This window comes from Rattus norvegicus (genome assembly GCF_036323735.1).
Source record: "Rattus norvegicus strain BN/NHsdMcwi chromosome Y unlocalized genomic scaffold, GRCr8 chrY_unlocalized_2, whole genome shotgun sequence".
In the NCBI taxonomy this organism is placed as follows: domain Eukaryota; kingdom Metazoa; phylum Chordata; class Mammalia; order Rodentia; family Muridae; genus Rattus; species Rattus norvegicus.
Window position 1 is genome coordinate 454,690 of NW_026947378.1, and position 144,179 is coordinate 598,868.

Genomic DNA, 144,179 nt, shown 5'->3' on the forward strand with positions numbered 1-144,179 from the left:
TTTTGCCTCATTGTACCCCTGTCTCACTCTCTCTCCTTATATTCTTTGTCATTGTTAGATAAAACCAGATTCAAAAATATAATTTTAATGTATTCTATCCTTTTCTCTACTTTATGAAATAGTCTTAGACACTTTAAATGCTATTTAAATGTATATTCATTTCTTTTCAACTGAATACATGTGGTCCTATGATATTTGAGGTGGGAGAAATTAAATACCGATTCTATGTAATTGTTTAGTATAGAGCTGTTTAAATTATAAAAAATGAGCTGATTTAATATTGATAAATCGAATACATCTAGTATTTATTGTCACTTTCAACCCCGACCAGCAGGAAAGGAGTGACACCCCACATTCTTCTCAAAGCAGTATATTCAGGAACCCTTTTGTCTGCAAGCAGGAACAATGCCTCCATCCAGCCCCCGAGCCCACTCCCTTATATCCTCCCTCAACCACCTCAATGGTCCAGTCTGCGTAACCTCCATTCATAGGTCCACGTCACATGGCCTGATCTATCCTCATCGTGCGCCTGGGCAGCTCTCACGATTGGGCGTGGCTTAATTACAGGTGCTAGTCTTGAGACTGGGCAGCAGTCCTGGGCTCTATCTTGGGATTGCCGCTATACCCGCTCCCCACAGTAAATCACGAATGCTTTAAAATATATTCTAGATTTTGGACTGTAAATCTAAATAATCTGTGTTTTCTCCATGTTTCCTATATTGTCTTTCATTTTATTAATTCAAACCTTTCATTACCTAACATGGCCAGAGGTTATGACAATCTTGTTAATACTTTCCAGGAGTGACCTCTTCCTTTCATTCATTATATAGTTGTCTACATTTTATTGATTTCAGCCATAATGAGTTGGATATGCATGTTATACCCCAAGACTAAAAAGCCATCCTGAAACAAGGTGCTAAGAGACTGTAGGTGCCCAAATTGTGGGTGGGATCAGACATAAAGAGCGTCGTCTGGATACAAGAATTGCTACTCTCATGTGACATAGCAGCTGTGGTTTCCTGCACAGCTTCAAGCCAGTCACAGTCCAAAATGCAGTATAAATGCCTGAAAGCTGTTACTCCTAACTGACACACTATGGACAGTTAGTGTCTTTTGTTGGAGGATTGAAAAATTTTTTGTAAGGGATTATCATGGGATTATTAAACAGTATTTTACTGTAGAAGTTACAGAAAAGTACGATTCAAAGAAATAGAGTGATGTTGACAAAATAAATGGGTAAATTGTCCTCAAAATACTTTGGTGGAAATTCTCAGAAAATTAAACAATTAAAGTATATTCTACAATATTATGTACATAGAGTATGTTTTATGATATAGGGATGTTTCATAAAGTGACCTTAATGAATTTTCTTAGCTATAACAGATCTGCCAATTCTGTGAGTTTAATGGGAGCACATTATATGATTTGACCTTAGCAAATTTAAATTAAAGTGGCTATTTTCAAAAATACTAAGCATTGTTTACATGTACACGTTGAGCAATGAGCTTCTATAAACCAAAATAAAAAACTAAAGAACTATATATCAAGGAAAAATAATTAAATTGGGCTACATATCTAAACAAAAAATTCACAATTGAAGAACTCAAATCAATAAGAATCTAATGGCAAATATGTATCATCCTTATACGTTATGGAAATGCAAAACAAAATTATTCTGAGATTTTTTTCATCCCTTTCAGAAAACCTAGGTTAATAACACATGGGCCAACTGATCTTTACTGTATTATCGAGAGAGAGGAGCATTCCTATTCTCCTGGTGGGAAGGAAAAATTCTATAACAACTTTTGAAATCAATATGATGTTTCTTCAGCAATATGGAAATGAATATGCCTAATGATATAACTCGAGGGTATAAATCCAAATGTTGATTCATCCTAGTATGTAGACCCTTCATAATGTGAAAATATTCAAGTTCTTCCTTAACAAATGAAGACATAAAAAAATGGATGCTTTTACAGATCAGAAAAAGGAAAGCATGGAATTTTCAGGACAGGTATGGATCTTGTGAAAGTCATCATAAATGAGGTAATCCAGATCAAAAAGGAAAAATGGGATACAAATTCGCTATAATCTGAATGTTAATTCTCCAAACTGTGTATCTGTATGACCAGTTTAGTGTAAGTGTCAAGGGACATGGTCCAGACTGTCTCCATTTTGGGAAGTACAAATGTACTTATGGATTGCTGAGGGACACAGTCAGGAACAGGAATGTCAAATGTGAAGAAACAGAGGGTGACAATGGAGGGAATATAGAGAAGTACAGCAAAGACTGAGAGACATTTGAGGCATGGAATGGAAACCTAATGGGATAGAAATACAAAATATGTTTGTTTTTTTTTTAATTTAACATCGAGGTAACTAAAGATTTATAGCTATAAGGACAAAAGATAAAACTTTAATTTTGTTTATCTTTGTGAAATTTCAATACTAAGTAATTTATGAAAATTATGGATTTCAACTTTCAGTAAACCTGAAACAGTACAGATAATGAATATATAATCCTTAAGGAGAACAGATGTGAACATCTCTATTGTAAACATAAATATCTTATACTATAAACAGTATGTGTGTAATATAATCTCTTCGTTTTTTTTATATTTTGAATGTCATTGCTCAAACTGGTCTTTTTCTTGATTCCCCATTCTGATCCTTTGTGTTTCTAATATGGTGCTCCCCCATCTCCTTGCCACTTCACTTTAGCCCTCCAACATCCCCCTTCTCTGGGATATGATGTCTCCACAGGACCAATTGTCTCCCTTCCCAGATACGGCAAATGAGGCAGTTGTCTTCTCCATATGCTCTATGACCTATGTAGCAGAACCCTTTGACTGACCCAAGTATATTCTATTTGGTAATAAATTTCCTGAGCCTCGAAAGTGTAAACTTAATGATCCTGTTGTTATTCATTTTAGGCTCAATCCCCTTCAGATCTTTCAGGCATTCCCCTAACTCTTCATTTCTGGCTATCAGGTTCTTTCAAAAGGTTAGCTGTATCTACATCTGTCATGGTCAGGTGATGGTGGAGCCCCTCAGAGGACAGACATATTAGGGTATTATCTGCAAGCACATCTTGAAATCAGTAATAAGGCCAGGATTTAGAGTCTGTGGATTAAATGGTTCTTATGGTGTGGAGGTCTCCTAAGGCTCTTCTCTTCAGTCTTTGCTCTGTTTTTGTATTTGCATTTTTGTAGGCCTTGGATATTTATAGGATAAAGATATTGAACTGTGTGTGCAGCACCATTCCTTCACAGGTGGGCATGTCTAGCTATAGGAGGCAGTCTCTAGTGGTTCTACCTCTTTGCTGCTTGGTATTTCAACTACCATTATCCCATTAGGTTTATGGGAACCTCTTGCATCTCTGGCACCTGGGACTTTCCTGGGGATACCCAAGTTCACCACCCACCACTGATATACTTATTGTCATTTATTCCACTTTTCTTCTGGAATCCTCTCGTTTCTCTTTTCATTGTTGCAACTAACCTCACTTTGTTCATCATTCTCTACCTATAAATAAGTCCCGCCATCCCTCTGACTTTCATGATTATTTTGTTCTCCCTTCTAAGTTGGTTGCAAGCATCCACAATTTGACCTTCTAACATGTTACCCTTCATATGATAAATGCTCTGTATAGTGGGCATTCTGAGATATGGGGTTAAAATCGATTTGTCACTAAGTTCATCCCATGTTATTTTCTTTTTGATCTCTGTTACTTCACTAATTTCCAGCTACATCCCTTTGCCTACAAAGTTCTTGGTGTCCTCATTTTTAATACCTGAGTAGTGTTCCTTTATTTAAATAAAGCACATTTGTTTTCTCTATTTATTCCTCAGTGGAGTTGAAGTAAATCACGCTTGTTTCCAGCATTCGACTATTTTAAGTAAGGCTGCTGTGAACCTGTTCAACCACATGTCTTGTTGTATGTGGATCAAGTTTGTGTGTATGTGGTGAAGTGAGTGGTAAACTGGGTTTTCTATAGGTTTCAAATAGGTAAAGCTATTTGCAATTTTCTCTGAACCTCCACATTTCTATCCAAGTGGAGTAGTGTTCCACTTTGTCTACATCGTAGCCTACTCTGCTACTTCATAAGTTTTTTTATCTTAGTCATTCTGATTGGTGTAATATAGAATCTCTGGCTCATTTTGATTTGCCTTTTTATGAGAACTATGGATGCTGAACATTTCTTGATGTCTTTCTCAGCTATTGAGATACCTCAGTTGAGAATTCTTGGTTTGGCTCTCTACCCAATTATAAAAGTTTGGATATTTGGTTGTCTGGGACAGTAAGGAAGGGGATATCAATATGGGGGGGAAAACCACAATAAAAGGTGAGGGGAAGAGGTTAGGCGTGTGGACAGGAAAGATAAAAACAATTGAAATGCAAATAAATACCCAATTTAATAAAAATGGAAAAAGTAATCTTCCTCTTCTACAATCTTACTGTTAAGTAAATATAGCTTTTGAGATTTTTAAAAAAAAATATTTCCTATGGAAATTAAAATTGTATATGCACAGGGAAGGCTAGTGCTCAGCACTATGTGAGCTGGTTATCTGGAGCCTGAGAATTAAACTTGTGTTTTGGATCTACCTATTAGAATATTTTGAGGAATGTTTTTTTTTAATTATTTCTACAAAATAACTGAGCCTGACACTTCTTTGTTGAATATGTCCAATTGTTTTTACAAAGATACAGAAAAGTTACTTAATCTTTTCAAAAAAAATGTCACATATATTTCAGCATTGACTCAATATAAATTAGGGTTGATATTATAAGATATTATTAACATTGATTTCATATAAAAGCAAAATCTGTACCTGGTTGTTTATTGCCTCTTTTTATTTGTTTCATTGTATGAAATATCAAAATCTACATTTGCATCCCATTATCATTTATTTAAAATATTAATTTCATTGATTGTAATATGGCCCAGATGCAGTGGAAAATGGGAGGAAAAATGAGGACTGCTGAGAAGCGTTCAGTCTCCTCCTTGTGAAGCTTGGCATATATCAAAATCAGAAGGGTAGAGTGACTAAAAGTCATATGTAAAAATGAAATAATAACAAATGGTGTATATGTTGTGAAAAAGATAAGCAAGCTTCATATTTAAGATTTTTTCATATTTAAATGGGCAAGTTAGTTTAGATTGCTTTTATTGGAGGTCTTTCAGAGGAGATTATTAGATCTTAGTAACAAATGACTACAAATATGATACACTCCTCTGCTTATTATTTTAAATTAATGATACCTGGAGTAGGCAAATGCTGTATGAAGTTTCATCCACTATACCCCTGTTTAGAGATTGGATATGTTAGAGATGAAAAGGGATATCTTTGCTTCCTTACTGAATTTTATTTAATTAAATTAATGTTTTCAAAAAGAAATATTAAAGAATATAACCATAATTGAATAGATTTTTGTCACAGATAATTGTTGTGTTCTCAGTATAGAGCAATTTCATTAAAGGGTCGTGCAATATTGTTAGTTTATCTGAGTCATTCATCACATTAAATCATCCAATAACCTTCAGAATGTTCAAGTTAAAAATATCCATATGGTAACCTGTACCAAAATTCAACTTTATTTTCTTTTCTTCTCTATTACACTTTGGTGCCATTTTTTCTAGTATTTACCATGGATTTTTAAATAAACCTGCTTATGTAATCCACTCAGAGTCACTTGAAATATTCTTCAACAACTTTCACTCAATATGAAAGTTCAGGTCTTTTACACTTTTTTTTTTACAATTGCATGAAGCACTTCCCTGCATGAGGTCTTCTACAAACTCTGCTTTCTTTTTCACAAGTGTTCCTCCTATGCTTCCTGTCACATAGACAGCTTTCAATTTTAGGTCTGAGTAGAACTAGTACTTTGTAACAACTTTGTTTTTCTTCTCTAAAGTTTCATTGGAACAAACTGTTGGCACACAATTTATTAGGGCAAAAATAGATAATTTTGGGTTTGGGATTTAGCTCATTGGTAGAGTGCGTGCCTAGCAAGCGCAAGGCCCTGGGTTTGGTCCACAGTTCCGAAAAAAAAAAAAGATCATTTTAATATCTCATATAACAAGAACTTATAAGTATCAACCAGTTTGTGGTAATCTTCCATGAATGGTTCACCAAGATACTTCCCTTTTAATATTCCCAGTCTTTTGATTTGTTTCCAGATATCACGGATCCCATAATGGTTGGATTAAAAAGGATTCACTGTCATGATAGGAAACTTAGTCTTAGAAATTCCCTGTTAGTTGCTACCTCTGAATAAGGATGTTTTAATCAGATCATGCAACTTGACTCCACAGAGATGTCATCCTTCTCTAGTTAGCATTTGCACACTTTTGTCCAAAATACCATGTCTTAGCCAGAGTTTCTATTGCTGTTATAAAATACCATGACCAAAAGGAAAAAAAAAGTTGGGAAAGAAAGTGTTTATTTTAGTTTACCTTTTCTTTTTTAAAATTTATTTAATAGAATTTTACAATCCAGATCTCATCCCTCTCCCAGCCCATATTCTGACTGTTCTACATCCCATACCTACTACCCACAAGCCCATCTGAATGAAGATGTCTCCCACTCCACCCCTAGTCTACCAGCCCTCTACACTCCCTGGGAACTCAAGTCTCTTGACTGTTATGTGCATCTTCTCTTGTTGTGTCCAGAAACAGAACTCCTTTCTTAGAGGCCTCATATTAGCTGGTGCATGATGCCTCATTGATGGCACAGTGTCTGAAAAAAAACACTGTGGTCCAGGTTAGTTAACACTGCTGGTCTTCCTACAGGGTTGCTCCCCTCCTCAGCTTCCTCGAGCTTTTCCCTAGTTTGACCACAGGGCTTAGCAGCTTATGTTCATTGACTGAGTGTAATTGTCTGCATCTGACTTTTCAGCTGCTTGTTAGGTATTTCAGAAGGTAGTCATGTCAGTTCCATTTTGTGAACATGGCAAAGCATGAGTAATAGTGTCAGGCCTTGTGGGACTCTACTTAATTTGGTTCCCAGATATGGCTGGTCACTGGGATTCCTTTTACTCAGGCTCTTCTCTGGTTTTGTCCCTGAAGCTCTTTCAGACAGGAACAAATATGTGTCAGAGAATTGATTTGTGGATGGCCACCTTATCCCTCACTTGATGATCTCATTTCCTCATGGAGGTAGACTCTTCAAGTTCCCTCTACCCACTCCCGGACATTTCACTGAGTCCTGATAGTCTCTTATCTCTCAGGTCTCTGGAATATTCTAGAGCCACCACCTACCTCCAACACCTGAGCTTCTGAGGTTGCCTGTTTCCATTCATTCTGCTGACACTCAGGGTTTCAGTCCTACTCTCCACCAATAACTGACCATGTTCCCCTCTTTCCATTACTGTCTCCTTTCTCACCCAGGTCCCTCAATCTTCCCTCCTGAGGTTCATTTCTTCTCCCTCTCAAGTGGGATTGAGATTCCTCACTTTTGCTGTTCAGCTTGTAAAACTTTTATTTTTCCTCTTATAAAAATTAGATATTTTTGTTCACATTTCAAATATTATTCACTTTCCCAGTTTTCCAGTCATAAGAAACCTATTCCTTTCCCCACCAGTTCTTCTATAAAGGTGTTCCCCCTCATAACCATCTCTTTTCCATCACCCCCTGACATTCCCCTCCACTGGGGTTCCAGCTTTGGTAGGCCTCAGAGCTTCTCCTCCCATTGATGCATAACCAGGCCATTCCCTGCTACATTTGCAGTTGGCCCAATAGTTGTGTCTATGTACATTCTTTGATTATTGGTTTTGCAACCGAAAACTATAGGTCATTGGCATTGTTGTTCTTATGTGCTTGAAGCCCATTCAGTCCTGGTAATCCTTTCTCCAAATTTACTAACAAGAGGTTCGTTTGCATTCCACTGGTTTGCAAATAACCTTCACTTCTGTAATTGGCATGCTCTACCTGGGTCTCTCAAAAAAGATCTAGATACGTTTCCTGGTAGCATGCACATCTTAGCGTCATCAGTGTTATGTAGTTTTGTGGCAGATTGTTCTTTCTATCTATCTACCTATCTATCTACATATATATATATATATATATATATATATATATCACCATCTTTCTATCTTAATCTATCAATCTCTCTCTCTCTCTCTCTCTCTCTCTCTCTCTCTCTCTCTCTCTCTCTATGTATGTATGTATTTTGGTGGTTCCTACAGCTATGTGGTTAGGTTGAATGGTTGAATTTTAGGATGGATTCTGTGAAACTAGGTAAAAAAAAGTGGAATCAGGAACTGTCAATTCCAGCCAGACTCCCTCCTGTTATTATGAAACTACTGAAGTTGAGGATTCTCTGGCCATCAAGCCATTCCTCTTCCTGCCCATCCTCCTGATTCTTGTGTTTGGCATGAAGAAAGAATCCTGGTAAAAACTCCAAAACCCTTAAGTCTGGTGCTGAGAACACAGGAAGGTAGATATTATAAAACTGATATCTAATGGGACTAGATATCTGCATTATATAGTCCATGATGTCCTTTGTTTACTGATGTCTCATAATATCTGGATAAAATAAGGATTTGGAAATTATCATTTGAATTATGTACACAATATTTATACTGTTATATTCCCTCTATAGCTGGGCAGGCTTTATTGCTAATTCATTGCAAAAAATGGAATTGCAAAACAGAATTTTTGAGTACATATTCAGGAATATATACATATAATGTCTCCTATAAAGAAAAGTACGATACAAAAATGAAGTACAATATTCAATCAATTAAAGGTCTGTAGGGAAAATATTGGCCTTTGGGAAACAGAGAAAAACTGCACTTCTTAGCTTCATCACTCTTATCTAGTTTTGTTGGCTGATATATATATATATATATATATATATATATATATATATATATATATATATATATATGTGTGTGTGTGTGTGTGTGTGTGTGTGTGTGTGTGTGTGTGTGTGTGTGTGTGTGTGTGTTTGTGTGTAAACACACACATATGTATGTGCATATATATACTTTTGGTGCCTCCTAGAGCTATTTGGTTTGGTTAGGTGGAATGTTAACATGGATTCAGCGCATCTAGGTCAAAAATGTAAAATTTACAAATAACAATGTCAAATAGACTCCCTCCTGTACTTATGAAGGTATTGAAGTTGAGGATTCACTGTTCAAGCCTTTCATCTCTCTGCCCATCCTCCTGCTTCTTATATTTGTCTTAAGAAAGAATCATGGTCACACATCTAAAGTCTTCAAGTCTGGCCATGGGAACACAGAAAGGTAGATAGTGTAGTACAGATATCAAATGTGACTAGAGAACAGAAATGTATGGTCCATGTGGTCCTTTGCTTTATTGAGGTCTGGTAATCTTTGGATAAAATAAGGATTATGGAGTTTATCATTTGAAATAGGTACACAGTATTTACACTTTTATACTCATTCTATTGGTGGGCCCCCTTTGATGCCAAAATCATAGCAGGAAGTGGAATTGGAAATCAGAATTTCTGAGTACACATTCATGAATATTTACAAAGCCTTCTATCGAGGAATATACAATAAGAAAGTGGAATACCATATTCGTTTACAAAAAGGACAGGTCGGAAAATTCTGGCCTTTACAAACAGAGAAAACCTAGAAAATTGAAATGTATGTCATGGGAATGAACATGGGAATAAAAAATATTATACAGAAGAATCTCCTCCACTTCAAGTTCCTAGATCATTTCTACCCATGCCAGGAACCTGATGAACTTACTCCATTCAGAGCATGTAACCACAAGTGAAGTAAAGAGAAGTCTCTAGCTTTAAAGAGAAGGAGTACATAAAGGTTTCCCCTGTGTCACAGGAGACATACCTGGAAAAAGCACTCTAGAAACTGGTCAATGTAAGGAAAGCTGTTTGCAGGTAGGCCATTGCAGTTCTCACAGACATCATCATTAGGCCATCCATGAAAAATCTCTTGTATCCTGGAGGGCCCTAGCTTCTCTTGTGATGTCACAAGTGTTGTCCTATCTGCAAGTAACTCTCAGATATTCCTTCAGTACCTACAGGGTTTACTAATTGGCCTCTAGTTCACAGTAAACAGCCATTTGGGAGTGAGAATGAAGGGGATGTAAAACTCAGCCATGTCTTGGTATAAAAAAAAAAGAAAAAAAATATGTGAACACTAAGAAATCTCACTGAGTCCTTGGTAGGAGTTGAGTAGGTACTTAGAAGAAATAAAATTAATCTGAGCCTTCCACACATGGAATCAGGAGCTCAGAGACTGTCAGAAGCATGTGGACTCCACTGCTTCTAGAGGTTCTTGTAAGTCAGAGAGTTTATATCATTAATATCTTAATTCCAAAAGCCAGGTGTTGGGAAGGGCACTGTTCTTTTCCTTAGAACTCATGACCTTTAATGTTTTTGCTCAGAAGAAAAAGGTCCTAAGTAAGAAGTGAAAGATAAGTATTGTGTACTCATCTCAGGGTAAACTCCTTGATTATTTGGATACCTATAGTGCAGTTTGTGTCTGATACTGGTATTTAGGAGAGAGACGTGTTTCTAGTTCATCATATCAGTCTTTCCGATAGTATTGCTGAATCCCATTGCCTGATTGTGATCCTTTAGATTTCTCAGTCAACAGGTTTGATTATATGACACTTTTCTTATCTATAACTTATTTGTTTTATTTTTTAGCAATTTTTATTTGGTTTTTGCATATTTACATTACAAATATTTTTGCCTTTCCCAGTTTCCTGTCCATAAGATCCCTAACCGGTTCCCCTGCTCTTCTTGTATAATCCCCCCTATCGCTTCTCGGCCTTTTGGCTAAGATCAAGTGTTGTATAATCCCCCTTACTGCCCTTTGACATTCCCTTGAATTGGTAATAAAACCTAGTACAGACCAAAGACATCTTGTTCCATTGGTGCCCAACAAGGCCATTCTCTGCTACAAATGCAGTTGGAGCCATAGGCGATCCATGTACAATCTTTCAATATTCGTTTAGTACCAGAAAACTGGTTTTTTGGCATTGTTTTTCTTATCAGATTAAAAGCCCCTTCAGCTCTTGTTATCCTTCCCCAAAATCTACCAACAAGAGATCTGTTTTCAGTTCACTGCTTTGCCACAATCATTCACTCCCGTATTTGACATGCTCTGGCTGTGTCTCTCAGAAAATACCTATATATGTTTCTTCTAATCATGCACTTCTAAGATTCGTCAATCTTATCTAGTTTTGGTGGCTAATATATCTATCTATATGTATATGTATATGTATATGTATATGATGTATATGTATATGTATATGCATATGCATATGTATATGTATATGTATATCTATATATCTATATCTATCTCTATCTAAATATATATATAATATATATATATCTAAATATAAATATATATAATATATATATATATATATATATATATATATATATATATCCTATAGCTATGAGCTTAGATGGAATTTTAACATGGGTTCTGGGAAACAAGGTCAAGAAAGTAGAATCCACAAATGACAGTGCCAAATAGACTCTCTCCAGTTCTTATGAACCTAATGAAGCTGAGGTTTCACTGGACCTCAAGCTATTCCTCATCCTCCACATCCTCCTGAATCTTATGTTTGGCCTGAAAAATGAATCATGGTAAAACATCCAAAACCCTCAAGTCTCTTTACTGGAACACAATAAGGTAGAAGATCCAAACTGATATCAAATGGGACTAGAGAACCAGTGAATTCCATAGTCCATGTTGTCCTTTGCATTGCTGATGTCTGGTAATTTTGGGATGAAGTAAGGATTTGGGTGTTTATCATTTTAAGTAGGTACACCATATTTACATTGTTATAATCATTCTATATCTGGGCACATTTGTTGCCAAAATCATTGTAGAAAATGGAATTGGAAAACAGAATTTTTGAGTACACATTCAGCAATATTTGTAAAGTCCCATATTGAGGAATGCACAATAAGAAAGTTAAATACAATGTTCATTCGAATGAAGATCTGTAGGGTAAATACTGACCTTTGGGAAACAGAGAAAACCTACAAAATTGAACTGTATTTTACGAAATGTACCTGGGAATAAAATTAATATCCAGAAGAATGTCTTCCACTCCATGTTACAAGAACTTTTCTACCCATTCTATGCCCTTGACTAACTTTTTTCCATTCAGAGCATGTAACCACTAATAAAGCAAAGAGAAGTCTCTAGATTTAGAGAGATGGAGTGCATAAAGTATTCCACTGTGTAACAGGAGACACTGCTGGAAAGGGCAACCTCAAATCTGGTCCATGTAAGGAAAGCTGTTTAGCAGGGAGGCCATGACAGTTCTCAGTAACGTCATCATGAGATCCTGCCTGAAAGATCTCTTGTAACCTGGAGAGCTTTACTTCTTCTTTGATGTCACAAGTGTTGTCATGACTGCATTTCCTCTCAGGTGTTCTTTTAGTACCTGTAGTGTTTAGTAATTGGAATCTAATTCAGAGAAAACAGCTATTTGGGAGTGAGAACAAAGTGGATGATGAGATCAGAAGTGGGGATAAGGAAGAGGCCCTTCTGTCCTTGTCTAAAAAAAGGAAGAAATATGTGTGCTTTTGAAAGTTCAGTGACTCCTTGGTAGGGGCTGAGTGGTATTGCTGAACAGACAGCATTGATCTGAGCCTTCCACATATGGGAATCAGGAGCTGGGGTCCTCTCAGAAGCTTCTGGACTTCTCTGTTCTTATGGTTTCTGGAAGTCAGAGAGTTTATACCATTCATTTCATTATTCCAAAAGCCAGGTAATGGGAAGGGCACAGTTGTTTTCCTGAGAGCACATGGCCTTTATTCTTTTTGACAAGAAGAAAAAGGCCCTAAGGAAGAAAGGAAGGACAAGTATTATATCCGTAGCTCAGAGTAAACTCCTCCTTGCTTTAGATATCTATTGTGCAGTTTGTGTCTGACAGTGATATCTGCAAGAGAGAAGTGCTTCTAGTTGAGACATCACCATCTCACTGTTTCCACTATTATATCTCTGACTACCATTTTCTGACAGTGACAAATTACATTACTGAGTAAACAGCTGTTTTTAGATGGCAGTTTTTTTTATTTACTATATATATATATATATATATATATATATATATATATATAATATATATATATATATTACAAATTTTATTTGTTTTATTAAACAAACTAATTTCTATATTCATATTAAAATATTATTTCCTTTAAGAGTTCCTCCCATAAGATCCCGAACTGATCCCTCTCCATTTCTTCTCTCCCTTCACATTTTTGTTAACGTGGAGTCAAACCAAGGGAGGACCAAGGGCTTCTACTTCCATTAATGACCAACAAGGCCATCCTCTGCTATATATGCAGTTGGATGCATAGGTCTGTCAAAGTACAGTCTTTGAATATTGGTTTAGTACCAGAAAGCTCTGGTTCATTGACTGTTGTTCTTATGGGGTTGAAAGCACCTTCTGCTCTTGTAATCCTTTCTCAGAATCTACAAAAAAGAGGTCCTTTACGGTTCACTGGATTGCCACTAACATACACTTCTTTATTTGACATGATCTATGTGTGTCTCTCAGGACATACCTATATCTGATTCCTGGCAGAATGCACTTCTTAGCTTCATCACACTTATCTAGTTTTGGAGGCTGATGTGTGTGTGTGTGTGTGTGTGTGTGTGTGTGTGTGTGTGTGTGTGTGTGTATGTATGTATATATATATATATATATATTGGTAGCTCCTACAACTATTTGCTTAGGCGGTTAGGTTGAATGTTAACATGGATTCTGCACAAATAGGTCAAGAATGTAGAATTTAGAAATGACAATGTCAAATAGATTCCCCCCTGTACTTATGAAGGTATTGAAGTTGAGGATTCACCATTCCTCAAGTCTTTCTTCTCCCTGCCCATCCTCCTGTTTCTTATATTTGGCCTTAAGAAAGAATCACAGAAACACATCTAAATCTTTAAATCAGGTCATGAGAATACAGGAAGGTAGATAGTGTCGAACAGATATCAAATATGAGTAGAGAACTGAAATGTATAGTCATGTGGTCCTTTGCTTTATTGATGTCTGGTAATATTTGGATAAAATAAGGATTTGGGAGTTTATCATTTGAAGTAGGTACACAGTATTTACACTGTTATACTTACTCTATAGCTGGGGCCCATTTGTTGCCAAAAACATGACAGAAAATGGAATTCGAAACATAATTTTTGAGTACATATTCAGGAATATTTATAAAGTCACCTATCAAAGAATGTACAATAAAACAGAGAAATACAATATTCCTTCATCTAAAGGTCTGAAGGGAAAATACTGGCCTTTACAAGAGAGAGAAAACCTAGAAAATTGAACGGTATGTCACAGGTTTGGACCTGGGAATAAAAATAATATCCAGAAGAATCTTCTCTGCTCCACGTTCCTAGATCATTTCTACCCATGCCAGGACCCTGAATAACTTTCTCCATTCAGAGCATGTAAACACTATTGAAGCAAAGAGAAGTCTCTAGCTTTCGAGAGATGGAGTACATAAAGGTTTTTCCTGTGTCACAGGAGACATACCTGGAAAAGGCACTCTCACATCTGGTCAGTGTAAAGAAAGCTGTTTGTAGGCAGGCCATGGCGGTTCTCAGTGATATCATCATTAGGCCTTCCATGAAAAATCTCTTGTATCCTGGAGAGCCCTATCTTTTCCTGTGTTGTCACAAGTGTTGTCGTGTCTGCAAATGCCTCTTGTATATTCATTCAGTACATATAGGGTTTACTAATTGGCCTCTAGTTCAGAGGAAACATCAATTTGGGATTGAGAACAAAGAGAATGTAAAGCTCAGAGATGTTGAGAACGAAGATGGCCTTCTGTCTTGGTATAAAAAAAAAGGAAGAAATATGGCGACCCTGGGGAATGTCATTGAGTCCTTGGTAGTTGTTGAGTAGGTAAGAAGAAGAGATAGAATTGATCTGAACCTTCCACACCTGGAATCAGGAGCTCAGAGCCTGTCAGAAGCATCTGGACTTCCCTGCTTCTAGTGGATCCTGTAAGTCAGAGAGTTTATATCATTAATATCTTTATCCCAAAGGGCAGGTGTTTGGAAGGGCACAGTTCTTTCCTTAGAGCTCATGGCTTTTATTTTTTTTTTTTTGCCCAGAAGAAATAGGTCCTAAGGAAGAAGTTAATGACAACTATTGTGTCCACAGCTCAGAATAAACTCCTTGATTATTTGGATACCTATTGTGCAGTTTGTGTCTGATACTGGTGTTTAGGAGAGAGACATGTTTCTAGTTCATCATATCAGTCTTTCCACTAGTAGTACTCTGACTCCCTTTGTCTGATAGTGACCCTTAATATTTCTCAGTCAATGTGTGTGAATAGATGGCAGTCTTATCTTTACCTTATTTATTTTTTTTTGCTTTTTAGCAATTTTTTTGCTTTATTAATTTGATATTTCCATATTTACATTTCAAATATTTATGCCTTTCCCAGTTTCCTGCCTATAAGATCCCTAACCAGTCCCCCTACCTTTCTTGTATAATCCCCCTTACTGCGCTTTGACATTCCCTTGATTTGGTAATGGAACCTAGTTTAGACCAAGGGAATCTCCTTCCATTGGTGGCCAATAAGGCCATTCTCTGCTACATATGCAGTTGTAGCCATAGGTCTGTCCATGAACAATCTTTGAATATTCGTATAGTACCAGGGAACTCTGGTTCGTTGGCATTGTTTTTCTTATTGGATTGAAAGCTCCTTCAGCTCTTGACATTCTTTCTCAAAATCTACCAACAAGAGATCTGTTTTCAGTTCACTGGTTTGCCACTACCATTCACTTCTGTATTTGACATGCTCTAGCTGTGTCTCTCAGGAAAGACTTATATCCCTTTCTTCTAATCATGCAATTCTATGCTTCATCATTGTTATCTAGTTTTGGTGGGTGAAGCAGTTTGCATAAGGCACTTTGGTGGAGATGGGGGACATCTTTGGCTGTCTTTGTGAGTGGACATAGCTTTCTCCCATGGTTTGCAGCTGGCGAAGGTATTAAAGTCACATGTGGAGAGGGGGCAGGACTTAACCTATTTGTGGAATATGAGAAATCATTGAGATTACCTTTAAAAATAGAAATTTTGCAGCCCTCTTTGTCTGATGGGGCCTGTTGTACCTCGCCTTGACAAGAGATGTCTTCTCCAAAACATTTGGAGGAGAATTGGAAAGACTGGAGACCTGTAGGATAGGGAATGAACATTTGAAACTCCTTTGGAAACTCTGTTGGACAGAGAGCTGATCACCCAGAATTCTGGGCAGTACTTAGACTTCAGGGATGGAGAGACTGCCACTTCTGCCCACCTGTGCCCACATCCCTAGCCCAAGAGGTAACTGCATAGTACCGCTGGACACATGAAAATAGGAGCAGTCAAGGTGTAGGAGTCCTGCAGTACAAATGGCATATGGATCGGAACTGGTCCAAACAATATCCTACACACAAATCTTCTGTGGGATGGGGAACACTTAGATCATCAGAAGGGCAGAAACTCCTGAGAACTCTGCTCACATTCCTGACAAAAAAAAAAAAAAAAAAAAAAAAAAAAAACAAAAAAAAAAAAAAAACACCTAGCTCCATCTGGGCCTCCTGTTCATAGTGACCTAGTAGACATTTCTGGTTGCAACTCTCATTGAGAGCTGAATGGCAGCCTGAGAAGCAACTTCAGGCCTGAGACCAGAGGTGAATACAACTATTCTGCACTAAGTGACCTGACTAGTGGATTCAGGACATGCAAAACCAGAACTCCTCTGGGACCAGGCACTTCCAGTTTCTAGCTGGCTCCCGAACCTTGCTGATCCTGGCCCAGAGCTCCCTGCTCCTAGACGATGTGGGAGAGAGAGCTGATCACCCAGGAGTCTGAGCAATACTGTGCATACAAGGCACCGAGACCGCAACTTCTGCCCACCATTACCCACATCTCTGGCCGAAGACAAAGCAGCATAGTGCCTCTGGACCCAGGGATATTGGAGGAGTAAAACTGCAGGGGCACCATTTTCCAGAGTGTGCCTGGATCTGAACAGAACTGGTCAAACAGTTCCCTGCACACAAATCCTGAAGGTGGAAGAACTAGAACTTCAGAGGAGCGGGCATTCCTGGGAAACCAGAGGAGACTACTCTCTGCCCAGATTCCTGACTCAATAGGAAAACACCTTGTGCCTTCTGTGATCCCTCTCCCCCAAAGAAGGATATAAGAGAAATATGTGAAGTTCCTTCTGGTTCCAGCCCACAAGGACAGCTGAAAGCGAGTGGACAGGAAAAACTGCATGCATGAGGTAAGAATACTCTGTTCCCATAACTGGGTAAAAAAAATAGGAAAACATGTCTACAGCAGTCCTGACACATGAGCCTACAGGATGGTCAAGTCACTCTCAGAAAGAGTAAGACATGCTAACTCCAGAGACAACCTGATGGCTAGAGGCAATAACAGGAATTCAAACAACAGAAATCAAGACTACTTGGCCTCATCAGAGTCCAAATCTCCCAACAATGCAAACACTGGATATCCAAACACACCAGAAAAGCAAGATCTAAATTTAAGTTCACATTTTATCATGATCATCGAGGATGTTAAGGAGGTCATAAATAACTCCCTTGGGAAAGTACAGGACAACAGAAAATTCAGAAATAAACAAGTAGAATCCCAGAAAGAGGGAACACAAAAGTACCTTAAAGAACTAATGAAAAAAAAAAACAGGAGAAGAAAATGAACAAAAAATCCAGGAGTTAAAAATGGAAAAAGAAACTATAGGGAAAGCACAAAGGAAGACAACCCTGGAGATGGAAAACCTAGAGAAGAGACCAGGAGTCATAGATGTGAGCGTCACCAACAGGATAAAAGAGATGGAAGAAATAATCTAAGGAGCAGAAGATTCCTTAGAAAACATTGACACAAATGTTAAAGATAATGGAAAAAAGAAAAGAAAAAAAAAAAACTCCTAGTCCAAAACATACAGGAAATCAAGTACACAACAAGAAGATCAAACCTAAGGATAACAGGTATAGAAGAGGGTGAAGACTGCTAACATCAAGGGACAGTAATATCTTCAACAAAATTATAGAATAAAAATTCCCTAATCCGAAGAAAGAGATGCCCATAAACATACACAAAGCCTACAGAACTACAAATAGACTGGACCAGAAAAGGAAACCCTCCCATCACATAATAGTCAAAATACCAAATACACAAAACAAATAAAAATATTAAAATAAGTAATTATATGTAAAATAACATATAAAGGCAAACCTATCAGAATTACGCCAGAATTTTCACTAGAGACTATGAAAGCCGGAAAATCCTGGACAGAAATCATACAGACCCTAAGAGAACAGAAACACCATCCTAGGCTACTTTAAACAGCAAAATTCTCAATTAACATGATGGAGAAACCAAGATATTCCATGACAAACCTAAATTTACACAATATCTTTCTATATATCTAGTAATTCCAAGGACACTAACTGGCAAATCCCAAAAAAAGGAAGCAAGTAAAATCATAAAGCAAGAATTAATCTTTTCACAACAAAATAAAGAGAAGGGAAGCACACAAACATTTACTATCCTCCAATTATGAAAATAAGAGAAAGTGATCATCGCTATTCCTTAATATCTCTCAACATCAATGGACTCAATTCCCCACTAAAAGTACACAGATTGACACACTGGATATGTAATGCAGACACAGCATTTTGCACTACAGGAAACACACATCAGAGACAAAGAGAGACACTACCTCAGAGTAAAAGGATGGAAAAATAATTTCCAAGCAAAATTTCGCAAGAAACAAGCTGGAGTGGCCATTCTAATATCATATAAAATCGACTTTCAATGAAATGTCATCAAAAACCATAAGGAAGGACACTTCATATTCATCAAAGCAAAAATCCACAAAGATGAGCTCGAAAACTAAAATATCTACGTGCCAAATACAAGGGCAACTACATACATAAAAGAAACCTTACTAAAGCTCAAAGAACATATGGCACCGGAAATAATAATAGCAGGGGATTTCAACTCCCTATTCTCATCACGAGACAGATCATGGAAACAGAAATTAAACAGAGACATAGTCAGACTAACCGAAGTTATAAACCAATGGTCTTAACAGATACTTTAGAAAATTCTATCATAAAACAAAAGGATATAACTTCTTCTCACCACTTCATGGCATTTTCTCCGAATTTTATCATATAATCAGTCAAAAAGCAGGCCTCAAATGATACAGAACGATAGAAATAATCCAATGCATTCTATGAGACCACCATGGGCTAAGGCTGTTCTTCAATAACAATGAGGAAAGAACACCAACATATACATGAAAGTTGAACAATGCTCTACTCAATGATAACTTTGTCAAGGAAGAAATGAAGAAAGAAATTAAAGACTTCTTAGAATTTAATGAAAATGAAAGTACAATATACCCAAAATTTTGGAACACAATGAAAGCTGTGCTAAAAGGAAAACTCATACCTCTGAATGCCTGCAGAAAGAAACTGGAGAGAGCATACAACAGCACCTTGACAGTACACCTAAAACCTTTAGAACAAAAAGAACCAAATACATGCAGGAGTAGTAGAAGGCAGGAAATAATCAAACTCAGAGGTGAAATCAAGTAGAAAAATGGGGATCATACAAAGAATCAACAGAACTAAAAGCTGGATCTTTAAGAAAATCAACTGATTACATTAACCCATAACCAGACTAATCAGAGGGCACACAGAGTGTGTCCAAATTAACAAAATAAGAAATGAAAAGGGATACAAAACAGCAGAATTAGAACAAATTAAAAAAGTCATCAGATCATCCTACAAAAGCCTATGTTCAACAAAACTTGAAAATCTGGAGAAAAGGACAATTTTCTTGATGAATGTCAGGTACCAAAGCTAAACCAGCAACAAAAAAGCCATTTAAACAACCAGTAACTTCTATAGAATTAGAAGAAATCAATAAACGCCTACCCAATCAAAAAGAGTCCAGGATCAGATGGATTTAGTGAAGAAATCTATCCAAAATTCATAGAAAATTTCATACTAGTACTTTGCAAACTATTCCACAAAAATGAGACAGAGCACTACATAATTCCTTTCATGAAGCCACAATTACTCTTATACCTAAACCACACAAAGACCCAGCAAAGAAAGAAAACTTCAGACCAATTTTCCTTACGAATATCGATGCAAAAATACTATATAAGTCTTGCAAACCGAATCCAAGAACACATCAAAATAATCATCCATGATGATCAAGTAGGCTTTATCCCAGGCATGCAGGGATGGTTTTGTATATGGAAACCATCAACGTAATCTATTATGTAATCACACACAAAGATAAAAACCCAATGATCATTTCATTAGATACTGAGAAGGCATTTGATAAAATTCAACACCCCTTCATGATAAAGGTCCTGGAAAGTACAGGAATTTAAGACCCATTCCTAAACATATACAGCAAATCCATAGCTAACATTAAACTAAGTGGAGAGAAACTTAAAACAATCACACTGAAATCAGGGAGTAGACAAGGCAGCCCACTCTCTCACAACTTATTCAATATGGTTCTAGACATCTTAGCCAGAGCAAGCATACACTAAAGGAGTCTACTTAGATTGGATTGGAAAGGAGGAATTCAAAATAGCACTGTTTTAGATGATATGAAAGTATACTTAGAGACCTCAAAAGTACCACCAGAGAATTACTAAGCCTGATAAACAATATCAGGAAAGTGGCTGGGTATAAATATAACACTGAACAAAAGCTAAAAAAGTGGAGAAAGAAACTAGGGATACGACACCCTTCACAATACCCCTAAATGATACAAAATATCTTGGGTGACTTTATCCAAGCAAGTAAAAGATATGAGCATATGAGCAGAACTTCAAGTCTCTGAAGAAACTGAAGGAGATTTCACAAGATGGAAAGATTTCCCATGCTCATGGACTTGCAGGATTAATACAGTAAAAATGGCCATTATACAAAAAGCAACCTACGGATTCATTCCTATCCCCATCAAATTTCCAATCCAATTCTTCATAGAGTTAGACAGAAGAATTCATAAATTCATCTGGAATAACAAAAAACACAGAATAGCTAAAACTGTCCTCAACAATAAAAGGACTTCCTTGGGAATCACTATCCCTGAACTTAAGCAGTATTACAGAGCAACAGTGATAAAAACTGTGTGGCATTGAGACAGAGGCAGGCAAATAAAACAGTGGAACTGAACTAAAGACAAGAAATGAACCCATACACCCATGGTCACTTAATTTTTGAGAAAGGAGCCAAAACCATCCAATGGAAAAAAAGATAGCATTTTCAGCATATGGTGCTGGTTCAACTGGAGGTCATTATGTAGAAGAAGGCAAATTGATCCATTCTTACTGCCTTGTAGAAACCTTTAGTCCAACTGGATCAAGTACCACCACATTAAACCAGATACACTCCAACTAATAGAAGAAAAGTGGGGAAGCATCATGAACATCTGGTTTTCCACTAGCACTCACTTCTGTATTTAACATGCTCTAACTGTGTCTCTCTGGAACGATCTTTCTCCAGTTCTTGGCAGCATGCACCTCTTAGCTTCACCAATCTTATGTAGTTTTCGTGTCTCCTACACCTATGAGGTTAGGTGGAATTTTAACATGGATTATACACAACTAGGTCAAGAATGTAGAATCTACAATTGACAATGCCAAAAAGATTCCATTCTGTACTTATGAAACTATTGAAGATAAGCTTTCCCTGGACCTCAAGACATTCCTCTCTCTGCCCATCCTCCTGAACCTTACGTAATGCCTGAATAAAGAATCATGGCAAAACACTCTCAACCCTCAAGTCTGAACCTTGGAAATAAGGAATGTAGATATCAGAGAACTGATTATCTTTTGGGACTACAGAACCACATTCTAGAGTAGATGTTATCCTTTGCTTTACTGGTGTCTCTTGATTTTTGGATAAAATAAGGATTTGGGAGTTTATCATTTGAGGTAGGTACACAATATTTACACTGTTATATTCACTCTATTGTTGGGCCCTCTTTGTTGCCAAAATAATGGCAAAAAATGGAATCGTAAAACAGAATTTTTGAGTACACATTCTGGAATATTTATAAAGTCCCCTATCAAGGAATGTACAGTAAGAAAGTGAAATACAATATTCATTCAATTAAATGTCTGTAGGGAGAATACTGACCTTTGGAAAAAAGAGAAAACCTACAAAATTTTTCTGTATGTCACAGGAATGATCCTGGGAAAATTATTATCTAGAAGAATCTCCCCCACTCCATCTTCCTAAATCTTTTATTCCCATGCCAAGCCCCTGGCTACTTACTCCATTCAAAGCATGTAACCACTAATGAAGCAAAGAGATTTCTATAGCTTTAGAGAGATGGACAACATAAAGCTTTCCACAGAGTCACAAGAGAGATACCTGGAGAGGGCACGCCAAATCTGATCAATGTAAGGAAATCTGTTTAGCAGGTAGGACATGGCAGTTCACAGTGACATCATTATTAGGCTCTCCCTCAAGTATATCTTGTAACCTGGACTCCCCTAACTTCTTCTGCGATGTCACAAGTGTTGTTGTGGCTGCAACTGCCTCCCAGATATTCCTGCAGTACCTCTAGGGTTTACTATTTGACCTCTAATTCAGAGTAAGCAGCCATATGGGAGGGAGAACAAAGAGGATAATGACAACAGTGAAGGGGAGAAGGAAGCTGGCCTTCTGTCTTTGTATAAAAAAAGGAAGAAATATGTGATACTTGGGATAGCTCAGAGAGTCCTTAGTAGGAATTGAGTGGGATATTTAAAGAGTTTGCCTTGATGTGAGCCTTACACATATGGGAATCAGGAGCTGGGAGCTCAAAAGCATCTGGACTTCCTTGTTCTTATCGTTCCTGGAAGTCAGAGTGTTTATATCATTTTTTTTGTATTCCAAAACCAAGTGATGGGCAGAGAATAGTTGATTTCCTGATAGCTCATAACCTTTATTCTTTATGTCAAGAAGAATAAGGTCCTAACAAAGAAGGGAAAGACAAGTATTGTGTACTCCACTCAGAGTAAACTCTTCCATGCTTTGGATCCCTATAGTGCAGTTTATGTCTGACACTGATATCTGGGACAGAGAAGTGTTTCTACTTGAGTCTTCATCATCTCTGTCTTTCCACTAGTATTACTCTGCTATCATTCCCTGACAATGAGCTTTACATTTCTGAGTCAATAGCTGTGAATGCCTGGCACTGTTATTTTCTTTAATTTCTTTAATTTTTTTAGTTTTAGCAAATTTTATTCCTTTTTATTTGGGTATTTCTATATTTACATTTCAAATGTTATTTCCTTTCCCTATTACTTGCCCATATGATCCCTAACCGGCCCCACTCCTCTTTTTCTATAACTCCCCTTACTGTCCGTTTTCAGTTCACATATTTGCCTCTAGAATTCACTTCTGTATTTGATATACTCTAGCTGTGTCTCACAGGGAAGATCTATATACAGTCCCTGGCAGCATGCACTTCTTAGCTCTATCAATCTTTTCTAGTTTTGGTGACTGATGTGTATATATATTTCCACATGTATGGCATGCTCTGAATGGGATTCCCTCAGTCTCTGCTCTAAATTCATATATATTATTGGTCCACCTTTTAAAAAGGAGTAGAGCATGCACATTTTGTATGTCCTTTCTTGAGCTTCCAGTTGTCTGAGGACCGCATCTTGGGTAATTTGAGCTTTTGTGCCAATATTCACTTTCGGTGATTTCATAACATGTGTGATTTCATACCATTCTGTGATTGGGTAACCTCAATCAGTATGATATTTTCTAGATCATTCCATTTGTCTATGAATTTCTTGAGATAATTGGTTTTGATAGCCGAGTAGTACACCATTGTGTAAATGTACCACATTTTCCATAACAATTCCTCTGATGAATGCCATTAGGGTTTCTTCTAGCTTCTGGGTATTATAAATAAGCCAGCTATGAACATAATTGAGGATGTGTCTTTTTGTATGTTGGAGCATCTTTTGGTTATATGCCAAAAGATGTATATCTGGTTCCTCAAGCACTGCAATTTCCAATTTTTTGAGGAATCTCCAGATCGATTTCCGGAGTGGTTGAACCAGTTCTTTGTGCCACCAAAAAAAGGAGCATTCCTCTCACTTGAGATCCTTATCAACTTCTGCTGTCTCCTGAATTTTTATTTCAGCAATACTTACATGTATGTGGTGGAATCTCAGGGTTGTTTTCATTTACATTTCCTTAATGACTAAATATGACGAACATTTCTTTAGATCCTTCTCAGATATTTGATATTCCTCAGTTGAGAAATCTTTGCTTAGTCCTGTAGCACAATTTTAATAGGATTATTTTCTCTCTGAATCATTATTTCTTTAGTTCTTTGTTTTTATTAGGTAATAGCCCTCTGTCAGATGTAGGATTGGTGTAGAATTTTTCCCAATCTGTTTCCTGCTGTTTTGTCCTAATGACAGTCTCCTTGGCAGGCAATTTTATACTACATTGAAGAAATATCAATTAGAGAAATAGAAGAGGGACTGGCTCCTTCCTGTCTTCTGTACATGTCCTGAACAGTAATTGAGGGAACTAAACAACCATGTTCTATTCCTATAAGGCATGTTTATCTACACTTGTAGGTCTAGAGAGACTTAGGAGTGATCCTGGGCACATCAACTGTATGCTGATGTAGTTTGTAGTTTTCATCGTGGCTTGTGTAACTACAGGCTAAGATGTACTAAAGCCAAACTACAACCTCTGCAGATGTGCATATGCCTGAGGAGGCTGTCTCCTTGGTTTTCTGAAGCATAGTTAAGGGAAGCAGAGGAAAACAGAACTCCCTTCTCTTCTGATCTCTGGGAATGCTGACATTCTGGCTTCAGCTCTTTATATGTTCTTGAATATCCTTTGGTGTTCTAGAATTGGACTGCAAATAAATACTATGCAGGAGATGTGTGAGAAACACCTGAACTCTTCCATTAGAGATCAGAGAGATGAGCTGTATTTGCACTCATTTGACTGTGTATGTTTCTCGTCCTTGTTTGACCATGCAGTTCTGATGCCTCATATTTCATTGTTAATGTATTCAAGTTGTAGGGAAAGCACACCTCACAATTTTTTCCGATCCTCCATCCTAGGGTCTTAGATTTTGGTGGAACCCTTCACATTTTATATTCTAGATCCACTGTCCTAACTTTTTCAACATGCACATCTCTATTATCCCTGCACACTGTGTGTGTGTGTGTCATTGTGTACCTGTGTATCTTTTGTGTGTATGTGTTTGTGTTTGTGTCCTTAAATGGTTAGTTTATATGCAATTTACAGAAACCTTGTCACTGAAAGAAGTCTATGTAAGAAATCTATAAAGTGTGGATGGGGCATAATCCAAATGTTCTGCCATAAAGTGGCCTTCTAGAAAGAGTAGCATAATCTTCAGTAAAAGAATATGCTTGACAAAGAAGTGCAGACTGACAGGAACTTGATGTAGATCTCTCCTGAGAGACACAGCCAAAATACAGCAAATACATAGGCGAATGCCAGCAGCAAACCACTAAACTGAGAACGAGAATCCCGTTGAAGGAATGAGAGACAGGATTGGAAAGGCTTGAAGGGGCTTGAGACCCTATATGAACAACAATGCCAAGGAACCATAGCTTCCAGGTACTAAGCCACTACCTAAAGACAATACGTGGACTGATCCTGGGCTCCCACCTCATAGGGAGCAATGAATAACCTTGTATGAGCACCAGTGGAAAGGCAAACCCTTGTTCCTGCTAACACTGAACCCCCAGTGAACGTGATTGTAGGGGGAGGGCGGTAATGGGGGGAGGATAGGGATGGGAACACCCATATACAAAGGGGTTTAGGGGTAAAAAAGCAGGGATAGGGGAATGTTGGCCAGGAAACCGGGAAAGGGAATAACAATTGAAATGTAAATAAGAAATGCTCAAGATAATAAAGAAAAAAAATCCGCTTTTAAACAAAATTTGGAGGAAATACCCCGACATGTCTACATTATAACTGTGAACTGTGTCATTGTTTTCTTGTTTTCTGTGGTCAGACTTGTGGCCTTTGAAGCCAAGCTGCATCCCGTGGATCTGTAAATAAGCTAAGACAGACTTTCAACTCGGTCACATGAAGCATGTGAAAGGCGTGACAAGACAGTTGCAGTCATTGTGACACTGCCATCCCAATGGATACACGTAACTGTTGAAAAATCACAGAGTGGGATGCTCAAGTCTGAACTTTAACACCCAGCTAGGAAAAGTATAACTTATCAGTTCAATTCCTGAGTACCATCCACAAGTAAAGGGTAGGCTCAGATGAAGTACTGTTGAAGAAATTTGCTCTTCCTTGTGAGCAGCATCTGAGGGTATGTGGAAGACCATTAAGCCTCCTGTGACACGGGAGACCAGAGTAATGAGAAGCAGACAGAGGGGACAATTCTGTGTTGTTTTTTTTTTCTGGACCACCATAACTACATTTTCCAGGCTATGGATTTGCTCATTGAAATCGTGTGTCTCACATTGGCAAAGGCCAAGCTGTATGAAGCCTCAATATCAAAACTGGATCCAAGGTCCTTTCTTAGTTACTGGGATTTACAGGCAGTCTATCATACCTTGTCTTCTAGATTCACAAATTCTTTTCTGGCTTCATGTACATAAGGCATATTCTTTCATTCTCTCTGTGTGTCTCTCTCTCTCTTCCTCTCTGTCATAATTTTTTCCTCTATCCTACAACAGTCTTTACTAATGTTAATGTATTTCTTGCCAGTTTATGCCCTTCCTTATCTCATAAACCCCAGGGTGATCTGAACTTGGAGTCCTCTGGAGAACCACAATTAGAAATAGAGTTGACATCCAAATCTACTAGAGAAGAACAACTGTGAAGATGAAGAATATTCAACAACCCCCATCAAGCATAGATCCCAATATGCATGTATAAAAAGAAAATTTTTAGATATTCAAGAAATGCATGGCAGGCTGACCATAGACTGGCTTCTCTTTGCTGGGACTGCCATCATCATGACAAAGGTTACATGGGACTTTAATAAACATGTATAGTTTAATAATACCTAGACTCTACCCTACTTTACCATTCCATGTCTGTATGTTTCTAATAGATGCTTTCGAGAAATGTAGTAGTGACACCCTTTCAAGAGTATAGACGTTGTCACATGTGGCACCCAACAGAAGAATTTCACTTTTCTTCTATGGTTGAAGCTCCTTATGATTGATCTAGAACATACTTGTCCCCATGACTGATGCTTTGTTTTGTTGTGTGTGTGTGTGTGTGAGTGTGTGTGTGTCTGTGTCTGTGTCTGTGTCTGTCTGTCTGTCTGTCTGTCTGTCTGTCTTTGTCTCTGTCTGTCTCTTTCCTCCGCAGGATACCACTCCATAGTACAGCATGACTTCTTAATTGCATTCCAAGTTTGACTCATCATGCTTCCTCTGTTTTTGAGGTCTCAAATTGCACCTATGTTAAGCAATGCACCTGTAGCCTGATCTGTGAACTGCTGTTCACATCATAAAGAGCCCCATTACTAAAACATGTAATTTTTGAGGCTCTGAAAAATGTTTTTGTCTGAATTTACATAATTATTCCAAATTTTTTACTCCCCCACCTAAACTGTACTTCTCTGTGGATCTTTCCAAAGTCTTTGCTTACTTGTATTTATCTATGTACCAGCTCTACAAGGAAGGCATAATCCCAACTCTCCAGCATTAGTTAGGAGGAGCAATGGATGAGGAAATTGGATAAAATGATCATTTAGCTAAAGAAGATGTCCGCTTAGAGTGATTAACTGTTTAGAATCGTTGCATAAATGACAATCATACTGACCTAAGTTCTCAACTTCCTTTCTTCATTGTCATTTTCAGTGTGCATAGTAAGGTCGGGATGAACAATTTCTGGGCTTTGTTTGCAAGTATAGACTTCAATATCTGTACATGAAGGTGGGATAAAATTCAATTAATCAGTCATATCTCCATTTTTAGAAGGTAGAGTGATGGAAAGTCTTCCCTTGTGTCTCAGCAAAGGTACTGGAAAGGCCAACTTGGCTTGTTGATTTGGAGAACATCTGGTTAATGGATAGTTATGTACTGTTGAAGGGAACACTCCTCTGGTACACTATTGCATGCCTGGAATTCCGTGGTATTCTTTTTGATGTCACCAGTGTTATGGAAACAGAAGCTGCCCTTGTGGTATTTTGTTAATGTTTATTGTTTTAGACACAGACATGTTTTCTAGGATTATCGAGTTATTTACAGGAAAAACAGAGTGCATGGAGAGATGAGAGAGAGACAAAAATGATATTAGGACTTCTTTCTTGTTATAAAAGTGCAAAATAAATAATCTGGTGTAAAGCAGAGAGAATAAGCCCTGAGCCTGTACTGGGGAACTTCCTGGAGAAGCTGTGATTGGGTCAGACCTTCTAGGAGCAGGACTTATGGTCTGAAACATCTGGACTTTTAAAGAAGGGACCAAGCGTCAAGAGTATCTGATGAATATTTGGCAGACAGCCAGAAATTGACAAGCATGCAGTTAGTTTGCTATGTGTTCCTTAATTTCACTCTGAATGAGAAAGATATCCAATAGGAGCCACACAGATAAATCTTCGACTCTCAGGGTAGAGTATAGGACTTCATCTACAGACAATTATTGTACATTCATTGACATGTTGTGACAAGGAGAGAGAGAGGGATACTCCCCTGGAAATGTATCAAGATTTCAGACTCATTTTTCTTGAACATACATGATTAGGGCTTGGTGGTCCTAAGAACTATGGACTACAGAACTTACCTGCATATGTCTAGCAATCATCGTTGGAGGCAGGAGAGTAGCTAATAGGTCCAACTTGAAAAGAGCTTTCCTACTCTTTTAGTGCTTCAAAGTGTCTGTAGATTTCCCCTTTCCTCATGCTTTGTTGGGGGGATCAGAATGGTCTCTCCTCTGACTGGGCCATTAATATGCATGTTCCCTTGTGTTTATCTACAGGGTCTGCTGGGAAGGCATCATGCCAACCTTCCACCTTCAATGAGCAAGTTCAGCAGATTAAGAAGTAGGAGAAACTGAATATTGAGCTCAAGAAGAAAACCTGTGAGTTGGGTAAACTTCCAGGAATACTGACCCATGGCATCAGCAGAATTTGAACAAAAGATAGTTATTAAACTCAGTCATTCTTTGATCGTCTTTACCCCTCTGTGTTAAAGCCAGTATTCTCACAGCAGAAGAAACTGCAACTCCAAGGTCCTCATGCACAAACACATTTTCTTATGTGCCTCTTAAAAGTAGAACTTGAAGGTAGGATAGGAGTGTAATGGGAAGCTATTTCATTTCTCAGAAAAGGAGAAGCTGTGTTTGAATAACAGACAAGATATGGCAAGCAGTGTGTGAGCTCTCATCCTGGATTTTAATAGACAGAGATGCATTTTCTGTCCTCAGAGGAACACAGAAAGCTGGTCAGCTACAGAAGCACAGTAACTTAAACTTAGATAAGTAAAATTTTGTTTTTTTATTTATTTTAAAGATTTATTTTATTTGATTATTATGAGTATACTGTACCTGTCAGACTCACCAGAAGAGGGCATCAGATGACATTATAGATGTTTGGATGCCACGATGAGTACACTTGGAATTGAACTCATGACCTTTGGAAAGACAGGCAGTGTTCTTAAATGCTGAATAATCTTCCTAGTCTAAACTACTACTACTACTACTACTACTACTACTACTACTACTACTACTACTACTACAACTACTTATTATTATTATTATTATTATTATTATTATTATTATTATTACTATTATTGTTAAGCAACCCTAGATATATCAAAACTTACCCTCCTGCAATGCTCTTCCCCCTTCCCTGTCTCAAGAAGATCTTAGAATAAAGAAAGTCACTATAGTATCTGCCCCTCGACCTCAGCATTAAATAATGAAAAATTTTACTTTTTCTTAGCTATGGAGATTTTCTTGTTGACTGGGCTCATAGCTTCAGACCTGAAGTCAGGGATATTATGGACAATGGAGATCCATTTGAAAGAAGCTGCTTACCTTGGAGGAACAGGGAAACAGTGAGCAAGAGTAAGATGTTTGTCCACTACCTGATCCCTTGCTGAGAACAAAGTCTCCTCTTCACAGCCTGAAAACTGGGCAAGCTGGGTAAGCAGGCATAGCTAACAAGCCAATACAATTGTGTAAATTTTTGTACATATACAGGGTATAAAGGGAGAGCATTTCATTGAGTAAGTTGAATATAAACACTGTCCACTATGTTCTTATCACATGAAAGGAAACTTTGGTGGATTTTGTCTATCCTGGGGTCCACAAATATCACTTCTCACTATCATTGCCATTTCTTCCCTGGTAGGACCCTTAAGAGAACTGAGAGAGTCAGAGAAAGACAGACAACAATAATCGACATTGTAGAGATCAAGGCCATCTCATAAGAAACACTTCCTCGTGGCTGTGAATTCAGCAGAGGGAAATTGCAACCAACGCTTGATAATGCAGCTGATATCTGGTATACAGACTCATTGACTAACTTTTCTATTGGAGAAAGGAAGCATCAAAAGTTAGCATGAGACCAAAAAAAAAAAATACTAAAATGAGTCAGAACTCTGATACATGTAGTAAGTGTTCCCAGTGTGGGTCACAAATAACATGAAGGATATATGTTTGAGCTAGAGTTACTCTGTTGGAGTCCTCACATTTCATATGTACTTGAAAATCTGTCACAGCAAACTATATTGATATCATATGCTAGTCCGAGAGACCATACCCAAAAGTATATAATTCCTTCTGAAATACAGTGTTGAAAATACTGCACATCACACATTTGTATGTAAGGCTAAAATTAATGTTCTACCTAGATAAAAGCATTCTCTCAATCCTTATCTAAGTAACTTGTTTTTTTTCCGTTTGGAAAATGGCTGAGTATTCTTCAGTTCCAAACATGAACTGAAGTGACTCTTCCTCAGACTGTACACATAGTGGACATCTGAGTAGTAATTGACATTTTTAGCCAGGTGTGTCTCCCCAAGGGTCTTTTAGGCATGAATAAGCATGTATAGCCATATTTTAGCCAAGGGATTCATGTAGTAGCCTAAATATTACAGGATCCCTCTGCTGTAAATAATTTTATTTTACACAGCTGAAGGAAGGTGTATCAAAGGCTGTGTATCAAACGTTGTAGATATAACACCATCCATAGATGATAATATATCAAGAATAATCACTTAGGATTACACACATTGATCTAGAAACTCACAGACGATTCTAATCCAGGACAGGTAATCACTTGGCTTAGAAATTTACAATAATATAATGCTCCGGATCTGTGTGGAGTGTTAATAGATAATGAGAAACCACCTAAAAAGCATATGCATAAGTACAAGATGCTATTCAAAAATTATCCAGAGGGAGTTTGGCAACCTACATTCAGCACAAAGGGATTGATTTGTCACTTCACAGATTCTGATCAGATCAATTTAGTATTGAGAAAACTATATGAGAACTCACTTGCGTACCCCATGACTGTACAACTAGGTAGTCACAGCAAACATGATATTCAGGAAGCATAGCTTGAACTTGCCAACAATGGACAGAGTGCATTTAGCTGACGAAGTCTGACCATGAAACTCAAATTTCCGAAATACCACTTAGGTTTGAATTTACAGAACAATAAATACTTAATGAGTTTTGGGGCAAAATTCTAATCTAAAGACTACAAAATTATTTATCAATCAGCTCTTAATCCCTATGGAGAGATTAATGGTAGATATAATGAATTTAATCTGTAGCCCAGAGGTATAAATAATTGGTGCAATTTGAGGTGATTTGATATGTTAAAGAAACATGCAAAACAAAGGAGGTCATTCTATCTTTGAACAGATTTGCTTCTCAAACATGTAACACAAGTTACTGTGGAATGACCTAGACACATACATGCACATATCCTACAATTAATTGATTTGTTTTGTTCTGTGTGTGGTACGCCGGACTAATCCAAGGTAGGAAGTATATAATGCACAAGTATTTTAAACCCAATATCAATGAAAAGAAATCAGAATTCCTCTTGTGAATGCCATCTTAGATGAGTTAATCCAGATCAAAAAGTAAAAAAATGAGTTACATATTCACTTTAATCTGAATGTTAATTCTCTAAACTGTGTATCTGTATGATCTGTTTTGTGTAAGAGTCTAGTATGAACCAGACTGTCCATATTTTGAGAAGTGCAAGTGTACTTATGTATTGCTGAAGGACACAGTCAGGAACAGGAATATCAACTGTGAAGAGACAGGGAAAAGAGCAACAATGAAGGGAATGTAGTACATACAGTTAAAGTGAGAGACATTTGAGGCATTGAATGGAAAACTAATGGAGTAGAAAGACAATTTTATTTTAAATTTTCTATCAAGTAACTAAACATTTGCTATAGTTACAAGGGCAGAAGATAAAATAGTGAATGAGTTTATCTATGTGAAATTCGAATAATAAGTAAGTCACAACAATTTTGGATTTCAACTTTCAGTAAACCTATGTTACAAATACTGACTGTATAGTCATTAAGGAGAGAGATGTTAACATCTCTGTTGGAAACATACATATCTTATATTATAAACATTGGAAGTGCAAAATAATCTATGTATTTGTTTACATTTCAAAGTCATTTCCCAAACCTTCTTTCTTTCTTGAATCCCCCAAGACTTTCCGATGCTCTTTGTTTCTACGATGGTGCTCCTCCATCTACATGCCCACTTCACTTTAGCCATCTAACATCCACCTTCTCTGGATATGACATTTCCACAAGACCAATTGCCTTCCTTTCCAGAGATTGCAGATTAGACAGTTGTCTTCTCCGTATGCTTTGCTATCTATATAGCAGTATCCATGTACTGGCCAAGTATACTCTCATTGGTAAATTTCCTGAGACTCTGAAGGATAAACTTAATTGATACTCTTGTGTTTCATATTTGTTTCCAATCCCCTTAAGATCCTTTAGGCATTAGACAAACTCATCTTATGTGGCTGTCAGTTTCTGTCAAATGTTTAGCTGTATCAGCATCTCTCTCAGTCAGGTGATGGCAGAGCCCCTCAGAGGAGAGACATATTAGGGTCTTATCTGCAAGCACATCTTGACATCAGGAATAGTTCAAGTATTTAAGGTCTGTGGATGAAATGATTCTTATGGTGAGGTAGTCTCTGAAGGGGCTTTCTTCATTCTCTGCTCTTTTCTTTTACTTTTTTTTAGGCCTTGCATATTTATAGGTTAAAAATTTTGAGCTGCATGGGTAGCACCATCCCATCACTAGGGTCATGTGTAGCTACAAGAGGCAGTCTCTAGTTGTTCTATCTCTTTGCTGCTTAGTATTTAAACTACTATCATCCCAGTAGGTGTATAGGAGCCTTTTGCATTCCTGAAATCTGGGACTTTCCTGGGGATACCCAAGTTCACCACCCACCATTGATGATTATTGTTATTTATTCCACTTTTCCTCTGGATTTCTCTCTTGTCTCTTTTCATTGTTGCTATCCCCCTCCCCACTTTGTCCATCCTTCCCTACCTCTAGCTAGGTCCCTTCATCCCTCTGCCTTCTAAGTTTGTTGCAAGCATCCATAATTGGATTTCTTTCATGTTACCCTCCATGTGATAAAGGATTTGAATACTGGGTATTCTTAACTTTGTGGCTAACATCCAATTGTTCCTAAGTACATTCCATGATATGACCTTTTCGTACTCTGTTACTTCACTATTTTCCAGTTTCTTCCCTTTGTGTACAGTGTTCTTGGGGTCCTCATTTTTAATACCTGAGTCGTGTTCCTTTGTTTTATTATAGCACACGTTCTCTATTTATTCCTCAGTGGGGATGCCATATTTCACGATTGGTTCCAGCATTTGACTAATATGAGTAAGACTGCTTTGAACATGTTCAAGCACATGTCCTTGTTATATGTGGATCAAGTGCGGGTATATGTGTTGAAGTGAGTGGTAAAGCTGGGTCTTCAGTAAAGCTATTTGGAATTTTCTCTGAACCTCCACCTTGATATCCAAAGTGGCTATAGAGCTATTAATCCCACCAGCAGTGGAGTAGTGTTCCACATCCTAGACCACTCTGCTACTGAATCAGTTTTTTATCTTAGTCATTCTGATTGGTGTAAGGTGGAATCTCTGGTTCATTTTGATTTCCTTTTTTCTCATAACCCTGGATTTTGAACGTTTCTTGATATGTTTCTCAGATATTGAGTTACATCAGTTAAGGATTCTTGGTTTAGCTCTCTAACCCATTTTAAAAGTTTGGATATTTGGTTGTCTGGGGCAGTAAGGAAGGGAGTGTCCATGTGGAGGAGACAATCACTAAAATACGGGAGTGGGAGAGACTAGGGGTGATGGAGAGGAACCCAGGAAAGATAAAAACATTTGAAATACAAATGAGAAATACCCTATTTAATGAAAATGAAAAAAAGAATAAACTTACAATTCTGAAATCTTACTGTTGAATAAATATAGCTTTTGAGATTTTAAACATTTATTTCCTATGTAAATTAAAATTGTATGTGCAAATTGAATACAATTGCTCAGTACTATATTATCTAGTTATGGAGCCTGAGAATTAAACTTATATGTTGTATAACTGTCTTTTAGAATATTTTTTGGAACTTATTTTAATTATTTCTAAACCTTATCTGAGCCTGACACTTTTTCATTGACTATGTCCAATTGTTTTTAGAAAGATACATAAAAGATATTTAATCTTTTCATAAACATTGACACATATACTTCAGCACTGACTCAATATGAATTAGGGTAGTTATTATAAGGTATTATTAACCTACTGTTTTCATATAAACAAATTCTGTACCTATTCTTTTATTGGATCTTTTTACTTGTTTTACTGTAGGAAATATCAAAATATGCATTTGTATCCCATTATCATTTACTTGAAAATATTAATTATATTGATTGTAATATGGCCCAGATGCAGTGGAAAATGGGTGAAATGTGAGGACTGCTGAGAAACATAGGGTCTGCTCTTTGTTAAGCTTGTCATATATCAAAATAAGAGAGGTAGAGTGACTGATACTGATACGTAAAAATGAAGTAATTACAAATGGTGTATGTATTGTGAAAATGATAAGCAGTCTTCATATTTAAGATTTTTAATATTTAAATGGAAATTATTTTAGATTCCTTTATATGGATGTCCTTCTGAGGAGATTATTGGGTCTTAGTAACCAATACCCACAAGTATGACACCCTGATCTGCATATTGTTTTAAATTAATAATAACTGGAGTAGCAAAATGCTTGAAGAAAATTCATCCAGTATACTCCTGTCTGTTTAAAGATTGGATATGCAAAAGATGAAAAGAGTTATCTTTGGTTCCTTTATTGAATTTTCTTAATTGAAATGAATGTTTTCAAAAAGAAATATTAAAGAATATAGCCATTTTTGTCACAGGTTATTGTTAGTGTTCTCACTCTGTGTAATTTCACTATAGAGTCATGCAATACTGTTAGTATATCTGTGATATTCATCACATGAAATCAGCATGTTTAAACTGATAACATCCATAATGTAACCTGTACCAAATTTCCACTTTATTTCCTTTTCTGCTCTATTACACGTCGATGTCATTTTTTTTAGCATTTACCATGGATTTATAAATAAACATGCTTATGTAGTCCACTCAGAATCACTTGTAAATATTATTCAACAAATAATATTCAATATGCAAGTTCAGGTCTTTCACACTTTTTGTTTAAAATTGCATGAAGCACTTCTCTGCATGAGGTCTTCTCAAGCTCTGCTTTCTCTTCCAGAAGTATTCTTCCTATGATTCTTGTCACATAGCCAGCTTTCTGTTTTAAATCTGAGTAGAACTAGAACTTTGTAACAACTTTGTTTTTCTTGTCTAAAGATTCAATGGAACAAACTGTTGGTGGAAAATTTATTGGGGGAAAATAGATCATTTTATTATCTCATTTAAAGAGCAATTATAAAATGGTTGATGTTGAAAATAGTACTGAAAACACGGAAGCGGTAGTGATCTCATTTGTGACAGAGAAATAATAATTACCTATATGAGAGCAATGTTAGTAAAGATAAAAAATGATGGATCATGATTAAATTTCATGATAGCACATGAGGATCTCTTAGAGACTTAAATATAGTGATAAGATTTGAGATAGAATGCAGAGCAGGGTGGAAAGTAGCTGAAGATTTGCAAATAGAGACAAAGTATGATGTTATGCCTTTAAGTAACAAAGACGAGATGATGGGAGAATTTGACAGATTAATGTAAAGGAATCTAAGTATTTCATCTCTGTTAATTACCTGAGTGGAAGTGTTAAATAGGCATTTTATTTTAAAATTACGGCTGATAAATGTTCCTTTAGGTATTAAGATATGAACATAATTCACATTTAAAATTGTGCTTCATATAAGAAGATATTTCACATTTAATAATTATTTCATGATTGATGATTCTGAGTATGTGATATTAATCTACTTATCTGTGATCTTTCATGTATGTAAATATGTATGTATGTATGTATCTTTCTATCATTCTGATCTATCACATATAGCAGTCCATTTGTTATATTTTCTAACTCACATAGGTCCTTTAGTATCCTTAAATTACATCACATGATGGAAAAGTTAATTAGATATGTCTCATGCTAAAACCCATATACAGTCACATTACCAAACTAAATCTTTGTGTTTTATGAAATAGATGAGGAAATTTGATAGTATAAAAATTAATTAGCTACCTTGAATCTCTTTTCTGAACTGTAACTTTACAATGAATCAAAATTTATGAAACAGCTTTTAAAAATCTTGAGTACTAATGTATAGCTGTGAAAAGTTTCATAAAGTTAGAAAGTAGAGTGCATTTTATGTTACATAAATATATATATAAACACATATACACATACAAACAAATATATATATATATATAAATGTGTCCACCCACACGTATATACATATATACATATAAACATATATACATATGCCCTTACGTACACATACACAATTATATATATATATATATATATATATATATATATATATATATATATATATGTGTGTGTGTGTGTGTGTGTGTGTGTGTGTGTCCCTATGTACACATACACATATACAAATGTATACACATATACATATATACATACATACATTCTTTACTAACAAAAACTTTGCTTTTGAAAGAAATTGCCTAGGCATAATGTATATGGTTTAGTCAAATAAGAGAAAAATGATGTTATTGTCAAATGACTCTGTTTGAGTATTCATTTCTTCTTTTTTAACATGATGATGGTTCTACAAATCTGACTTTTGGTAATTGGAGATTATATGTACTACTCTAACTCATTCAAACTCTAACTCCAAAAATAAGTGATTACTTATTATGTTTCCAGTACATGTCTAGAAAATAGGTTTATAAAAAAATGAAGTTTCTGCTTTCCTTCAAGGGCTTCACCATCTAGGGAAGATATAGTCAAATATCATTATTTATTAATCCTATAATCTACTCTAAGTATTTCCTTCAAATTATATCATTTTGCTCCTCTAAAACTCGATTTAGGTATAAGTACACTTCATTTTTCAAATTCAAGAAAGAAAAGTGTGAAAAAGTCCCCTTGAGAATCAGGAGTACTGGAGTTAAAATTCAAGTTCACATAATATATTGCTTAAAATCATTTTTAAAAATGTATTATATGGGGTTGGGGATTTAGCTCAGTAGTAGAGCACTTGCCTAGCAAGCGGAAGGCCCTTGGTTCGGTCCCCAGCTCCGAAAAAAAGAAAATAGAAAAAAAAATGTATTATACTTGCTGTCTTGAGTCACCAAGTTCAATAATTTTCTTAATAAAACATAAAACAAAGTAAAATCCAAGGGAAATATATTATTAAGATACAATTCCAAATTGTTTTTCCACACACTTATTACCTTTCATATCTTTACATTTAACATAGAACTAGAAAAAAAAATAAAAACTCTACCACCGATTCCCAACAACCATGGGACAGTTGTTTGTAACAGATGGAATTTTATAGATGACAATTGAAATAAAACTGTGGGTTTGTGACCCTGCTGGTAGATGCATGAAAAAACATGTATATTTAGGTTGAGTTTCTACAATATAAACCAGATTAATCCCTACAACTAGATGGCATGTGCATTTGGCCAAACAGGATAGGAAAATTTGCAAATGAGCTCCATATCTTAAACACATTATTTTATAAACTTGCTTGAAATCATGCTTTTGATAATTATCATCTTGACCAAAATCACCGACAGGCTATTCCATTCAAAAACAAATTGTTATCACCTTTTGCCATTTAATTCTATTTTTTATACAAGAGTAAGAATATGTAACTGCTATTGATATGGTTGTTAAGGGTTTCCAGTACTATTACAGCTCATAGGTTGTAAGTGTTTTTAAATTTTTATATTGGAAACATGGTCAAAGCAGGTACACTGTTTTGAATTTTCTCAACTGATCACATATTGGATTACCCGTTTCAAAATTAGCAGCAATAACTGTAAAGGATTTGGATAGTGTCAATCACTCTGAAGAGAAAATAATGTACAGGATTACTCAGCTACAGTAATGTATTTGTAGCAGCAGCAAACATTTCAAACATATGCTATTTTTTCCAAGGGAAAGTTGGCTACACAGACTATGGCAAACAAATGAAGCAGCAGCAACAATGTTTGTGGATCTTGAGTCTCTGCTGATTTCAATTCCCTGACAGAATCACAGCATAGAACTTCTCTCTGTCCAGGCTACGTACAGAAGCCTGGCTGTTCTACTAGGTTCTGCCACTGCTGCTGTTTCCTGTTTGTTATGACAACTCTACAAAATTGAACTACTAGTGTATTCATGAAATGTTTGCTAATGGAACAAGCTGCCACTGGTAAACTGTGTAATGTAATTCTGCTATCCAGACAACACAGATGGGAGTTGCTCCAATGAACCTATTTAAACAGGGCCACCACCACTAAACCCAATGCTTCCATCCTTCTTTTTTTTACCTTGGGTGGGAGGAGGGCTATAAAGGATGTTAAAGCTTTTAAGAGGCATCAGCAAATATAGATATTTGGAAAAAAACAAAGTTTTAGTTTGAAGAGATATCAGCTGTGGGCTCTCCTTGGGGTGTAGTATCACTCAAGCATTTGGTGTATCCTGCATGGAAGGACCCTGAGAATGCCAAGTTAACCGCAAAAAGACAGGTATTTTCTGGTCCTGCATATATCAGTGAATATAAAGTTTTTTTCAACACTGGTAATAAGCAGGAGGTTTGGAGCCTGGGGGGAGAGAGAATGAAGATGTTTACTATGTATGGCATCTCAGCTCCATAAACTAAAAGAGATCTGGATAAGAGAGGGAGTGAGAGACACACACCAGAGATGCTGAGCACTATAAAAAATGGTATATTAAAAGCATTTTATTTTATTTCTTGTAGGACAGTTAAAAAAGAACCCAAAAGCTATTCTTTTTAATCTTATTTAGCATTAGATAAATGTCTCCTTTATAAGACAAGATAGACTTTTTTCTAAAGTACTTTGGTAACTTGAGACATTAAAAAATGAATTTTGCTTTCTTTTTCCAGAAGCCAATAGCAATGTACATGAAGAGAGTACATCAGTAGTGAGAAAGAAAATTGCTGCACTTCTTCAATAATCATTTCCTTAGGTAAGTGAAATTTTATAGAGGTGTTTCTGAAATAATCTAACTATTGTCATTTCCATCAGTATATGTAGAAGGAACCATGATATAAACAAATGGAATTCACTGCTAGAGAAAATCTCATTTAAGTAAAACCATATCTGTAAACTCAAGGAACTTTTCCAAGCAATTCCAATTGACATTCTTACACAAATTATTTTTATAATAAATGTAGTAAACAAAATACACCCATACATACAGTAATATCTTTGGAGTTAAGTTCACATCTTATTAATTAATCTATTATTACTTTGGAAGTAATAAAAGAGAATATGGATTGTGTTTGGTAGCAGGCCACAATCCAAAGCATCAATCCCTTTATGGTAATCTAATAGATATGAATTTCATTTCTTCCAAGAATGTTTAAACAAGATTCATTCCTTTTAGTATTCCCAGTCTCTTGATTTCTTTTTGGATATCACAGATCCCATAATGGTTTGGTTAAAAATGTTCACTACGGCATGATAATAAACTTAGTCTTAGAAATTCTCTGTTAGTTGCTATCTCTGAATAATGAAGTTTGAATCTGATAAACTAACTTGACTCCACAGAGATGTCATACTTCTCTAACTAGCATTTGCACAATTTTGCCCATAATACTGTGTCTTAGCCAGATTTTCCATTACTTTTATGAAATACCATGACCAAGGAAGAAAAAAAGCAAGTTGGGGAAGAAAGTGTTTATTATAGTTTATATTTTCTCTTTTAAAATTTTACTTAATAAAATTTTAGAGTTCAGATTTCATTCCTCTCAAAGCCCATATTCTGTTCTACATCCCATACCTTCTCCCCGCATTCCCAACTGAATGAAGCTGTCTCCCACTCCACCCTCAGTCTACCAGACCTCTCCACTACCTGAGAACTCAAGTGTCTTGAGGGTTAAGTGCATCTTCTCTTGTTGTGTCCAGAACCAGCACTCCAATCTTAGAGGCCTCATATTAGCTGGTGCATGATGCCGCATTGATGGCTCAGTGTCTGAAAAATCACTGAGGTCCAGGTTAGTTAACACTGCTGGTCCTCCGACTGCGTTGCTCCCCTACTCAGCTTCCTCAGCTTTTCCCCAATTCAACCACAGGGCTTAGCAGCTTCTGTTCATTGGCTGAGTGTAAATGTCTGCATCTGACTCTTTCAGCTGCTTGTTTTTTCTTTGCTAATGCAGTCATGTCAGGTCCGTTTTGTGAACATGACAAAGCATGAGTAATTGTGTCAGGCCTTGGGGGCCTCTACTTAATCTGGTTCCCAGATATCGCGGGACACTGGAATTCCTTTTACTCAGCCTCCTCTCTGGTTTTGTCCCTTAAATTCTTTCAGACAGCAACAAATATGGGTCAGAGTTTTGATTTGTGGATGGCAACCTTATCCCTCACTTGATGCTCTCTCTTCGTCATGGAGTTAGCCTCTACAAGTTCCCTCTACCTACTCCTGGACATTTCACTGAGTCCTGATAGTCTCTTACATCTCAGGTCTCTGGAATATTCTAGAGCCACCCCCACCTCCAAACTTTTAGTTCATGAGGTTGACTCTTTTCATTCATTCTGCTGGCACTCAAGACTTCAGTCAAATTCCCTACCAACACTTGAACATGTTCCCCTCTCCCTTACTGACTCCTTTCTCACACAGGCCCCTCACTCTTCCCTCCTGAGGTTCATTTCTTCTCCCTTTCAAGTGGGATTGAGATTCCTCTTTGGCTGTTCAGTTGGTTAAAATTTTATTTTTCCTTTTATAAAAATGGAATATTTTGTTTAATTTCAAATATTATTCACTTTTCTAGTTTTCCAGTCATAAGACTCCTATCCTTTCCCCAACCAGTTCTTCTATAAAGGTGTTCCCCTCACCAACCACTCACTTTCCCAGCACCCGTGACATTCCCCTACACTGGGGGTTCCAGCTATGGTAGGCCTAAGAGCCTCTCCTTCCATTGATATCCAACAAAGCCATCCTCTACCACATATACATTTGAAGCCATAGTTCTGTCCATGTACAGTCTTTGAATATTGGTTTAGTACCAGAAAGCTATGGGTCGTTGGCATTGTTGTTATGGGCTTGAAAGCCCATTCAGTCCTGGTAATCCTTTTTCCAAATTTACAAACAAGAGGTTTGTTTGCATTCCACTGGTGTGCCAATAACCTTCACATCTGTAATTGGCATGGTCTACCTGGGTCTCTCAGGAAAGATCTATATCCATTTCCTGGCAGCATGCACTTCTTAGCGTCATCAATCTTATGTAGTTTTGTGGCATATCTATCTATCCATCTATCTATCTATCTATCTATCTATCTATCTATCTATCAATCATCTATCTATCTATCTACCTCTATATCTGTCTCTTCTTATCTATATCTATATCTTTATGTATATCTTTATCTATATTTATATTTATATATCTTTATCTATATCTATATCCATATCTATATCTATATATCTAAATATATATATATAACTATCTAAAAATATATATATAAATATATGTATGTATGTATATATATATATGTATATATGTATATATGTATATATTTGGTGGCTCCTACAGCTATGTGGTTTGGTGGAATTTTAGGATGGATTCTGTAGAACTAGGTCAAAAATGTAGAAATGCCAATCAAATTCCTTCCTGTTATTATGGAACTATTGAAGTTGAGGTTTCTCTGGACATCAAGCCATTCCTCTTTCTGTCCATCCTTCTGAGTCTTGTGTTTCACCTGAGAAAGAATAGTGGTAAAACCTCCTAAACCCTTTTGTCTGGCCCTGGGAACACAGGAAGGTACATGTTTTAGAACTGATATCTAATAGGAGTAGAGATCTGCCTTCTATAGTACATGATGGCCTATGCTTTACTGATGTCTCATAGTTTTTGGATAAAATAAGGATTTGGGAGTATTATTTGAAGTAGGAACACAATATTGACAGTTATATTCACTCTATAACTGGTCACGCTTTGTTGCTAATTTATTGCAAAAAATGAAATTGCAAAACGGAATTATTGAGTACACATTCAGGAATATATATATATATATATATATATATATATATATATATATATATATATATATATGGTGTCTTCTACAACTATGTGTGTGTGTGTGTATATATATATATATATATATATATATATGGTGTCTTCTACAACTATGTGTGTATATATATATATATATATATATGTATGTATGTATGTATATATAAATTCTCCTATAAAGGAAAGTACAATATGAAAATAAAATACAATGCTCAATCAATTAAAGGTCTGTAGGGAAAATAATGGCCTTTGGGAAACAGAGAAATCCTAGGAAATTGAGTGTATGTCACAGGAATGGACCTGGAAATAGAATTCTTATCCAGAATAAACTCCTCCACCCCATGTTCCTAGATCATTTCTACCCATGCCATGTGCCTGACTAACTTTCTCCATTCAAAGCATGAAAACACTAATGTAGGAAAAAGAAGTCTGTAGCTTTAAAGAGATAGAGTACATAAAACATTCCCCTGTGTCATAGGAGACACTTCTGGAAAAGGCACTCTCAAAACTGGTCACTGTTAGGAAAGCTGTTTAGCAGGTAGGCCACGGCAGTTCTCAGTGACATCATCATTAATCCCTCCCTCCAAAATCTCTTGTAACCAGGAGATCCCTATCTTCTCCTGTGATGTCACAAGTGTTGTTGTGTCTGCAACTGCCTCTCAGATATTCCTTCAGTACCTCTAGGGTTTACTAATTGGCCTCTAATTCAGAGTAAACAGCCTTTTGGGAGGGAGAACAAAGAGGATGAAAAGATCTGATATGGGAAGAAAAAAGGAAGCTGGCCTTCTGTCTTGGTATAAAAAAAAAAGAAAAGAAATAAGTGGTCCTTGGAACAGCTCAGTGAGTACTTGGTAGGGATTTAGTGGGATTGAGAAAGAGACTGCCTTGATCTGAGCCTCCCACCTATGGGAATCAGGAGTTGGGAGCCTCTCAGAAGCATCTGGACTTGCCTGTTTTTATTGTTCCTGGAAGTCAGAGAGTTTATATCATTAATTTATTTATTCAATAGGCCAAGTGTTGTGAAGGGCACAGTTGTTTTCCTGACAGCTCATGGCCTTTACTCTTTTTGACAAGAAGAAAAAAGTCCTAAGGAAAAAGGTAGAGACAGATATAGTGTCTCTAGCTCAGAAGAAACACCTCCATGTTTGCATATCTATAGTGCAGTCTGAGAAGCAGCATTGCTATTAGGGGACACATCATCATCTCAGTCTTCCCACTAATATTTCCACTGACCACCACTTTACTTTTCTGAGTCAATAGGTATGATTAGCTGTCAGTTTTTTCTTCTTTTATTTCTTTCATTTTTTTATGTTTTAGCAATTTTATTGCTTTTATAAATTGATATTTCTATATTTACATTTAATGTTATTTCATTTCCCATTTTCCTACCCAAAAGTTTCCTACCCGTATCCTTCCCCTTTCTTCTCTAACCCCCCCCCCCAACTGTGCCTTCACATTCCCTTGAACTTGGAGACAAACCTAGAGAGGACCAATAGCTTCGGCTTCCATTCATGATGAACAAGGTCATCCTCTGCCACATGCAGTTTGATCCATAGTTCTGTCTGTGTACATTCACTGAATATTGGTCTAGTATCAGAAAGCTCTGGTTCATTGACATTGTTGTTCTTACGGGATTTTAAGCTCCTTCACCTCTTGTAATCCTTTCTCAAAATCTGCCAGCACGAAGTCTGTTTCAGTTCACTGGTTTGCTCTAGCATTAACTTCTGTAGTTGACATGATCTACCTGTGTCTCTCAGGAAATATCTATGTCCAGTTGCTGGCAGATTGCACTTTTTAGCGACATCAATCTTATCTAGTTTTGGAGGATATATACATATACATATATCCTCTTTTAGGTGGCTCCAAGAACTATGTGGTTGGGTGGAGGCAACATGGATTCTGAGCAACTAGGTCAAGAATAGAGTTCAGAAACGACAGTGCCAAATAAACTCCCTCCTGTTCTTATGAACCAATTGAAGTTGAGGTTTCACTTGCTCTCAAGCCATTCTTCTTTCTGCCCATCCTCCAGTATCTTATGTTTGGCCTTCAGAGAAATAATGGTAAAATGTATGACCCTCAAGTCTAGCAATGGGAACACAAAAAGGTAGATCGTGTAGTACCGATATTAAAAAGTACTAGAAACTGAATTCCATAGTTGTTTTGTCCTTTGCTTTTTTGAAAATTAAATTGGACACAGAAGTTTTGAGTACACATACAGGAATATTAATAAAGTATCTTATCATTGAATGTACAATGAGAAAAAGAAATACAATATTCATTCAGTTAAGGTCTGTAGGCAAAATTCTGGCCTTTGGGAAATAGAGAAATCCTGGGATATGAACTGTGTATCACAGGAATGAACCTGGGAAACAAAAATTATCTAGAAGGATCTCCTCCACTCTATATTCCTAATTCGTTTCAAGCCATGCTAAGCCCCTGACTAACTTTGTCCATTCAGAATATATAACCTCTAATGAAGCAAAGAGAAATCTCTAGCTTTAAAGAGATGGAGTATGTAAAGGTTTCCACTGTTAGACAGGAGAAACTCCTGGAAATTGTACTCCAAATCTGTTCAATGTAAGGAAAGCTGTTTAGCAGGTAGGCCATGGCAGTTCTCAGTGACATCATCATTAGGACTCCCAGAAAAATCTCTTGTATCCTGGAGAGACCTCGCTTCTTCTGTGATGTCACCATTGTTGTACTGACTGCAACTGCCTATCAGATATTGCTTCAGTACCTTTGGGTCTTCAAATTGGCATCTAATGCATTGTAAATAGCCATTTGGGAGGGCAAACATAGAGGATGAAGTGATCAGACATGGGGTGTAGAAGGTGACCTTCTGTCTAGGTATAAAAAGAAGAAACACGTGGTCAATGGGAAAGATCCTTGAGTCTTGGGTAGGTGTTGAGTAGGTTCACTGAAGAGATAGCCTTGATCTGAGCTTTCCACATATGGGAATCAGGAGCTGGGAGCCCCTCAGAAGCATCTGGACTTCCCTGCTTGTTATTTTTCTTGGTAGTCAGTTAGTGTATATAATTCATTTCTTTATCCCCAAAGCTTGTTTTGGGAAGGGCACTCTAGTTTTTCCTGAGAGCTCATAGCTTTTATCCTTTTGTCAAAAAGGAAAAGGTCCTAACAGAAAAGGTAAGGCAAGTATTTTGTCTTCTGCACAGAGTAAATTCCTCCATGCATTGTATTCTAATAATGCAGTTTGTGTCTGGCACTGATAGCTGGAAGGGAGAAGGGCTTCTAGATGAGACTTCATCATATAAGTCTTTCAACTAGTAATACTCTGACTACCATTCCCTGACAGTGACCCCTTAAAATTCTGAGTCAATAGGTGTGAATAGCTGGAAGATTTCTTTTCTTTCATGTCTTTCATTTTTTTTTTAATTTTTAACTAATTTTATTGCTTTTTTAATTGGATATATCTAAATTTTCATTTAAAATATTTCCATTCCCAGTTTTCTGACTGAAAGATCCCTTACCGGTCCTCCTACACTTCTCTTATAACCACCCTTACTGCCCCTGGATATTCCCTTGAACTGGGAGTCAAAGCTAGGCAGAACCACGGGTTCTCCTTCCATTATCACCCAACAAGGCCATCCTCTGCAACATATGCAGTAAGAGCCATAGGATTGTTCATGTTCATTCTTTAAATATTGGTCTACTACCAGAAAGCTCTGTTTCATTGGCATTGTTGTTCTTATGGGTTTGAAAGCACCTTCAACTATTCTAATCCTTTCTCAAAATCTACCAACAAGAAGTTCGTTTTCAGTTCACTGGTTTTCCACTAGGGTTCATTTTGTGGTTCTCCCTGCAGTTTTCTGTGTTTGATGCTAATTCAACTGCCACAAAATCAGGTGCATAGTCCTCTACTCAGAACTCAGGTTACTTCACAAGAACTACCTCCCCATTGAATGTGTAAAGTATAAGTGAGTGGCAGGAACAGGACAGAAGGAGGGTTAATTTGTGAGGAGAAGGAAGAATGGTCAGTAGAGATGTTTGAAGGAAGAGTAGGACACTAGAGGGAAAAAGAGGATTGTAAGATGACAGAGTGAGAAGCCATGGCAGGTGAATTTAAGATTTTGCTCTGTGTATTTACAAGTCGTTTTTAATATTCATAAGGGATGGGTAGTACCCTACGTGGTGTGTTTAAGTGGGCAATTATATCTAATCAACTAAATCAAAGATTATTGTGCTGTGTGTTTTTTATGTGAGGGTTTGAGTATGGGAGAGTGTGTGACAGCATGAAACACTGTGTAGCTGAGGAGTGGGAAGGTGTTTATGCCAAGATATCTAGCAGAGAATTTCAGACACTTCGGTGCCAGAGTTAGCAGGATAAAACAAATATTTACTTTTTATTTTTATAGTTTTACAAGAATACAGTCACTTCCGTATATAATATGCTCTAGCTGTGTTTCTGAGGAAAAATCTATATTTGTTTCCTGGCAGAAAGCACTTCTTAGATTCATCAATCTTATCAGGTTTTGGTGATATATATGTAGGTAGCTCCTTCTGCTGCTTGGGTAGGGGGAATTTTCATATGGATTCTGTGTAACTAAGTCAAGAATGTAGAATCCACAAAGGACAATGCCAAATAGATTCCCTCCTGTTCTTATGAACCTATTGAATTTGAGGTTTCGCTGGACCTCAAGCCATTCCTCTCACAGTCCTTCCTCTTCTATCTTATTATTCCTCAAGAAAAAATCATGGTAAAACATCCACAACCCTCTAGTCTGGCCATGGGAAAACAGTGAGGTAGATAATACAGAACAGATATCAAATGGAACTAGAGAACCTAATTCTATAGTCCATGTTGGCCTTCGCTTTACTGATATCTGGTAATTTTGGGATAAAATAAGGACTTGGGAGTTTATCATTTCAAGTAGCTACACAATATTTACACTGTTATACTCATTCTATAACTGGGCCACCTTTCTTGCCAAAATCTTTGCAGAAAATGGAATTGGAAAACAATTTTTGAGTACACATTCAGCAATATTTATTAAGTCCCATATCGATAAATGTACATTAAGAAAGTGAAATACAATATTCATTCAATTGAAGGTCTGTAGGGAAAATACTGGCCTTTGGGAAATAGAGAAAACCTACAAAATTGTACTGTATTTCCAAGATTGTACCTTGGAATAAAGTTAATATCCAGAAGAATCTCCTCCACTCCATGTTACAAAATCTTTTCTACCCATTCCAAGCCCTTGACTAACTTTTTACATTCAGAGCATGTATCCACTAATAAAGCAAAGAGAAGTGTCTAGCTTTAGAGAGATGGAGTACATAAAGATTTCCACTGAATCTCAGGAGACATAACAGGAAAGGGCACCCTCAAATCTGATCAATGTAAGGAAAGCTGTTTAGCAGGTAGGCCATGGCAGTTCTCAGTTACATCACCATTAGGCCCTCCATGAAAAATCTCTTGTAACCTGGAGAGCTTTATCTTCTTCTTTGATGTCTCTAGTGTTGTCAAGTCTGCATCTGCCTCTCAGGTATTCCTTCAGTACCTCTAGGGTTTAGTAATTGGCATCTAATTCAAAGTAAACAGCCATCTGGGAGTTAGAACAAAGAGGATGAAGAGATCAGAAATGGGGAGAAGAAAGCTGCCCTTCTGTCTTGTTCAAAAAAAAAAAGGAAGAAATATGTGTGCTTGGGAAAGCCCAGTGATGCCACGGTAGGTTTTGAGTGGTATTGCTTAACAGATAGCATCGATCTGAGCCTCCCACATATGGGAATCAGGAACTGGGGTCCTCTCAGAAGCATGCGGACTTCTCTGTTCTTATGGTTCCTGGAATTCAGAGAGTTTATACCATTCATTTCTTTATTGGAAAAGCCAAGTGATGGGAAGGGCACTTTTGTTTTCCTGAGAGCAAATGACCTTTATTCTTTTTCACAAGAAGAAAAAGGACCTAAGGAAGAAAGGAAGGAAAAGTATTGTGTCTCTTGATCAGAGTAAACTCCTCCATGCTCCTGTTTCTTATATTTTGCCTTAAGAAAGAATCATGATAACACATCTACAGCCTTCAAGTCTGGCCATGGGAACACAGTAAGGTAGATCGTGTAGTACCGATATCAAATATGACTAGAGAACAGAAATGTATAGTCCATGTGCACATTTGCTTTATTGTTGTCTGGTACTCTTTGGATAAAATAAGGATTTGGGACTTTATCATTTGAAATAGGTACACAGTATTTGCACTGTTATACTCACTCTATAGCTGGGCCCACGTCATTGCCAAAATCATTGCAGAAAATGGCATAGTAAAACAGGATTTTTGAGTACACATTCAGGAATATTTATAAAGTCCCCTATCAAGGAATGTACAAATGATAAGTGAAATACAATATTCAAACACCTAAAGGTCTGTAGGGAATATACTGGGCTATACAAGGCAGAGAAAACTAGAAAATTGAACAGTATATCACAGGAATGGACCTGGAATTAAGTCCTCCTCTCCAAGTTCCAAGATCATTTCTACCAATACCAGGACCCTGACTAACTTTCTCCATTCAGAGCATGTAACCACTATGGAAGAAAAGAGAAGTCTCTAGCTTTATAGAGATGGAGTAATAAAGTTTTCCCCTGTGTCACAGGAGACATACCTGGAAACGGCACTCTCGAAACTGCTCAATGTAAAGAAAGCTGTTTAGAGGTAGGCCATGGAAATTCTCAGTTACATCATCATTAGGCCCTCCATGAAAAAATCTCTTGTATCCTGGAGATCCCTAGTTTCTCCTGTAATATCATGTTGTCATGTCTGCAATGCCTCTCATATATTCCTTCAGTACCTATAGGATTTAGTAATTGGCCTCTAGTTCAGAGCAAACAGCATTTTGGGAGTGAGAACAAAGAGGATGAAAAGCTCAGAGATGGGGAGAAAGAATATGGCCTTCTGTCTTGGTATAAGAAAAAGGAAGAAATATGTCGACCCTGGGAAATCTCACTGAGTCTTTGGTAGGAGTTGAGTAGGTACGTTGAAGAGATACAACTGATCTGATCCTTCCACACATTGGTTCAGGAGCTTAGAACCTGTCAAAACTAACTGGACTTCCCTGCTTCTAGTGATTCCTTGAACTCAGAGAGTTTATATCATTAATATATTTATCACAAAAGCCAGGTGTTGAGTAGGGCACTGTCCTTTTCCTTAGAGCTCATGCCCTTTATATTTTTGCCCAAAAGAAAAGGGTCCTAAGGAAGAAGTGAAAGAAAATTATTGTGTCCTCAGCTCAGAGTAAACTCCTTAATTATTGGATTACCTATGGTGCAGTTTGTGTCTGATACTGGTATTTGGGAGTTAGACATGTTTATAGTACATCATATCAGTCTTTCCACTAGGATTACTCTGACTGCCATTGCCTGATTGTGACCCTTTAGATTTCTCATTCAATATGTATGATTAGAAGGCAGTTTTCTTATCTTTAACTTATTTAATATTTATTATTTTTAGCAAGATTTTTTTGCTTTTTTTATTTGATTTTCCATATTTACATTTCAAATATGTTTGCCTTTCCCAGTTTCCTGTCCATAAGATCCCTAACCAGTCCCCCTACCCTTCTTGTATAATCCCTCTTATTGCTCTTTGAAATTCCCTTGAATTGGTAATAAAACCTAGTTTAGACCAAGGGCATCTCCTTCCATTGGTGCACAACAAAACCATTCTCCGCTACATATGAAGTGGGAGCCATAGTTCTATCCATGTACAATCTTTGAATATTTGTATACAACCAGAAAACTCTGGTTGGATGGCATGGTTTTCCTTATAGGATTAAAAGGTCCTTCAGCTGTTGTAACCCTTCACAAAATCTACCAACAACAAATGCGTTTTCAGTTTACTGGTTTGCCACTAACATTCACTTCTGTATTTGACATGCTCTAACTGTGTCTCTCAGGAAAGACCTATATCTGTTTCTTCTAATCATGCAATTCTAAGATTCATCCATCTTATCTATTTTGGTGGCTAATATATCTATCTATATCTATATCTATATCCATATCTATAATCTGTATATCTATATATCTATATATCTATATATCCATATATCTATATAACTATATATCTATATATCTATATCTGTATATCTGTTTATCTATATATCTATATATCTACATATCATCGATATGTACAAATATATATCTATATCATCTATATACACACATTTATATGTATACACACATATATATATATATATATGTATGTAAATTATAGCTACGAAGTTAGATGGAATTTTAACATGGATTCTGGGATACAAGATCAAGAAAGTAGAATCCACAAATGACAGTTCTATATAGACTCTCTCCTGTTCTTATGAACCTAATGAAGCTGAGGTTTCACTGGACCACACTCTATTCCTCATCCTGCACATCCTCCTGAATCTTATGTTTGGCCTGAAGAAAGGATCAGGGTAAAACATCAAAAACCTTCAAGTCTTGTCATGGGAACATAGTAAGGTAGATAATGCAGAACTGATATCAAATGGGACAAGGGACCCAAAATCTATAGTCCATGCTTTCCTTTGCTTTAATGATGTCTGGTAATTTTTGGATAAAATAAGTTTTTGGGAGTTTATCATTTGAAGAAGGTACACAGTATTTACACTCTTATACTCACTCTCTAGCTGTGCCCCCTTTGTTGACAAAGTCATTGCCAATATTGAATTGGAAAACAGAATTTTTGAGTACACATTCAGGAATATGTATAATGTCCCCTCTCAAGGAATGTAGACAAAATAGTTAATACAATATTTATTCAATTGAAGGTCTGTAGGGAAAATACTTGCTTTGGAGATACAGAGAAAACCTAGGAAATTGAAGTGTATGTCACAGGAATGGACCTGGGAATAAAATTATTATCCAGAAGAATCTCCTCCACTCCATGTTCCTAGATCTTTTCTTCCCATGCCAAGCCCCTAACTAACTTTCTCCATTCAGAGAATGTAACCCCTAATGAAACAATTGAAGTACTTAGCATTGGAGAGATGTAGTATGTAAAGGTTTCCACTGTGTCACAGGAGACAGTCATGGAAAAGACACCCTCGAAATTGGTCAATGTAAGGAAAGCTGTTTAACAGGTAGGCAATGGAAGTTCTCACTGACATCATCACTGGGTCCTGCCTGAAATATTCTTGTATCCTGGAGAGCCCTAACTGGTTCTGTGATGTTTCTAGCATTGTCCTGACAGCAACTGTCTCTCGGATATTCCTTCAGTACCTCTAGGGTTTACTAATTGGCCTCTAATTTAGAGTAAACAGCCATTTGGGAGGGAGAAGAAAGAGGGTAAAGAGAACAGAGATGGGGAGAAGGAAGCTGGCCTTATGTCTTGGCATAAAAGAAAAGAAAAACTATGTGGTTCTTGTGAAAACACCCTGGGATGATGGCTTTAGTTCTTTTGTTCTATGGGTTAACCAAGCTCATGGAGAAGTTGCTGAACATCCTAAAGACCTTTGGGCAGATGATAAATATTCTAGATACCCCTTTTTAGATTTTGATGGTCCTGGGGATTCTATTGCTGATGGTAAATGTTTCCCAGGAAGAGTCATAGAACCAGATTGATTTTTTTGATGCTTTAGAGGACATGGAATTTTTCTGATATACTTGGGCTAATGGCATAAGGTCTAAATGATTTTTTTTCGATGTGGACTTTCCATCATTCCTTTGGAAATATAAAAAGTGTTATTGTATTTTGGAGTATAATTTTCACAATGACAAATTACTTTGAGGACGGAGAACACTTTCTGGAACCCTAGAGAGGTGTGAAGAAATTCCCTGAAACCCTAGGGCAGATTGGTGAACATGCCTTTTTGGTAGAAGGCGGAGGTACTTGAGCATCCTGGGACAATATGGTATATCCAGCATGCCCTTGTAAGGATTGGCAGCTTTCCACAATTCCTTCATCATTTTTGGAAAATTTCAAGACCCTTTGGACAGATGGAGAACGGGTGGGACTCACGGGAGGAATATTCTAGCTTTTGGTGTCTCTTTGGCAGCAGAAGATGGCAAAGGATCCCTTTTGGCAGAAGGGGTAATGTTGAAACTGTCTTCCTTAGAGGAGAAATTTCTCAAGAGTCCATCAGAAGGTTCAAATCTTAACCCTTTGTTTCTAGAAACTGGATGTCTGTGGTCCATTTTGGTAGAGGGAGAATGTTGACTATTTCTCCCCAGAGTGGACATGTGAAATAAATCTACTCGGGTAGATGGAGATAGTTGTAAAGCATGGTTTTCAGATGCAGTAGATCCTAAGACATCCTTCTCAGATGAGGAAGGTCTTAATGTACTGTGTATATGTTTAGAAATGCTGACTGTGATATCAGAATGGGGGGGTAGGTATTAGAACTACCTCAGAAGATGTGACCTCTCCTAGAGCATCATGGACATATGTGAGAGGGCTGAGAGCCTCATGATCAGATAAGGATGTTTCTAGATATTTTTGTGTAATTGAGGAAGTTCCAAAAAAAATTTCTTCTGCTGGAGAAGTGGAAATAGAGTTCTGTGTAGAAGTGGCAGATTCCAAAGCCTGACTGGTAGGCAAAACAGGATCCAAGGCCCCTTCAGAATATAAGGTAAAATCCAAAGTCTTTGATGTACTTTGCAGATGTTTTGGGCCCGATTTTGGGTATAAAAAAGGACTGGCAACCATTTGTTCATATTTGGAAGAGTGCGTAGCATCTTTTGTATTTGGGGAAGATGGCCTGATCTTGAGGAGATAAGGAAGTTCAAATAGTCCCCTGTGAAACCTGCAGAGGTCATATGCATTCTTTTGCACAAATGGAAAACAAGGAATCAATTTCCTCAGATATCAAGGATGCTACAGCCACTAGTGTTTGCATTTCATGTTCCACCACTCCTGGTTCACATACAGTTGGATCCATAATGTTCTCTACAGATGGAATATGTCCAAGAAAATCTTTTGTATATGTGTCACATCAACCAGCCGTTTCTAAGATGTGGCTGTGGGTAGAATTCCTTTAGTATATGTTTCTTGTCCCACCGTCTCTTAATGAGATAGAGTACTACTCAGAGAATCCTGCTTAGTTTTGGAAAATTCTAGCTTCTCTGATGTATATGTGAAAATTTTGGAGCCTCTCCTTTTGGACAGAATGACCTAGAGTCCCCTGTGGAGAAAGGGGATATTTACTCTTCTCCATACATTGTGTAAATATGGAGTCTGAGGTAATGTCTGTCTTTTTCTCAGAGCTGTGTTCCCTGTAGTGCAAAATGCTGGGTCCTCATTCCATATCCAGTTTGCTAATTTTTGTCTTTTTAGGGGGCAATTATGTTCTTTCATGTTTAGAGATATTTAGGAATAGTGATGGTTGCTTTCTGTTTTTTCATAATTTGAAGTTAGTTTATGTTTGTGTGCTTCTCTTCTCTGTTTTGTTGAGAAAAGTTTAATTTCTTTCTTTATCTATGGTTTTACTTTGCCACAATGTGTTGGACTTTGCCATTTATTATCCTTTGTAGGACTGGATATGTGGAACGATACTGTGTAAATTTGGTTTTGTCATGGAATATCGTGAAGCCCGTTAAGCTCCTCTGCTTCTCCAGCCCTTCCCTCAGCTCTCCAGTGGAACTCACTGAGCTCCATCCAATGTTTGGCCGTGCATCTGTGCAGCTGTTTCAGTCGGCTGCTCCATTGTGCCTTCCAGAGGAAAATAATGCTACCCTCCTGTCTGCAAACACAAGAAAGGACCATTAATAATGTCAGGGTTTGCCAGCTGCCCATAGGATAAGTCTCACATCCGGCCACTTATCCTTTGACCATTCCCTCATTTCCTCTTCCATCTCTGTCCCTGTGTTTCTTACAGAGGGGGCAATTTCTGGGTCAAAATTTTGGGGGTGGTTTGTGTCCTTAACCTTCCACCATAGGTCCTCCATGGCTACGGAAAGTGACCATTTCAGTATCTGTATCCCCATTGCTACGAGTCTCAGCTAAAGTCACCCTCAACGATGCCAGGGTAGCCTCACCCATCCCAGATTGCAGGCAAATCATAGAGATAGCTCCAACCCTGGACAGTCACTGATTTCAGTTTATTCTCTTGGCTCTCTGTCCCTTTTGCACGCCTCTCCCAAGAAATGATTCTCAAACCCCATATCCCTTCCCATCCCCTCAGCCACCCAATCCTTTCCTTCCATCGGCCTCCTCTCATTATTTTATTCCTCCTTCTGAGTGAAATCAAAGCATTTTTCTTGGATCTTTCTTCATGTTTAGCCTCTTTGGTTCTGTAGATCGCAGCGTGTGAATTCTGTACTTTATGGCTAATACCCTCTTTTAATCACTTAAATTTAATCATGTACATGTTATTTTGGGTCTCAGTTACCTCATTCAGAACAATACTTTCCCATTACATCTACTTGACTGCATCTTCACAATGTCCTTATTTTTCATAGCTGCGTAGTATTCCATAGTGTAAATGAACCACATATTCTGTAGCCATTCTTTCATTGAGGGGCATCTCGGTTATTTCTATTTTCTACTCATTCGAAGAATGAAGCTAGGAACATGATGGAGCACGTGTCTTTGTGGTATGGCAGATGTCTTTTCAGACATAAGGCCAGGAGTAGTACAGCTAGGTCTATAGGAAGAATATTCCTCGTTCTTTCAGAATCCACTGAATAGATATGCAATATCATTATTCAGTTTTGATCTTCCCCGGCAAACGGTATTTGTATCCTTATATTTATCAGCTTCCTGAAAGGAGGATGCCTCTAACTAGACCTCTATCATGTATTAAGGAGATCGCATATGAACCTTCTGTCTATTTTAATTGTTCAGTAAATGCTAGAGCCTATGACAGGGAGCCAGAGAGGAAATTTGATAATGGAGGGTGGAGGATGGGGTTAGGTAGAGAGTCAGAATAGGGTAAGAGAGGTATAGTATTATTACTATATAATAATTTAATATACTAACATAATATATAAATATTAATTATATTGAATCATGATATTAATATTTAATAATTCAATATATTAATGTACTATATCTTTATTTATTATTTATTATAATAATATAATTCAATATATTAATATACTAGAGTAATATTTATTATATATTAGAATAACTTTGATATATAACAATTTAAAATGTTAATATAGTATATTAATATTACTTATATTATTATAATGTTAGTATATAATAATTTAATATATTAATTTATTATATAATATTATATATATGTATATACACACACACACATATAAATATACTGCATGCTATGCAACATCCACAAAGTTAACTCCAAGTGAGCTCGCATGTTAATGGAAAATCCTGAGGGTAGAATATTTTTTTTTTCAGTTTTGTTTGCTTATATGGTGGATCACTTTGATGGGTTTTCCTAGATTGATCCACTCCCGCAACCTCAAGAGGAAGCCTACATGATGGCACTGAATGGCGGTTTTGATATGCCCTTGGATATTATTTTGGAACATTTTACCTAGTAATTTTTCCACCAATGTTCGTAAGGGAAATTCGTCTGAAATTCTTCCTTGTTGAGTCGTTTGTGATTTAGGTGTCAGGGTGACAGTGGTGACATGGAATCAGTTTGGCTATTTTCCTCCTGTTTCTGTTTTTTGGAGTAGGTTGAGAATTCTTTGAAAATCTGGTACGAGTCTGTACTCAAACAATCTGGGGCTGTTTCAGTGGGGAAACTTAATTACTGTTTGTGTCTCTTTAGTTGTTATAGAGCTATTTACATAGTTTATCCTACCTGAATTTACCTATGATCAGTGTAATCAGTCTACACAATCATTCACTTTGTTCAGAGCTTCTAATTTTTGAGACAGCAGGTATTTGAAGTGAGACCTAAAGATTCTGTGACTTTCATCAGTGTCCATTGATACGGCTCCCTGGTTCAATTCTGTTTTTGTTATTTGGATGATTTCTCTCAACCTATTAGATTATCTGTCTGTGTGTTTGTCTGTCAGGTTGATGTTCCAAGGAACCAACTCTTGTTTTTTTTTTTTTTTTTTTTTTTTTTTTTTTTTTTGATCTTTGTATTCTCTTTGTTTCTGATGGATCACTTTCACCCCGAGTCTGATCATTTCTTGCTGTCTCCTCCTTTAATATGTATTTGCTTCTTTTTATTTTAGAGATTTAGGGTGTGCTGTGAAGTTGCTAGTGTGTGGTCTCTCTGGTTTCTTTATGAAAGTGCCCAGTGCTGAATATGCAAGTTCCTCTTAGCACTACTTTCCATATGTCCCTTAAGTTTGAAGAAGCTGTGCCTTCATTTTCACTAAATTCTAGGAACCCTTTTTGTTTTTCATGTCTTCTCGGTACTGGTTGTTTTTAAGTTGCGAGCTGTTTAATTTCAATGAGTTCATACACTTTTTCTTATTGTTGAAGTCCAGTTTTAATCCGTGGTGATCTGAAAAGATCCAATGGTTAGCACAGTCTTTCTGTATCTGTTCTGGCTTGTTTAGAGTGGGAGAACATGGTCAGTTTATGATAAGGGTCCATGAGGTACTGAAAAGAAAGAGTGTACTTTTGTGTTCGAGTAAACTATTCTGTAGATATCATTGAGGTCCATTTAATTGAACCCCGTGTTAGTTACATCATTTATATTTTTTTAGTTTCTGTCTCAATGGCCTGTCCTTGGTGAGAGTGGGACATTGATGTTCCCCACTATTAATATTTGAGGTTCGATGTGATATTTAAGCTTCAGAAATATTTCTCTCACCAATGTTGCTGCTTTTGTCTTTGACATATAGACATCCAGAACTGAGATGACATCTTGGTGGATTTTTCTTCTGATGCATATGAATTGTCCTTCCCCATCTCTTTTGATTACTTTTGGTTGAAAGTCTGATTTGCTGGATGTTAGAATGGCTACATCTCGTTTCTTGTGTTCATTTGCTTGGAAAACTTTGCCGATCCCTTAGTCTGAGGTTGTGTCTATCTCGGTTGCTAGATTGTGTTTCTTGAGTGCAAAAGAAGGATGGATCCTGTTTTTAAATCCACTGTATTAGCCTGTGTCCCTTTACTGCTGAGTAGAGGCCATTAATGCTTAAAGGTATTAATGAGAAGTGATATTTAGTTCATGCTATTTTGATGTTACAGGAGCAGTGCTTTTTCTTTGCTTGCATGTTTTTTGGTTTTTGTTTTTTCGATTGGGATGTTTGAGTGTTTTTGTGAGTATTAGATCTGTTCTGTAAGGTGCATGGTTTTTTTGTTTGCATGTTTTTTATTTTGTTTTTTGGAGAGCTGTAAGAGTATGCGTGAGAATATGAGATCCCTTCTGTAGGTTATGCTATATAATTATTAATATCTAGTGGGAGGCAGGGATGGTTAAATTTCTTAAAATCCATCAATATAATCTACTATATAATGAAACTGAAAGAAAAAATCACATAATAATCTCATTAGATGCTGAAAAAGCTTGCAAAAATATTCCAACCCCCCTTCATGTTAAAAGCATCAGAGAGATCAGTGATACCAGTCCTATGCAGAAACATAATAGAAGCAATGGACAGCAAGCCAGTACGCAACATCAACCTAAATGGAAAGAAACATAAAGGAATTCCATTAAAGTTAAGGACAATGTAAGGATGGCCACACTTCCTACTCAGTATAGTATTTGAAATTCTATCCAGGTTAAAATCATGGTTCAAATTTGGTTCTGAAATGGAGTATGGCCAAGGACTGTGAAGGAGGAATGACACAGAGCTTTAGAACTCCTGGAGTATGGCCCACTCTTCCGCCAATCCCGTTGGACCTTGGAGAGTCAGGAACCCAATGAGGACTTCATGCAGAGTGTCACTCGGTTTTTGCACTAATATCTCTCTTAATCTAAGAAGTGCATGAAAATCCTCATGGAGCTTCACACCACTCAGAGGGCAGCGCCATTGGTATTTGCAATAACAGTGGTCAAGATCTTTTAGGATTTGCCTCTAGGGCAGATCAGTGCTTCCATCATTTCCCGAGGAAATGTAGAATGGTCAGCGAGGACCGCCAACCTTAAAACACATTTGGAAAAGTAAATTGCTTGTGAAGCTGACTAAGATGTTGTCCCTACTGACTCTGAGGTAATAACAAATTTATGTAACAATTTGAGGTTTGGAAAGGCTGGGACCTTTTAAGGTCAGGGATCAAGAACAATGGCAGCACAGGCTAATGGTGTGACTGTCACAAAGGCTGAACTGTTGATGACTGATTTCTGTCCCAGGTTTAGCCTCAGTTCCTGATAGGTTTTAATAAGGATTGCCAATCACAGATGTGCATTCTGATCATTTAAAGCAGATATGACATTTTTATACAGATATTTAGATTTCTGTTTTTTTAAAGATTCTTGAGTACTGTTAAAGATAAATAATACAATATTTAAACATTTCTCTGTAAATTGAAATTGCTTACTTATGATGTTACGTTGGCCTTGGAAGGAATTTGATTTCTTTAGGTGTACTATGTAATATTTGTTCTAATACAGTATTGGGTATCATTTTTTCAGCACTTATGCAAGAGAATAAAACTAGAACATGATCACATTTCTGTAATACAATATTCAATAAATTAATGGTGTATACGGAAAATACTGCCTGTCGGGAAAAAGAGAAAACCTAGAAAATTGAACTGTATGTCACAGGAATAAACCTCGGAATAAAAATATTATCTAGAAGAATCTCCTATACTTTGTTTTCCTAAATCATTTCTACCCATGCCAAGCCCCTGACCAACTTTCTCCATTCAGAGTATGTAACCACTATTGAAGACAAGAAAAGTCTCTAGATTTAGAGAGATATAGTATGTAAAGGTTTCCACTGCGTCACAAAAGACTCAGCTGGAAAAGGCACTCTCAAAATTGGTCAATGAAAGCAAAGCTGTTCAGCAGGTAGGATATGGAGCTTCTCAGTGACACCATCATTAGGCCCTCCCTGAAAAATCTCTTGTAACCTTGAGAGCCCTAGCTCCTTCTTTGAGGTCATAAGTGTTGTAGTGACAGCACTTGCTTCTTAGATATTCCTTCAGTACCTCTAGGGCTTACTAATTGGCCTTTAATTCAGAGTGAACAGCCATTTTTGAGGGAGAAAAGGAAGATGAAGAGATCAGAGATGGAAAGAAGGAAGATGCCCTTCTGTCTTGGTGTTAAAAAAGGAAGAAATACGTGGTCCATTGGAGAGCTAAATTAGTCCTGGGTAGGTTTTTAGTGGGTTCCCTGAAGTGACAGCCTTGAATTGAGTCTTCCACATATGGGAATCGGGAGATGGGAGCCTCTCAGGAGCATCTGGACTTCCCTGTTCTTATGGTTCCTGGAAGTCAGAGTGTTTATATCATTCATTTCTTTATTCCACAAGCCAATATTGGGAAGGGCACAGTTGTTTCCTGAGAGCTCGTGACTTTTATTCTTTTTGTCATGAAGATAAAGGTCCTGAGGAAGAAGGGATGAACAAGTATTGTATTTTCAGCTCAGAGTAAACTCCTCCAGGCTTTGGATCCCTATAGTGCTATTTGTGTCTGACACTGATATCTGGGATAGAGAAGTGCTTCTAGTTGAGATTTCATCATCTCAGTCTTTCACTAGTATGACTCTAACTACCATTTCCTTACAGTGACCTTTTACATTTCTGAGTCAATAGGTGAGATAAGCTAGCAGTTTCTTTTCTTTTATTTCTTCCATTTTTTCATTTTTAGCAAATTTTATTGCTTATTTAATTGGATATTTCTATATTTACATTTCAAATGTTATTTTCTTTCACAGTTTCCTGTCAATAAGACTCCTAACTGGTCCCACTACCCTTCTTCTATAACCTCCCTTACTGCACCTTGACATTCTTTGAACTGGGAGTCAAACCTGGGAAGGACCAAGTTCTTCTCCTTCCATTGGTGCACAATAGGGCCATCCTCTGTAACATATGATATTAGAGCCATAGTTCTGTCCATGCACAGAATATTGGTTTAGTACCAGAAATCTCTGTTTCTTTGGAATTGCTTTTAGTATGGAGTTGAAAGCCCCTTCAATTTCTTTGGAGTGATGTCCTTGACGTCCTCCAATGTTTATGTTATTATTATGGTTAGAATTAAGTATGATTATTTTCATGGAAAATCCCCACCCAGCTGCAAAATACTAATACACATCTGGTGGTCAAGAAAAATAATAATATTTCAAAGTTGTCCTGCTGACTAATAATATGACAAACCTGTGACATTTCTGATATTATGTCAATATCAGCTGACTCCCTGACCACACCAATATTGTATCTTTGGCCTGAGTAAATGTTTCATACTTCTCCCCTCCCTTTGTTACCCCTGTTATGGTATAAATTCATCCTTGGAGGAAAATAAAATTTTTGCCTTGATCAGACTCTTATCTTAACGTCCTTCTTTGCGACCCTTGTCCCCAATTCTATTCCAGGCACCCTCAGACCTCTCACTTACAAATGGCTACGAATGTGCTGCTCTTTGAAGATGTTCTTTAGGAGAACGTCTGTCACTGTGAATAGGCTGGTCTGTCTTTTTGTTTGTGGAAGCCTTCACTCCCCCTTGGGGCTTTTGCTCCCACCCCCGTCCCATCCCAGAGCTTTTGCTGAGTGATGGAACAAGCATTCTACAGTCATCTTTTGTGACATGTCTCAGGGAGTCACTCAGGACACAAATAGGGTTAAAATTTAAAAAAAAAATCTTAGATTTTGTAAAAATATTTGTCCATAGTTCCCCCAGGAGGTTACAGTTGATTCAAAAGATAGTACAGAGTTTGTGATTGTTTAATGGATGGGCTAACCCTTTTACTGAAGTCTACCCTCTGTAATGAATAAAAGTTGTGTGGTTTATGGGTACAAGGTTGGCTCTCCTTGTATGGATGAGCAACCTCACATATGTGGATTTAAAACCTTATACCCTCATGCTACTGCAGTGGTCACTTTGTCAATCTGTGCTCCGTGATTGTGCTCCAGAAGTGGTCCACTATGGGGTCTTACAACATTTTGGTCCATCACAGGGAACTCTGTTCCCTCCAGACCACAATTGGCGAAGAGATCAGAGGTAAGCTCAAGCAAATCTGTGTTTTGTGTTCTGTGTTACTTTCTGTTTTGTCTCTGTGTCATGTCTGGTTTTTGTTTCATGTTGACTTGTGTTGTCTGCCTCTGATGGCTGAAGTGTTTGAGTCACCACTGGAGAGGATTGAGAGTCCACTTGGTAGTCGCTATTGGTCCTGTTAGGGGCTTACGGCTGTGACAGGACGACTTGCTAGTTTTCACAGGCCATAGGCCCTAGAGGGTGCTCTAGGAGGAGAAAGGAATCTAGAGGACCCTCTAGAAACCCATTGCAATGCCCTTGAAGCCCTCCATTGTGTAGATGTTATTATTATTGTTAGAATTAACAATAGGTTCATGTTAACCTAGTTAACAATTAACTAGGTTCATGAAAAATCCCCAGCCAGCTGAAGAAGACTAATACAAATCTGGTGGTCAAGAAAAATAATAATATGATAATGTTGTCCTGCTGATTAATAATACGACAAACCTATGAACTTTCTGACGTCCTTTCAACATCAGTTCCATAACCAAATGAATCCTGTGTTCTTGCCCTGCGTAAATGTTTCCTACTTCCCCCTCCCTCTGTAACCCCTGTGATGTTATAAATTCAGCCTTGGAGAAAAATAAAATAGATGCCTTTTTCAGGCTCTTGTCTTGGCATCCTTCTTGCGTCCTTTGTCCCACATTCTCTTCCAGGTACCTTCAGAACCCTCACTTACACAGCATTTGTAATCCTTTCTCAAAATCTCAACAGATCAGTTGTCAGTAAACTAGTTTGCCACTAGCATTAACTTCTGTATTTGATAAGTTTAGCTGTGTCTCCCAGGAAAGATCTATATCCGGTACCTGGAAGCATGTACTTCATTCATCAATCATATCTAGTTTTGGTGATATATATATATATATATATATATATATATATATATATATATATATATATATAGTGTCTCCTACAGCAATGAGGTTAAGTAGAATTTTAGCATGGATTCTGAGCAAGTAGTTCAAGAATGTAGAATCCACAAATGACAATGCCAAATAAACTCCATCCTGTTCGTATGAATATATTGAAGTTGAGGTTTAACTGTACCTCAAGTCATTCCTCTCCCTGCCCATCCAAATGAATCTTATGTTTTGTCTGAAGAAAGAACCATGATAAAATATCCAAAAACCTCAAGTCTGGCCCTAGGAAAACCAAAGGTAGATTTATAGAACTTATATCTATTGGGACTACAGATCTGCTTTCTAAAGTCCATGTTGTCCTTTGCTTTACAGATGTCTCATAATTTTTGGATTAAATATGCATTTAGAGTTCATTATTTGAAGTAGGCACACAATATTTTCACTGTTCTGTTCACTCTATAGCTCTACCCCCTTTGTTGCCAATATCTGGGAGTAAGAGGTGCTTCTAATTGAGACTTCACCATCTCACTATTTCCAATATTATTTCTCTGACTACCATTCCCTGACATTGACACATTAGATTTCTCAGTCAACAGCTGTGTTTAGCTGGCAGTTTTCTTTTCATTTATTTCTTATATTTTTTTATTTTTTTACAAATTTTATTTGTTTTTTTTAATGTATATTTCAATATTCACCTTTATAATATTATTTCCTTTAAGAGTTTCCTCCCATAAGATCACTAACTGGTCCCTCTCCACTTCTTCTATAACCCCCTTACTGTCCCTTCTAATTCTCTTTAACTGTGAATCAAACCAAGGGAGGATCAAGTGGTTCTTCTTCCATTGGTGCCCAACAAGGCCGTTTTCTGCTACATATGCAGTTGGAGACATAGGTCTGTTCACGTTTAGTCTTTCAATATTAGTCTCATACCAGAAAACTTTGATTCATTAGCAATGTTGTTCTTATGGTGTTGAAAGTCCCCTCAGCTCTTGTTAGCCTTTCTCAAAATCTACCAACAAGAGGTCCATTTTCAGTTCACAGATTTACCAATAGCATACACTTTTGCATTTGACGTGTATATATATATATACACACACACACTTTTGGTGGCTACAGCTTTTTGGTGGAATGTTAACATGGATTCTGTGCAACTAGGTCAAGAATGTAGAGTTTACAATGACAATGTTAAATAGACTCTCTCCTGTACTTGAAGTTCAGGTTTCACTGTTCCTCAAGCTTTCTTAACCCTGCCAATCCTCCTGTTTCTTATATTTGGCTTTAAGAAAGAATCATGGTAAAATATCTAAAACCTTCAAGACTGGCCATGGGAACACAGGAAGGTAGATAGTGTGGTAAAGATATCAAATGTGACTAGAGGTCGGAATTTATAGTCAATATGGTCCTTTGTTTTATTGATGTCTGGTAATTTTTGGATAAAATAAGGATTTGTGTGTTGATCATTAGAATTATGTACGAATATTTCCACTGCTATATTGACTCAATAGCCAGGCCAAGTTTGTTGCCGAATTCATTGCAAAAAAAAAAAAGGGAATTGGAAAAATGAAATTTTGAGTACACATGCAGGAATATATATAATGTCCCCTGTCAATGAATGTACAATCAGATAATGCAAAACAATGTTCACTCAATTAAAGGTCTGTAGGGAAAATACTGGCACATGGAAAACTGAGGAAACCTAGGGAATAGAACTGAATGTCACAGGATTGGACCGGGGAATAAAATTATTCACCAGAAGAATCTCCTTCACTCCTTGTTCCTATTACTTTTCTAACCTTGCCAAGCCCCTGACGAACTTCTCCATTCAGAGCATTTAACCACTAATGAAGCAGAGAGAAGTCCCTAGCTTAGAGAGATGTAGAATGTAAAGGTTTCCACTATGTCACAGGAAACACTCCAGGAAAGGGCATCTCCAAATCTGGTCAATGTAAGGAAATCTGTTCAGCAGGTAGGCCATGGCAGTTCTCAGTAACATCATCATTAGGCCCTCCCTGAAAAATCTCTTGTAACCAGGAGAGCCCTAGCTTCTTCTGTGATGTCACAAGTGCTATTGTGACTGCAACTGCCTCTCAGATATTCCTTCAATACCTCTACGGTTTACTAATTGGCCTCAAATTCAGAGTAAACAGCCATTTGAAAAGGAGAACAAAGAGAATGAAGAGATAAGAAATGGGCAAAGGAAGCTGGCCTTCTGTCTTGTATAAAGAAAGGAAGGAAGATGTGGTTTATGGGATAGCTCAGTGAGACATGGGTAGGCATTGAGTGGGATAACTGAAGAGAAAGCCTTTATCTGACCCTTCCACATATGGGAATATGGAGCAGGGAGCCTCTCAGAAGCATCTGGACTTCCCTTGTTGTTATTTTTCTTGAAAGTCAGATAGTTTATATCATTAATTTCCATATCCCAAAAGCCAAGTGTTGGAAAGGGCAAAGTTGTTTTTCTGAGAGCTCATGGCCTTTGTCCTTTTGGGCCAGGAGGAAAAGTTCCTTAGGAAGAATGGAAAGACAAGAATTGTGTCCTGAGCTCAGAGTAAACTCTTTCATGCTTTGGATTCCTATAGTGCAGTTTGTGTCTGTCACTGATATCTGGAAGAGACAAGTGCTTCTACCTGACATTTCATCATCTCAGTCTTTCCACTAGTATTACTCTACCATTCCCTGACAACGACACTTTAGATTTCTGAATGAATAGTTCTAATTAGCTGGAAGATTCTCTTCTTTTATTTCTTTCATTTTTTATCATTTTTTAACAAATTATATTGCTCTTTTAATTGGATATTTATATATTTACATTTAAAATATCATTTCTTTTCCCTATTTCTTGCCCATAAGATCCCTAATCGGTCCCACTCTCCTTCTTCTATAGGCTCACTTACTGCCCCTTCACATTCCCGTTAACTGGGATCAAAACTAGGGAGGACCAAGGGCCTCTCTTTTTATTGGGACCCAAACAGGTCATCCTCTGCTACAGATGCAATTGAGTCCGAGGTCTACCCATGTATAGTCTTTGAATATTGGTTTAGTATATATATATATATATATATATATATATATATATATATATATATATATAATTTGTTGGTTCCTACAGCTGTGACATTATGTGGAATTTTAATTTGGATTCTGAGCAACTAGGTCAAGAATGTAGAATCCACAAATGACAATGTCAAATAGACTCCCTCCAGTTCTTTTGAACCTATGGAAGATGAGGTTTCACTGGTCCTCTAGCCGTTCTTCTCCCTGCTCATCCTCCATTATCTTATGTTTGGCCTTAACAAAGAATCATGGTAAAACATCCAACCCTCAAGTCCTGCACAGGAACACATTAAGGTTGCTATTGTAGTACTGATAATAAATGGGAATAGACAACTGAATTCTATAGTCCATGTGATCCTTTGCAGTATTGATGTCTAGTAATCTTTGGATAAATTAAGGATTTGGGAGTTTATCATTTGAAGTAGGTACACAATGTTTACACTGTTATACTCACTCTAGAGCTGGGCCCACTTTGTTGCCAAAACCATTGCAGAAAATGGAATTGGAGAACTGAATTTTTGAGTACACATTGAGGAATATTTATAAAGTCCCCAATCAAGGATTGTACAATAAAAAAGTGAAATACATATTTATTCAATTAAAGGTCTGTATGCAAAATAATGGCCTTTGGGAAACAGAGAAAACCTAGAAATTTGAACTGTATGTCACAGTAATAAAACTGGGAATAAAAATATTATCAGGAAGAATCTCCTCCACTCCATGTTCCTAAATCATTTCTACCCATGCCAAGCCCCTGACTAACATTCTCCATTCAGAGCATGTAACCACTAATAAAGCACAGAGAAGTCTCTAGCTTTAGGGAGATTTATTAAATGAAGGTTTCCACTGTGTACCAGGAGTCACTCCTGGAAAGGGCACCCTTGAATCTGGTCAGGAAATTGTTCAGCAGGTAGGCCATGGCAGCTTTCAGTGACATCAGCATTAGTCCCTCCCTGAATAATCTCTTGTATCCTGCCTCTCAGATATTCTTTGCTTATGTCTAGGATTAGTATAGTGGCCTCTACTTCAGAGGAAACAGCCTTTGGGAAGGAGAACAAAGATGATGAAGAGATCAGAGATGGGGAAAAGGAACCTGGCCTTCTGTCTTGTTATTAAAAAAAGGAAGAAATACATGGCCCATGGGAAAGCTCAGTGAGTCCTGTGTAGGACTTGAATGGAATCGCTGAAGAGATAGCCTAGACCTGAGCCTTCCACATATGGGAATAAAGAGATTGTAGCCTCTCAGTAGCATCTTGACATCCCTGGTTTTTATGGTTCCTGGAAGTCAGAGAGTTTATATTATTACTTTCTTTATTCCAAAAGACAGATTTTCATCTTGGCACATTTGTTTTCCTGACAGCTCATGGCTTTTACTCTTTTTGCCCAGAAGAAAAACCTCCTAAGGAAGAAGAGACAGACAAGTATCGTGTCCTCAGCTCAGAGTAAACTCCTCCGTGCTTTGGATACCTATTGTGCAGTTTGTGTCTGACACTGATATCTGGGAGAGAGAAGTGCTTCTAATTCAGACTTCATCATCTCAATATTTCGACTAGTATTACTCTGACTGCCATTCCCTGACAGTGACCCATTTGATTTCTGAGTCCATAGATGTGATTAGCTGGAAGTTCTCTTTTCTTTTATTTCTTTCATTTTTTTTATATTTTAACAAAATACATTGCTTTTTTATTTGGATATTTCTATATTTACATTTCAAATGTTATTTCCTTTCCCACTTTTCTGTCCATAAGATCCCTAACTGGTCTGCCTTACTGTCCCTTGAACTAACAGTCAAACCTAGAGAGGACTAAGGGCTTCTCATTCCAATAGTGCCCAAAAAGGCCATCCTCTGCAACATAAGCATTTGGAACCATAGGTTTGTCCACGAATAGTCTTTGATTATTGTTTTAGATCCAGAACATACTGGTTCATTGACATTGTTGTTCTTATGTGGTTGAACTCATCATCAGCTCTTATAATTCTTTCTCAAAATCTACATAACTCTGGTGTCAGAAAAGTAATAAGACTGTAGTGTTCCTTCTATTTCTAGTTTGTTGAATAGTTAGGAGAATATTGGTATTAGGTGTTCTATGAAGGTCTGAGAGAATTCTGTAATAAACCTTCCTCATCCTGGGATCTCTTGGTTAGGAGACATTTAATGACTGCTTCTACTAATTTACAAGTAAAGGGAGTATTTAGATGGTTTATCTGATCGTGATTCAAGATACTTTGGTATCTTGTATCTGTCTAGAAAATTATCCATTTGATCCTTGCTTTCCTGTTTTGTTAAGTATATGCTTTTATAGTAGGATCTGATAATTTTTTGAGCTTCCTCATTTTCTATGATTATATCTCTATTTCACTTCTGATTTTGTTATTTTTAATTTGAATACTAAGGATTTACCTATCTTCTGGATTTTTCAAAGAACCAGCTCCTGGTTTTGTTGATTCTCTACATAATTCCTTTTGTTTCTACTTGGTTGATTTCAGTACGGAGTTTGATTATTTCCTGCTGTCTAGTACTCTTGGTGTATTTGGATTTTTATTGGTTCTGAGATTTCAGGTGTTCGGACAAACTGCGAGTGTATCATAGCTCCTGTTTCTTTGTGGAGGCTCTCAGAGCTATGAGTTTTCCTCTTAGCATTGCTTTTCTGTGTTCCCAATTTATGCATTCATTTTCATTAAATTCTAGAAAGTCTTTAATTTTTTTCTTTATTTCTTCCTTGAACAAGTTCTCATCAAGTAAATCATTCTTATTCTACCATGTATATGTGGGACTTTGGTTGTTCTTGTTGTTATTGAAGACCATTCTTAGTGATTTCATAGTTTGCATGGAATTAATTCAATCTTCTTGCATCTTTTGAGGCCTTTTTTGTGATGGATCATATTATCAGTTTTGTAGAAGGTACCATGTAGGACTGAGAAGAAAGTGTCAGGAGCCATATCAGGACAAGCTCATAACTAACAGGTGATCATCCTCAGATGGACAGCCTTGGATTATTTTATAATCTACAACTGGTTTGCCCTTATTAAGCAATTCTGTAAGAGATTCATTTTTGGAAAGTTTCCTGCTATTGAAATGCTTTTCGTGTTATTATTATTAGACATATATAGCAATCATTGAGTAAGAGCACACCCCTTTGGAGCAGATCTCTGCAGGCCTACGAAGTTGCACTGTCCCGTAGTGATGCTATTCATACAAATAGATGAATTCTTTAGTCTTAATAATGATCCTACAATAATTCCTAAAATTATATGAATGGTTATTAAGCTCTTATATAGTGGAACTCCTACAAGTCTCTTTCTAATAGTCAGAATTCCAGTGACAACTCCAGTCTCCCAGGTGTCACCAGTTAATTATTCTGAGACAGTAAACAGACTTTCTCCTACTCAGAACACAATTCAAGAAGTTGCAAAAACAGTTATCAAGTGTCATAAACGATTTGTTACAGGTGCAAGGACAGGGGATAAGATATTGACTGTGTTTATCTGTAAATAACTTCACTAACAACTATGGTTTTAGACATTCAGTGAACCTGTAGAGATGACACTGGTGATGAATGTTTAGCCAGATAATTACTCCTGATGGATATCCATGTAAACATTCTCGGTTGTAAACTTGTATTTCTATTTATATTTTGATCTTTCATATGTACTTGTGGTGAACAATTTAACACCTGATCATGTATTCTGAAAGATTTTTAGGTGCTGAGGACAAAGAGAAGACACACAGAAGGACTGAGACAGAGGGTCTGAACTGGAAGGACAGAGACTGATGGACAGAGCAGGAGAGGGGATGACCTGAAAAGACCAGTTTGAGATAAGGAGAACAAAGGTAAGTAGAACTAAGACAAAAAGATCTGGGCTGAGAAGTAATGTAGAGAGGAATAACTTATGTAACATAAGAGAGCAATCTAGAGAATGCAGGTGAAAAGAGGACAAAAGAAGAAGCTGGAAAGAACAGAAGGTGCAGGCAGGTTTCTCCTTATCTTGGGACAGAAAAGGACATTTCTTAATAGCAATGCAAAATTAGTCTTGTTAAAAGGAAGAGGCCTTTTCTTTTACAAACTTGGGTTTAAATCACTTAGCATTAAAAGGGTAGAAGCGATTTCTTTCTCTCTGTAATAAAGATTGGAGTTCATCTTTCTGTACTGGTCCTTGGTCTTTTGCACCATATGCATATGTAAGTATTGATGTCTGTGTAAGTATGCAATTATGAGAATGTATGCATGTTTGTGTGTGAGTGTGTGTGTGTGTGTGTGTGTGTGTGTGTGTGTGTGTTTGTGTAAGAATGTTATTGTGACTCTGCTCCCAGACCCCGTGAGAGAGAGACCCAACCGCCTGGTCAGGTGGGCACTCCTGAGGCTGCAGAGCTGAAGAGACCACCAACACTGCCCACCCCTGCCCACATCCCTGGCCCAAGAGGAAATTGTATAAGGCCTCTGGGCTCCCGTGAGGGAGGGCCCAGGAGCGGCAGGACCCCTGCCTGAGACACCGCCAGAACCTGAAGGAAACAGACTGGATAAACAGTTCTCTGCACCCGAAACGTGTGGGAGGGAGAGCTAAACGTTCAGATAGGCAGACAAGCCTGGGAAACCAGAATAGACTGCTCTCTGCACATACATCTCGGAAGCAAGAGGTAAAAACAAAAGGCCATCTGGAACCCTGATGCACTGAAGCTCCCGGAAAGGGTGGCGTAGATCTTCCTGGTTGCTGCCGTCACAGAGAGCCCGTGGGCAGCACCCTGTGAGTGAACTTGAGCCTCAGGACAACAGCTAAGACAAACTTTTCTGCTGCAAGTGACATGCCTGGTGAACTCAAGACACAGGCCCACATGAACAGCTGTAGACATGTACAGAGGAAAAACTACATGCCCAAAAGCAGAACACTCTGTCACCATAACTGACTGAAAGAGAGGAAAACAGGTCTACAGCACTCCTGACACACAGGCTTATAGGACAGTCTAGCCACTGTCAGAAATAGCAGAACAAAGTAACACTAGAGATAATCTGATGCCGAGAGGCAAGCGCAAGAACCCAAGCAACAGAAACAAAGACTACATGGCATGATCGGAGTCCAATTCTCCCACCAAAAAAAAACATGGAAAATCCAAACACACCAGAAAAGCAAGATCTAGTTTCAAAATCATATTTGATCATGATGCTGGAGGACTTCAAGAAAGACGTAAAGAACTCCCGTAGAGAAACACAGAAAAACACTAATAAACAAGTAGAAGCCTACAGAAAGGAATCACAAAAATCCCTGAAAGAATTCCAGGAAAACATAAATAAACAAGTAGATGCCCATAGAGAGGATACAAAAATCCCTGAAAGAGTTCCAGGAAAGCACAATCAAACAGTTGAAGGAATTAAAAATAGAAATAGAAGCAATCAAGAAAGAACACATGGAAAAAACCCTGGATATAGAAAACCAAAAGAAGAGACAAGGAGCTGTAGATACAAGCTTCACCAACAGAATACAAGAGATGGAAGAGAGAATCTCAGGAGCAGAAGATTCCATAGAAATCATTGACTCAACTGTCAAAGATAATGTAAAGCAGAAAAAGCTACTGGTCCAAAACATACAGGAAATCCAGGACTCAATGAGAAGACCAAACCTAAGGATAATAGGTATAGAAGAGAGTGAAGACTCCCAGCTCAAAGGACCAGTAAATATCTTCAAAAATCATAGAAGAAAACTTCCCTAACCTAAAAAAAGAGATACGCATAGACATACAAAAAGCCTACAGAACTCCAAATAGATTGGACCAGAAAAGAAACACCTCCTGTCACATAATTGTCAAAACACCAAACGCACAAAATAAAAAAAGAATATTAAAAGCAGTAAGGGAAAAAAGTCAAGTAACATATAAAGACAGACCTATCAGAATCACACCAGACTTCTTGCCAGAAACTATGAAGGCCAGACGATCTTGGACTGATGTCATACAGACCCTAAGAGAACACAAATGCCAGCCCAGGTTACTGTATCCTGCAAAACTCTCAATTATCATAGATGGAGAAACCAAGATATTCCATGACAAAACCAAATTTACACAATATCTTTCTACAAATCCAGCAGTACAAAGGATATTAAATGGTAAAGCCCAACATAAGGGGGCAAGCTATACCCTAGAAGAAGCAAGAAACTAATCGTCTTGGCAACAAAACAAAGAGAATGAAAGCACACAAACATAACCTCACATCCAAAAATGAATATAACGGGAAGCAATAATCACTATTCCTTAATATCTCTCAATATCAATGGCCTCAACTCCCCAATAAAAAGAAATAGATTAACAAACTGGATACGCAACGAGGACCCTGCATTCTGCTGCCTACAGGAAACACACCTCAGAGACAAAGACAGACATTACCTCAGAGTGAAAGGCTGGAAAACAACTTTCCAAGAAAATGGTCAGAAGAAGCAAGCTGGAGTAGCCATTCTAATATCAAATAAAATCAATTTTCAACTAAAAGTCATGAAAAAAGATAAGGAAGGACATCATATTCATCAACGGGAATATCCACCAAGATGAACTCTCAATCCTAAATATCTATGCCCCAAATACAAGGGCACCTACATACGTAAAAGAAACCTTACTAAAGCTCAAAACACACATTGCACCTCACACAATAATAGTGGGAGATTTCAACACCCCACTCTCATCAATGGACAGATCATGGAAACAGAAATTAAACGGTGATGTCGACAGACTAAGAGAAGTCATGAGTCAAATGGACTTAACGGATATTTATAGAATATTCTATCCTAAAGCAAAAGGATATACCTTCTTCTCAGCTCCTCATGGTACTTTCTCCAAAATTGACCATATAATTGGTCAAAAAACGGGCCTCAACAGGTACAGAAGGATAGAAATAGTCCCATGCGTGCTATCGGACCACCACGGCCTAAAACTGGTCTTCAATAACAATAAGGGAAGAATGCCCACATTAACATGGAAATTGAACAATGCTCTACTCAATGATAACCTGGTCAAGGAAGAAATAAAGAGAGAAATTAAAAGCTTTTTAGAATTTAATGAAAATGAAGGTACAACATACCCAAACTTATGGGACACAATGAAAGCTGTGCGAAGAGGAAAACTCATAGCGCTGAGTGCCTGCAGAAAGATACAGGAAAGAGCATATGTCAGCAGCTTGACAGCACACCTAAAAGCCCTAGAACAAAAAGATGCAAATACACCCAGGAGGAGTAGAAGGCAGGACGAAATCAAACTCAGAGCTGAAATCTGAAGTAGAAACAAGTAGAAACAAAAAGGACCATAGAAAGAATCAACAGAACCAAAACTTGGTTCTTTGATTAAATCAACAAGATAGATAAACCCTTAGCCAGACTAAAGAGAGGACACAGAGAGTGCGTCCAAATTAACAAAATCAGAAATGAAAGGGGAGACATAACTACAAATTCATTGGAAATTAAAAAAATCATCAGATCTTACTATAAAAACCTATATTCAACAAAACTTGAAAATCATCAGGAAATGGACCGTTTCCTAGAAAGATAACAGGAACCGAAGTTAAAGCAGGAACAGATAAACCAGTTAAACAACCCAATAACTCCTAAGGAAATAGAAGCAGTCATTAAAGGTCTCCCAACCAAAAAGAGCCCAGGTCCAGACGGGTTTAGTGCAGAATTCTATCAAACCTTCATAGAAGACCTCATACCAATATTATCAAACTATTCCCCAAAATTGAAACATATGTATCACTACCGAATACCTTCTACAAAGCCACAATTACTCTTATACCTAAACCACACAAAGACACAACAAAGAAAGAGAACTTCAGACCAATTTCCCTTATGAATATCGACGCTAAAATACTCAATAAAATTCTGGCAAACCGAATTCAAGAGCACATCAAAACAATCATCCACCATGATCAAGTAGGCTTCATCCCAGGCATGCAGGGATGTTTTAATATACGGAAAACCATCAATGTGATCAATTATATAAACAAACTGAAAGTACAAAACCACATGATCATTTCATTAGATGCTGAGAAAGCATTTGACAAAATTCAACACCCCTTCATGATAAAAGTCCTGGAAAGAATAGGAATTCAAGGCCCATACCTAAACATAGTAAAAGCCATATACAGCAAACTAGTTGCTAACATTAAACTAAATGGAGAGAAACTTGAAGCAATCCCACTAAAATCAGGGACTAGACAAGGCTGCCCACTCTCTCCATACTTATTCAATATAGTTCTTGAAGTTCTAGCCAGAGCAATCAGACAACAAAAGGAGAAAAAGGGGATACAGATCGGAAAAAGAAGAGGTCAAAATATCACTATTTGCAGATGATATGATAGTATATTTAAGTGATACCATAAATTCCACCAGAGAACTACTAAATCTGATAAACAACTTCAGCAAAGTGGCTGGGTATAAAATTAACTCAAATAAATCAGTTGCCTTCCTCTATACAAAAGAGAAACAAGCCGAGAAAGATATTAGGGAAACGACAGCCTTCATAATAGACCTAAATAATATAAAGTACCTCTGTGTGACTTTAACAAAGCAAGTAGAAGATCTGTACAATAAGAACTTCAAGACACTGAGGAAAGAAATTGAAGAAGACCTCAGAAGATGGAAAGATCTCCCATGCTCATGGATTGGCAGGATTAATATAGTAAAAATGGCCATTTTACCAAAAGCGATCTACAGATTCAATGCAATCCCCATCAAAATACCAATCCAATTCTTCCAAGAGTTAGACAGAACAATTTGCAAATTCATCTGGAAAAACAAAAAAACCCAGGATTGCTAAAACTATCGTCAACAATAAAAGGACTTCAGTGGGAATCACTATCCCTGAACTCAAGCAGTATTACAGAGCAATAGTGATAAAAACTGCATGGTATTGGTACAGATACAGACAGCCAGACCAATGGAATAGAATTGAGGACCCAGAAATGAATCCACACACCTATGGTCACTTGATTTTTGACAAAGGAGCCAAAACCATCCAATGGAAAAATGATAGCATTTTCAGCAAATGGTGCTGGTTCAACTGGAGGTCAACATGTAGAAGAATGCAGATCGATCCATGCTTATCACCCTGTACAAAGCTTAAGTCCAAGTGGATCAATGACCTCCACATCAAACCAGACACACTCAAACTAATAGAAGAAAAACTAGGGAAGCATCTTGAACACATGGGCACTGGAAAAAATTTCCTGAAGAAAACACCAATGGCTTACGCTCTAAGATCAAGAATCGGCAAATGGGATCTCATAAAACTGCAAATCTTCTGTAAGGCAAAGGACACTGTGGTTAGGACAAAACGGCAACCAACAGATTGGGAAAAGATCTTTACCAATCCTACAACAGATAGAGGCCTTATATACAAAATATACAAAGAACTCAAGAAGTTAGACTTCAGGGAAACAAATAACCCTATTAAAAAGGGGGTTCAGAGCTAAACAAAGAATTCACAGCTGAGGAATGCCAAATGGCTGAGAAACACCTAAAGAAATGTTCAACATCTTTAGTCATGAGGGAAATGCAAATCAAAACAACCCTGAGATTTCACCTCACACCAGTGAGAATGGCTAAGATCAAAAACTCAGGTGACAGCAGATGCTGGCGAGGATGTGGAGAAAGAGGAACACTCCTCCTTTGTTGGTGGGATTGCAGACTGGTAAGACCATTCTGGAAATCAGTCTGGAGGTTCCTCAGAAAATTGGACATTGAACTGCCTGAGGATCCAGCTATACCTCTCTTGTGCATATACCCAAAAGATGCCTCAACATATAAAAGAGACACGTGCTCCACTATGTTCATCGCAGCCTTATTTATAATAGCCAGAAAATGGAAAGAACCCAGATGCCCTTCAACAGAGGAATGGATACAGAAAATGTGGTACATCTACACAATGGAATATTACTCAGCTATCAAAAACAACGGCTTTATGAAATTCGTAGGCAAATGTTTGGAACTGGAAAATATCATCCTGCCCAATCACAGAAAGACATACATGGTATGCACTCATTGATAAGTGGATATTAGCCCAAATGCTTGAATTACCCTAGATCCCTAGAACAAACGAAGCTCAAGACTGATGATCAAAATGTGAATGCTTCACTCCTTCTTTAAATGAGGAAAAAGAATACCATTGGGAGGGAAGGGAGAGGCAATGATTAAAAAAGAGAGTGAAGGAACACCCAGTCAGTACCTGCCCCACATGTGGCCCATTCATGTACAGCCACCCAATTAGACAAGATGGATGAAGCAAAGAAGTGCAGACTGACAGGAGCAGGATGTAGATTGCTCCTGAGAGACACAGCCAGAATACAGCAAATACAGAGGCGAATGCCAGCAGTATACCACTGAACTGAGAATAGAACCCCCGTTGAAGGAATCAGAGAAAGAATTGGAAGAGCTTGAAGGGGCTCAAGACCCCATATGTACAACAATGCCAAGCAACCAGAGCTTCCAGGGACTAAGCCACTAACTAAAGACTATACATGGACTTACCCTGGACTCTGACCTCATAGGTAGCAATGAATATCCTAGTAAGAGCACTAGTGGAAGGGGAAGCCCTGGGTCCTGCTAAGACTGAACCCCCAGTGAACTAGACTGTGGGGAGGAGGGTGGCAATGAGGGGAGAGTTCGGAGTGGAACACCCATAAGGAAGGGGAGGGGGGAGGGTGATGTTTGCCCGGAATCCGGGAAAGGGAATAACACTCGAAATGTATATAAGAAATACTCAAGTTAATAAAAAAGGAAAAAATAATGTAATTGTGAGATTGCATGAAATTTGGGCCCAGCTGAATTTCAGTGGAAATGTATCAATGCACATTTATTGAATCCAGGTGTGAAATTATATGTTTATGCATATTTGTCTATGTAAAAGTTTTTAATTCTGTAATTGCTATGCACTTCTCATGGTTTAATAGATGTTGATGGCTCCAAGCTTCTCCCTAGCCTGTCAAGCAAAAAGCATAAGGACAAAATGGAAAAGGCTCCAGCAAGTAATCCTCTACTTTATCTCCTGCTGTTTCAGAATGAGGTGGTAAGTGCCAGAGACTGCAGTTTCTGGTCTCAGAAGGCAGACCAGTTACACTAGCACAGCATAGTGACTAAGACATAGATAAGTAAATCAGGTACAGAAACTTAGTAACTTAAACTTAGATAAGTAAACTTATTATTATACAGCAACCCAAAATATCTTGTTAGACAAAATCTTACCACATATTTCGTAAGACAAAGTCTTACCCTCAGCTAACACCCTTCATCCTCAGCTTCTTCAAGAAGAACGAACAGGAGAAAGAAGATCAATCTTAGGGCTGGCCCATGGCAAGGAGGTGTATTATTTGTTTTAGGATGAAAGGTAGTATTGGTATTTGTTAAAAATATTTGGTTCATACCTTGTTAGTTTCTCTGTGTCCTTGCTTAGTTTCTCTTTCCATGATCTGTGCATTTATGACAGTGTGGTATTGTATATGGAATTATGTATGCTTTGAGCTTAGTAAAGTTTAATTGATGAATGAGTATGCCCTCATTTTGTAGCATAATTATTCAGTATTGATTTTTTTCTTGGTATATTTTTCATTTGATGAGTATGAAATGTCCTTCATTACCATTTTTCATAACTTTTCCTTGAAAGTCTCTTTCATTTGATATTAGAGTGGTTACGCCAGGTTCTTTCTTGGGAACATTGGCTGGAAAATTTTTTTCCCACCTTTCATTCTGAACATATATTTGTCTTTGTCATTGGATTGTGTTGTTTAAGCAGCAAAATGCTGGGATATATATATATATATATATATATATATATATATATATATATATATATATATATATATATATATATGCATACACACACACACACACACACACACACACACACACACACACACTCTTTATGTAGAATTGAGTCCTTTGGTGTTTTGTTTTATTTGGGACCAATATTTGTTTTTTTCTGTTAATTTTTTTGTTAGATATCAAATTATGTTTCTGTGGCTATCTTCTTTAACTCTTTAGTGTTTTTTCAAAGTAGATTATTTTCTTGCTTTGTGTGGGGGTGTAGTTTCCCTCCTTGTTCTGGAACATTAGATATATTATCTTTTGAAGGACTGGATTCGTGGAAATATATTTTCTAAATTTGCTATTGTGTGGCATATCTTGATATCTCCATCTATGTTGTTAAGAGTTTTTATAGTAGCATGGGTTGACATTTTTGTTCTTTTAGAATCTGTGTGATATATGCCCAGGATCTGTGTCTTTTATGAAGTCTGGTGGAATTCTGATAGGTTTGCCTTTTTATGTTAGTCGACCTTTTTGCCTTACTGCTTTTAATATTTTTTCTTTGATTTGTGGACTTTATACTTTGACTATTATATGATGGGAGAAAATTCTTTTCTGGTCTAATTTTTTGGAGTACTATTTACTTCTCATATATTGTCTCTTTCTTTAGGTTAGGGAACATTTGTAGTATAATTTTGTTGAAGATATTTACTGGCCCTTCAAAGTGGGAGTCTTCATTCTCTTCTATACCTATAATCCTTAGGTTTTATCGACTCCTTTTGTCTGAGATTTCTGGGATGTTTTGGGTTAGGAGTCTTTGTGTTTTGCATTTTTTGACAGTAGTGTCAATGTTTTCTATGGTACCTTCTGTCTCTGATAATCTTTTCAATTTTTATGTTCTGTTGTTTGATGCTTGCATTCTTGAATCCTAATTTCTTTCCCAGGTTTTCCATATCCAGAGTGACTCTTTTTGTGTGTTTTTGTTGTTGTTGTTGTTGCTGTTTAAATATTTTTTTTCGTGATGGGTTGTTCAATTCCTCCACCTGTTTGATTATGGTCTCCTGTAATTCTTTAAGGGAGTTTTGTGTTTCCTCTACAAGGGCTTCTATCTCTTTACATCTGTTGTCCTGTATTTCTTTGATGGAGTTATTTATGTCTTTCTTAAAATCCTTTAACATCATCATGTTAAGTGATTTGAAGTACAAACATTTCTTTTTCTTTTCTGTTCTGTTGAGGGTATCCTAGCCTTGCGTTGGTGTGAGAACTGAGTTCTGATTATGTCATGTAGCCTTGGTTTATGTTGCTTAGGCTATTATACTTCCCTCTTGCCATCTCGTTATCTCTGGGGTTAGCTGGTTTTACTGTCTCTGACAATGGATTGATCCTCCTGTAAGCCTGTGTGTCAGCACTCCATGGAGATTAGGTCGTTCCTGAAGCATCTTGTGTACCAAAGCTGTGGAACAGGTTCAGCTACAAGGAATAGATAGAAATCAAAAGTATCCTGTAGCAGACTGCCCCTCTCTTCCTGGGTTCTGAGGACTCTGAGAAGTGGTAGTCTCTAATGTGATCTTAAGTGTGTCAGTACTCCTGGAAATCCAGCCATTTCCTGGTGGTGTCTGGGCACAGAGAGGTGAGGTACAGGTTCAGCTATGGAAACATAGCTTTGGGTCCTCTTGATTTTTAATCTTTCACTGGAACAGCTCACAAATGAAATTTGACTCTGTGACCAGTGAGCCCCTAGGAATGATCATCCCTTTGTATCTTCAGAGACTGGACAACACATGAGTGGCGCCTGACATTTTTACATGGGCGCTATGAATTAAAATAAGGTATCATATTCTTACATGTCAAATGTATTCCTAACTGAGATAATTGCTCAGTCAACAAAGGATTGCTGTTGAATATGAAATAGACTATCGTTGAAAAATAAAATGTTTAGACAATGTCATCTAGGTAATTGAATTTTAATATATTTATCAACTCACTTAATTACTTCATGATGGTTTAACCAACGCATGGAATGCATATTCATTAAAACGAAGAAAAGCATAAAGTTTATTTTTACAACTTTCTGAATCATGTAATAAATAATAAGTATCCATTAATGTACCGGGATCCATAATAGTGGTATAGATTATGAATGAATAAAAAGTATTATGAGCTTTCTTTTATAAAAATTGCATAAAGATATAAGAAAAAAGAAAGAAGTGAATGCATAAATCAGTGTGTTGTAGGTGATTGTATGCAAATAATTCAAGAATCTATTTTAGAAATAAGTTCATTGAGACTGTCCTAAGAAAGTGACAGTTAAGTTAAATAAGATGAAAAATATTGAACTATATTTTGGGCAATATTACAATAAATATAAGGTAAATAAAAGGAAAAAGAGCTTGACATATACAAAAAGTAAATGTGAAAGAAGGTTGTATAGATTAAGTGATGGAAGAGAGGACGAAATAAATCTGAAGCTTAGGCAAATAAAGCATATGGGCTTACAGAAACAATATAAGAGATATAAATTTTTATTTATGGAAAATATCTTAGAAATAATTGAATAATTTTAAATAAGTTTGTTTAACTCAGTATGTATATAGGAAGGGACTCTGGTTACTTATGTATTATGAAATGATACCGAGAATGATTTGAAGGCTGTTTTTGAAGTCTATCTGGAAGTAGTGTCAGTGATAATGAAAAAGAGTCATATCAGAGAGCTATGTTGGAAATTGATGTTTTTGGTAGAAGAATGAGGGTGGGGAGGGCAGGAATCAAATAAAGCTAATGTCTTTTTTCTGAGCAAATGAAAAGGTGTTGGGATTATTTACTCTGATTTGAAATATTTCATGATAAGTGGGTTTAGAAGAATTTTAAAGGAATTTATTTTAGATCGATTTACTTCAAGATGCTTGAAAGAACCTGTAACTCACTAGACATTTCTACTTACTGTTCATGGTTTTGTGATTTAAGCCATTACTCAGAGCATTATTAGCTGTTATATAAGAAAAAACTTAATTCATTATCTGTATTTACCAAGTTATATCTGGGAGTTCTTATTTAATAAAGAGCAAACCTATGATTATACTACATGCTTATTTAGTATATTCAGCAAGTTATTTGCCCATTTACTTACTACAAACATTTTAGATTGCAATTAGAATTTAATCCAAGTTTATGGGGGTTGACACGGCTGTTTGATTAGTATTTAATAGCTCATGAATGTGAATTTCACAGAAAGAAGTCATTTGCTTAGTTTTTGTAAATTAACAAACCCTAGAAGAGAAAAAAATATGTAATAAATTCTAGTTCTTCTAGTTTTTTTTTTTTTGGTTCTTTTCTTTTTTTTTCGAGCTGGGGACCGAACCCAGGGCCTTGCACTTTTTAGGCAAGCGCTGTACTACTGAGCTAAATCACCAACCCCTCTAGTTTTTATATTTAGTATTTTAGTGTGTTATGCAGAAATTCTGAATCCAGATGATTTTAACTATAATATCCAGTACTATTAAACATATGCACAGCATTTTACAACTATGAATAATATATGCTTTCAGAAAATTTTCATTAGAAGAGCCAGAAATTCTTCATGAGTTCTACCGAACATGGCCATTGGGAACAGAATAAACCGCAAATAAGGAAATGCAGAAAGTGATTGACACATGCAAAATTCTTGGTTTTAAATTTAACAATCATGATAGTTATCGGATAGTGCTTTGAAAATAGAGTCAATGACAGGATGAAAAATACTGAAGAAGAGTATTTAAATTTTTACTAAATAAAAGAAAACAGTGGATCTGAAGGTAAGCTACATTTAACAAATTGACCCTGATCTTCTGCCACTATTTATTTAATGCTTTGGTTTTTGTTCTTATATTAGATTTAGAAACATATCAATAATTCTCATTATTCTTAAATAAATGATATGCAGTTCAGCTGATTAAATATTCCACATTATCTTAATGTTCTTCTGTATCATTAGATATTAAAACTATAGAGATTATTTTGTCTAGAACAAAATTTTATTGTTTCCTTATCATATGAGAGAAGCAATTATTTACAGAGAATGGATACCTGATATTTTCTAAATACTGTCAATAGAGGTTTAAACCATATATATATTAGCTCAATCATTTATACCTCCAAATGAAAGTCATTAAATGTTACTACACATATAGTACGTAAAGGAAGTGATATATAGGGATAAAACCAACACCTATGCTGCCACAATCATCTATTATTCCCATGATGAAAGCCAATCCTAGGAAGAGAAAATGGTACAGACACATTGCAGGATAAATCAGCTTCATTCAAAATGAGGATTGAGCTGAAAAGGGATTTGAACTAAGAATAGTTAATAATAATATAAATAAGTTTAATGTTATGAGACCTGGTTTACCTGATATGGTTTCCTTATCCCTTTAACTTGGGCAGTCACATTTCTGCTCTGTGGAATGAGACGTCTCCACCTTCTCTGCCCTCACATATTTCAGTTTGTCACATGGTCCTCAGGACGTCCTTATACCTGGGGAGGTTTTTTTCTTCTTGGAAATACAAAATGCTCATATTTCCTGACTTCGGAGACAGGGTTAAAAGGAAATGGGAAGTGAGTGACATACATACCACAACTCTTCTGTATTATTCCCTAAATGGGGGTTTTTCGAGGATGGGCTACTTGAGGTGAGCAGAAAGGATAGATGCTGCTTTATTTGAAATATTTTCTTACCTCATTCTGTGCCCCTGTAAAGGGCCCAGCCTTATCTCTCAGGCGTGGTCATGTTCCTGTCACTGCTTCCCTCCCTATTTCTTGCAGCTCTTAATTCTAGTTCCTGCTTGCCACTCTAGGTTTCTTCTTGACCAGATTCAGCTCATTTTCCTGTGATCCTGCTCTGAAACATACAGAAGTTTTTTTTTTTTCTTTTGTTTCATTTTCAATCGTTTAATGTTTATGTTGGCTTTTGTTTTACCTCTTTTATGGAAGTCTTAGAGGAGAATCATTCAGGGATGTCTGTTTTGATTGGAATGAGAAAATAAAGAAAAAATCCCTTTTTAATTTTACAAGACATTTTCATATCTAAGTTTTTCACTAACATTTCCCACCATGCTATTTTATCTCCCTGTCTTGTCCTGAGTTCTTTCCTCTCATTGCTACTTGGATTCTGCCTCGTAGGACTTACTGCAGAACCATGAATGCATACACGATGAAGGAGTTCATTCTTCACCACTTTTCTAACCCTTTTTTAGATGTATCTTCCTTCTCTCTTGAGCTATTTGAATTAATTTGGATTACTGTACTCAATTGTATAGTACTATAGTGCTTGCGCCTTGAAAATATCTGTTATTATCGTCTTGTCATAATTCTATAGCTCAGGGTTGGGCCTAGTTACATTTTGGAACATTATTCCAAGAAGTTTGTGAACTTGAAAAAAAACCTAGGCAGCAGCTATCAATACTTTCAAATGGTACTTTAATACATGAGGGCTTAAAAACCTTTAATAAATCATGGAAAAAGCAGTATGAGATTCCTGTTTCTGTAAGGTACTTGAAAAACAAAAAAGGGAAAAAAGACCATGCCCCACTCACTTTTGTCTTTACGTAGGGTGCACAAATGTGACTTTAGTTTTGATGCCTTTTCTGGTTAGAACATAAAATTGTTTGTGCTAGTTTGCGGTAATGGTTTGCTTCTATTAGTTTACGCTTTTGTGATATTTTTTTATTTTTTTGTCTTCATTATTCCCATTAGGTCCATACTTCCCCATTTTGTATAGATAAAAGGTGGATTCAGTCCAGCTATTATCGTCCTGGGGAACAACCCACAATTTTGGGAACAAATGTCCACAATTATGTAGTTGACTATGGTTTGAAATCCTTCCTTGCCATCACTTTCTCCACAAAAAATGACATATAATCTTAAACTAATAGAAGAAAAAGTGGGTAAGTTTCCTGTACAGAACACCAATGGCTTTTACTCCAAGATCAAGAATCTACAAATGGGACTTCATAAAGCTCTTGTAGGGCTAGGGCTGTGGCATTTGGAAAAAGGAACAATCAACAAATTACGAAAAGATCTTTACCAATCTTCCATATGATAGAGGGCTAAAATCAATCTATACAAAGACTCAAATAGTCCTTTCAAAAATGCTGTATAGCGCTAAACAAAGAATTCTCTACTGAGGAATATCAACATCCTTAGCCATCAGGATAATGCAAATCACAAAATTCTAAGGTTACACGCACTCCAGTTAGAATGGCTAAAGTAAAAAAATGAGATGACAACAGATGCTGGCAAGGAGGTGGAGAAAGACAAACTCTCCTCCATGTTTGGTCAGATTGCAAGCTTGTACAACCACTCTGGAAATCAGTCTGGAGTTTTCTCACAAAGTTGGATATAGGACTACCTGAGGATACTACAAACCCACTTCTTGGATATATACCCAAAAGATCTCCAACATATAAGTAGGACACGCGATGCTACAGGTTGAGAGCACCTTTCTTTTTTATAATAGCCAGAAGCTGAAAAGAAACCAGATGTCTCTCCACATAGTAATGGATAAAGGAAATGTGGTACATTTACACACCTGTGTTCTTCTAAGTTATCAAAAACAAAGTTTGTATAAAATTCTTAAGATGGAAGTAGAAATTATCATTCTGTGTGAGGTAACCCAGTCACAAAAGAACGCAAATGGTAAACATTTATTAGAAGTGTGTATCAGCCCAAAAGTGTGGAATACACAAGAAAGAATTCACAGGTCATATGAAGCCCAAGCAGAAAGAAGACCAAAATGCAGATGTTACATTCCTTCTTAGAAGGGGAAAAATATTCATGGTAGGAAATACAAGGATAAGAGTTAACCAGGGACTGAAGAAAGGGTCAACCAGAGACTGCCTCTTGTTGGGATCTGTCCCATATGCAGTCACACAAACCAGTCACTATTGCTGATGCAAACATGCCCTTGTTGACAGGACTCAGATAAGGATATCTCCTGAGAGACTCTGACTGAACCCTACTGACACTGGTGAGTATGATTGTAGCTAAACATTGGACTGAACAAGGGGGTTCAATGGAGTTGTTAGAGAGCTGAAGGGGTTTGCAAAACCCCAGGAAGAACAATAATATCAACCAACCAGACCCCACTAGAAATTTGAGGGATCAAACCACCCACTACTGAGTAAAGATTGAGGGACCCATGAGTGCAGCCACATATGTGGCAGAGGATTGCACTGTCTAACATCGTTGAAAGGAAAAGCCCTTAATCCTGTGAAGACTTGTTTCCCAATGTAGGGTAATGCCGGGGCATTGAAGTTGAAGTGGATTGGTGGGAATGGGAACATCCTCAGCGATGCCATGTATCTGGTGGGGGTTATGGGAGAGGGAGGAAAAGAGATAACATTTGAAATGTAAATACATAAAATAGTCAGGAAAATTATTTGATAAAAATGACATTTTGTCTCATTAAATTAATCATACAGTAAAATATCATTTCCCATTTCTGATATTGGCACAAATGTTAGAGTTTGGCATTAACTTCCTTTGGTCTCTTTTGCTGTCTATACCCAACATGTCCCTTTTTGTTATGAGTTATATAAACAAAAATCTATTTTTCAATTTAAAGGAATATAGATTGAAAAAATACTGATATCATTTGAGAAAGAAAGATACTAACAATTTTACTATACTTCCCTTTATTAAAAGTTAGACAACTCCTTGAAAAAACTTCAATGGATAATATCAAATATGTTTGTAGTAATGGTACATCAAATAATTTTTGTTAATAGCCACAAACAAGAAATGTTTCTGATATTTATGCATTATGGTATTTGATTATGGAAGAAACTGAATGATCTTAGATTTTGAAAATAATGTATATAAATCATTTATTTTTAATTTTTGTTGACAGAAGTAAATTATCAACGAATACATATAAACAATGTGGCACAAACTTATAATATACATAGAGCAAATTAAATATATGCTTAATGAACCAAAGGTGAGCAATCATGTATAAAAGCAAGATATATCATGGGGTTGGGGATTTAGCACAGTGGTAGAGTGCTTTCCAAGGAAGTTCAAGGCCCTGGGTTCGGTCGCCAGCTCCGAAAAAAAAAAAAAACAACAACAAAAAAAAAGATATATCATTGAGTCTACCTACAGTTGGAGTTAAGAGATGATTCATGATTCCATGTATTTCTTTCTAGACACCTAATAAGATAAAATTAATGTTGGAAAATGCTTAAACTGCAATTAGTAGGTTAGATCGAATATACATATTTAAACATTGCATTTGAAGAAATATACATAATGTATTTTCAAGTTTATGTACAGCATATACTAAAATACACTATCTCCATAAATTATCAATATGACTCAAGCAATTTCTATGCTCATATTAAAGTTGAATTAGCAAGCATACATATACATGTATGTGTGTATGTACACACACACAGGCACACACACACACACAATACTCCTAAAAATTTAAAACAAATTAGCAAATAATAAATTCATTCAGAGAAAACCATGTAAAGTGATGAACTAAATTTCCAGAATACTGCTCTCGCAAAAGAATACTTTCAGGCATATAAAACATTGCCTCAGGATTTTTAAGAAAAATACGTATGTGGCCAATATATGTAATCAGATCCCAGTTAGACTTATCACTCAGAATTGAAGTAGAAATTGAAGTGGACCGGGGAAAATTTTAATAACAGGGTTAACTATATTTTTTTTTCAATTATAAAAAAGAAACATTGGAGAAACAGGTGAAAGGACACAACAGGTAAGATTGCTTTCTATTAAGCATTGATATCTAAATTTAGTCTTTATAGTCTATATAATAGACAGAGAAAAGTAAATCTTACAAGTTGTTTCTTGACTTAAACACATTTTTCTTGGCTTGTGAATATACCCAGAAACATTCAAGACAATGTAAAGGGATAGATGCAGTGTTTAAACTAGTAAAAGACCTTTTGTTTATTTACTAGTTATGAATGTATTTTTGTAGCATTTCTTCTCAGGTTTCTGTTTGATACTTTATAAACCTGGCCTTTGGTGTGGTCGGTGCTTAAATTTAACTGAACATGGCTGAATATGACAATATAATAGAAATGGATCCTTGGTGCAGAGAATACCTTTGGTTTCAAACTGGTTGTAATGAAATTGTGGCCACAGTGTGCACAATGAAACAGAAGGTAAGAAACTGTGGACTCGGGTACCAGGCTCTTTATGAGATTTCCCTTTTTAGTGTTGGCAGAATTGTTCCATGATATCAAGTGATTGTGCAGTGAGTTGGCCTTTTCTTTATTCCTGTAATGAAAGCAAATATTTGTTATTTTCAGTTCCTTCAGAGAGCTTGCTATGTGACTAGATCATTCAGCAACTCGGTATTAGGGTCTTAGATGTGCAATTTAATTTTAATGTAATTGCATTTAGGTGAAGCTGTGGGTCGTTTGAGTTTATTAAACAGGAATGGGTCACATGAGATTAGAAAGTAGGGTTAAAACAGTGTGGTTTGGAATATATCGAGCATGTGGGATATGAATGTAGAAGTAAGAATGATGCAGACAGTATAGTATAAGTAGGAGAGGCATAGAAGCGGTGTGGAAAAAGAACTGAGGGAGGGAGGATGAAGTTCAATGTCTGCAAACATGACATAAGGCAACCTGTCACTTTATAGGTTAGGTTAAAATAAATACTAAAATTGAAAACTGATACCTTATTTTTCTTTCTTTTTTTTGGAGCTGGGATAAGACCTTAATTTTTAATGCAATATACATCATGTTTGAGATAAAATGCCAGCAAGTGATATCAAAATAATATATTTATCTTATTTGATCTTAGTCATACTCTGCATAATTATTTGTTAAAAACATCACTTATCTTCCAATTGTGGTATCATTTAAAAAATCGCCTGTGAGGTAATAATTATTTATGGTAGAAGAGTATTATTATTATAAGAATATCAGCTGGAAAAAATGTGATTTGATTTATATTTTAAGTTGCTTTTTGCTTAATTTTTGCCCCTCTTGACATTCACTCATACTGAAATATAATTTTCAATGTTGATATACTACTATAAAAATATGTTTCTGCAGGGTTTTTGAAATTGCTCAATTATAAGTTCATATTATCCATAAACTTCAGGATACCCTCCACAAACCTCATAGATCCAAAGAGGATAAACAAGAAGAAAGGCTTAAATGCAGGTACTTGACTCTCACTTAGAATGGGGAATAAAATAGTCTTGGAGGGAGATTGAGGGAAGGAACTGGTTGGGAGAAGGAAGGGAGAAGAGAATGGATTATGTGTGGGAAGGGACAGGAGATAAGGCCAGATAGTCATGAGAAGGAAAGGAAATCTTGAACTTATGGTGATGAGGACGTAGGGGAAATATCCAGGGTGAGAAAGAGTCCTGGGATAGGGTAGGTTCCCACGAATCAATGGGGGTTTCCTAGGCTGTGACTTACATTGGTGATATGGAACATGAAGAGGTCAACTCCTGTGGCAAGGAAGTACCACCAGTGGAGGGTTAAAGACACCAGTACACCCACAAAGCATTCAACGTAAAATTCGTCAAGTCTAAAAGAAAATCAGCGACTGAGTGAATTGCCAGTGAAATTGAGATCCATCCCATAGTCAAGCAACAATTCATGGCATTATTAATGTTGTTCTATTACACTCGCAGATAGGCGCATGTTGTACTGAGAGACCCCACCCAGCAGCAGACTCAGGCAGATACAGACACCTACAGCCAAACAGTGGATGGAGCTTGAGGACAGTTTGGTGGCCCAAAAGGCAATAGAAACTGCACAGGAAGAACAACAGTGTCAACTAACTTAGACCCCGGGGTACTCTTAGAGCCTGAGCCCTAACCAAAGATGATGCAAAGGGTGTAGCTAGGCCCCTGGTGCATATGTGGCAGACATGTAGATCAATCTTCATGTGGCTTCCGCAAAAACTTGAGTGGGGGAATTCCTGAAAGTTGTAGCCTGACCGAGGAATCTGTTCCCAGACAGGGTTCCGTTGTCTAACTGCAGTTGGAGAGGATGTGCCTAATTCTGAAGAGATTTGATGTTTCAGAGTTGGGGACATAACTAGGTGTGTCATCATCTTAGGAGAGAAGAGGAGTGGGACAGAGACTCTGTGAGGAAGTGACAAGGGAGGGGCAGCGTTTGGTATGGAAATTAAAAAAAATAATTACTAAATTTGCTACATCTTTTTCAGTAATCTCCTAGATTATAGTCTCACTGTAGATAAATACTGTGTTGAAATCCAATCTCTATTTGTGGACTTCTATTAGGATAGCTGTTTAGCTTCTCTTTCCTTATCACAAGAGGTCATAAATAAGGGTCTAGCACTGCAATTTTCTTCAGAAGGCAGGCATAGATGTACCACAAACGAGGAGAGTAGGCAAACGAAATATAACTGAAAATTGAAGATTGAGCTAGAGTAGTGAACAGAAAAGTTATTTCCCATTTAATAACATGACTTTTTATTATGAACAAATACAGGAACAGAAGATTCCATATATATATATAACATATAACATATTTTTGGTCTTACATTTTCCTTTCCTTCAACTTCCCATAGATATTTCTAGTTTATATATATATATATATATATATATATATATATATATATATATATATGCATGAAAAGCACTTGAAACTCAGCAGAAGATTCAGTGCAATGACCATGTGATTTACCTTATCATTAAAGAAGGTGTTTTCCAACTCTTTATCTGACATAGGGATCATATCCATTGAATAAGACCCAATAACTTATTCTTCAAAAATATATTACATACTAGAACAAATGCTTAAAATAATAGCACAAAAATTATCAAAATGTACAGGAAAAATACTAAACCCACAAATCATTGGTTAAGTATAAATACAAATGACAATGTTTATACTGTGTTGCTGAAAAATGTACCCTAGAATACAGATGCTCGGACTAAATTTTAATATAGCTATTATAGAAATTGATATAGAAACTAAAAACTGAAATCACTTGTGATTCAATAGTACCACTGAAAGAATATGTACCTGAAAGTATCTACCTATATATTTCTATGATACCTTTATTAAATGAGTTTATCTTCTCACTGTTCACAATATCCATGTTACAAAATTGGATAAATGACATATATAGACACTAGACCTTTATGTAACCAGATAAAGAGAAAAATTACATAATTAGAATGGATATTGATGAAGCTAGATATCATTGTCCCAATTGAAAAGAATAGAACTGTGAGGACAAATGCCTTAATCTTATGAAAGTAGACAACTACAGTTTGTTTGACTTTGAATCCTCTTCTATAGAAGGGAAGTCAGATCTCATGTTGTAAACATGGTCAAAGTTTCCCATGTCTCAAATGGTTGTAGAGAGGATCCTACTACTCCTGTTTTGCTAAATGACCATGTTGTCAAACTGTCTTCCAATTCTTATTGTTTTTGTCCATAGATTACAGCTTTCATGAGCTGTGGTCAGAGAAATGTGTATGTGTACTGTGCAACAATTACTGCTGATATGTGTAACTGGTATAAGTGCTAAGACTGTGAGAAGATGAAAGCTGATCATACGGCTGGGGAAACATTGCAGAAAATGAGAAGAAAGAATGTGAGGATTGGGAGGATGCAATCGTGACCTCTGGACATGACACAGTTATTGGACCTATGGACTCACTGCATCTACCCTCGTATTCACAAGTCCAGCACATGATTAAGACAAGATTAGGCAACATCCCAGCACGCAGTACTCAGTAAAGCAATGGATTACAAAGAAAAGAAAAAAATATAAAGAACATGAAACTGGAATGAGAATGTTCTGGAAAGAGTAGAACCAAGTTTAGGATAGGTGTGATCAAGGTACATTGTATATATGTATGAAGAATAAGTAAAAATTCCAAAATAAAAAATTCTGAAAATCTATTAAGACTTGTTGTAACCTCTGCAAGTCACTTTTTTCCCCTAAAAGTATCCTCACTTTTGGTAAGTTGCAGGAAAGTCAATGTTACATTAGTTCAGTGCATGGTGTCTGCATTATGGAAATATCAAACTGAGGGTCATTAATCTATACAGATAAATTCTATCACCTGTTCAAATAAAATAAAATTAAACACTGTAATGATCCACCAAAACCAAACTGCACACTGGAGAGGTCAATGCAACCTGAAAAATGCCCTCTTCTTAACCTCAACCATTTTAATCTTTGAAACTCTGAATACATGTGAAGAAAAAAGGTCTATCCTGATACACAACATGTAGTATGGTGTCTTTGTGACTTATATGGCAAGACATTCAGGGTTGCACATTGCCTTCATTATGTCATTCATTTTAAAAATCCTAGGAGACCAAGATCTAAAATTCATGGGCTTTTGTCCTGACAGCTATGGATTGTACTCTGTCCATGATAACTTTATGTATATTGCTTAAACTCTGAAAGTCAATTTGCTCCCTCACAAAATTAAATTGATTCATTGCTATGGTTATGATAATGATTTTTTGTAGAATAGTTATAAATTTCTCATGACAAAATGTGCTTCCTCTTCTGTTGGTTTGTCGGCTATTGATGAGCTTAACCCTCTTCCTTCCCAACATAGCACTTACTATAGATTATTTTTCACTGTCGATCTTATATACACTAAAGATAGGAAAAACACTGAAAATAGTATGGGCTTTGTTTTCTGTCCCAAAAGTTCTTTTTTTGAATTCTTCTTCATCATTTTCATCACCACCACCACCAACAACAACAATGACATCATCACCATCATCATCTAATTTACATAAAACTGAATTTGAAATTTTATTACACAATGAAATGAGGAGTATTCCCTTTGAAGCAGAGATATTGATGAAGACTAACTCCTGTGCAGTCATTTTAGTGTTATAAAGACATTGCCAAAATTGCTTCAGATGATTTATTGAAATGCTAGCGCTCTTTGCAACTGGTTTTGAGAGTCCCTTAGTGAAAGAATGGTCTTCTACAGCAAGACCTTCATTAACAGAAGTTTGATTTAACCCATGTACCAACGAAGTGAAATTGTGCCAGAAATAAAATAGTGCCTCTCCAGAAACAGCTTTTATCCAATAATTCACATCTACTTCTATTTCTTAATTGCTATATTGATATGGGCTTAGGATACAATATATTCTGATTTATTAATGGTATTTTAGTTTTATTTGGTAAACTGTGAAAATTTCAAAGGAACATACCTATATCCCATACAACTTTTAATTTGAACTTGAAGAGTTTCATGAAAACTGAAGTATCAAAAATGTATATCTTCCCATTGAAAATGTGTAACATCCATCATGTGAAATACCCACTATACCCCAATGGATTGATGTCTCTGAAAGCATTTAAAGACTGCATTACTTTAAGCGTGCAGAAGCTTCACTCATATAGTTGCAGTTCCAGATTGGCTGTAAACAAATCACTTTCTGTGAGTTGGAAAGTGACTAAAACTTTTGATATGAAACTAGTTAGGACTTTGAGAAAAGGGAGCAGACAGGCCATATAAAGTATGTTTTTAAAATTCTTTTCTTTAAAATAGACTTTTTTATGCAATATATTTTTTACGGTTCCTCTACCCTCTATTTCTCCCCCTTCTTCTATACCTCTCCTGTCACCTGTATCTACATTCCTTCTGACTCTCAGTAGATAACAAAAAATCATCTAAGGGACAAAATTAGGGTAAAGGTTAATGAACTGGAGTAGAACAAAACAAGCAGATAGCAAAGAGCCAATAAAAGGCACAAGAATCAGGTACAGACACAGGGACCCAGACTTCCATTCACATACTGGATAATTCTAAGGAAACATAAAACCAGGAAACAATATATACAAAATCATACAGAGTAGCAATTAATAGATAATTAAACAAATTATAAAGAGGTAAAAGAAATTGTGAAGGAAATGTCCTGGTGGATTATGAGACAACGATTCTCCAAAGATAAATTTAAGTTCCCTTAGTGCTTTTTATGCACTCTACCCTTAAAATTGAATTGTGTACCCAGTGAGAGTCCCTTGGAGAAAAGTATGCTTTCATTTCAAATTATTACCCATTGGAGATAATTTCTGGTTGAGAGATAAGGTGATGTTCAGGGCTTGGCTTCTTTAAAGGGCTAATTAACAGGTAACAAGTTCTGTGAGGTGTTGTCTTCTGAGCAATATTCAGTTGTGACACTCAGGAATTCGCAATAATTACATCTATCTGAACAGACCCTAAATTATGTTGACCCTGCCTATTCAAAGTTACTAAGGGCAGTGCTGGAAAATAAAAGATGATGTAGCCACTGGTGTCTTACTAGGGGTTAAATGTTTAGCTTCATGCCCTTTTTCACCAAAAAGGCTCAAGTTATATCCAGGGGTTCATGAAGGAAAATATAAAGATATTCACGTGCTATCAGGATTTAGTCCAAAGAGATTATGTTGGTTGGGGAGGATGAGGTTGAGAGTATAGAGGGCTTACATTCATGTTTTGTGCATGTATGGAATTGTCAAAGAATAACTTCCTTTCTTAAAACTTCTAAATGTAACCACAAAGAAAATTTGGGAGATATTCTTTCAAATCTGCTCTATTTGTTTTAAAAATTGTGTCTCATTGTGTAGCTCAAATTACCCTAGAACTGCCAGTGTTCTGTCTCCTGCATCCCCTGCTCTTTTATCAGGTTTACTCAATATTGACAAAATTATAGAATATATGTAAATATTCTGTTTTTCAAGTTTCATTAAATAATGCATTATTCTGTCATTTGTTTTTCAATTAACAATATATATTGAATACATGTGCATGGGGAATTTCTTCATGGAATATCATGCATTTAATAAATGGTAGTATACTCATTTGTTTAAATAATAATCTAATTGTGCCATTCAGATCATTTTCATTTTCATTAACTAAAGTTCGCTACAGAAAGTACACTGACTCAGGCACTCTACTCAATGGTGATTATTTACATTATATTTTGTATAAATTACAAAACACATTGTTGGAATGATGTCAAGACTGTTAAGTAATGTAATACTTGTATAAATACTGCCAAGTTTCCATTTCAGAAGACTCTAATAAATATATATTGCCATCAATTTTATATGAGAAACCATACTATACCATTCAAAATTAAATGGTACACATATTTTAAAAAAGGTATCAATCTCTAACTTCTGTCAGTTCTTTAATTAGTGGAAGGGTTGAACATGTTGAAGAGGAGGGCATCCTCTATAGGAAGACAAGCAGTCACAACTAATCTGAATCGCTGAGATCTCCCAGACACTGATCCACCAAACAGGCAGGGCACCTAAGGTGATCGGAGGCCGTGACACATGTATAGCAGAGGACTGCTTGGTCTGGCGTAATCCTTGAGAAACTTGAGGCCACAGGGATTATGGTGCCTGGCAGGATCTGGGGAGAATCCTCCTCGAGTCAGGGGAGGAAGAGGTGGAATGGGATGAGGAACTGTGGGAAGGACATAGCACAATGGCAGGAATGTAAATAAATAAAATAATTTTTAAAATAGTTTCACTCATAAATTCAAATGCTAGTTTCTTTTTATCATCTACATTGCAATTCAATTGTGAAGTTTAGCGTTTTCGCTTACTGAACTGTGTAAGCATTAATCCTTAATTTACTCTTCATACTATTTGCGATTTTTTCCATTCTTACTACATTGCATCAATTGTGTTTTCATATGTCGTATGCTTACTATTTATTATTTGTGCAGAAAATATATTTAGGAATCTTTTATTTTAATGATCTGTTATGTGTGAATGTCTATGTATAGATTTGTGCACATGAGCACAGGCACTTGGGGAGATCAGTTATCAGATCCCCTGGAGATGCTTTTACAGCTGGTTGCAAGTGTCTTCATGGGTGTTGTAAACTTAACAAGTTTGCTCTAAAGAGTAATAAGTGCTCTTAACCACTAAGGCAATACTACAATACTTATTCCATAATAAAATCAACCTATTTATCATTTTCTCATGTATTTCAGTGTATCTTTGTATTTGAGACATCTTGCCTCCTTCTCGGTGCTGAGACTACATTCAGGCATTTTTTTCCAGTTTTCTTTCCTTTATCTTTTAAGATGTTTTAGATTAAATATGTCAATATTATGCAGTAAATCTTTCAAATTTTTACTTATATAACCTTGGTTCAGTATCTTTTTCTTTCCTCTGCAATGACTATATTAATTTTACAGTTTGCTGTTCTCTCTTCCTTTACACAATCCATCTCATGTGTTTTTTATTTCATATAGAATGAAGTAAAAGACTTTTAGTTTTTCTTTGAAGAGTTAATCTACTAAGAAAATGTGTTGAATTTCCTTTTTTAAGGCCAATACAATACATTATTGTATTAAAATATTCATAGGGTTTTGTTTTTTTTCTTTTTCTTATTATTATTGTTCTTATTAGTCTCATTACTAATATTCTGTTTAAGCTTTTATGTGCTCAGGTCACGTAGTAAATATGAAAATCTTCAAAACATATATGTGTGGGTATCAAATTTAGATTCTTGGTTTTTCATGGCATGAAAATTTATCTGCTCGGCCACCTCTCTAGAACACACTATAAAACTTTAAGGTGACATATACCTCCAGGGTGCTTGTATATATACAATGTTTTCGTCATTTGGATTTTAATAAATATATTTTGTTTACTCTAATTTATTTTATTTTCCATTTCCACTTGGTAACTCTAGTATGCTTATTTTAATATATAATTAATAATTTAATCATAATTATTATGCATTTGATACCTAGCTAATATGATATTATCTTAGATACAATTGAATACATGCAATTAGATACCTAAAGCATGAAACTTGGTACATAATTTTTTTCATTATTACTATGCATTTGCATAAAACAGAGAATATATCATCGTCACAATCATTACACAGAATGACAGCTACTAACTATCTGTGACTTTTAATCATTTAAAAGGAGTTAGAAAAAAACAGACCAGATAAACAGTTCTCTGCACCCAAGTCCTGTGGGAGGGAGAGTTAAACCTTCAGAGAGGCAGACACTCCTGGGAAACCAGAAGAGACTGCACTTTGCACACACATCTCGGACGCCAGAGGAAAACACCAAACGCCATCTGGAACCCTGGTGCACTGAAGCTCCCAGAAACGGCGGCACAGATCTTCCTGGTTGCTGTCTCCCTAGAAAGCTTGTGGGCAGCACACCGCGAGCAAACTTGAGCCTCGGGACCACAGGTAAGACCAACTTCTCTACTGCAAGAGACCTGCCTGGTGAACTCAAGACACAGGCCCACAGGAACAGCTGAAGACCTGTAGAGAGGAAAAACTACACGCCCGAAAACAGAACACTCTGTCCATATAACAGGCTGAAAGAAAACAGGGAAACAGGTCTACAGCACTCCTGACACACAGGCTTATAGGGCAGTCTAGCCACTGTCAGAAATAGCAGAACAAAGTAACACTAGAGATAATCTGATGCCGAGAGGCAAGCGCAGGAACCCAAGCAACAGAAACCAAGACTACATGGCATCATCGGAGCCCAATTCTCCCATCAAAACAAATATGGAATATCCAAACACACCAGAAAAGCAAGATCTAGTTTCAAAATCATATTTGATCATGATGTTGGAGGACTTCAAGAAAGACATGAAGAACTCCTTTAGAGAACAAGTAGAAGCCCGTAGAGAGGAGACACAAAAATCCCTGAAAGAATTCCAGGAAAACGCAATCAAACAGTTGAAGGAATTAAAAAATGGAAATAGAAGCAATCAAGAAAGAACACATGGAAACAACCCTGGATATAGAAAACAAAAAGAAGAGACAAGGAGCTGTAGATACAAGCTTCACCAACAGAATACAAAAGATGGAAGAGAGAATCTCAAGAGCAGAAGATTCCATAGAAATCATTGACTCAACTGTCAAAGATAACGTAAAGCGGAAAAAGCTACTGGTTCAAAACATACAGGAAATCCAGGACTCAATGAGAAGATCAAACCTAAGGATAATAGGTATAGAAGAGAGTGAAGACTCCCAGCTCAAAGGACCAGTAAATATCTTCAACAAAATCATAGAAGAAAACTTCCCTAAGCTAAAAAAAGAGATACCCATAGACATTCAAGAAGCCTACAGAACTCCAAATAGATTGGACCAGAAAAGAAACACCTCCCGTCACATAATTGTCAAAACACCAAACGCACAAAATAAAGAAAGAATATTAAAAGCAGTAAGGGAAAAAGGTCAAGTAACATATAAAGGGAGACCTATCAGAATCACACCAGACTTCTCGCCAGAAACTATGAAGGCCAGACGATCTTGGACTGATGTCATACAGACCCTAAGAGAACACAAATGCCAGCCCAAGTTACTGTATCCTGCAAAACTATCAATTAACATAGATAGAGAAACCAAGATATTCCATGACAAAACCAATTTACACAATATCATTCTACAAATCCAGCACTACAAAGGAAAATAAATGGTAAAGCCCAACATAAGGAGGCAAGCTATACTCTAGAAGAAGCAAGAAACTAATCGTCTTGGCAACAAAACAAAGAGAATGAAAGCACACAAACATAACCTCACATCCAAATATGAATAAAACAGGAAGCAATAATCACTATTCCTTAATATCTCTCAACATCAATGGCCTCAACTTCCCAATAAAAATACATAGATTAACAAACTGGATACACAACGAGGACCCTGCATTCTGCTGCCTACAGGAAACACACCTCAGAGAGAAAGATAGACACTACCTCAGAGTGAAAGGCTGAAAAACAGCTTTCCAAGCAAATGGTCGGAAGAAGCAAGCTGGAGTAGCCTTTCTAATATCAGATAAAATCAATTTTCAACTAAAAGTCATCAAGAAAGATAAGGAAGGACACTTCATATTCATCAAAGGAAAAACCACCAAATGAACTCTCAATCTTCTAAATCTATGCCCCAAATATAAGGGCAATACATATGTAAAATAAATCTTACTAAAGCTCAAAACACACATTGCACCTCACACAATAATAGTAGGAGATTTCAACACCCCACTCTCATCAATGGACAGATCATGGAAACAGAAATTAAACAGAGACGTAGACAGACTAAGAGAAGTCATGAGCCAAATAGACTTAACAGATATTTATAGAACATTCTGTCCTAAAGCAAAAGGATATACCTTCTTCTTCAGCTCCTCATGGTACTTCCTCTAAAATTGACCATATAGTTGGTCAAAAAACGGGCCTCAACAGGTACAGAAAGATAGAAATTATCCCATGCGTGCTATCGGACCACCACGGCCAATGTTATTCAATAACAATAAGGGAAGAATGCCCACATATACGTGGAAATTTAACAATGCTCTACTCAATGATAACCTGGTCAAGGAAGAAATAAAGAAATTAAAGACTTTTTAGAATTTAATGAAAATGAAGGTACTACATTCCGCAATTTATGGGACACAATGAAAGCTGTGCTAAGAGGAAAACTCATAGCACTGAGTTACTGCAGAAAGAAACAGGAAAGAGCATATGTCAGCAGCTTGACAGCACACCTAAAAGTTCTAGAACAAAAAGAAGCAAATACACCCAGGAGGAGTAGAAGGAAGGAAATAATCAAACCCAGAGCTTTAATCAACCAAGTAGAAACAAAAAGGACCATAGAAAGAATCAACAGAACCAAAAGTTGGTTCCTTGAGAAAATCAACAAGATAGATAAACCCTTAACCAGACTAACGAGAGGACACAGAGAGTGCGTCCAAATTAACAAAATCAGAAATTAAAAGCAAGACATAACAACAGATTCAGAGGAAATTCAAAAAATCATCAGATCTTACTATAAAAGCCTATATTCAACAAAACTTGAAAATCTACAGGAAATGGACATTTCCTAGACAGAATCCAGGTAATGAAGTTAAATCAGGAACAGATAAACCAGTTAAACAACCCCATAACTCCTAAGGAAACAGAAGCAGTCATTAAAGGTCTCCCAACCAAAATGAGCCCAGGTCCAGACAGGTTTAATGCAGAATTCTATCAAAACTTCATAGAAGACCTCATACCAAAATTATCCAAACTATTCCACAAAATTGAAACAGATGGATCACTACCGAATTCCTTCTATGAAGCCACAATTACTTTTATACCTAAACCACACAAAGACCCAACAAAGAGAGAACTTCAGACCAATTTCCCTTATGAATATCAACGCTAAAAAACTCAATAAATATCTGGCAAACCGAATCCGAGAGCACATCAAAACAATCGTCCACCATGATCAAGTAGGCTTCATCCCAGGTTTGCAGGGATGGTTTAATATACGAAAAACCATCAATGTGATCAATTATATAAACAAATTGAAAGAACAAAACAACATGATCATTTCATTACATGCTGAGAAAGCATTTGATAAAATTCAACACCCCTTCATGATAAAAGTCCTAGAAAGAATAGGAATTCAAAGCCCATACCTAAACATAGTAAAAGCCATATACAGCAAACCAGTTGCTAATATTAAACTAAATGGAGAGAAACTTGAAACAATCCCACTAAAATCAGGGACTAGACAAGGCTGCCCACTCTCTCCCTACTTATTCAATATAGTTCTTGAAATTCTAGCCAGAGCACTCAGACAACAAAAGGAGGTCAAGGGGATTCCGATCCAAAAAGAAGAAGTCAAAATATCACTATTTGCAGATGATATGATAGTATATATAAGTGATCACAAAAGTTCCACCAGACAACTACTAAAGCTGATATACAACTTCAGCAAAGTGGCTGGGTATAAAATTAACTCAAGTAAATCAGTAGCCTTCCTCTGCACAAAAGAGAAACAAGCCGAGAAAGAAATTAGGGAAACAACACACTTCATAATAGACCGAAATAATATAAAGTACCTCGGTGTGACTTTAACCAAGCAAGTAAAAGATCTGTACAATAAGAACTTCAAGACACTGAAGAAAGAAATAGAAGAAGACCTCAGAAGATGGAAAGATCTCCCATGCTCATGGATTGGCGGTATTAATATAGTAAAAATGGCCATTTTACCAAAAGCGATCTACAGATTCAATGCAATCCCCATCAAAATACCAATCCAATTCTTCAAAGAGTTAGACAGAACAATTTGAAAATTCATCTGGAATAACAAAAAACCCAGGATAGCTAAAACTATCCTCAACAATAAAAGGACTTCAGGGAGAATCACTATCCCTGATATCAAGCAGTATTACAAAGCAATAGTGATTAAAAACTGCATGGTATTGGTACAGAGATATTCAGATAGACCAATGGAATATAATTGAAGACCCAGAAATGAACCCACACACCTATGGTCACTTGATTTTTGACAAATGAGCCAAAACCATCCAATGGAAAAAAGATAGCATTTTCAGCAAATCGTGCTCGTTCAACTGGAGATCCACATATAGAAGAATGCAGATCGATCCATGCTTATCACCCTGTACAAAGATTAAGTCCAAGTGGATCAAGGACCTCCACATCAAACCAGACACACTCAAACTAGTAGAAGAAAACTAGGGAAGCATCTGGAACACATGGGCACTGGAAAAAATTTCCTGAACATAACACCAATGGCTTATGCTCTAAGATCAAGAATCAACAAATGGGATCTCATAAAACTGCAAAGCTTCTGTAAGGCAAAGGACACTGTTGTTAGGCCAAAACGGCAACCAACAGTTTGGGAAAAGATCTTTACCAATCCTACAACAGATAATGGCCAAATTATATCCAACAGATATATCCAAAATATACAAAGAACTCAAGAAGTTAGACTGCAGGGAGACAAATAACCCTATTAAAAAATGGGGTTCAGAGCTAAACAAACAATTAACTGCTGAGGAATGCCGAATGACTGAGAAACACCTAAAGAAATGTTCAACATCTTTAGTCATAAGGGAAATGCAAATCAAAACAACCCTGAGATTTCACCTCACACCAGTGAGAATGACCAAGTTCAAAACTCAGGTGACAGCAGATGCTGGCGAGGATGTGGAGAAAGAGGAACACTCCTCCATTGTTGGTGGAATTGCAGACTGGTACAACCATTCTGGAAATCAGTCTGGAGGTTCCTCAGAAAATTGGACATTGAACTGCCTGAGGATCCATCTATACCTCTCTTGGGCATATACCCAAAAGATGCCCCAACATATAAAAAAGACACATGCTCTATTATGTTCATCGCAGCCTTATTTATAATAGCCAGAAGCTGGAAAGAGCCCAGATGCCCTTCAACAGAGGAATGGATATAGAAAATGTGGTACATCTACACAATGGAATATTACTCAGCTATCAAAAACAACGACTTTATGAAATTTCTTAGGAAAATGGTTGGAATTGAAAAATATCCTGAGTGAGCTAACCCAATCACAGAAAGATATACATGGTATGCACTCATTGATAAGTTGCTATTAGCAAAAATGCTTGAATTACCCTAGATGCCTAGAACAAATGAAACTCAAGACAGATGGTCAAAATGTGAATGCTTCACTCCTTCTTTAAAAGGGGAAAAAGAATACCCTTGGTAGGGAAGAGAGAGGCAAAGATTAAAACAGAGACTGAAGGTACACCCATTCAGAGCCTGCTCCTCACGTGGCCCATACATATACAGCCACCCAATTAGAGTATGAAGCAAAGAAGTGCAGACAGACAGGAGCCGGATGTAGATCGCTCCTGAGAGACACAGCCAGAATACAGCAAATACAGAGGCGAATGCCAGCAGCAAACCACTGAACTGAGAATAGGACACCCGTTGAAGGAATCAGAGAAAGAACTGGAAGAGCTTGAAGGGGCTTGAGACCCCATATGTACAACAATGCCAAGCAACTAGAGCTTCCAGGGACAAAGCCACTACCTTAAGACTATACATGGACTGACACTGGACTCTGACCTCATAGGTAGCAATGAATATCCTAGTGAGAGCACCAGTTGAGGGGGAAGCCGTGGGTCCTGCTAAGACTGAACCCCCAGTGAACTAGACTGTTGTTGGGAGGGCGGCAATGCGGGGATGGTTGAGAGGGGAACACCCATAAGGAAGGAGAGGGGGGAGGGGAATGTTTGCCCAGAAATTGGGAAAGGGAATAACACTCGAAATGTATATAAGAAATACTCAAGTTAAAAAAAATTCTCAAAAGAAGAGTTGAGCCTCTTCTCACACTACAATCCCCATGACTCTCCCACAAAGAAAGCCTAAATACCCAAAAGGATTGCAATGCCTGACCTACTCCAGGGAGATGTGCCAATTCTCATTCTTAGAATCTAACCAAGGAGTGGAAACTTTGACAATTGTTTTTAAAATGTGACAGTCTACAAAAAAAGGCAAAAAACTCAGAAATGGCTAATAGATTAAAAAAAAAGAGTTAGAATTATATTGTTAAATGATATTTCCCCAACATCAAGTAAATATATTTTATTTTGCTTCAGTTAATTAAACATGCTATAGGAGGAAAATTTTAATTTCCTCTTTTTTGTTAAACAAAATTTAACTTTTACATCCCCCTACCTATCAGAAAATCAATATTCTTATACTGGAAGATGTGCCAGGCACAGGTCAAATTTCTAGTACAACCTGTTATTACAATCATCAGTCTTGTCAGTTTCAAATGATTGTTCACATCATGCCTGTAAAACACAATGATAAACACGCAGTATAACCATAAGGGCAGTGCAATGGCGTAAATAGCTTGGTGATAGCCAACAGCTCTCTAACTTGGCTTAAGTCCTGTTCAATGAAAATCGTTTGTAGTAGAAATGTAGCCATGTATATAAGACTATTGAAGCTGTGGGTGCGAAGGAGAATGTACAGCCCCTTACTTACTTAAGCCAGTATCATATCTAACAACAATCAAAGCCATGTGTCCTTATATACAGAATTAATTACAGTCTCTGGAACAAACATCACAGTAAAAATCCCAGCCATAAAAAATGCAGGATAGTAATTTCAAGCCCAGTCTCAATGACTATATCTACAAAATGTCACATGATTCAAGGCTGAGGAACATTACCGAAGAGGGAGCATGAAGATTGTAAGAGACTAAATTTTTCTATGAGATGGTGTCTCAATGTAACACCAGAAATTACACTTATATCATCTCACTAAAACTACTGCCTAAACAACAGCTGACGAAGAGAGGGAATGGAGAAGAATGGAACTTTAGTTCTATTTCTGTTTCAAATTCTTCTTCTTCTTCTTCTTCTTTTTCTTCTTCTTCTTCTTCTTCTTCTTCTTCTTCTTCTTCTTCTTCTTCTTCTTCTTCTTCTTCTTCTTCTTCTTCTTCTTCTTCCTCTTCTTCTTCTTCTTCTTCTTCTTCCTCTCTCTCTCTCTCTCTCTCTCTCTCTCTCTCTCTCTCTCTCTCTCTCTCTCTCTCTCTCTCTCATTGTTAGAGATTTCATGTTTATATTTCAAATGTTATTCCCTGTCCATGTTTTCAGTCCATAAGCCCCTTAACCCTTCCCCCTACTCTTCTGTAAGGGAGTTCACATTCCCACCCATGGCCTCCCCACACTTCCCCTTTTTCCCCAACACTGGGGGTCCTACCTTGGTAGAAACAAGAGTTTCTCATTACATTTTTCCCAGCAAGGCCATCCTTTGCTACATATGCAGTTGGAGCCATGGGTCTGTCTATGTATAGTCTTTCTCTTGTGGTTTGGTCCTGGTATCTCTGGTTGGTTGGCAATGTTATTATTATGGGGTTGCAAATCACTTCAGCTCTTTCAATACTTTCTCTAATTCCTCCAACCGGGTTCTGGTTCTTGGTTCAGTGGTTTGCTGTTTCCATTTTCCTCTGTATTTGACATATTCTGGCTGTGTCTCTCAGGAGGGATCAATATCCAGTCATTGTCAGCCTGCACTTCTTAACTTCATCCATCTTAACTAGTTTTGGTGTCTGTACATATATGGGCTACATGTGAGTCAGGCTCTGAATGGCAGGTCCTTCAGTCACTCTTATGAACTTTGCCTCCTTATCCCCTGTCACGGGTATTTTGGTTCCCCTTTTAAAGAAGGAGTGAAGCATCTGCATTTTGGTCATCCTTCTTCAGCTTCATGTGGTCTGTGTATGGCATGATGGGTATTTCAAGCTTTTTGGCTAATATCTGTTTATCAATGAATGCATATCAAGTGTGTTTTTCTGTGATTGAGTAACCTCACTCAGGATGATATTTTCTAGTTCCTTTTATATGACTAGAATTTCATGAAGTCATTGTTTTTACAGCTGAGTAATATTCCATTTTGTAGATGTACCACATTTCTGTATCCATTCTTCTGTTGAAGGGCATCTGGGTTCTTTCCTGCTTCTAACTATTTTAAATATGGCTGCTATGAATACAGACAAATATATTTCTCGGTTGTATGTTGGACAATATTTTGGGTATATGCTCAGGATAGTTGTAGCTGCGTCCTCATTCATGGAATGTCCAATATTCTGAGGAAACTTCAGTGTGATTTTCCAAAGGGTTGTACAAGTCTGAAATCTCACCAACAATGGAGGAGTGTTCCTCATTCTCCACATCCTCACCAGCATCTTCTGTCACCTGAGATTTATATCTTAGCCATTCTCATTGGTGTGAGGTAGACGCTCAGATTTGTTTTGATTTGAATTTCCCTGATTACTAAGGATGTTGAACATTTATTTATGTGTTTTTTGGCCATTTGATAACCTGCATCTGAGAATGTTTTGTAACTCACAGTACCCCATTTTTAATTCTGTTTTTGCTTTCTAAAGTCTAACTTCTTAAGATCTTTGTATATTTTGGATATTACCCACTATCAGATATAGGATTGGTAAAAATGTTTTCCCAAACTGTTGGTTGCAGTTTTGTCTAAATGACAATGTATTTTGCCTTACAGAACTTTGCTATTTTATGAGGTCCTATTTGTCAATTCTTGATCTTAGAGCATAAGTCATGTTTTTTTTTTTTTTATTTTTTTTCAGGAAACTTTCTCCAGTGCCCATGTGTTGAAGACTCTTCCCCATCTTTTCTTCTATTAGTGTAGTGCCCACCTCGACCAGCAAGGAAGACACATCACCGTTGGATTCTTCTCAACAGCCTTTATTTCAGGAAAACCTCATTCTTGATGAGGGGGGCCCCGAGGGAAAAAAGGCACTCCCCCTAAATACAAGAAAGGCTGTGGTTGTAAATTTGTCCTCTGGGGATTGGTGGAGTATGAAATACCTTATTAGCGTGAATATCACTCCAGTCTGATAACTGCCGGAGAAATGTCAATACATGCACATTGTAGGTGTTTATCACTAACAACCACAAGATGTCGGAGCCATCTTTAGACACTCCCTACATCTCCCTCTTTTTTGTTTTCTAAAAATGACTGTCTAGATCTTGGTGTCACATCAGTATATGTCATTGTTTCTGTCTTAGGTCGTTCTTCTCCAGGACTCAGCCTTACTTGTCCTTGTGTAACCCTATCGACACCAAGCCCCTGTCTTAGGTTGGTCTGAACCTGAGGAATGGTGTCCGTCTCTGGATATAATGACTTCACATGACAGTGACAAAATATAGTCTAGGGCAAACTCTTAATTTTTTAAAGAGGCCTGCCATATATTGGGAGACGCACCAATTTCAATGGCAACCATAGCCTGGTAAACAATCGCTTTGTGTCTGTCATGTTCTCGTTGTAAACTGCAAAAGAGCCATAGACATACTCCACATCCCAAGAGGACAATGGCTCCCTAGGCAAAAATGCTAGCCCATTCTTTAAAAAAAAGGGAGCATTGGTAATCCATGATGTGAAATCTCTAAACGTGATGGGTTCCATTCTAGTATTGTTAAGGACAGGAACCTGTATCAGCAATTGTCTTGATAATTGCTCTGCTTTCATGGACCAGTTTCCTTTTAGATAATTTGGGATTTCTTTGTTCTGTTAGAATACTGAGAAAAGTTAACCTGTAAAGAGTAATACATGAAAAACTACAATTATGTATCCTAATCAAAGTTGTAATGTTCAACTTAGCAGAATTATTGATTGATGTGTTTTCACTGCCTGAAGAAGCTACTTGGGCAATTTGACTCAAAGCAGCCAGGATGGTTCCAGTGCCCACAGCACTATTGTTCATAGGATCTAACCAATTGGCCAATGTGGTCCTTCACAACCATATAAAATGCTGGGAGGAATTTTTAAGAGTGAAACATAATGCATGTAACAAAGAATTATTAGTGGCAGTATACCGTTGGGGCAATTCTACATTTGGCGCTATACAAGGAACATCATGCAAACAGGATGTACAGAAAAAGTTGGAAAACAGTAGAATTGCTGTGAATTGGGATAAGTACTGGCCAGTATCTGGCAATGGCACACAGAGTGAGTGAATCAACCTGGATTACCATTTCCACCAGTAATGGTAGGGTTCGTAGTCTCATCTTCACGAATAGCAGGAGGCAGTTTGCAAGTCAAATATTCAGGCACCCATATTGGATTGTCTTGATTCTGTGGAAAAACACAAACAGCGCCCCTAGATCTCAAAATTACGAGTCTGGGCCACACCATTCACCAGTTAAAACATCCTTCCACTTTAAGTCTGCATTAGCCATAGGTTTAGTAGCAGCATGGCGATCCGCAGCAGAGCGGCCATGCACATCTAAAATTAAGAAATTTAGAGTAAAAAGAGCTAAAGACAACTGTTCTCTTGGTGTTCTGCCATTGGCAATTTCCCCTTTTTGTTTTTGAAAGAGCTCTTTTAAGGTACGATCTATTCTTTTCACAATTCTTTGACCTTGGGGATTGTATGGCAATCTAGTACTATGACTGACCTGCACTGTCTGGCAAAATGTGTGAAAGGAGTTTACAGTGTAGGCAGGACCGTTGTCTGTATTGAGACTATCAGGCTTTCCCCAGGCTGCCCATGTCTGTAAGCAATGACTAATGGCACTACGAGCCTTTTCACCAGTCATCAGAGGGGCATGTATAATACGGGAACAGGTATCAACAGAAACATGAGCATATTTTAAATTTCCAAATTGAGATATGTATGTGACATCCATCTGTCAAAATTTTCGCGGGATCAGACCACGAGGGTTAATTCACACATGAGGAAGGAGGTGAAACTGAACACAATTCTCACCTTTATACAACATCACGAGCTGCAGCTCTAGAGATTTTAAATTTTTTTTGAAGAGTGAAAACAGGAACATGAAACTTTTGATGAAATTCTCTAGCGAGATCAACCAGAGCAGCATGAAAAATAAACTCTCTACGAGTACTAGCATCCATCAGGATGTTATTATTGGCCATGGGACCAGGCAATTAAGTATGAGCTCGGATATGTTGTATGAAAACCTTATTTTTTCTGGCCCAAAACAATTTTTGTAATACTAAAAGAATTTGACCCACAGTACTAGTCGACATAATTGGCCCTGCAATTTCAAGTGAGCGCAGAGCATTAACTACTTAAGCAGAATCAAAAATTATATTCAAGGAATCATGAAATCTTTTAAAAACTTCCAATACAATGTTACATTCTGCAATTTGGGGGGTGCCTGGACTGTACTGAATTAATACTGGTTCTTGAGAATAAACCATATAGGCACCTACACCTGTTTTGGAGCTATCTCTATAAATATCTAACGCTCCAGACAAAGGCTCTGAGGCAGCGAATTTAGGAAAGATCACAGGATGTTCAGTAAAAAATTGTAACAAACGATCCTTAGCATAATGATTTTCAAACTCTCCATCAAAACTACAGCATAATATGGCCCAGTCATCTATCAGGGCACACAATGTTTCCACCTGAGTGGTAGTATATGGTATAATTTTCTTGGACAAAATAACAAAATGCTGAATACAAGATTTAACACCTAACATAGCAAGCTGTTCGACAGCAGAGGAAAAATATTCAAGGGTTTTATTCGGAGAAATATGGGGATAAATCCACAGTAGTGGTCCTTTTTGCCATAGCACTCCTGTAGGCTGACGAAAAGTTCTCAGTATACACAAAAAGAGAACCTCCTTTTCCTTTTACCTTCTTAGCATTGCTTTTTCCAGTCTTTCTTCTACTTTTCTCAAGGATAATTTTGCTTCCTTGGTTACAGCACAGGGTGATGTAACCTGAGAATTTCCTTTCAGGATCTCATAGAGTGGTTGTAAATCTACTTTAGGCATTTTAATATAGGGTCAAATTCAATTTATTCTTCCTAGTAACTTTTGAAAGTCATTTAATGTTTTTACATGATTTTTTCATCAAAAGACTGACAAAAGAATTGTAACCAGTTCACCTGGGACTTTCAGGACCTCAACAGTGGCCCTTTATCAAACTGTCTCAGAGGGCTAAAGGCCCATGGAAAAGAAAACATTAATCTTGACCTTGGTCACAACCCTTTATTGGAGTAAGGTGAAGAGCCTATGCCAAGACTTTCACCTCTTATCATCTTAGAGCAAAGCCTGTTCTGTCTAGAAAGACAAAGTTACTCATACTCTGCTGTAGACATTTTTGAAACTACTTTAGGCACCCCCTGTCCCCAAATCTGGGGCATTTTTACCATAGGGGCAGAAACTGGCTGCTGAGGGGACAGGATCAAAGGCACTCTACATGTTAATGATGATGAAGGGGAAAAGTAACTTAATGCTGGAGATCAAGGGGAAAAGTAACTTAATGCTGGAGACTGAATCCTCTCTTGGAATAAAGCCAGCAGATAAGGCAGACTCTCTTAAGGAAGTTGTCTTAATGAGCACTCTCTTTCTGTGAGCAAATGTTGAAGGTCAGGTGTTCAACTGGGAGCAAGTGGAATTTTTTCTTCTGACCTTGTTCTTTGAGTTATGGATAAATTCCTTTCTAGTTCTTGTTTTACTTAGAGTCTTCCCCCGCCTTATGCTCAGCCTTTTCAGATCGTTCTTTCTGTAACATTTCTAACACAGCCTGTCCCTTTTCTATAGCCTGTTAACAGCATTTCTGATCTTCTAGGCAGGTATTCATTAAGTGCCAAACCGGCCCATCCTCTGTCTTTATAGTTCCTTGCTCCCAAGCAAAATTTAAATCTTTTCCCAGCTTATCTCAGCTGTCCACCATGAGATTCCCAGAGAGTTAGCCAAGGAGTAATGGCTTCGAAATCACTAAGAAATCTCTCTATAGTGCTTCTTTTTATCCTGTCTATTTCTTTCAAACAGCTCTTGAAGAGCCAGGAAAATTGGGTGAGACTGAGAAGTTTCCATGTTCACTGTAGCAGCTCCGCAGCTAGTTTTGCTCCCCCCTACTGTGTGGGCTGGGAACAAAAGCACAGATAAAACACTATGTTTCAAAAATTAACATTGGGAATCAACCAACACACCACTACTAGAGCAGGGTCCATAAAATTAAATTTCCTTCTACTACACTTACTCCTTAGCCAGAGGCCTTATCTGGGGAAATTTTATTTAAGAGTGATTTCTTCCTCAAGTTTCCTTGTCTCTTTTCCTTTTGATTTTAAGCTTACGCTGACCAACAAGCTCCTGAATAGCTGACAGGAGGGGGTGGAGTGTGAGTTTCCCACGATCTACGACCTTATTTACTATTGATTTACGAGCAGGGCAAGCTGGAGTGTTTATTTACACACCAGTTTGTAGCTCATCATTAGTGGTCTCTACCCAGCACATGTATTCATGGCCTGGATGGTGGCAATTCAAACAGTAGCAACACCACCACACAAAAAGGGTAAAAGGCAAAAGTGTTAGTACAACCCACAGAAGATCATTTGGGGAAAAAAAAAACTTTGCCACGTTTCACTCACCTTTTTGCCTGTAAAACAAGGCTTTCATCGTCTCTGCTTACTCCAGAGAAACTTATTTTCCCTTTAGGGAAATTTTATAGTCCCTAATACACCAGAACTTGATCGACACTATCTGGGATACTTATCGTCCCTTTTCTGGGAGCTTTATGATCCCTTATCCAGGAGCTTTATCGTCCCATCAAGAAACTTCCTCACGTCACAGTCCTGAGGCAGAAAAGTTCCGAATCCACTTGAGAAAAGAGAATTTTCTTGGGTCCCCGTACAAGTTGTAGTGCCCAAGTCGTCCAGTAAGGAAGACACAACACCATTGGATTCTTCTCAACAGCCTTTTTTGCAGGAACACCTCATTCTTGATATGGGGGACCCTGGGGAACAAAGGCACCTGACTTAAATACAAGATAGGCTGTGGTTGTAAATTTTTCTCTGGGGATTGGTGGAGTATGAAATACCTTATTAACATGAATATTACTCCAGTCTGATAACTGCTGGAGAAATGTCAGGACATGCACCTTGTAGTTGTTTATCACTAATGATCACCGGATTTCGGAGCCATCTTTAGCTTCTCCCTACATATTAGTTTGAGTGTATCTGGTATGATGTGAAGGTCCTTGATTCACTCGTACTTAAGCTTTGTACATGGTCTTAAAATGGTATAATATGCCCTCATCTTCATGCTGACTTCCAGTTCAACCAGCCCTTTTTTCGGAAAATGTTATGTTTCTTCCTTTGGATGGATTTATCTCCATTGCCAAAGATCAAGTGAAAGGTTTGTGGGTTCATTTCTGGGTCTTCAATTCTTTTTCACTCTCTGTCTGTTTCTCTACAAATACCATGGAGTTTTTATCACTATTGCTCTGTAATACTGCTGGAGTTCAGGGGTGGTGGTTCCCGCAGAAGTTCTTTTATTGTTGAGGATAGTTTTAGCTATCATGGCTTTTTCTTATTCCAAATGATTTTACAAATTGCTCTTTATCTATTAAAGAATTGTAATTTTGACGGAGATTGCATTGATTGTGTAGATTGCTTTTGGCAAAATGGTCATCTTTACTATATCAATTCTGTCAATTCATGGGCATGGAAGCTCATTGTATCTTTTGAGTTCTTCTTCAATTTCTCTCTTCAGAGACATGAATTTCTTGTCATACAGATTATTCACCTGCTTGGTAAATCTCACAACAAGATATTTTACATTATTTGGGACTATTGTGAAGTGTATGATTTCATTATTTTCATTCTCAGCTTGTTTATCCATTTAGGATAGGAAGGCTCCTGGTATGTTTGAGTTAATTTTATGCCCTGACACTTTGCTGAAGTTATTTATCAGATTAAGTAGTTCCCTGTGGAACTTTTGGTGTCACTTAAGTATACAATCATATCATCTGCAAATAGTGATATTTTGATATCTAACCTTCCAATTGTATCCTTTTGACCTCCTTTTGTTGTCTGGTTTCTCTGTCTATGACATGGAGTCCTGTTTTGAATAAGTAGGCAGAAAGTGGTGCAGCCTTATCTAGTCCCTGATTTTAGTGAGACTGCTTCAAGTTACTCCCCATTTAGTTTGATGTTATCTAGAGGTTTACAGTATATTTCTTTCACTATGTTTAGAAATGGGCCTTCAATTCCTGATCTTTCTACGACTTTTATACTGAAGTGTCACATCCACCTCGGCTGGCAAGGAATAAGCAACACAGTGGGATTCTTCTTAACAGCCTTTATTGCGGGATCACCTCTTTACTGATAAGGGGAACTCAAGCAGCAAAAGCGCTCGCCTTATGTAGAGAAGAGACTGTGGTTATGCTAATTGTCCTTCAGGGATTGGTGGATCATGGATCACCCCACTATTACTCTGCTACTTGTCCTTCATGGATTGGCAGAGCATGAATCCCTCATTAGCACATTCCTGTCCCATCCAACTGATGCCAGGTGCAAATTCCATGCATGAGCTGTATGCAAATACCTTTGTTCACCACAGCAGGGCTCTGGATTACCTCATTATCATAAGGCCGCCCTGGCAAGTGGACAAGCCTATGCATCCTCGATAAGTCATTTACTACCACACGGGACAGGATGTCTGCGCCATCTTTGTTTTACCATGCTGCTCCCCATTTCTCCCCCTTTTTTGTTTAGTAATATGAATGGTCTAGATCTGGGTGTAACATCATTCTTTTCATTGCTCCTGTCTTAGGTCATTCCTGATGATGACTCAGACTTACCCATCATTGGGTTCACATACAACCACTGGGCCTCCTGTCTCAGGTTGGACCGTACTCCAGGATATTTACCCATCTCTGGATACAATGATTCCACATGACAATGACAAAAATGATCTAGGGCGAACACTTAATCTTATAAAGAGGCCAGCCCTATGTTGGGAGAAGCACCATTTTCAAAGACGATCATAGCCTGGTAAACAAACGCTTTTTGTCTGACATGTTATCTTTTTAAATGGCCAATAAGCTAGAGACAAACTCTGCATCCAAGGAGGAAAATAGCTCCCCAGGCAAACATACCAGCCCACTCCATAATAAAGGGAGAAAGCATTGGCAATCCATGACGTAAAGTCTTCAACTGTGATAGGGTCCAACCTAGTGCTGTTAAGTCAGCAATCTACATCAGCAATTGTCTTGATAGTTGCTCTGCTTTCATGGAATAGTTCCCTTTCAGATAATTCAAGATTTCTTTGCTCTGTTGAGAATGCTGAGAAAAGTTAACTTGCAAAGGAGTAATGCATAAGCCTCTATGGGAAGAAAAGCAGGACAGCTGCGTAATATGGTAAGGTGCTTCAATTTGTCCTTGAACTAAATCTATCCTTTGATTAACTAATAGGAGGCCAGATACCAAATGGGTATATTGCTCACATTAGAGCTTATATTATATTGAATATTGAAATGTGGCTCTATGCAACCAAATGCAAGGCAGGGAAGAGTTCTTAAAATAAAACATAAGGTATGCGACAGAGAAAAGTTAATGGCTGCATACCATTGGGGCATTTCTCCATTTGGCAAAATACAGGGAGCATCACACAAACAGAAGGCAGAGGAAAAGTTTGGCAAAACAGTTGAATTGCTATGAACAGGCATGGGTACTGGCCAGGATCTGGCAATAGCCCACAAGATTAGTGAATCAACCTGAATTACCATTCCCAGTTATAGTAGGGTTCATAGTCTCATCTTCAGGAAGAGCAGAAGGCAATTTTCGAGTCAAGTGCTCAGGTACAAATTGGATTTTCTTGGTTCTGCGGAAAAAGACAAACAGCTCCCCTAGACCTCGAAATCACAAGATCTGGCCCACACCATTCACCAGTTAATACTTCCTTCCACTTTTCTTCTGCATTACTCATAGGTGTAGTAGCAGCATGGCAATCCGTGACAGAGCGGCCATGCACGGACAAAATTAAGAAATTTAGAGTAAAAAGAGCTAATGAATGTTCTTCTTTTGGTGTTTGGCCACTGGCAAATCCCCCTTTTTGCTTTTTATAAGCTCTTTTAAGGTACAATGTGCTCTTTCCACAATTCCTTGCCACTAGGGAGTGTATGGTAATCCTGTAGTATGACAAACCTGCATTGTCTGGCAAAATTCCTTAAAGGACTTTGCTGTGTAGGCAGACCCGTTGTCTGTCTTAACACTATCAGGCTTTTCCAGGCCACCCATGTGTCTAAGCAATGACGAATGGCATTACTAGCCTTTTCACCAGTCACCAGAGTAGCATGTATAATACCAGAACAAGTATCAACAGAAAAATGAGCATATTTTAAATTTCCATATTGAAATATGTGTGTGACATCCATCTGCCAAAGTTTTAGGGGGATCAGACAACAAGGGTGAATCCCCACATGACAAGGGTGGTGAAATTGAACACAATTCTGGCAACTAACACCACATCACGAACTGTAGCCCTAGAGATGTTAAACTTTTGTAAAGGCAGGAACATGAATCTTTTGATGCAATTCTCTAGTAAGATCAACTGGAGCTGCATGAAAAATAAATTCTCTACGAGTACTAGCATCCACCAAGTTGTTATTATTGTCCAAAGGACCAGGCGAAGTAGTATGAGCTCGGATATGTTGTATGAAAAACTTATTTTTTCTGACCCAAATCAATTTTTGTAATTCGAAAATAATTTGACATACAGTATTAGTCGAAGTAATTGGCCCTGAAATTTCAAGTGAGCGTAAACTACATAAGCAGAATTAGAAATTAAATTAAAAGAATCATGAAATATTTTAAAAACTTCCAATACCATTTTATATTCTGTGATTTGGGGTGTTCCTGGACTGTACTGAATCAATACTGTTTCTTGAGAATCAAACATGTAGGCACCTACACCTGTTTTGGAGCCATCTGTATAAATATCTAATGCTCTGAGGCAGTGACCTGAGGAAAGATCACTGGATGCTCAGTAAAAAATTGTAGCAAAGGATCCTTAGGATAATGATTGTCAAACTCTAAATCATGAAGTTAGACTAAAGGGGGACAAATAACCCTATTGAAATATGTGGTTCAGAGCAAAACAAAGAATTCACAGCTGAAGAATATCAAATGGCAGAGAAACACCTAAAGAAATGTTCAACATTTTTAGTCTTAAGGCAAATGCAAATCAAAACAACACTGTGATTCCACCGCACACCAGTCAGAATGTCTAAGATGTAAACTCAGATGATAAAAGATGCTGGCAAGGATGTGGAGAAAGAGGAACAGGCCTCCATTGTTGGTGGGATTGCAGACTGGTACAACCACTCTGGAAATCAGTGCAGAGCTTCCTCAGAAAATTGGACATTTAACTACCTGAGGAACCAGCTATACCTCTCTTGGGCATATTCCCAAAATATGCCCCAACATGTAACAAAGACACATGCTCCACTATGTTCATAGCAGCCTGATTTATAATAGCCAGGAACTGGAAAGAACACAGATGCCTTCAACAGAGGAATGGATACAGAAAATGTGGTACATCTACACAATGTAATATTACTCAGCTATCAAAAACAATGACTTTATGAAATTCATAGGCAAATGGATGGAAGTGGAAAATATCATCCTGAGTGAGTAACCCAATCACAGAAAATCACACATGGTATGCACTTATTGATAAGTGGGTATTAGACCAATTACCCTAGATGCACAGAACATGTGAAACTTAAGAAGGTTGACCAAAATGTGAATGCTTTGCTCCTTCTTTAAATGGGGAACAATAATATACTTGGGAGAGGATGGGGAAGTAAAGTTTACAACAGAGACAGAAGGAACACCCATTCACAGTCTCCCACACATGTGGCCCATACATATACAGAAACCTAAGGAGATAAGAGATGATGCAAAAAAGTGAAGGCTGACAGGATCCAGATGTAGATCTCTCTTGAGAGACACAGCCAGAATACAGCAAATAAACAGGCAAATGTCAGCAACAAACCACTGAACTGAGAACGGGACACTTGTTGAAGGAATCAGGAATCAGTTGAGCTTGAAGGGGCTCGAGACCCCATCTGAACAACAATGTCAACCAAGCAGAGCTTCCATAGACTAAGCCACTACCCAAAAACTCTACATGGACTGACCCTGGGCTCGAACTTCATACGTAGCAATGGATATCCTAGGAAGAGCACAAGTGGAAGGGGAAGACCTTGGTCCTGCCAAGACTGAATTCACCATTAAATGGGATTGTTTTGGGGAGGCACTAATGAGGGAGGAAGGGGAGCTAGCACCTATATAGAAGGGGATGTGTATGGGATACGGGGATGTTGGTCCAGAAACTGGGAAAGGGAGTAACAATTGAAATGTTAAAAAACAAAATAACCAAGTTAATAAATATGGAGAAAAAAAGTAATTTTCAACATGTTTAATCATAAGGAAAATGCAAATCAAAACAACCCTGACCTTCCACGTCACACCAGTCTGAATGGCTACAAAAAAAAAATCTCAGGTGACAGCAGATTCTGGCAAGGATATAGAGAAAAAAAAGAGCACTCCTCCATTTTTGGTGGGATTGCAGACTGGTAAAAATCATTCTGTGAGCTTCTTTAGAAAACTGGGCATTGCACTATCTATGTACCCAAGTATATCTCCCCTGAGCATATACCCAAAACATTCTCCAACATACAACAAAGACTCATGCTCCACTATATTCACAGAAGAAGATGGAAATTACCCAGATGCCCTTCAAGAGAGGAATGGATACAGAAAATGTGATAAATCTACACAAAGGAATACTACTCAACTCTCAAAAAATGACATCATATAATTCATAGGCAAGTGGATGGAACTAGAAAATATCATCCTGAGTGAGGTAACCCAATCACAGAAAAAACACTCATGGTATGTAGTCAATGATAAGCGGATATTAACCCAAATGCTCTGATTTCCCAAGATGCACAGACCACAGGAATTTCAAGAAGGATAACTGTAATGTGGATGCTTCACTCCTTCTTTAATAGGGGAACAAGAATACCCATAGTAGGGCACAGGGTGTCAATGTTTAGAGAAGAGAATGAAGGAACAGTCATTGGGGCCCATACATATACAGCCACCAAACTAAATAAATGGATGAAGCAGCAAAGAGTGGCAGGCTGACAGTAACTGGATGTAGATCTCTCCTGAGACACAAAGCCAGATAATGGTAAATACTTAGGCAAATGCCAGCAGCAAACCACTGAACTGAGAAACGGATCCCCGTTGAAGGAATCAGAGAAAGGCCTAAAAGAACTGAAGGGGCTTGAGACCCCATGTGAAATAACATGCCCACCAACCAGAGCTTCCAGAGACTAAGCTACTACTCAAAGACTTTACATGAACTGACCCTGGTCTCCAAAATCATAGGAATCACTGAATGCCTAGTAGGGGCACCAGTGGAAGGGGAAGTCTTTGGTCCTCCCAAGACTGAACCCCCAGTGAATGGCATTGTTGGGAGAAGGGCAGTAATGTGGGGGAGAATCGGACAGTAACACCCCTGTAGAAGGGGAGTGGGAGGGGCTAGGAAAATGTTAACATGGAAACCTGGAAAGAAAATAACATTTGAAATGTCAATAAGAAATTCTCAAGTTAATAAAGATTGAAGAAAATAAAAAAAAAAAAAAACACTCCTTCTGGAAGAGGAGAATGTATCATTTTCCATTCAGTATCTGTGGGAAGAATTTTGGACACTTGGGCAAATGTGGAATAACCCTATAGAACATTGGAAACATTTGGTTATTTCCGCAAAGTCTTGGGTGGGTAGGAATATCTTGGGGTAAAATGGGAGATCGAAGTTCTCCATGTCTAGATAGGGAAGGATGTTGGGAACCTGGAAAGTGTGGGGAAATTACCTGTCCAAGTTTGTCAGTAGAAGAGTCAGCAGAAGGTGGCCCAGGCACAGTGTAATCTACTTTGAATCTTTCAGTGTTCTCTCCAGTACTGTGTTTTGTAGATGTTGCAGGCACTCTGGCTACCAACTCGTCAAAGTCCATATTTTCTTCAAACCCAGTAGAAATAACCCACTTTTTTTTTTCATCTTCCCAAGAATGAGCACTAAAGATGCGGCCACTCTTTTTCTGGTAGCAGGATGTAAGCACATGTTCTGGTATCCCTGGTCAGTGGGTTACTCAGTGATCTGCTATCCTTGGTCAGTGAATTACTCATGCCCTCAGGAACCCTCAGAGGAAGTGGAACTGTCCATTTCTTCTTCTCTGTCAGTTCCGGTCTGTGGTCTAGGACCCCCTTACTGACTGAAGCCTTCATATGATCTTCGAGTTTCCGTAGCTTTTCTGTAGCACGAATATCAGGTTTTTTTGAATCTCTGGTCTTCATAGGGTTTTGTGCATCTGAACTTGTACCGAGTGCGTCTAAGTAGTCCGGGAGGTACAAAGTCGCTCGGGTCTCTGCTGTTCAATTGCTTCCCACACTGGTGTAGGAAGTTATAATCCGGTTGGGGGACACTGAAGGCCGTCTCAGGTGGCGAACACTGGGAACCCTTAAAGTGCTTCCCCCATTGGAGTCCGGTGTTATAATCATCTTGGGGGAATCTAAAGGCGTTCCAAGGCCGAGGAGGCTGGGAAATCGGCGGTGCATGGTCAGAGGGTAAACTCCGGGATGAAGCTCACTGGCCTCTCTGCACACATCTGGCCTTTTAGTCGTTAGGAAATTGAACAAGAAATGGCAAATGGGCTACTACTCGTGAAGTGGCAGTGAATGTACTTCCCAGTGGTAAGGAACATCAGTTGAGCTGTATCATTTGAGTATTGCTCTCTCTCCCGAGAACTTTGGACAAGTCCGGAAGGCAAAGCAGGGAAATCTCGAGTGACCATTGATCTCAGGAAACAACCAAAGCTCGAGAGGGCCTGTCCTCGAGTTAGCACGGGGCAGTAGCGAGGACTGCATGGTGCAGTCGCGAGGTCTGCACGGGGGTCGTGAGGTCTGCACCGGGAAGTCGCAAGGTCTGCACGAGGCAGTCGCGAGGTCTTCATGGCCCAGTCAGGAGCTGCCTCACTTGTCAATTCTGCTTGTAGTAGCGGGCGATCATCCAAGCTTTCTGAATGGGGAGGATCCCTGTCGACTCTCCTCCTTTGAATCCAGAGTGCTATCTGCTCTTGTGCACACTGTCAGGGGCCAAGACAAGGGATTCTGGAAGGATCAACATGAATGGAAAGGGCAAGGAGTGCTTAAGACACTGTGCAGTCAAGCGACTCTTAAAACAGGGTAGTTCCCTGTAAACTGGAGGCCATCAGTGGTGCAGTCATGTGTCTTGGAGCCTCAAAACCGAATGTGAAAAGCTGATCCAGACCCTTGCTCCTCAGAGACTGCAGGGACTAGAAAATCACTGGTGGACTGTGTTAGGGAATGAACATGTGATAGGATATGAATAGAGCATAGAATGCATGTGATTGATATTAGAATTCCATGTGACTTCCAGGTGTTTCTGTGATGCTTGTGACTTGGTGTTCATTATTTTTTCTTGTCCTAAAGCTCTTAATATTATTTCCATGATGATATTTTTGAAATATTGAGTATGCTACTCAATGGAATGTATTTTCTCTAGTCACATATATTGAAATTCTAAATGTCTCTTGTTATCGTACACAGTTGCCTGGCTAGAAATCCTGGGATGCATTCAATACTAGTAAGTTTATTGAACACATACTGTTCGTGTTACAAATTTTGCTTGTAATTAATTCTTTTGGTGACCCCCAAATAGATTTTAGAAATGGCTCCTGCCTTTTACAGACATATCTACAATCACCCTTGCTTGGAGAAAGGAGTTAAGTGTTATGCCTTCTTTGAATGAAGAGAAAGACCTAAGGCTACACTCCTCAGAAAACAAGAAATCAGAAACTGTAGGAAGAAATATGCATCTAGGCAACAATAAATGTTCCAAGCTAACCTGTGCAGTAAAATAATGTATGGAAAATGCCACTCCTTTATTATTAGTATTATTAATCATTGTTTTTGTTTTCATTGCAAATATTAACCACTTTCCAGTCCCTGTTAATAAACCACCCCACAGTATACTCCTCCACTTTGTCTCTAAGAGGGTGCCTCCCCAAATCTCCCACTCATTCTTGCCTCACCCCTCTAGAATCACTCTTCTCTGGGACATCAAGCATCTAAAGGCCAAGTGCTTCCCCTTCCACTGATGTGAGATGAGGCAGTCCTCAGCTACATATGTAGGGTACCAGACCATATACATTCTATGGTTGGTTGTTAGGGCCATGGGAGCTCTGAGGTGTCTGCTTAATTGATATCGTTATTCGACCTCTAATTACAATCCCCTTCAGCTCCTTCAGGCCTTCCCCTACATCTTCCATTGGGATCTCGAGGCTCAGTTCAATGGTTGGCTGTGCTGGCAGAGCCTCTCAGAGGATAGGCATATCAGACTCCAGTTTGCAAGCAGATCTCAAGATCAGCAACAGTGTCCAGTTTGGTGTCTGCAGATCTCTGGATGGCCTTTCCTTCAGCCTCTGCTGCATTTTTGCCCTGCATTTCCACTAGACAGGGATAACTGTGATTTAATAAGAGATGGGTGAGTTGTCCCATTCTTGCACTGTGGACCGTGTCTATCTACTGCAGGTGGTGTCTTCAGGTTCAGTATCACTGTTGTTGTGTATGTTGGCTAATGTCATCAATGTTAGGTCCAGGGAACCTGTCACATCCTTAGTATCTGAGAAATTCAAGAGATTACCCCCTTACCAGTGAGTGAATGCCATGTGCCTTTATTTGTGTTAGGGTTACTTCACTCAGGATGATATTTTCTAGTTTCATCCATTTGCCTATGAATTGCCTGAAGTCATTCTATTTAATACCTCAGTACCACACCATTGTGTAAATGTACCACCTTATCTGTTTCTCTTTTGAGGGACATGTGGGCTCTTTCCAGCTTCGGTCCTTTATAAACAAGGCTGTTATAAACATAGTGGTGTATGTGAACTTGTTGTAGGTTGGAGCAAGTTTTGGATATATGCCATCGAATGGTACAGCTGGGTCCTCAAGTAGTAAATACTACGTTCAATTTTCTGAGGAACCTCCAGCCGGTTTCCAGAGTATTTAAAGAGCTTGCAATTTCAACAGTGACAGAGTGTTCCTTTCTCTCCACATCCTTGCCAGCCTCTTTTGTCACCTGACATTTTTATCTTAGCCATTCTGAGTGGTATGAGGTAGAATCTCAGGATTGTTTTGATTTGCTTTTCCCCAAGGACTAAGGATGTTGAAAATATCTTTAGGTGCTTCTCAGCCATTCAATATTAATCAGTTGAGAATTTTTGTGTTTAGAACTGTAGTCCACTATTAAATAGTGTTATTTGGTTCTCTGAAGGATAGCTTATTGAATTTTTTGTATATATTGTAGATTAGTGCTCCATCGGATATAGGATTTTTAAATATCTTTTCCCAAGATGTTAGTTGCTGTATGGAAGTAATGACAGTGTCCTTTGCCTTACAGAAACTTTGAAATTTTATGAAGTTTCATTTTTTAATTTTTGATCTTAGAACAAAAGACTTTGGTGTTGTATTTAGGAAATTTTCCCCAATTCTAAAGTGTTCAAGGCTTTTCCCTGCTTTTTCATCAGTTAGTTTCAGTGTATCTGGTTTTATTTGGAGGTCTTATTTTTAAATTTTTTTATTGACTTGAGTATTTCTTATTTACATTACCAGTGTTATTCCCTTTCCAGTTTTCCAGGCAAACATCCCACTAAGCCCTCCCCGTCCCCTTTATGGGTGTTCCCCTCCCCACCCTCCCCCCATTGACACCCTCCCCCAACAATCACATTCACTGGGGTTTCAGTCTTACCAGGACCAAGTGCTTCCTGTTCCACTGGTGATCTTTATGTGGAGGACTTTAATCCACATTTACTTAAACTTTGTACAAGGAGATAAGAATGGATTAATTTGCATTCTTCTACATTCTGCCCTTCAGGTGAAACAGCAAAATATTTTTAAAAAATGCTATCGTTTTTTCCACTGAATGGTTTTAGATCTTTTATCAATTTCCAAGTGGCCATAGCTGTGTGGGTTCATTTCTGCATCTTCAATTCTATTCCATTTATTTACCTGCCTGTCTCAATACCAATACAATAGAGTTTTTCATCACCATTGCTCTGTAACACAACTTGAGCTCAGGGATGGTGATTTCCCCAAAATGCTTTTATTTTTGAAAATAGTTTTCTCTATCCTGGGATTTATTTTATTCCAAATAAATTGGCAAACTGTCATTTTTATGTCTGTGAAGAATTCACTTGTAATATTGATGGGGATTGAATTGAATCTGTAAATTGCTTTTGACAAAATGGACATTTTTACAACATTTGTCCTGTCAATACACAAGCATGGGAGATCTTTCTAATTTCTGAGACCTTCAATTTAATTCTTCAGAGACATGTGTTCTTGTCATATATATCTTTCACTTGCTTGGTTAGAGTCACACTGAAGTGTTTCATATGCTTTTTGACTATTGTCAAGTGTGTCATTTCTGTAATTTCTTTCTCAGTCTATTTCTCTTTTGAGTAGAGTACTGATTTGTTTGAATCAATTTTTTACCCTGCCACTTTGCTAAAGTTTTTTATTAGGCTTATAAATTCACTGGTGGAAATTTTGGGGCCAATTAAATATACTACCACATCATCTGCACATAGTGACATTTTGAATACTTCATTTGCAATATTAGTCTGTTTACCTACATTTGTTGTCTAATTACTCTGGCTAGGACTTCGAATACTATATTGAAAAGGTAGGGAAAGAGTGGTGTCCTTGTCTAGTTCCTGATTTTAGTGGGATTGCATTAAATTTCTCTCCATTTAGTTTGATGCTGGCTACTGGTTTGCTGTATATTGCTTTTACTGTGCTTCAGTATGGTCCTTGAATTTAAGATATTTCCAAGACTTTTAACTGTAAAATGCTTTCTCAGCATCTAATGAGATAATTAATTGTTTTCTTTTCTTTGAATTTGTTTTTATAGTGGGATTAGTTTGATTAGTGATCAGGTTCTGTATATTAAACAATCCCAGTATCTCCAGGATGAAGCCTACTTGATCGTGATGGATGATTGTTTTGATGTGTTCTTGGATTTGGTTTGAAAGAAATTTACTGAGAATATTTGCAGGGATATTCATGAATAAATTGGTCTGAAATTCTCTTTTTTTGATGGGTCTTTGTTTGCTTTAGTTATAAGCATAACTATGGCATCAGAGAAAGAATTGTGTAGTGTTTCTTCTATTTCTAGATTGTTGAATAGTTTGGAGAATATTGGTATTAGGTATTCTGTGAAGATCTGAGAGAATTCTGTACTAAACCTTTCCAGTCCTGGGATCTTTGGTTGGGAGATATTTAATGACTGCTTCTACTACTTTATGAGTTATGGGAGTATTTAGATGGTTTATCTGATCCTGATTCAACTTTGGTAACTTGTATCTGAATAGAAAATTATCCATCTATTCCTTACTTTCCCGTTTTTTTAAGCATAGGCTTTTATAGTAGGATCTGATAATTTTTCGAGTTTTCTCATTTTCTATGGTTATATCTTTATTTCAATTCTGATTTTGTTATTTTTAATTTGAATACTAAGGATTTGCCTATTTCTGGATTTTTCAAAGAACCAGCTCCTGGTTTTGTTGATTCTTTATATAATTCCTTTTGTTTCTACTTGGTTGATTTCAGTCTGGAGTTTGATTATTTCCTGCTGTTTAGTCCTCTTGGTGTATTTGGATTTGTATTGGTTCTGAGATTTCAGGTTTTCTGTCAAACTGCTAGTGGATCATAGCAATTGTTTCTTTGTGGAGGCTCTCAGAGCTATGAGTTTTCCTCTTAGCATTTCTTTTTTGTGTTCCCAAGTTATGCCTTCATTTTCATTAAATTCAAAAGTGTCTTTAATTTTTTCTTTATTTCTTCCTTGAACAAGTTCTCCTCGAGTAAATCATTCCTGAGCTACCATGTATATGTGGGTCTTTGTTTGTTCTTGTTGTTATTGAAGACCATTCTTAGTGTTTAGTGATCTCATAGGATGCAAGGGATTAATTCAGTCTTCTTGTGCTTGTTGAGGCCTGTTTTGTGATGGATCATAGTCACTTTTGGAGAAGGTACTATGTGGGACTGAGAAGAAAGTGTCAGGAGCCATGACTGGACAAGCTAATAACTGGCAGGTGATCATCCTCAGATGAACAGCATCGGATTACTTTATAATCCACAACTGGTACACCCTTATTAAGCAAGACTGTAATGGATTCATTTTGGGAAAGTTTCCTGCTATTAAAATGCTATTCCTGTTGTTATTATTAGACATATATAACAATAATTGAGTTATAGCACCTTTGGAGCACATCTCTGCAGGCCTATGAAGTTGTACTGTCCCGTAGTGTTAGTATACAGACAAGTAGATGAATTCTTTAGTCTTAATAACGATCCTACAATAATTCTTAAAATTATATCAATGGTTATTAAGCTCTTTTATAGTGGGACTGCTATAAGTCTCTTTCTATTAGTCAAAATTCCAGTGACAACTCTGCCAGTCTCCCAGGTGTCACCATTTAATTGTTCTGAGAGAGTAAACAGACTTAATCCTACTCAGAACACATTCCAAGAGGTTCCAAAACAGTTATCAAGAGTCAAACAAAGAGATCAAACGATTTGGTACAGGTGAAAGGACACAAGATAAGATATTGACTGGGTTTTTCTATATATAACTTCACTAACAACTATGGTTTAGGATCTTCAGTGAGCCTGTGGAGCTGACACTGGTGATGAATGTTTAGCCAGATAATTACTTCTGATGGATAATCGTGATGTCATGCCCCACCACCATGATGTCATGTCCCACACCCATGATGTCCCGCCCCCTTCCCAGTGATGTCATGCCTGAGTCCCTTGCTAGAATGGTTGCATCTATTCACCAGGTAGCATTCTGAATGCTGCCCTGGAACCACACTCCTCCAGGCTCCTACCATTTATACTCCCTCCTTCTATCCTCTCCCCTTCTTATCTGAGAGAGTGGAGGACCCCTCTGGGTTCACCCTCTCCCCTGGCACATCAAGTCTCTACTCAACTAGATTCATCGTCTCCCACCAGGTCCTGAAAACGCAGCCCGGGTAGGAGAACAGGATCCACAGACAAGCGACTGGTTTAGTGACCCCACCTGAAGATCATTGTGCTCCTCTGTCTCTGTCTGCCCTTCCCTCAGCCCTTCAGTGAGACTCACAGAGCTCCATTCGATATTTGGCCGTATGTCTGTGCACGTGTGTCAGTCGGCTGCTCTGTTGAGTCTTGCAGAGGACAATAATGCTACCCTCCTGTCTGCAAACATAAGAAAGGACCATTAATAATGTCAGGGTTTGCCGTTTGCCCATAGGATAAGTCTCACATCCGGCCACTTACCTTGTCGCCATTCCCTCATTTCCTCTTCCATCTCTGTACTTGTGTTTCTTATAGAGAGGACAAATTCTGGGTCAAAGTTTTGGGAGTGTGTTTGGGTTATTATCCTTCCACCTTGGGTCCTCTGTGGCTATGGAAAGTGACCATTTCAGTACCCGTATCCCCACTGCTACGAATCTCAGCTAAAGTCACCCTCATGGATGCTGGGGTAGCCTCACACATCCCAGATTGCAGGCAAATAATACAGATATCACCCACCCTGGACAGTCACTGATTTCAGTTTATTCTCTTGGCCCTCTGTCCCTCTTGCCCGTCTCTCCCAAGAAATGATTCTCAAACCCCATTTCCCTTCCCATCTCTCACCACCCAATCCTTTCCTTCCATCTGCCTACTCTCATTATTTTATTCATCTTTCTGAGTGAAATTTAAGCATTTTCTTAGGCCTTTCTTCTTGTTTAGCTTCTTTGGTTCCGTAGATCGTAGCTTGTGAATTCTGTACTTTATGGCTAATACCTTCTTTTAAGTGAATATGTACATGTTATTTTGTGTCTCAATTACCTCATTCAGAACAATACTTTCTCATTCCATCTACTTGACTACATCCTCACAATGTACTCATTTTCATAGCTGCATAGTATTCCATACTATAAATGAACCACATTTTCTGTAGCCATTCTTTGGTTGAGGGGCATCTGGGTTATTTCTATTTCCTTCTCATTATGAAGAAAGCAGTAAGGAAACTTATGGAGCACATGTCCTTGAGGTATGGCAGAGGTCTTTTCAGTTATAAGGCCAGGAGTAGTATAGCTAGGTATATATATATATATATATATATATATATATATATATATATATATATATATATATATATATATTGGTTTATATGCAACTTCAACAAAGTTTAACTCCATGTGTAGCTCACAAGTTATTGTGAAATGCTGAGGGCAGAATTTTTTACACTTCAGTTTGCTTATATGGTGAATCACTTTGATCGATTTTCATAGACTGAACCACTCCTGCAGCTACAGGAGGAAGCCTACTAGATGTCACTGGATGGAATATTCATGTGTCCTTGGATTTTGTTTTCTATAATTTTACCTAGTATTTTTTCCACCTATGTTCTTAAGGGAAGTTCGTCTGAAATTCTTGCTGTGTTGAGTCCTTTTGTGATTTAGGTGTCAGGGTGACTGTGCTGTCACGGAATAAGTTTGGCAATTTTCCTCCTGTTTCTGTTTTTTGGAGTATGTTGAGAATTCTTTGAAAATCTGGTAGGACTCTGTGCTCAAACAATCTGGCCTTGTGGCTCTTTCAGTGGGGAAACTTTTAATTACTCTTTTGTCTCTTTAGGTGTTGTAGAGCTATTTACATAGTTTATCTTACCTCAGTTTACATGTGGTCAGTGTTATCCATCTACAAAATCATCCATTTCATTCAGAGCTTCAAATTGTGTAACCACCAGGTTTCTGAAGTGAGACCTAAGGATTTTGTGACTTTTATCAGTGTCCATCGATGTGGCTCCCTGATCATTTCTGATTTGGATGCTATTTCTCCTCCTAGTACATTATCTGTCTTAGGGTTTGTCTGTCTTGTTGAAGTTCGCAAGAAAGCAGCTATTTTTTTTTTTTGTTGATCTTTGTATTCTTTGTTTCTGATGTATCACTTTCACCCCGAGTCTGATTATTTCTTGCTGTCTCCTCCTTTAATATGTATTTGCTTCTTTTTATTTTAGAGATTTAGGGTGTGCTGGGAAGTTGCTAGTGTTGGTTCTCTCTGGTTTCTTTATGAAAGCGCCTTGTGCTGCATATGCATGTTCCTCTTAGCAATGCTTTCCTTATTTCCCTTAAGTTTGGAGAAGCTGTGCCTTCATTTTCTTTGAATTCTAGGAATGCTTTTTTTTATGTCTTCTCTGAACTGATGGTTCTTCAGTTGCGAGTTATTGAATTTCAATGAGTTTATACACTTTTTCTTATTGTTGAAGTCCAGTTTTAATCCATTGTCATCTGAGAAAATACAATGGTTAGCACAGTCTTTCTGTATCCCTTGTGGCTTTTTTAGAGTGTGAGAACATGGTCAGTTTAGGATAAGGTTCCATGAGGTACTGAAAGGAGAGTGTTTACTTTTGTATTCAGGTGAATTATTATGTAGATATCAGTGAGGTCAACTTAATTGAACCCCGTGTTAGTTACATCATTTTTTTTAATTTCTGTCTCAATGGCCTGCCCTTGGTAAGAGTAGGACATTGATATTCCCTACTACTCATTTGTGAGGTTCGATTTGATATTTAAGCTTCAGCAATATTGCTGCCTTTGTCTTTGGCATATAGACATCTAGAATCGAGATGGCATTTTGGTGGATTTTTCTTCTGATGCATATGAATTGTCCTTCCCCAACTCTATTGATTACTTTTGGTTGCATGTCTGATTTGCTGGATGTTAGAATATCTACGCCATTTGTTTCTTGTGTCTATTTGCTTGGAAAAGCTTTTCAAACACCTTTGTATGAGGTTGTGTCTATCTCAGTTGCTGGATTGTGTTTCTTGAGTTCAACAGAAGGATAGATCCTGTTTTTAAATCCATTGTGATAGCCTGTGTTCTTTTACTATTGAGTAGAGGCCATTAATGCTTAAAGGCATTAATGAGAAGTGATATTTAGTTCATTCTATATTGATGTTGTCGAAGCATGGTTATTTTTTTTTTTTGATTGCATGTTTTTTGGTTTTTGTTTTTTCGATTGGGATGTTTGAGTGTGTATGTGAGTATTAGATATGTTCTGTAGGGTGCATGGCTTTTTTTGTTAACATGTTTCGTTTTTGTTTTTTGGAGGAGCTGTTAGAGTATGTGTGTGAATATGAGAACACTTCTGTAGGTTATGCTGTGCAATTATTAATTTCTAGTGGGAGGCAGGGATGGTTCAATTTCTGAAAATCCATCAATATAATGCACTACCTAATGAAAATAAAAGAAAAAAATCACATGATAATCTGATTAGATGCTGAAAAAAGCTTGCAAAAATATTCGAAACCCTTTTCATGTTAAAAGGATAAGAGCGAGCAGGGATACCAGTCCTATGCAGAAACATAATAGAAGCAATGAGCTGCAAGTCGGTACCCAACATCAACCTAAATGGAGAGAAACATAAAGCAATTCCATTAAAGTCAAGGACAATGTAAGGATGCCCACTATCAGTAGAGTATTTGAAATTCTATCCATGGTAAAAGAATGGTTCAAATTTGGTTCTGACATGGAGTATGGCCAAGGCCTGAGAAGGAGAAATGGCATAGAGATTTAGAACTCCTGGGTTATGGCCCACTCTTCAGCACAGTCTCATTGGGCATTGGTGAGTCATGAACCCAACGAGGACTTCATGCAGAGTGTTGCTCGGTTATACCACTCATATCTCTCTTAATCTAAGAAGTGCATGAAAATCCTCATGGAGATTCCCACCACTCACAAGGCAGCACCATTGGTATTGGCAATAACAGTGGTCAAGGTCTTTTAGGGATTGCCTCTGGGGCAGAGCAGTGCTTTCATCATTGCCTGAAGAAATGTACAATGGTCAGAGACGACCACAACCCTTAAAAAGCTTTTGGGAAAATAAAATTGTTCGTGAAGCTGGCTAAGATGTTTTCACTACTGTCTATGATGTAAATATATATATATATATATATATATATATATATATATATATATATGGAACAATTTGAAGTTCGGAAAGGCTGGGATCAAAAACAATGGTGGCACAGGTAATGGTGTGACTGTCACAGAAGCTGGACTGTTGATGACTGATTTCTGACCCAGTTTTACCCTCAGCTTCCTGATAAGATTTAATAAGGATTTCCAATCACAGACGTATATTCTGATCATTTAAAGCAGATATGACGTTTTTATACAGATGTTTAGATTTCTTTTTTTTTTAAAGATTCTTATGAGGGTACTTTTAATGATAAATAATACAATACTTAACCATTGCTCTAGAAATTCAAATTGCTGCCTACAGTGAAGGGAAACCAACTGAAAAAAGTACTTTGTTTGTTCTTTGTTACTTTATAACAAATTGCTTACTTATGAAGTTACGTTGGCCTTGGGAGTAATTTGTTTTCTCTACGTGTATTATGTAATACTAGGTCTCATACAGTGTTGGGTACCACTTTTTTTCACCATCAAGCAAGAGAAGAAAATTAGTACATGTTCACATTTGCAATTTTTAATGGCTTGAAAGATTTCACTAGGATATCAAAGCTACTTGTTGTGGTTTGCCCTGAAGTTATCTGTATTTTGATGCTAAATCCACTGGCCCAAGGATAGTTGCCTAGTCTTGTACTCAGAACTCAGGTGACTTCACAAGAACCACCTCCCATTGAATTTGTAAAGTACATGTGAGGGGCAGGAACAGGATAGAAGGAATCCTGTCATTGGAGGAGAAGGAAGGATGGGCGGGAGAGATGTTTGAAAGGAGAGGAGGAGACTAGAGGAAAAGGGAGAGACAGGAAGAGGAGAGGGTGAGAAGCCATTGAAGGTGAAGTCAAGATTCTGCTCTCTGTATTTACAGGTTGGTATTAATGTTCCTAAGGGATAGATGGTAAAGTGCTTTGTTTGTTTAAGTGGGCAATTATATCTTATTAATTGGGTCAAAATTATTGTGTTGTGTGTTCTTTTACATGAGGGTTTGAGGATAGGAAAGTGTGTGGCAGCAAGAGACACTGGGCAGCCAAGGAGTGGGGATGTGTTTTCCCAAAGATATCTACCAGATATCATGGGACAATATGGTGCCAGTGCTAGCGGTGTAAAAGGCAACATTACTTTTTTCTTTTCTCTTTTTACAACAGATCATGAACCAAGGTGATGATCAAAAATCCAATAGCAATCCTTAGAGTTTACTGAAAAGTTTTATTTTCTAAGTAAGAGGACACAGGCTCTATGTTAAGGCATGTGATAACTTAAGGCCAGGAATTCAAACAATGAAAAAGCGAAGCAGCCTGTACTGACAGGCTGTAGGTCCGCTGCTCTGTGATAAGTAAGGGCAGCTCAGAGAGTTAAGAGATTAAAGCTGCTTTTTAAAGAAAGTTGTTTAGAAAGTTTTTCAGGATACTCATATTCTTTTTAAGGTGGGCTCCAAGTGAATTTTGGGATTAAATCCTAGCTACACAAGGTACTTCATTATTAAAGGTATTATTAAAAAGTGATAAAATTTGGTTTTAGAAAGAAGAGTGTAGGGACATTTCCTGAAACAGGGGGGATTTTCATAAAAGCTTCAGAACTTAGATAAGGAAAAATTAGTCACTACCACCAAGTTGAGAGTTGTGATAAATGTCTGTAACAGCAGGCAGAGTGAATGCAGACATATATTGTAGAAGTTATTAAGGTTAAAGAAAAATCTGTGGCTCCGGGTAGAGAGCTTAAGTGATGGATATATTTTGGGCTAAAGCCCTGAGTTTTAAGTTGCATATTGATTTTAGAATTGATAGAATGTTGTGGTTTGCCTTGAAATTTTCTCTGAATTTGTTAAATAAAGGCAAGAGCGTGAGATTTGGACAGAGGGAAAAGTCAGGAGCAAGAGGGGGATGAGATTCAGAGAATAGGGTTAGAGAGAACAGTTGCTGACAGTTGAGCCAGTGGAACCTGAGCAGGAGGAGGAGAGGATGGAACAGTTGGGACTGTGAAGGGAGGAGAAGGAAGCAAGGAGGAGAAGGGAATGGTTTAGAGATAGGATGGGGAACTGAGAAGTGTTAGAAGAGACAGGAGATGGAGATAGGGGAGGAGAAGGAAGCTAGGAGGAGAAGGGAACGGTTTAGAGACAGGATGGGATACTGAGAAGAGTTAGAATTGACAGGAGATGGAGAGAGGGGAGAAGCTAGGAGTCTTTGTAAGAGAAAGAGAAACTAAAGCATGAAAGGGTTGATATATTTGGGAGAGTGAGTAAAGAAAGAGAGAGAGAGAGGAGAAGCAAGGAGTCGTTGTGGGAGAAGCTGGAGACTTGGTAAATATAAGGTGCAAGGGATAGAAGGTACGGGGCTTTGTATGATTAAGTGGGCAATTATATCTTACCAATTGGAAATAAGATTATTGTGTGGTGTGTTTTTATATGTAAGAGTCTCACTGTAAGAAAGTGTGTGGCTGGGCTGTGTTTCTGCCAAGATATCCAGCAGATATCTGGGGCACTGAGGTGTGGAACCCAAGCAGGGTAAACCAACCAGAGAAAAACATTTACTGTTTCATTTTTATTTTTTATTTTTTATTTTTATTAATTTTTACAACAACAATAGAAGGTGTTTAAGTTTGTTTTAAGGAGAGTAAAGAGACTACCTGAATCACGTGGTGATTTTCATCTGTGGTTTGAAACTTAGATAGGGAAAAATTGGTCTTATTTTGCAGTTTGTGTCTGACACTGATATCTGGGAGATAGAATTGTTTCTAGTTGAGACTTCATCATCTCAGTCTTTTCACTAGTAATAATCTGAGTTCCATTCCTTGACAGTGACCTTTTAGATTTCTGAATCAGTAGGTGTGATTAGGTGGCAGATTTCTTTACTTTAATTTCTTTTATTTTTTTTAGCAAATTTTATTCCTTTTTTCAATTGGATAATTCTATATTTACAATTCAAATGTTATTTCCTCCCCAATTTCCGGCCCATAAGATCCCTAAACTGTCCCTCTCCCCATTTCTTCAATGTCCCTTACTGCTCCTTGACATTCCCTTGAACTGGGAGTCAAACCCAGGGAGGATGAAGGGCTTCTCCTGTTGATGCACAAAAAAGCCATCCTTTGCTACATATCCAGTTGGAGCCATAGGTCTGTCCATTTAGTCTTTGAATATTGGTTTAGACCCAGAAAGCTCTGGTTCATTGGCATTGTTGTTCTTATGGGGTTGAAAACCACTTCAGCTCCTTTAATTCTTTCTCAAAATATACCAACAAGAGGTCTATTTTCAGTTCACTGGTTTGCCACTTGCATTCACTTCTCTGCTTGACAGGTTCTTCCTGTGTCTCTCAGGGAAGATCTATATCAGCTTCCTTGCAGAATGCATTGCTTAGCTTTATCAACATTATCTAGTTTTCGTGGCTAGTAAATATACATTTGTTGGCTCGTACAGCTGGTTAGGTGCAATTTTAAAATGGATTCTGCACAACTAGGTCAAGATTTTATAATCCACAAATGAATATGACCAATAGACTCCCTCCTTTTCATATGAACATATTGGTATTGAGGTTTTAGTGGACCTAAAGCCATTCCTTTCACTGCCGATCCTTCTGAATATTGTTTGGCCTGTAGAAATAATCATGGTAGAACATCCATAACCCTCAAGTCAGGGACTGGGAACACAGGAAGGTAGATATGTGAGAACTGATATCTAATGGGACTAGAGAACTGCATTCTATACTCCATGGTGTTTTTTGCATTACTGATTTCTGGTAATTTTTGGATAAAATAAGGTTTAGGGAGTTTATTCTTTGAAGTAGGTACATAATATTTAAATTATTATACTCAGGCTGGGGATTTAGCTCAGTGGTAGAGCGCTTACCTAGGAAGCGCAAGGCCCTGGGTTCGGTCCCCAGCTCCGAAAAAAAAAAAAAGAACCAAAAAAATATAAATTATTATACTCTATAGCTGAGTCCCCTTTGTTGAAAAAATCATTTAAAAATTGGAATTGGAAAACAGAAGTTTTGAGTACACATTCAGGAATATATTTATAAAGTCCCCTATCAAGGAATGTAAAATAAGAAAATGTAATGGGAAATTCATTCAATTAAGGTCTGTAGAAAAAATATTGGCTTGTGGAAAACATAGAAAACCTAGGAAATTGAATTGTATGTCAGAGGAATGGAATTGGGAATAAAATGATTGTCCAGAAGAATCTACTTCACCCCATGTTCCTAGATCTTTTCTCTGTATGCCCAGTGCCTGACCTTCTACATTTACAGCATGTATACACTAATGAAGCAAGAAGTTGTTTCTAACTTTAGGGAGATGTAGTATGTAAAGGTGTCCATTGTATAACCAATTCTATATGGGTGTTCCCCTTCCCATCCTCCCCCCATTACCTCCAGCCCCCCAAAAATCACGTTCACTGGGGATTCAGTCTTAGAAGGACAAAGGGCTTCCCCTTCCACTGGTGCTCTTACTAGGATATTCATAGATGCCTATGAGGTCAGAGTCCAGGGTCAGTACATGTATAGTCTTTGGGTAGTGGCTTACTCCCTGGAAGCTCTGGTTGGTTGGTATTGTTGTTCATATGGGGTCTCGAGCCCCTTCAAGGTCATCCAGTCCTTTTTTTGATTCTTACAACGCAGTTCCCTTTCTCAGATCATTGGTTTGCTGCTGGCATTCAACTATGTATTTGCTGTATTCTGACTGTGACTCTCAGGAGAGATTTACATGTGGTAACTGTCAGTCTGCATATCTTTGCTTCATCGATCTTTTCTAATTGGGTGACTGTATATGTATAGGCCCCATGTGGGGCAGGCTCTGAATGGGTGTTCCTTCTGCCACTCATTTGATCTTTGCCTCCCTATTCCATGCCAAGTGTATTCTGGTTCCACTTTTAAAGAAGGAGTGAAGCATTCGCATTTTGATCATCCGTCTTGAGTATCACGTGTTCTGTGCATCTAGGATATTTCATGCATTTGGGTTAATAGACACTTATCAATGAGTGCATACGATGTGTGTTTTTCTGTGATTGGGTTACGTCACTCAGGATATTTTGCAGTTCGATCAATTTGCCTATGAATTTCATGAAGGCATTATTTTTGATAGCTGTGTAATATTCCATTGTGTAGATGTACCACATTTTCTGTATCCATTCCTCTGTTAAAGGGCATCTGGGTTCTTTCCAGCTTCTGGAAAGTATAAATAAGGCTGCTATGAAAATAGTAGAACACGTGTCTTTTTATATGTTTGGGCATCTTTTGAGTATATCCCCAAGAGAGGTATAGCTGGATCCTCAGGTAGTTCAATGTCCAATTTTCTGAGGAAACTCCAGACTGATTTCCAGAAGGGTTGTACAAGTCTGCAATCCCACCAACAATGGAGGAGTGTTCTTCTTTCTCCACATCCTTGCCAGCACTTGCTGTCCCCTGAGATTTTGATCTTAGCCATTCACACTGGTGTGAGGTGAAATCTCAGGGTTGCTTTGATTTTTATTTCCCTTATGACTAAAGATGTTGAACATTTCTTTCGGTGTTTCTCTGCCATTCCGTGTTCATCAGCTGTGAATTCTTTGTTTAGATCTGAACCCCATTTTTTAATAGGATATTTGACTCCCTGCGGCGGTCTAACTTCTTGAGTTCTTTGTATATTTGGATATATATATATACCCTCTATCTGTTGTAGGATCGGTCAAAATCTTTTCCCAATATGTTGGTTGCTGTTTTTTCCTAACCACAGTATCCTTTGCCTTCAAAAGCTTTTCAGTTTTATGAGATCCCAGTTGTTGATTCTTGATCTTAGATCATAGGCCATGGTTTCTTCAGGAAGTTTTCTCCAGTGCCCTTGTTTTCCAGACAGCATGCACGTCTTAGCATCATCAATCTTATCTAATTTTGGTGTCTGAAATATATATATATATAAAATATATAGAAAATGTATGCACACACACACACACACACACACACAAACACATATTTTGGTGGCTCCTACAGCTAGGATGTTAGGTGGAATTTTAACATGGTTTCTGGGAAACTAGGTCATGAATGTAGAATCCCCAAATGACAATGTCAAATAGACTCCCTCCTGTTCTTAAGAAACTATTGAAGTTGAGGTTTATCTTGACCTCAAGTGATTTTTCTCCCTGCCCATCCTCCTGAATCTCATGTTTTACCAGAAGAAAGAATCGGGGTAATTTATTTAAAACCCTCAAGTCTGTCCCTGAGAACTCAGGAATTCAGATATTAGAGTACTGATATCTAATGGGACTACAAGAAACATAATCTGTAGTTCATTTTGTCCTTTGCTTTACTGATGTCTGGTAATATTGGGATAAAATAAGGATTTGGGAGTTTATCATTTGAATTAGGTACACTATATTTAAAGTCTTAGATTTACTCTATAGCTCGACCCTCTTTGTTGCCAAAATCAGTGCAAAAAATGAATTGGAAAATACAGTTTTTGAGTACACAAATATATATACAAAGGAATATATACAAAGTCTCCAATAAAAGAAGTAAAATAAGAAAATGTAATACAGTATTCAGTCAAAATACTGTAGGGCAAATTCTGTCCTTTAGGAAACAGAAAACCTAGGAAATTGCACTGTATGTCACAGGAATTGATCTGGGAATAAAATTATTATCCAGAAGTATCTCCTCTACTCTGTGTGTCTAGATCATTTCTACCCCTGCCAAGACTGACTTTGTCCATTCAGTACATGTAAACAGTAATGAAGCAAAGAGAAGTCTCTAGCTTTAGAGAGACGGAGTACATAAAGGATTCCCCTGTGTTACAGGGCACATACCTGGAAACGGCACTCTCGAAACTGCTCAATGTAAAGAAAGCTGTTTAGAGGTAGGCCATGGAAATTCTCAGTTACATCATCATTAGGCCCTCCATGAAAAAATCTCTTGTATCCTGGAGATCCCTAGTTTCTCCTGTGATATCATTTTGTCATGTCTGCAATGCCTCTCGTATATTCCTTCAGCACCTATAGGTTTTACTAATTGGCCTCTATTTCAGAGGAAACATCAATTTGGGAGTGAGAACAAAGAGGATGAAAAGCTCAGAGATGGGGAGAATGAAGATGGACTTCTGTCTTGGTATAAAAAAAAGGAAGAAATATGTCCACCCAGAGAAATCTCACTGAGTCCTTGGTAGGAGTTGAGTAGTTACCTTGAAGAGATAGAATTGATCTGAGCCTTCCACACATGGGATCAGGAGCTCGGAGCTCCGAGCGTGTCAGAAGCATCTGGACTTCCCTGCTTCAAGTGGTTCCTGTTAGAGAGTTTATATCATTAATATCTTTATCCCAAAAACCAGGCGTTGCGAAGGGCACTGTTCTTTTCCTTAGAGCTGATGGCTTTTATTTTTTTTTTTTGCCCAGAAGAAAAAGGTCCTAAGGAAGAAGTGAAAGACAAGTATTGTCTCTTCAGCTCACAGTAAACTCCTCGATTATTTGGATACCTATAGTGCAGTTTGTCTCTGTTACTGGTATTTGGGAGAGAGACATGTTTATAGTTCATCATATCATTTTTCCACTAATATTACTCTGTCTCCCATTGCCTGGTTGTGACCCTTCAGATTTCTCAGTCAATATGTATGATTAGATGGCAGTTTTCATATCTTTAACATATTTAATTCTTTTTATTTTTTAGCAATTTTTTTGCTTTTTAATTTGATTTTTCCATATTTACATTTCAAATATTTTTGCCTTTCCCAGTTTCCTGTCCATAAGATCCCTCCCTGTCCCCCCACACTTCTTATATAATTTACCTTTATGCCCTTTGACATTCCCTTGAATTGGTAATAAAACCTAGTTTAGACCAAGGGCATCTCCTTCTATTGGTGCCCAGCAAGGACATTCTCTGCTACATATGAAGTTGGAGCCATAGGTCTATCCATGTACTATATTTGAATATTCATATAGTACAAGAAAACTCCGGTTCATTGGCATTGTCTTTTTTATTGGACTGAAAGCTCCTTCAGCTCGTGTAATCCTTCCTCAAAAATCTACCAACAAGAGATGTGCTTTCAGTTCACTTTTTTGTTACTACCATTCACTTTTGTATTTGACATGTTCCAGCTGTGTCTCCTATATCCATATCTTCTGATCATGCAATTCTAAGTTTCATCAATCTTATTTAGTTTTGGTGGCTGATACACACACACACACACACACACACACACACACACACACATATATATATATATACATATATATATACATATATATATATATATCTGTATATCTATATCTATATCTACATCTACACCTGCATCTCCGTCTACATCTCTCTCTCTCTCTCTCTCTCTCTCTCTCTCTCTCTCTCTCTCTCTCTCGCCATTCCTCACCCTGCCAAACCTCGTGAATCTTATGTTTGGCCTGAAGAAAGAATCATAGTCAAGCATCCACAACACTCTAGTCTTGCCACGGGAACACAGTAAGGTAGATAATGCAGAACTGGTATCAAATGGGACTAGAGAACCGAATTCTACAGTCCATGTTGTTTTTTGCTTTACTGATGTCTGGTAATTTTGGGATAAAATTAGGATTTGTGAGTTTATCATTTCAAGTAGGTACACAATATGTACACTGTTATACTCATTCTAGAGCTAGGCCACATTTGTTTACAAAATCATTGCAGAAAAAGGAATTGGAATACGGAATTTTTGAGTACACATTCAGAAATATTTATAAAGTCCCATATCGAGGAATGTACAGTAAGAAAGTGAAACACAATATTAATTCAATTGAAGGTCCGTAGTGAAAATACTGGCCTTTGGGAAGCAGAGAAGAGAAACAAAATTGAACTGTATTTCACGAAATGTACCTGGGAATAACATTAATATCCAAAAGAATCCCATCCATTCTATGTTAAAAGACCTTTTCTACCCATTCCAAGCCCTTGACTAACTTTTTCTGTTCAGAGCATGTAATCTCATATAAAGCAAAGCGAAATCTATAGTTTTACAGAGATGGAGGATATAAAGGTTTCCACTGTGTCACAGGAGACATATCAGGAAAGGACACCCTCAAATATGGTCAATGTAAGGAAAGCTGTTCAGCAGGTAGGCCATGGCAGTTCTCAGTGATATCATCATTAGGCCTTGCCTGAAAAATCTCTTGTAACCTGGAGAGATTTTTCTTCTGTGATGTCACAATTGTTGTCATGACTTCATCTGCATCTCAGGTATTCCTTCAGTACCTCTAGGGTTCAGTAATAGGCATCTAATTCAGAATAAACATCCATTTGGGAGTAAGAACAAAGAGGATGAAAAGATCAGAAATGGGTAGAAGGAAACTGCCATTCTGTCTTTGTCTAAAAAAGGTAAGTAATATGTGTGCTTGGGAAAACTCAGTGCCTCCTTGGTAGGGGTTGACTGGTATTGCTGAACAGATAGCCTTGATCTGAGCCTTCCACATATGCAAATCAGGAGCTGGGACCCTCTCAGAAGCATTTGGACTTCTCTGTTCTTATGGTTCCTGTAAATCAGAGAGTTTATATAATCAATTTCTTCATTCCAAAACTAGTTGTTGGGAAGGGCACAGTTGTTCTCCTCAGAGCTCATGGCTTTTACTCTTTCTGCCCTGAAGAAAAAGGTCCAAAGAAACAAAGAAAAGACAAGTATTGTGTCCTCAACTCAGTGTAAATGCCTCCAAGCTTTGTATACCTGTAGTGCAATTTGTGTCTGACACTGATATCTGGAAGGGATCTAGTTGAGACTTCATCATCTCAGTCTTTCCATTAGTATTACACTGAATACCATTTCCAGACAGTGACTGTTTAGATTTCTCTGTCAATAGGTTTGATTATCTGGCAGTTTTCTTTTCTTTCTTTCAATTTTTTTTATTTTTTAATACAATTTTATTGCTTTTTTATTTGGATATTTCTACATTTGCATTTCAAATGTTATTTCCTTTCCCAGTTTCTTTTCCACAATTGCCCTATCTAAATCCGCTAACCTTCTTATATAACCCACCTTACTGCCCGCTGACTTTGCCTTGAACTTGGAGTCAAACCCAGGCAGTACCAAGGACTTCTCCTTCCATTGGACTTCTCCTTCCATTGGTGACCAACAACGCTATCCTTTGCCACTTATGCCGTTGGAGCCATAGTTCTATCCATGTATAGTCTTTGAATATTGGTTTAGTACCAGAAATCTCTGGTTCATTATCATTGTTGTTCTTATAGGGTTGAAAGCACCTTTAGCTCTTTTAATCCTTTCTCAAACTCTACCAAAAAGATGTCCGTTTTCAGTTCACTGGCAGCATAGACTACTTAGCTTCATCAATCTTATCTACATTTGGTTGCTGAGTGTGTGTGTGTGTGTGTCTGTGTGTGTGTGTGTGTGTGTGTGTGTGTGTGTGTGTAGAGCTGAACAATGAATTCTCAACTGAGGAATATCAACATCCTTAGCCATTAGGTAAATGGAAATAAAAAAAAAAATCCTGAGGTTCCACAGCACACCAATCAGAATGGCTAAGATTTATTTGGTGCCTCATATAGCTAGAATGTTTTGTTGATTTTTAACAAGGATTCTGTGAAACTAGGTCAAGAATTTAGAATCCACAAATGACTAAGCCAAAGAGACTCCATCCTATTCTTATGAACCTATTGAAGTAGAAGATTCACTGGACCTCAAGCCCCTCATCCCTCAGCCCATGACATGAACCTTATTTTTGGACTGCAGAAAGAATCATGGTAAAGCATCCAAAACCCTCAAGTCTGGCCCTTGAAACACAGGAAGATAGATATTAGAGAACTGCTATCTAATGCGACTAGAGAAATGCATCATATAGTCTATGCTGTCGTTTCTTTTACTAATATCTGGTAATTTTTGGATAAAATAAGGATTTGGGAGTTTATCATTTAAGTAAATACAAGATATTCAGAACTATAGAGCTGGGCCCCTTTGTTTCAAAATCATAACAAAAAAATGGAATAGGATAATAGAACATTTGAGTACACATTCAGCAATATATATATTCCACTATCAAGGAATGTACAAAAAATTTTAATAAAATATTCACTAAACTAAAGGTCTGTAGGGAAAATACTGGCCTTTAGAAAAGAGAGATATCTGAGGAAATTGTACTATAAGCCAGAGGAATGGAACTAGGGATAAAATTATTATCCAGTAGAATCTCCTGCACTCCATATTCTTAGATCTTTGGGACACATGCCAAGGCCCTGACTAACTTTCTCCATCAGAGCATGTAACCACGAGTGATGCAGAGAGAATTCTGTAGCTTTAGAGAGATGGAGTACATAAAGGTTTCCACTGTGCCAAAGGAGACAGACCTAGAAAGGACACCCTTGAATCTGGTCAATGTAAGGAAAGCTGTTTAGTAGGTAGGCCCTGCCAGTTATCAGTGACATAATAAATAGGCACCACCTGAAAAATCTGTTGTAACTGGAGAGCCCTAACTTCTTCTGTTATGTAACAAGTATTGTCCTGACAGGAACTGCCTCTCAGATATTCCTTCAGTACCTCTCCAGTTTACTAATAGGCCACTTATTCAGAGTAAACAGCCATTTGGGAGGGAGTACAAACAGGATGAAGAGATCAGAGAAGAGGAGAAGGAAGCTTGCCTTCTGTCTTAGTATTAAAAAAATGAAGAAATAAGTGGTACTGGGAAAGTTCAGAGAGCCCTTGGTAGGGGTTGAGTGGTATCACTGAAGAGATAGACTTGATCTGAGCCTTACTCATAAGGGAATCAAGAGCTGGAAGCTTCACTGAAGCATCTGGACTTCCCTGTTCTAATGGTTCCTGGATGTCAGAGGATTTATCTCATTCATTTCTTTATTGCAAAGCCAAGAGTTTGAGAGGGCACAGTTGTTTCTCTGAGAGCTATGGCCTTTATTATTTTTGTCCTAAGAAAAAGGTCCTAAAGAAGAAGGATGGACAAGTATTATGTCCACAGCTCAGAGGAAACTCCTCCAAGATTTGGATACCTATAGTGCAGTTTGTGTCTGACATTGATATCTGGGAGAGAGAAGTTCTTCTAATTGAGACTTCCATCATCTTTGTCTTTCCACTCTGAATACCACTATAGATTTCTGAGTGAATAACTGTGATTAGTTGGCAGTTTTCTTTATTTTTATATCTTTCTTTCTTATTTTTTATAAAATTTTAGTGTTTTTAAAGTGGATGAGTCTATATTTACATTTAAAATATTATTTCCTTTCTTAGTTTCCTGCCCATAAGATCACTACCTGTCACAATCCTTTCTTATCTAACCATACTTCTACCCCTTGACATTTCCTTGAACTGGGTGACAAACCAACGTAGGACCAAGGACTTCTCCTTCCATTGGTGCCAGCAAAGCCATCCTCTGCCAAATATACATTTGGAGCCATAGGTCTGTCCGTGTTCATTCTTTAAATATTGGTCTATTACCAGAAAGCTCTGTTTCATTGACATTGTTTTTCTTTTGGGGTTAACAGCACCTTCAACTCTTGTAATCCTTTCTCAAAACCTACCAACAAGAGGTCCGTTTTCCGTTCACTGGTTTGCCACTAACATTCACTTCTGTATTTGACATGCTCCAGCTCTCTCTCAGGCAAGACCTATATCCAGTTCCTGGTAGAATGCACTTAGCTTCCTAAATCTTATCTAGTTTTGGTGGCTGATTTTATATATATATATATATATATATATATATATATATATATATATATATATATATATATACTTTTGGTGGATCCTACTGTATGAAGTTAGGGGGAATTTTATCATAGATTCAATGCAACTGGGTCAAGAATGTAGAATCCACAAATGGAATTGGCAAATAGATTCCCTCCTGTTCTTATGAAACTATTGAAGTTGAGGTTTCCCTGGTCCTGAAGCCATTCTTATCACTTCCCATCCTTCTCTATCTTATGTTTGGCCTCAAGAAAGAATCATGGTAAAACATCCAAAAACCTCAAATCTAACCCTGAGACACTGGAAAAGAGATATTGAAGAACCGAGATCAAACGGGACCTGAGATCCAAATTCTATACTCCATGTGGTCCTATGGTTTACTGATATCTGGAAATTTTTGGATGAAATAGGAATTTGGAGATTGCCATTTGAAGTAGGTACACCCTATTTACACTGTTATAATCACTCTATAGCTGGGCGCCTTTGTTGCTAAAGTCATTGCAGAAAATGGAAGTGGAAAAGCAAATTTTTGAGTACAAATTCAGGAATATATATAAAGTCACCTATCAAGGAATATTCAATAAAAATTGAAATACACATGCATTCAATTAAAGGTCTGTAGGGAAAATACTGGCCTTTGGGAAACAGAGAAAATGAAGAAAATTGAACTGTGTGTCACAGGAATGAACCTGAAAAAGAAAATATTATCTAGAGGAATCTTCTAAACTCAAATTCCTAAATCTTATCGACTCGTGCCAAGACCCTGACTACCTTTGTCCATTCAGAGCATTTAACCACTAATGAAGCAAAGACAAGTCACTAGCTTTAGAGAGATGGAGTACGCAAACATTTCCACTGTGTAATAGGAGATATATGTGGAAAGAGCACCCTCAAATCTGGTCAATTTAAGGAAAGCTCTTTAGCAGATAGGCCATGGCAGGTCTTAGAGACATCATAGTTAGTTCATTCATGAAAAATCTCTTGTATCCTGGAGAGCATTAGCTTCTTCTGTGATGTCACATGAGTTGTCGTGACTGCAACTGTCTCTCAGATATTCCTTCAGTAACTCTAGGTTTTACTAAATGGCCTCTAAATTCAGAGCAAATTGGGGAGTGATAACAAAGAGGATGAAGAGATCAGAAATAGGGAGAAAGAAGCTGGTCCTCTGTCTTGGTACAACATACAAGGAACAAACATATGGTCCTACGGAAAGCTCAGTGAGACATATATAGGGGTTGAGTGCTATGGGTGAAGAGATAGCCTTGATCTGAGCCTCCCACATAAGGGAATCAGGAGCTGGGAGACCCTCAGAAGAATCTGGACTTCCCTGTTCTTACTGTTCCTGAAGAGTTTATATCCTTCATTTCTTACTTCCAAAAGCCAAGTGTTGTGAAGGGCACAGTTGTTTTCCTAAGAGCTCATGGCCTTTACTCAATTTGTCAAGAAGAGAAGGTCATAAGGAAGAAGTGAAAAACAAGTATTGTGTCCCTAGGTCTGAGTAAACTCCTCCATGCTTTGGATATCTATACTGCAGTTTCTGTCTGACACTGATATTTGGAAGAAAGAAGTGCTACTAGTTGAGATTTCATCATCCCAGATTTTCCAGGAGTATTACTCTGACTTCTTTACTATTTAATTACTTCACTATTTCACTTTACTATTACACTTCGGATTTCTGAGTTAATATGTGTGATTACTTGGCAGGTTTCTTTTCCTTTATATCATTCATTTTTTTTTTATTTTTTAGCGAAATTTATTGATTTTTTAATTGGATGTCTCTATATTTACATTTAAAATATTCTTTCCTATCCCAGTTTTCTGCCCATAAAATCCCTAACCATTCCATTTCTTTCTTCTCTAACCAGCCTTTCTGCTGCATGACATTCCCTTAAACTGGGAGACAAACTAGGGAAGACAAGTGCTTCCTTTCCAATGTTGCTCAATATCTCATCTTCTGCCACATATTCATTTGGAGCCATAGGTTCAATGTACGTTCTTTGTATATTGGTCTAGTATGAGAAAGTGGTGGTTCATTGGCATTGTTGTTCCTATGGGGTTGAAAGCACCTTCAGCTCTTCTAATCTTTTTTTTTTCAAAAATTACTTACAAGTGGTCCGTTTTCAGTTCACTAGTTTGCTACTAGCATTCACTTCTGTACTTGACTTGTTGTATCTCTGTCTCTCAGGAAATATCTATATCCAGTTCATGGAAGAATGCACTTCTTACCTTCATCAATCTTATCTAGTTTTGTTGGCTGATGTAAACATATATACTTTTGGTGGATCCTACACCTATGTAGTTAAGAGGAATGTTAACATGGATTCTGCACAACTATTTCAAGAATGGAGGATTCACAAATGACAATTTTTAAAAGAATCCCTCCTGTTTTTATAATCTATTGAAGTAGACCTTTAAAAGGTACTCAAACCATTCTTCTCCCTGCCCATCATCCGGTATCTTACTTTTGGCCTTCACAACACAGGAAGCTAGAGAGTGTAGTACTGATATCAAATGGGACAAGAAACTTAACTCAATAGTCCATATTGTACTTTGCTTTCCTGATGTCTGGTAATTTTTCAAGAAAATAAAAATTTGGGAGTTTACCATTTGTAGTAGGTACACAGTATTTACACTTTTATATTCACCCTTTAGTTGGGCCCCCTTTGTGACCAAAATCATTGCAGAAAATGGAATTGGAAAACAGAATTTTTGAGTACATATTGAGGAATATTTACAAAGTCCCCTATCAATGAATTTTCAATAAGAAATTGAAATACAATATTCATTCAATTAAATGTCTGTAGGGAAAATACTGGCCTTTGGGAAACAGAGAATACCTAGAATATTGAAGTGAGTCACAGGAATGAACCTGGGAATATAAGTATTATCTAGAAGAATCTCCTAAACTCCATGTTCCTAAATCTTTTCTACCCATGCCAAGACCCTGACTAACTTTCTCCACACAGAACATGTAACCTTTATTGAAGTAGACAGAAATCTCTAGCTTTAGAGAGATGGTGTACGTAAAGGTTTCCTCTGCATCAATGGAGACGGACCTGGAAAGGGCACCCTCGAACCTGTCAATGTAAGGAAAGCTGTTCAGGATGTAGGCCATGGCAGTTCTCAGTGACATCACCATTAGGCCTTCCCGAAAACACTCTTGTAACCTGGAGAGTCATACCTTCTTCTGTGATTTCACAACTGTTCTCATAACTGCAACTGCTTCTCAGATATCCTTCAGGAACTCTAGGATTTAATAATTGGCCCCTAATTCAGAGAAAATTGGAGAGTGATAACAAAGTGGATGATGAGATTGGAAATAGGGGAAAGGAAACTGGCCTTCTGTCTTGGTATAAAAACAAGGAAGAAATACGTGGTCGTTTGGAAAGCTCAGTGAGTTCTGGGTGGTGGTTGAGTGGTATCGCTGAAGAGATAGCCTTGATCTGAGCCTTCCACATAAGGAAATCAAGAGCTGGGAGACTCTCAGAAACATCTGGACTTCCCTGTTTTTATGGTTCCTGGATGACAGAGGGATTATATCATTCATTTTTTTATTCCAAAACCAAGTTTTATGAAGTGCACAGTAGATTTCCTGAGAGCTCATGACCTTTACTATTTTTGTCAAGAAGAAAAGGTCCTACGGAAGAAGAAAAAACAAGTATTGTGTCCCTAACTCAAGTTAAACTCCTCAATGCTTTGGAAATTTATAGTGCACCTTGTATCTGACACTGATATATGGGAGAGAGAAGTGCTTCTATTTGAGACCTCATCATCTCAGTCTTTATACTAGTATTAACCTGACTCCCACTTCTGAGTCAATATGTTAGAATATTTGGCAGCTTTCTTCTCTTTTATATCATTCATGTTTTTTTTTTATTTTTTAGCAATTTTTTTTCTTTTTTACTAGATGTTTTATATATACATTTAAAATATTATTTCCTTTC

General features: G+C 37.5%; 2 long non-coding RNA genes across 5 annotated transcripts in view; one reads left to right on the forward strand and one right to left on the reverse strand.

The window, feature by feature from the left end:
* The window catches only part of LOC134484631 (uncharacterized), a 14,020-nt gene extending 4,099 nt beyond the window's left edge, over window positions 1-9,921 (reverse strand). The window contains exon 1 of the long non-coding RNA XR_010062153.1: window positions 9,826-9,921. This is a non-coding gene — a long non-coding RNA (uncharacterized LOC134484631). The remainder of the gene's footprint in view (window positions 1-9,825) is intronic.
* A 29,683-nt stretch (window positions 9,922-39,604) lies between these two features.
* LOC134484635 (uncharacterized) lies at window positions 39,605-104,550 on the forward strand. Of its 4 annotated transcripts, none has more exons than XR_010062160.1 (4): window positions 39,605-39,688; window positions 69,353-69,490; window positions 76,581-76,696; window positions 104,344-104,550. It is a non-coding gene; the product is annotated as an uncharacterized LOC134484635 (long non-coding RNA). The 4 variants fall into 4 exon arrangements; XR_010062158.1 differs by lacking the exon at window positions 39,605-39,688 and adding an exon at window positions 42,938-43,571; XR_010062159.1 differs by lacking the exon at window positions 39,605-39,688 and adding an exon at window positions 44,677-45,628.
* The last annotated feature ends 39,629 nt before the right edge of the window (window positions 104,551-144,179 follow it).